The sequence below is a fragment of the Scyliorhinus canicula genome, chromosome 26 (assembly GCF_902713615.1).
Source record: "Scyliorhinus canicula chromosome 26, sScyCan1.1, whole genome shotgun sequence".
In the NCBI taxonomy this organism is placed as follows: Eukaryota; Metazoa; Chordata; class Chondrichthyes; order Carcharhiniformes; family Scyliorhinidae; genus Scyliorhinus; species Scyliorhinus canicula.
In genome coordinates, this window is record NC_052171.1 from 13,223,101 (window position 1) to 13,367,279 (window position 144,179).

The 144,179-nt window shown below is 46.0% G+C and overlaps 1 protein-coding gene and 1 pseudogene across 1 annotated transcript; one reads left to right on the top strand and one right to left on the bottom strand.

The window, feature by feature from the left end:
- The first annotated feature begins 22,933 nt into the window (after positions 1-22,933).
- Positions 22,934-72,992, top strand: LOC119957567. The gene is made up of 12 exons (XM_038785733.1): positions 22,934-22,985; positions 24,425-24,641; positions 32,919-33,020; positions 33,651-33,701; positions 42,336-42,439; positions 66,909-67,056; positions 68,277-68,389; positions 69,354-69,689; positions 69,786-70,091; positions 71,768-71,881; positions 71,999-72,057; positions 72,593-72,992. The coding sequence occupies exons 1-12, from the start codon at positions 22,934-22,936 to the stop codon at positions 72,635-72,637; spliced, it is 1,647 nt and encodes a 548-aa protein (XP_038641661.1). The 3' UTR covers positions 72,638-72,992.
- Positions 72,993-123,618: 50,626 nt separating this feature from the next.
- On the bottom strand, positions 123,619-123,793 carry LOC119957593 (annotated as a pseudogene).
- Positions 123,794-144,179: the final 20,386 nt, after the last annotated feature.

Genomic DNA, 144,179 nt, shown 5'->3' on the forward strand with positions numbered 1-144,179 from the left:
GGCCTCCCCTGGGAGATGCGGCGGCGCATGCGCAGTCCCGCTGCCGTCACTGGGGTGATTAAATGACCGGTTGTTGGTTTCATTTGAATTCTCCACCACGGTGGGAAGGGGTGCGGTGTCCGGCTGAGATTTTAAGTCAATTTTCCCCTTTCCCAACAGCCGCTTCTTCCTATTTTCTCTAAAATAACTTGTTGGTGGAGGGGACGGAGTCGCGGTGAGGTCACCGCAACATCGCAGCTGCCCCTCCCAACGCCGGGACCAGGAAGCTTCGCCAACTGCCGGGCTGAGATGCGGACGAGAGGTGGCACTGGGAGGAGCGGCAGCAGCAGCGGAGGGAGAGAGACCGCTGCACTCTGGCGCCCGGAAGGGAAAACAGCCTCTGCTGTCACTGTCTCTCCTGCCGCAGAGCCGGCAGTTGGCAGCAGCCTTGAAGCAGTTGAATCAGCCACAATGACAGAGGTTTGAGACAGAGAGGGTTTGAGGCTGTAATTCATTGACAAACACAGAGGAAATCTGCAGCTGCTTTTTCACTGGCACAGCCCACACCTTTTCACCACACATTTTTCTCAGAACCTCATTGATCTGGGTTTGTCTCTGAGTTTTTCACGGACCAGCTCAGCAGGTTTGAGGTTGGTCACCTTTTACTCACCATTGTTCTGGAGTCAGACTTTGTGACAATAAAACATCTGAAAGGTTGAGGACAGAGTGTCTGTCTCCAAGCAGTTGTGGTCCGACAGTTGGATCCTTTCTCTGTGAACAGAAAAATCAGTCTCTAACGACTTGTGGTCCATGAGACCATATGACATAGGAGCACAATTAGGCCTTTCCGCCCATGAAGTCTGCTCCGCCATTCAATCATGGTTGATATTTTCTCAACCCCATTCTCCTGCCTTCTCCCCATGACCTATGCTGCCCTTTTTAATCAGGAACCAATCTATCTCTGTCTCAAAGACACTCAGTAAATTGGACTCCACAGCCTTCTGTGGCAAAACGTTCTACAGAATCACCACCTACTGGCTGAAGAAATTCCTCCTCATCTCTGTTTAAAGGTATCGTACCTTTAGTCTGCGATTGTGTACTCTAGTTCTCGTTTTACCTACAAATCATAACATCCTCCCCACATCCACTCGATTCATGCCTCGCAGAATCCTGCAAGTTTCAATAACATCCCTCCTCATCCTTCTAAACTCGAACGTACACAGCTAAAGAGTCCTGAACTGTTCCTCATACGACAATTTCTTAATTCCAGTGATAATTCTTGTGTACTCCACTGGACCCTTTACAAGGCCAGCCCATCCTTCCTTAGATATGGGGCTCAGAACTGGTCAAAATACTCCAGAGCTTTATACAGATTCATAAGTACATCCCTGGTCCTGCATTCTGTCCCTCTCGACATGATCGCTAACGTTGAATTTCCTTCGTAACTGCCGACTGAACCTGCAGATTAACCTTGAGTTTCGTGAATAAGGACCCGCAAGTCCCTTAGTGCTTCAGATTTCCTGAGCATTTCCCCATTCAGAAAATGACCTGTGCCTCCATTTCGACTTCAAAAGTGCATGACCTCCCTTTTGTCAACATTATATTTAATCTGCCACTTCTTTTCCCACTTTCCGAGCCTGTTCAAGTCCTTCTACAGTCCCCCCTTGCTTTCTCAATACTACCTGTCCCTCTGCAGATTTTTGCATTATTTGCAAACTTAGCAGCAGTGATTTCAATTCCTTCTTCCAGATCATTAAGGTGAAAGGTTCTGAGCAGCGCCTGCAGCAGCTGTGAGCCGGCAGCAGGCGGCAGCCTTAGAACATAGAACATAGAACATTACAGCGCAGTACGGGCCCTTCGGCCCTCGAAGTTGCGCTGACCTGTGAAACCATCTGAAGCCTATCTGACCTACACTATTCAAAACCCTTTCCAAAGCTTCCACATCCTTCCTATAATGTGGTAACCAGAACTGCAGGCAGTACTCCAGGAGCGGCCGCACTAGAGTTATGTACAGCTGCAGCATGACCTTGTGGCTCCGAAACTCAATCCCCCTACTGATAAAGGCTAGCACACCATATGCCTTCTTAACAGCCCTATTAACCTGGGTGGCAACTTTCAGGGATTTATATACCTGGATTCCGAGATCTCTCTGTTCATCTGCACTACCAAGTATCTTGCCATTAGCTCAGTACTCTGCATTCCTGTTACTCCTTCCAAAGTGAACCACCTCACACTTTCCCGCATTAAACTCCATCTGCCACCTCTCAGCCCAGCTCTGCAGCTTATCTATGTCCCTCTGTATCCTATAACATCCTTCAGTACTATCCACAACTCCACAGACCTTCGTGTCATCTGCAAATTTACTAACCCATCCTTCTACAACCTCTTCCATGTCATTTATAAAAATGACAAACAGCAGTGGCCCCAAAACAGATCATTGCGGTACACCACTAGTAACTGAACTCTAGGATTAACATTTGCCATCAACCACCACCCTCTGTCTTCTTTCAGCTAGCCAATTACTGGTCCCAACAGTTGAATCAGCAATACTGACAGCTTGAATCAGTTGAATCAGCAATACTGACAGCTTTGAGACAGAGAGGGTTTTAGTGTTTAATTCATTCAGAGACACAAAGAAAAGGTACAGCCGCCGTTTCACTGGCACATTCTGCACCCCACACCTTTTAACCACACCTTTAGCTCAGAGCCTCATTGATCTGGGGTTGTCGCTGGGTTTCCCAGGGAACAGCTCCGCTGGGTTAACGTTTTTCACGATTTATTCTTCATTTTTTGAAGGCCAGTTTTGTCTGAATTAGACACTTCCAAAATATATAATTTATCTGTGAACAGTATCCGTCTCTAACCAGTTGTGACCTCTACACTTTTGCATTCCTTCACACTCCTGACTTGTACCTTGTCGATAGTAGACAGGCTGAGGGGATTCAAGAAGTGAGTTACTCTCCGCAAGATTCCCAGCCTCTGACCTTCTCTGACAGCCACAGTGTTTATACGCCAGGTCTAGTTCAGTTTCTTGTCACTGCTAACCCCAGGATGTTGATTGGAGGGATTCACCTCTCATTGTGAGACAGAAATTTAGTTGGCGCTTTTTCGGTATGTCTGTGACCTGTGCCCTTCAAGCTTGTAGAAAGCGTGGTTTTAGAGATGCTGTCGAGTAAATATTGTTGAGTTGCACACTGCTGCTACTGCATCAGGTGAAGGGGTGAATAAATGCACATTGTGATCGATGGCACGTCAGTCAAGTGAGCTGCTTTCTCGTGGATGGCCAAGCCTCCTGACTTTTCTGGAAGTTGGTACGGAGCAGGAAGGCGGTCTGTAAATTTGGAGGATGATAAAGTTTCAGGCTTTGGAGAGTATTTATCTGAAAAATATGATGTAAGTGATGATTTTGGGATGGAAGGCTCGATTTAACTATTGACATCATGAGCAGCTGGAGACAGGAAATGTTATCACACACTTCCTCTTTGGTTTCCACCAGTAGAAGTCAACCCAAATCTGCAACCTCCCCCCCCCCCCCCCCCCCAGCTAAACTGTGCATGGGGAGTTGTGAACTTGAGATAACAAAATGTAACAAATTCACCGGCAGGAACAACAGGGAGAGCGAGGTGAGCAGAACTTTACTCATTTCTGTACTTCACCCTCTCTCGGCAAGTTCTGTCTGACACATTGAGATTATCCACTTTTTTGTTTATTTATAATAATTGTTGTTTCTGTTGGCTCATATTTCTGTTTCCAATATTCTAATCGAGAAATAATAACATTTTCTTGGTGGACCTGCCGGGACTCTCTGGAGTGAGGCAACACTAATGGAAACTACATATATAACTTGTGGAATTAAAGTGAGAAAGACACGTTAAGTTCTGAATAAAGCCTCCAGGACCCGATTGTCAGGGGCAGTGCTGGAATGGATGTGTGGGAATTAGCTACAGGGAGAATGCAGTGATCGCTGCTCCCCGAATACATGACGTACAGGCTCAATACCTGGGCAGCAAGAAGTGCAACAACACCAGGTTAAAGTCCAACACCTTTGTTTCCAATTACTAGCTTTCAGTGTACAGTTCCTTCATCTGACGAAGGAACTGTGCTCCGAAAGGTAGTAATTCGAAACAAACCGGTTGGACTATAACCTGGTGTAAGACATCTTACTGTGCTCACCACAGTCTTACGGTGGCATCTCTACATCATCAATAACTGGAAGTAAAGCTTGGAAATAATGCATTTATCACGCCCAATTTAATGTAATGGCGCAAGAATGAGGGATTTTACCAAATGTTCTTCAAATACACCAAACATGAATAAGCATCAGTTCTTTTATTATAATACCACTTCGGTTCCACAATGAAGTGCGATTTAACACAGCTTTAATATGGGCAGTGCAATGCTGGAAATACATTCTATTTTGTTTTTTATTCTTAAAGCTACACAATTCAGATTATTTCACGCAAAATAAGGAGAGAATTGTCATTCTAATCAACACAACAGGAAGTTATCTCTCATTCACTCAAATACAATATTCGTACCGGGCAGCATAGCATAATCGAAGCGATGGCAGTTTCGGAAACGTAATGGCGCCTTCCATCAGATTTAATGCAGAGTCACATATCTGTTCACGTCACCTGGGATGTGGAGTTAACTATTATCTGAGAGGGGTGAAAAGCAAGAAGAGATCATCTAAAGAAATCACATCCATAGTTTTTCTCTTTTGGAACATTTCAAATGGAACTGACCTTTTCAGATTCTACCCAAAACATTCTCTCTCATAATCTCTCTCTCAGTGAACAAGTGGGAATACTCCATGAGACCTAAAATTATACTGGACAGGTCACTCCCCCGCACCGCGCCACACACAGAGTTATATGGAATCAGCCATCACCGTTAAACAGAGCAATGCAGGTGTACAAAATTTTGATGTAACGGTCACTGCCAAATCACGGTACAAACCTCCGCCCTGTGACACAGAAAACATTGGTATTGTGACCAGTCGTGGAAGGAACCGATAACGCGGCGTCAATCAGGATATGACTAATGTAGAGTGTGGGGATAAGCATACATCAGATAAATATTGGGCTGAAAGCAAATGCTTTGTTTAAATTATTTGCATTCGCGACATGAACAAAAACAAATCCAACTTTCTTCCTTGATCGATTGGAATAACTTCAATCCAGAGAGAGTCAATTCCGCACAAAAGGGTGGGTGACTGAGGCAAAAACCAGAGCTGATAATCTACCCGGAATGCAGTCGCTGCAAGAGACAGCAAGAGGGACGTGGAAAAGTATAGGTATGTCCTCAAACATCCTCGAAAATTGAAACATGCGCGATGACCAATGGCAGTTCCTAGAATTAGACAGCCCAAGAATGTGGAAGGGTCACCCCCAATGGCATGAAGCTCATCAAGAGTCTTCGATGAAAAGCGCAAAGCCGAACGTGAATCATGAAAAGTGTATGATCCTACTGTTAAACAGACTGCTTTCCCAAACCATCGAGCCCCAGATGCAGCAAAATTTGCAAGTCGGCCATTGGGCTCATCATTCATCCCTAGCCTATTTCAGCATTGCTGGAGAAAATTATCGAAGGAACCGAGCGATTGTCAAGGAAGCAGAAGAATCAAAGGTTTATCTCACCCAGAGTGTGGAGACCACCGCCGAGCTTTCCCAATGTGATGAGATCATCAGACCCAGGATCCTGCAGCAAGTGTCCACCGTGAGAGTCAATGGTTTCAGTCTCAGCATCGTCATAGTCGGCCGAAACTGGATCTTAGAGGCAAAAGTGTTTGTAATTAGCTAAATGCGAATAAAGCACAGTTAGCATGATATACATTAATCTTTTGTGGGCAGGAAAGTGGGTAGATTGCGATGTGACGTCATTGAGTTTGAGCAGTGTGTATTATTGGGCCATGTTGTCCAGCAGTATTTTCAAGTTTAGTTTAGATTCATACTGTTCCCAGTGAATGAATCATCCCACCAACCAGTAACATTTCACAGCCTCCTGAGGCTTCAGGAGAATCGCAAGGAACCGTTTATTTTTAATTAATTTCAATTGCTGGGAGAAATGATAAGACCTTGTTTCAGACTCCAAGTGTCTGAGATGTTTCTGTTCCTGTAATAAATCTGCAATGCCTCAGTTCATTAGATTTATCTTTTAATAGTCGATGTGGTTGGGTAGTTCAGATACTATTTCAGATATTACAGAGTGAAGATCTGAAACGAGATGTTGGAATATAAATTTCTACATACCCTGAATATTTGAACATTCAACTACAGCGTATGCAGATCCTGTATCCGTGACCCCCAAACTGTTATTGGTGTAATAGTCAACCTGATTGATGGAGTCAATGGTTCCAGAATCTGCTACAAAATGATTGGTTCATGTTTCAGTTGTTTGTGGTGGAGTCATCATAATCTCATCATGACACAGAATACTTCAACAAATCGGAGACGAGCTATCAATAACTGCACCATCTGTGGCAATGTCCAGGAATTGATAAATGACGCCACTATGGGAGAACATTCACCTTTGGGAGATAAAGCTGAAGGATCTACACCAACTTGTCAGGACAACTATCCAGAGGAACAATGATAACCATAGATATATGGTAAGTAGTACCACGAGTAGGCCCTTTGGAACTTCTAATTCGTTCTGGAAATCATCAAATGTGTTTTGGCCTCAACTACGTTTTGTAGTCGCAAATTACACAATATCAGAACCGAGTGAAAGACGTAATCCTGTTTGCATTTTATAGGTGTCATGTCGATGCCACACAATCTCCCAATTCTTTTGAACTCAAGCGTAAAGGATCGTAAAGGACTCAACCTTTTCTCATATGTCTGCCCCACCATTACAGGGATCAATCTGGTAAATATTCGCTGCACCGCCTTTGCAGAAATACGTCCCCCCTCAGATAAGGTGACCAAAACTGCACACATTATTGCGGGTGTGGGCTCACTAGGCACTTTAGAATTGCAGCATGACATCCTGTTCTGCTACTTGAGTCCTCTCGCTCTCATGGCCAGCAAACCAGTTGCCTTCTGTTCCACCTACTATGTCTGCAGGATTACATTCAGCAACTGCTGACACCCGGGTCTCGTTGCACATATCCCACTCTCAATTGATGACCAATCAGGTAATATTCTGCCTTCTTATATTTTGCTGCCAACCTCATTTTATGCACATAACACTGCATCTTTCCTGCATTTTCCAACTCTTCCCGGCAAAATCATACAGAAACGTCTTTGTATCCATTCTCAATACAGCTCACGCTCTCACCCAGCGTGTGTCATCTGCAATGTTGGGCATAAAACATTCTCGTATCATCATCTAAATCATTAATATATATTGTGAACAGCTTTGGTCCCAGCACTGAAAACTGGGATCGGTCACTGGACATTCCAGTCATTCTGAAAAAAAAATGTTTATTCCGACTCTTCTTTCTTTTCTGCCAAACATGATTCCATCCATCTCAATACCCTACCCCTAATCGCTTGTGCTTCAATATTACTTGCTATGAATCATATGAGACTTATTGTCGAAAGCGTGATGAAAGTTCAAGAAACCAGACCCACTGCACCACCATATCAACACCAATAGTTACATACTCAAATAATTGCAGTCGATATTTTAAGCATGCTTTTCGTACCGTAAATCCATGCTGACTGTCCGCTTCTATCACTGTTTTAGAAATGGTTGGCAATTATGTCTTTCATAATGGCTCCATAAATGTCCCCACTATTATTGTCAGGTGCACTGATCTATCATTTCCCGTTTTCACTCTGCCTCACTTTCTGGATAGAGTGATTACATTAACTATCCTCCAATAATTAATTACAAAGTGCAAATAATCATAAAAGATGACGAACAATGCATCAACTATATCTAGCGCGACGTCGGTAAGTCCCTGGAATATATCTTATCAAGTCCTGAGATTTTTCGGCCTTCACTGTCATCAATTTTCCCTCTCAACTAAAGTTCTAATATTGAGTTTCTTCAGTTCCTCCCTGATATTAAATCCTCTGTTCCAGAAAATTTTTGGTCTGTTATTTGTGTCCTTCAGGTGGACAATAAATGTCACTTCTGTCACCGAGCAGTTAAGTCCATTCGAATAGATATTGTAGGCAGCACGGTGGCACAGTGGTTAGCAATGCTGCCACACGGCGCCGAGGTCCCTGTTTCTATCCTGGCTCCGGGTCTGTGTTGAAATTTTACATTCTCCTCGCGTTTGCGGCGGTTTCTTCAACACAACCCAAAGATATACAGAGTAGGTAGATTGGCCCCTTAATTGGAAAAAATGAATTGGGTACACTAAATTCATTTTTAAAAAGGACAGATAATGTGTAATCAGAGCGGAGGAAATTATCTAAGGCATAATCCGTGACGTCTGCGTTAGCAGTTGGGTTTTAGAACACAGAATTGCTTCCACTCCACAATGATTCCCGTCATTGCGCTACATCGCTTGTGGGATCAGATCGTGGAACTAGTGGGCAATGGTTCAGGGAAGAGACAGAATGCGCCAAATGGGACCATTTTGTTTCCTTTCTGTTCAACCATTCTGGATAAACATCGCCCTCAATACTGTTCACACTCTTGGACATTGTGTTCAACCCTCTCCTGTACTTTTGTAGCATTTTGATAATATTGAAATTTAATACATTGTAATAATATCCTGATCAGAGCCATACAATCTACTCCAATTCCAACAAAACAAAGTTCGATTGAGTTGGATCTTAACTCGTCTACTTCGTGTATAAACGTTTATAAGCAAAATACTGCGGATGCTAAAAACCAGAAAATGTCAGTCAGCAGGTCCGGCAGGAAGAGCCACATGGTCTCAAAGGGTTGAATTTGTTTGTCTCTCCCAGAATCCTGCCACACCTGACGACTTTGTCCGGAAATGTCTCTTTTCCCGGTGTTAGAAATGAACATTTGTGATTTGTTTGATTTTAGTTTACCTTTTCACTTTACATCGGATTATTTTCTTTGTGTTCCTAATCCTTTTTATTAACTATGATATTTAAATTATTCTTCATTTAATGCATGGCATTGTGCCTGCTCTCACAAAGTTTTCATTCGTGTGAGTTACGAATGTGAAATTTCAATTTCCAGTCGCATATCTATTATTCCAAGTCAACACATCTCCGCCTACCACAATTTGCGACCATCGTTAAAATGTAGTTGTGACTCCAAACACAAAGTTGACCCAACAAATTATGAACAACATTCATCTTAGCGCCGATTCATGCAGAACACATTCCTAATCTTCTTCCGTCTAAACGGATGCATTTCCCCCATAATTTCGTATTTCTTTCCCTCCCAATTCCTGTGCTTGCCACTTGTATCCATACTCATTAAATAACCATTTGTAGAACATAGAACAGTACAGCACAGAACAGGCCCTTCGGCCCTCGACGTTGTGCCGAGCAATGATCACCCTACCCAAACCCACGTATCCACCCTATACCCGTACCCAACAACCCCCCCTTAACATTACTTTTTAGGAAATTACGGGCAATTTAGCATGGCCAATCCACCTAATCCGCACATCTTTGGACTGTGGGAGGAAACCCACGCACACACGGGGAGGACGTGCAGACTCCGTACAGACAGTGACCCAGCCGGGAATCGAACCTGGGTCCCTGGAGCTGTAAAGCATTTATGCTAACCACCATGCCACCATGCTATCGTGTTTTTCGTGATTAGCAGGTTTCAAACTCTTTGCAGCTAAAGGTGTAGAATTACAATTAGTCGCTGTTGCAATATGGGAACCCAGCAGTCAATTTGTGGATTGCTATCTAGGACGGACATGACAGCATTTTAATAGGAGCATTTAACCTGATTGTGTGAATTTGCGATAGGAGTGATTATTGGTCAGAACAAAACGGCAAATCCTCAAGCCTTCTTCAGCAAGGTCAATTGATACATTATACTCAGATGTGGCGACTAGGGGCTTTTCACAGTAACTTCATTGAAGCCGACTCGTGACAATAAGCGATTTTCATTTCATTTTTTTCTGTTCCTGCAATGAGGCCTTGTGCAGACTGCCAGCAGTAATATCAGTTATTGTGTTCTCTATTCCAGCAACCGCTTCACCGATATTTATTTGAAACAGATCGTTGATGGAGCCAAATGGAGGCTGGGTGCAGCCCTGTGGGAAACTGTAAACAGCTACTCTGCTCTCTGTTTTACAGGGACGGCAAAAGACATTCTTGAACAATGAAGAGCAGTGGGAATCTAATCAAAACCATCCGTCAACTGATAATGCATAACTACATGTGAGAGATCTACTTTCTGCACGAGAATGATGAGTATAATGCTGTTGTGCATCCAGCGTACTGACGATTGTTAAGCCGGAAGCGACATTTGCCCCTGTAACTTGGGTTTGAAATGGGGAGGAGGGCATTTGCCCCTTCGATCTTGCTCCGCCATTTATCGCGATCATGGCTGATCATCCAACTCAATCGCCTAATTCTGCTTTGTCCCCAGAGCCTTTTCTCCCACTGCCCCCAAGTGCTATATCTCACAGCCTCTTGTTTCATGTTATAGCATCAACTACTTTTGTCGAAATGAATTACACAGATTCACCACTCTTTGCGTGAAGAAATTTGTCCTCATCTCTGTCCGAAATATTTACCCTGAATCCTCAGACTGTGACCCCTGGTTCTGGACACACCCATCAAAGAACAAGAACAAATAAAAGTACAGCAGAGGAACAGGCCCATCGGCCCTCCATCCCTGTGCCGACCATGCTGCCCGACTAAACTACAATCTTCTACACTTCCTGGGTCCGTATCCCTCTATTCCCATCCTATTCATGTATTTGTCAAGATGCCCGTTAAATGTCACTATCGTCCTTGCTTCCACCACGTCCTCTGGCAGCGAGTTCCAGGCACCCACTACCCTCTGTGTAAAAAACTTGCCTCGTACATCGACTCTAAACCTTGCCTCTTGCACCTTAAACCTTTGCCCCCTGGTAATTGGCCCCTCTACACTAGAGAAAAGCCTCTGATTATCCACTTTGTCTATATCCCTCATAATTTTTTAGACCTCTATTAGGTCGCCCCTCAACCTCCGTTGTTCCAATGAAAACAAACCGAGTTCGTTCAACCGCTCCTCATAGCTAATGCCCTCCACATCAGGCGAAATCCTGGTAAATCTCTTCTACACCCTCTCTAAATCGTCCACATTATTCTCGTAGTGTGGCGACTAGAATTCACTACCATATTCGATTGGTAACACCTTCCCTGCATCGACCCTGCCTAGTCCTGTTAAAGTTTTATAAGACTCTGCGAGATTCCCCCCTCATTTTTCTAAACTGCAGCGAGGGCAGTCCTAACGCAGTCAATCTCTCCACATATGACAGTCCTGCCATCCCTGGGATCAGTTCATCCCTGGGGTCAGTCTGGTAAACATTCGATATACTACCTCGAGAGCAACAACAGGCTTCCTCAGAAAGGCAGTCCAAAACTGCACACAATATTCTAGATGTGGCAGCAACACATCCCTGCTTCTGTACGCGAAACCTCTCGCATTGAAGGGCGACATACCATATAATAATAGTACTAACCTTTTATTGTCCCAAGTATGAAGTTACTGCGAAAAGCCCCTAGTGGCCACATTCCGGCGCCTGTTCGGGTAAGCTGGTACGGAAATTAAACCCGTGCTGCTGGCCTTAGTCTGCATCACAAAAAACAGTCTAGCCCACAGAGCTGAACCAGCCCTCATCCTTCTTTACCGCCTGCTGCACCTGCATGTTTACCTTCAGAGATTGGTGCACAAGGGCACCCAGGTTCCGCTGCACAGACCACTGTCCCAATTTACAATCCTCCAGGTAGTAATCTGCCTTCCTGTTTTTCATTCCAAAATGAATGACTTTATACTTATCCAACTTATGCTGCATTTTTCATTGATTTGCCCACTAGCCCATCCAGTCCAGAGCATTCTTTAGGATCCCGGCATCCTCGTCACCGTTCACCCTCCCACCCAACTTGGTGTCACCTGCAAACTTTGAGATGTTACATTTATTTATTCTAGCAGCCGTTTTACCGAAACATATTTGAAGCTGAACTTTGATGGAGGCAGATGTAGGTGGGGTGCACCGCTGTGGGAAACTGGAAACTGCGACTCTGCTCGCAATTCTTTACACAGACGGGTAAAAACATGCTTGAACAATTGAGGACGGTGGACATTTAATCAAAATCTTTCGTCATCTGACGATGCATACGTGCATGTGACAGATCTCCTTTTTACACGAGAATGGTGAGGTTAATATTGTTGTGCATCCAGTGCATTGACGATTAAACTTGTTAAACCTGAAGCGACATTTGGCTTTTAACTTGGGTTTGCAATGAATACAGAATGCAAACCTGAAGCACGGGTCTGGATGGAAACCTTGTGAGGTGGAATAATATCAATTTCTGCATAAATTGGTTGGTCGAAACCAGATGGTGAGTCCCAGCCGCCAGTGGGAGGACCTGTTGGGGCTGGTTTAGCTCACCCGAGGGGCTGGTTTAGCTCACTCGGCTAAATCACTGGTTTTTAAAGCAGACCAAGCAGGCCAGCAGCACGGTTCGATTCCTGTACCAGCCTCCACGGACAGGCGCCGGAATGTGGCGACTAGGGGCTTTTCACAGTAACTTCATTGAAGTCTACTCGTGACAATAAGCGGTTTTCTTTCTTTTTTCTTCTTTCTGTTGGAGGGAGAACGTGACAGTATATTGATACATTTATAGTTGCGCATTAAATTCCACATTGACTTTCATTTCAAATTTCCCTATTTGTCGAGACTGGATTCGAACCAGGGGACCCAGAGCATGACGTTGGGGCTCCAGATAACTGGCTCAGTGATATTTCCACTGACTCGATTTCAAGTATCAGTAACTGAGGGATTTCTGGGCCACTATTGTTCTGTGCATCAGACATGAATCAAAATATCTTGGTTCGAGTTAAGAGAGAGGGAGCAGCTTTGTTTCTCAGCCCCAATCCTATTGGTCCATCAGACAAAGGTTCATCAGATTTTATAGCCAAATTTCTGCATGGAAAATGTCGCCTGCCTGTCGCCAGAGGGTCACTAATCTATACCAAGCATGACGGAGCAGGACTTTCTCCCACTTTAACTGTGTGACATTGTTGCCTTGGAAAGAATTTGCAGGATTCTTTGATGGCCCTTGGTCTAAAATCTTGAGACTTGAACCGGAGCTTCTAATTCAGATGTGGGGACGGTACTTACTGCACCACCGGCAGAGATCCACTGTTATCAGAGTGTTTGTTGTGCTGGGACGCAAAATTAGCACTGACAATTGTGACACATATAAAAAATGTCACATCACATCTTAAAATGGCCTGTGGATTCCGGTCAGAGAAGTTGATATTGGACATATATGTATAGATTGTCTAGGTTTCCAACGAATGCTGAATGGAAAAAATACATAAGCTGTTAACAAATACTGACCTCACAGTTCAAAATGTTTCACTGAAATGTTATGATCCGTCGTGACAAAAATGAAACTAATTTCAAGTCTCGTGTAAGGCTGAATAAAAACTCCCTATTTAAAACGTAATGCATTAAATATATTCAATGATCAGCAGGTTATGTGGATTGGCCATTAGATATTTCCATTAGTGCCCCATGGTTTGGTAGTGTCACGGGAATAGGGCGGGGTATTTGGCCGACGTAGAATGCTCTTTCGGGGGGGGGGGGGGGGGGGGGGGTTGGGTCAGATAAGATGGGCCGACTGGTCTCCCTCTGCACTGGACAGTTTGTATGATTCTATAATTTTACTGTTTCTCGAACATCTTGAATGAAATGACTGACCAATAGCCAGTTAATTTATTTCTCACACAGACTGGGTACAATCTGGGGAAAGAGACATTGAATAGAAGATAAACCAAAATTCAAAATTCAGTGTGAGGTGCACAATCAGAATCGAGCCGTACCTTTTATTGACATCTTCCTCTGAATTACTGTCACGAGGGCGAGTAACTCACAGATCAACAGGACTCCGAGTGAAATGCAGAGAACAAGAGGAATGGAAGTGCTTTCATCTTCAGGAGCTGTATTAAAGATTCAAGAAAGTTTTCACAGATAAAGCATTCACCATGTAATTTTCAATGTTTACATGATTATCGTTTTGAGAAATCCTGACAAGGCAATGCCAACATGTCCAATTATTTCCCCGAAAGCAACAATAACAATAATATTTAATGATATCTATCAATGAGATGCACCTTCAGGTGTGGACGGAGAAGAAGTTGGAAAGAAAAGCGGATCTGCGGAACATATAGCAAAAAAAAACAATGCTTTGGATTCGATGTTCGAAAATTAGCTGTTATTCTTAATTTATAAACATGCTTCATGTTCAGCACCAAGAACCAAACACCCATCCCTAGCTCAAGCTCCCACCACTCTGTGCGATGATTACCGGAACAAACCACACTGGCGTCTTCCTTGTGATCACAGTCAGTTTGAGGCCACAACGATAAAGGACAATCTGAGAGAAAGTATTCACTTCCGCTGCACATCACCTCATCCAGCCAGGTCGTGCCGTTACCCTGGCCAAAAGCGGCCCCTCCTGGGGCCAATAGAGGTGGACCACACGCCAACTGCCTGCACACTAATCTGGCATCGTTCATATCCCAGGAATCATCACATACCGTGCCCCAAGTGTTATTACACAATATCACCACTCTCCCGGAGCATTTGGTGTCTCCTCCAGCCATCCGCAAGGTTTGTCCTGAATTTGTCAAAGAAAAAGAAATTACTACACTTGACGTGACACAAGCGCAGAATATTATCAGGTAGCGGTCATAAAAGATGAATGAAAACCTGATGCTCCACCGCAGTCTTTTAGACCATCGTGTGGTCCCTTCTTTGGGCTTCCCCCTGTTGAACAGACATACATGTTGAATGCAGATGACATTAATATTTGAAATTAAATCTGCAAAAGAAAGATCAATTGTGTTACCGAAACAAACAATACCCGCATCCTCCCGATGATAACAGTCGTGATGACACCACGGGTCTGCCTGACATTGCCAAAGGGTCGGCTCATGTGACAAACACTTGATCTCATCGAGCCAAATATGTCCGAATCCCATTCCAAATAACCTAGCGTCATAGTCAATGAAATCGGTGGTGCCGCACTCCAACTGTTTACAGATCAGATTTGCATCACGGGTCTCCAGTTTTTCAGAGCACACTGTGCCCCAGGCCCCATTGTAGAACACTTCCACTCTCCCCTCACAGCGATGCTTTCCATTAACCAGACGTAGCTCTTTGTGATCTATCAATGAAATAACAAACACACAGTTGATTCAATTGACCAATTGTGTATCCACAGTGCACTGCAATAGATCTGTTGCACTAGCTGAGTTAACATTTTCATAGATATTATTTCAGAAAATTAACAGAAACGAGCAGCTGAAATCAAACGATACATTCCATAATAAGTAACTGTGACTTCCAACACTGACATTTACATGATGTGCCGCATTGAATAACGAGGAAACGTTGCAGTAATGGTAGACGGACCAATGCGTTACTTTAAATTAGCCTGGATTGTCAACAGAACTTTGACAACTTCCCTCATTGTTAACGCAGGTCAGAAAATGAGAAACCAGCGAGTCAGTAGGAACGTTGCTGTAAAATTATCTGTAAATTATTACATTAGTTAAATAGCAGATTTTCGAACGGGATGTTCACATGGATTGGTGCTAGTGTTACAGTTCCTGATGATAAACATCAATTACTCGTACTTTGCACTCGGAAATAAAAGTTCCAAATTTATACGAGGCAGAAAATGTGGTGAACAGTTAATTCTGAAGAGGACTGCACAATATATAACAAACACGATGGGCCGAGAGGTATTTTATGTGCTGTGGATCTCTATGACTCTGTTACTGCCATCTGTTGTACGAGTAAATTTCACAGCGAGTTCAGGAGAACGTGTTTTACTTCTGATTGCGAGAGACTTGGAACAAATTGTAACTCAGAAAACATAAGCTACTTGAGACCGACAGCACAGATGTTTTTACACTGAGAGGATAAAAGAAAATAAGAGGAGAAAGAATCGGAAGGGAAAATAGATCCGGTAGGCTGAACCAACGTTTTAATGCTATTTGTGTGCAGAATAAAAGGCACAGAATGCGTTCGTCCGATTAACCTCCGTAAGTGCTTTTCCGACCAAATTCGGGGACATATCTTCAGTATGAAACTTCGCTTATAACTGAAGGAAATAAGACTTTTACGTGAGCACATGATCTCCACATCTTCTTTATGATTACAGTCGTGGTTCCCCCACAATGCATGAGAGCATTGCCAGGGGCTGGTTTAGCTGACTCGGCTAAATCGCTGGCTTTTAAAGCAGACCAAGCAGGCCAGCAGCACGGTTCGATTCCCGTACCAGCCTCCCCGGACAGGCGCCGGAATGTGGCGACTAGGTGCATTTCACAGTAACTTCATTGAAGCCTACTCGTGACAATAAAGCGATTTTCATTTTATTTCAGATAGACGATTCATTCCCGGAGCAGTCCACCTCATCGAATCAAAAGTTGCCTGTGCCTGGTCCAGAAGGAGCAGGAAGTGGAATCTGCAATGCATTTCCACAACCCAGCTGTTTACAAACCACGTCGGCGTCGATCAGATCCCAGGAATCGTCACAAACTGAGCCCCAGTTCCCAGTGTAATAACTGTCCAATCGGCCAGCACATCGGCTTCCACCGTCAGACAGCATTAACTGTTTGTGTCCTAGTAGAAAATAATACAGTGTATTAGTGTACATCGAACACAAATTCATGTAACTATTCAATTCAAACTATTGTGTAATAGCCGGCTGGATTAAAATCTCCCTTTCAACTTGCTGTTCACGGGTCAATGAGTATTTGTTCTCCAACACTTTTGTAGTCTGACCTAAATATTTCATATGGTGACGGGAAAATATCACTGTGAGGGCAATGTGAAACTGTTCTTCAATGGGACGTAGGGAAATGTGTGTTCCGAAAATCTGAATCGACCGATACAAATCATTTTGAAGCTGATAAAGCGCGCAGTGGTTCGCACTGTTGCCTCATCGCGCCGACGTCCTAGGATCGATCACGGACGTGGTTCACCGTCCGTGTGGAGAGTTGACATTCTCCCCATTTCTGCGTGGATCTAACCCCCAGAACCCCAACATGAATAGCGTATGGTGAATTGGTCACGCTAAATTGTCCCTTAATTGGAAAAAATGTTGGGTACTCTTAATTTATTTGATAAAATCTGCACCGTGGATTTCGGTATTGACCCATTCTCTGCTGTATAGAATGTTTCACTCGCAATTGTCTATTTCTGCTCATTAATTAGTCCAAACACAATCGCATAAAGCAAATATTTTATGTTATGTTTTGCACTGCATGCTGATTTGCCACCCATATTTCATCAGATATCGTCACAACATTCTTATCAGTACGAATCAGAAAATGTTCAGTGGGCTGGCACCATTCTTGAGAGAAAACGCGACCTGACCGCGGGAACACTGACCCTCCCCGCGAAAGCACCACAATTCCTCCTGAAATTCCTGCAGAGGGCAGCAGAGCACAGCGACTGATCAGCTGTTCTGGGGCAATTTGCATAAGTGCAGTACGGTCAGCCTAATTTGAAGGTGCACCTGCGAAGAACACCCGAGGAGTTTGAGTGAAGGCAAGCATCCAACAGAGGGCAGCAGAGCAGAGCTACTGATCAGCTGTTCTGGGGAAATTTGCATACGTGCAGTTCGGTCAGCCTAATTTGAAGGTGGTTTGTGGAGGGGCTGTTGTCAAGTGACAGTTACCCAGGTGCAAGGGTACGTGATGTCTCGGATCGTGTTTTCGGGGTCCTTAAGGGGGAGGGGGTGCAGCCCCAAGTCGTAGTCCACATTGGCACTAACGACATAGGTAGGAAAGGGGACAAGGATGTCAGGCAGGCGTTTAGGGAGCTAGGATGGAAGCTCAGAGCGAGAACAAACAGAGTTGTTATCTCTGGGTTGTTGCCCGTGCCACGTGACAGTGAGACGAGGAATAGGGAGAGAGAGCAATTAAACACGTGGCTAGAGGGATGGTGCAGGCGGGAGAGATTCAGATTTCTGGATAACTGGGGCTCTTTCTGGGGAAGGTGGAACGTCAATAGTCAGGATGGTCTACATCTGAACCTGAGGGGCACCAATATACTTCGGAGGGGGGGAAATTTGTTAGTGCTCTTTGGTGGGGTTTAAACTATTTCAGCAGGGGCATGGGAACCTGGATTGTAGTTTTGAGGTACGGGAGATTGAGAGTATAGAGGTCAGGAGAACAGATTTGACTTCGCAGGAGTTCAGGTAGGTGGTTTGAAGTGTGTCTACTTCAATGCCAGGAGTATACGAAATAAGGTGGGGGAACTGGCAGCATGGGTTGGTACCTGGGAATTCAATGTTGTGGCCATTTCAGAGACATGGATAGAGCAGGGACAGGAATGGTTGTTGCAGGTTCTGGGGTTTAGGTGTTTTAGTAAGCTTAGAGAAGGGGACAAAAGAGGGGGAGGTGTGGCGCTGCTAGTCAAGGACAGTATTATGGTGGCGGAAAGGATGCTAGATGGGGACTCTTCTTCCGAGGTAGTATGGGCTGAAGTTAGAAACAGGAAAGGAGAGGTCACCCTGTTGGGAGTTTTCTATAGGCCACCTAATAGTTCTAGGGAGGTAGAGGAAAGGATGGCGAAGATGATTCTGGAAAAGAGCGAAAGTAACAGGGCAGTTGTTATGGGAGACTATAACTTTCCAAATATTGACTGGAAAAGATATAGGTCGAGGACATTAGATGGGTCGTTCTTTGTACAATGTGTGCAGCAGTGTTTCCTGATACAATATGCTGACAGGCCAACAAGAGGTGAGGCCACATTGGATTTGGTTTTGGGTAATGAACCAGGCCAGGTGTTAGATCTGGAGGTAGGTGAGCACTTTGGAAACAATTCGGTGACCTTTACGTTAGTGATGGAAAGGGATAAGTATACCCCGCAGGGCAAGAGTTATAGCTGGGGGAAGCGCAATTGTGATGCCATTAGACATGACTTAGGATGTGTAGGTTGGAGAAGTAGGCTGCAAGGGTTGGGCACACTGGATATGTGGAGCTTGTTCAAGCAACAGCTATTGCGTGTTCTTGATAAGTACGTACCAGTCAGGCAGGGAGGAAGGGATAGACCAAGGGAACCGTGGTTTACCAAAGAAGTGGAATCTCTTGTTAAGAGGAAGAAGGAGGCCTATGTCAAGATGAGGCGTGAAGTTTCAGTTGGGGCGCTTGATAGTTACAAGGAAGCGAGGAAGGATCTAAAGAGAGAACTAAGACGAGCAAGGAGGGGAGATGAGAAGTCTTTGGCAGGTAGGATCAAGGAAAACCCAAAAGCTTTCTATAGGTCTGTCAGTAATAAAAGAATGACTAGGGTAAGAGTAGGGCCAGTCAAGGACAGTGGTGGGAAGTTGTGTGTGGAGGCTGAGGAGATAAGCGAGATACTAAATGAATCCTTTTCGTCAGTATTACTCAGGAAAAAGATAATTTTGTGGAGGAGAATGCTGATACCCAGGCTTTTCGAATAGATGGCATTGAGGTGCGTAGGGAAGAAGAGTTGGCAATTCTGGACAAGGTGAAAATAGATATGTCCCCGGGGCCTGATGGGATTTACCCTAGGATTCTCTGGGAAGCCAGGGAAGAGATTGCTGAGACTTTGGCTTTGATTTTTATGTCATCATTGGCTACATGAATAGTGCCAGAGGACTGTAGGGTAGCAAATGTGGTTCATTTGTTCAAGAAGGAGAGTTGAGATAACCCCGGTAACTATAGGGCGGTGAGCCTCACGTCTGTTGTGGGTAAAGTCTTGGAGAGGATTATAATAGATACGATTTATAATCATCTAGATAGGAATAATATGATTAGGGATAGTCAGCAAAGTTTTGTGAATGGTAGGTCATGCCTCACAAAACTTATCGAGTTCTTTGAGAAGGTGACTGAACAGGTAGACGAGGGTAGAGCAGTTGATGTCGTGTATATGGATTTCAGTAATGCGTTTGATAAGGTACCCCACGGTCGGCTATTGCAGAAAATACGGAGGCTGTGGATTGAGGGTGATTTAGAGATTTGGATCAGAAATTGGCTAGTTGAAAGAAGACAGAGGGTGGTGGTTGATGGCAAATGTTCAGAATGGAGTTCAGTTACGAGTGGCGTACCACTAGGATCTGTTCTGGGGCCGTTGCTGTTTGTCATTTTTATAAATGACCTAGAGGAGGGTACAGAAGGTTGGGTGAGTAAATTTGCAGACGACACTAAAGTCGGTGGAGTTGTAGACAGTGTGGAAGGATGTTGCAGGTTACAGAGGGACACAGATAAGCTGCAGAGCTGGGCTGAGAGGTGGCAAATGGAGTTTAATGTAGAGACGTGTGAGGTGATTCACTTTGGAAAGAATAACAGGAAAGCGGAATATTTGGCTAATAGTAAAATCCTTGGCATTGTGGATGAGCAGAGGGATCTCGGTGTCTATGTACATAGATCCCTGAAAGTTGCCACCCAGGTTGAAAGGGTTGTGAAGAAGGCCTATGTTGTGTTGGCCTTTATTGGTAGAGGGATTGAGTTCCGGAGCCATGAGGTCATGTTGCAGCTGTAGAAATCTCTGGTACGGCCGCATTTGGAGTATTGCGTACAGTTCTGGTTGCCTCATTTTTGGAAGGACGTGGAAGCTTTGGAACGGGTGCAGAGGAGATTTACCAGGATGTTGCCCGGTATGGAGGGAAAATCTTATGAGGAAAGGCTGATGGACTTGAGGTTGTATTCGTTACAGAGAAGAAGATTAAGAGGTGACTTAATAGAGGCATACAAAATGATCAGAGGGTTAGATAGGGTGGACAGCGAGAGCCTTCTCCCGCGGATGGAGGTGGCCAGCACGAGGGGACATAGCCATAAATTGAGGAGTAATAGATATAGGTCAGAGGTCAGAGGTAGGTTTGTTACGCAAAGAGTGGTGAGGCCGTGGAATGCCCTACCTGCAACAGTAGTGAACTCGCCAACATTGAGGGCATTTAAAAGTTTATTGGATAAGCATATGGATGATAATGGCATAGTGTAGGTTAGATGACCTTTAGTTTTTGACTTTCCATGTCGGTGCAACATCGTGGGCCGAAGTGCCTATACTGCGCTGTATCGTTCTATGTTCTATGTTCTATGAAGGTTCAGAAGATCCATGTTATTTTAAGACAGAAAGATTTCTCAAATGCCTTGCTGGGAAACCTATCTTGCTCCCTTCAAAAACACTAATACAAACACCACTTACTGAAGTGAACCGCGCTAACTTTATCTTACCAGGAATGCCCTCCCCAATTACTTTACCTCACACACTCCCCCCCCCCCCCCCCCCGGCCGACCAAAATCACCTATTTGTTCAATACTGCACTCTCGTCCAACAATATAATTTATCTTTAGAATATCATTGTCATGCTCAAATACAAAAGGTAGCATTGTGAATAGCACAATCGCTTCACAGCTCCAGGGTCCCAGGTTCGATTCCTGCTCGGGTCACTGGCTGTGCGGAGTCTGCACACCCTCCCCGTGTGTGCGTGGGTTTCGTCCAGGTGCTCCAGTTTTTTCCCACAGACCAAAGATGTGCAGGTTAGGTGAAATGGTCATGATAAATTGCCCTTAGTATCCAAAATTACCCTTAGCGTCGGGTGGGGTTACTGCGTTATGGGGATAGGGTGGAGTTGTTGACCTTGGGTAGGGTGCTCATTCCAAGAGCCTGTGCAGACTCGATGGGCTGAATGGCCTCCTTCTGCACTGTAAATTCTGTGATCAATAAGTGCAGCAATCCATTCCCCCATACTTAATGAAGAGGCGGTCTCGTGGTCGTATTATTCCTGGACAACTAATGCAGAGGCCTGGGGTAATACTCTGGGGTCGCGGTTTAGAGTCCCACCTTGCCAGATGGTGGAATTTGAATTCAACTAAAAGCAGTTATTGAACGTCTATTGATGACCATGTCACCATTGTCGACTGTCATAAAAACCCATCTCATTCACGAATGCACTTCAGGGAGAAAATCAGCTGTGCTCAGCCGCTCTGACCTACATGTGACTCTCTTGCCCACACACCAATGCGGTTATATCTTAACTTCCCCCAGTCTGAAATAGTCTCGCACTCCCCTCAGTGCAAGGAAATTAAGTTTGGGTAACAACTGCTGGCCCAGACAGCGACGCCCACATTACAAGAACGAAATGAAAAAAATCAACGGTTCCGACATTGGCTTTTGACAGACAATATCAGAATTCCTTTAGAGAAACTTCTCTGCTCCCTTTCAGGTGCGCCGTTGAAACCTACCCCTTTGACCAATTCATTTGTCACCGTTGTCATTGGTCCTTTTTGGCTTAATCTGTGTTTACTGGTGGGCGGGACCTAGATATTTATACTGCTGTTCAATCTGTCAGTATGGTCCTCAAAATGTTTTTCTTGTTGCCCATGTTCTGTGCTTCATCCTGGCGCCAGTGTTAAATAACTAGTCCACACGCCCCTGAGGAAAAAATGACATATTCTCTTTGCCCATTACACAAATCCTATTATATTTCAGTCAAAGTGACCTGTTTATTCACCTGAACACAGAACTCCTACGTCGATGCTGTCAGGGTGAAGCGGGTTCCGTGGGAATGAGCTGCAGTTCCAGATATGCGATTCGTTTCCTTTACACTGGACATCATTCACCCACACTGACCCTTCACCCTCTCCGTATTGTGAAGAGTCATAAGCGGCTATCGCGGCTCCGCAGCCCAGCTGTCTGCAGACCACCTTACCGTCATTCAAGTCCCAGAGGCTGTCCTGGACTCTGCCCCAGCTGCGGTTGTAGTAAATCTCCACTCGCCCATCGCACCTGCTTCCCTCATTCATAAATCTCCGTGACCAATTTTCATCTGTGTGAAGTGAGACATTGAGAAAAATGGCACCAGTGAAACAAATTAACGCAGATTTGGAAGCCGCCAATGTGATCTGTGAGCATCTTCAGTGCGTGTTGGACATTTATTCAGACATATAATTTACAGTGCAGAAGGAGGCCATTCGGCTCCAGGGAAGAGCACCCTACCTAAGGTTAACACCTCCACCCTATCCCCATAACCCAGTAACCCCATCCAACACTAAGGGCAATTTTGGACACTAAGGGCAAGTTTTAACATGGCCAATCCACCTAACCTGCCCATCTTTGGACTGTGGAAGGAAACCGGAGCACCTGAAGAAAACCCACGCACACACGGGGAGGATGTGCAGACTTCGCACAGACAGTGACCCAAGCCAGAATCGAACCTGGGGCCCTGGAGCTGTGAAGCGATTGTGCTATTCACAATGGTACCGTGCTGTCCTGGACCTTGGCTACTCCACATCATATAGGTGGGAAAGAGATGGCCGGCAGCCACAATGTGTGTGTGTTGGGAGGAGAGGGGAGGATAAGAGCTCATGAACTTTCCCCAAGAATATATTCAGCAATATCTCATGGCATCAATAAGACTACAAACACCGACAGCGCTTTATCTGTTGCTTGTTCAGGTGTGCGGTGCTGAGAATCCATCAGTGGACGCTAATTCCAGATTGTGTGGCCTCTTTCCCCTTCTGTCCAGAATGAGATCTTCTCCTTCTCCTTCTGACCCCTTTTGATTCCATTCTCCTGCCGTTACCAATTTTCAGAAGGTGCATTATAATATCATTATAATTGTCACAGGTAGGCTTACATTTCGTGGTTCTATTCGGAGGATGTAGATAAATATTCCATTCATGGATTGCATACAGTGAGGGCCGCTTGTAAACTAATCTCAGCTGTTATGTTTATTGATTAATTGAATAATTGATGTAACCGGATACATCACCACACTTTTGACCTGCACTCTGAACTTGGATTGGGTCGCCCCATAAATAAAGTTGTTTGTGCAGCAACTTAAATTCTGCAGCATGTATCCCGCTTGTTGAAATATATATTCAGAATCACTATAATCCTGAGGTTCTATCCCCGTGATGTTATAATATAAAAATTCTATAACATACAACAGCCACAGAAGTATGAAGCTGCCAGACATGGTGAAGAGTAAAATCATAGACTTCCGCCTGCTCTCCATTTCCGGGTCACTAATATTCACTGCCTTAATCTCACCCCTCAGCCCCTTCCGCACTCTACTGGCCACGATAATGTGTATGACTGTTAGTGAGTTGAGCACCAGAATTATAGCGAATGGAAGCAATGGGGTAAAAATCATCACAAGCCAGTCAAACAGTATAATAACTTGGCTTAACAGCACAGAACCAAGGTACTTTATCGATAATCTTTCAAGGTTCATATATAAAATATAAGGGGATACTTTTCGCACAGAACAGAAAGCAAGTTGTTGATAGAATGACAGCCGAGGTTCTCTTGGTGCAATATTTGCTTTTTACATTCTGGCAGCAAATGGCGACAATTCGATCCATGGAGAAAGTGACAGTGAACCAGACAGAACAGTCCGTGGCTGCACTAGTGAGGCCAATGGTAACACTGCACACAGGTGCTATGTCAAGAAAATTCCTGGGGAAATAATAATAATTGATCTGATAAAGTATGACCTCAGTTACAATGACCAGAAGAACGGCTGTCGCCATGGCCACCAGATAGCGAGTGGTGCACGGTGAGAGAGGCCGCACATTCCGCAGGAAGGTATCACGATCGCCAGTAAATTGACTGTAAGAGAGAGAGAAGGTAAAAGAGACAAGCATTATATGCATCAGGATCAGACATATGGATAGGATAAGAGCAACAAGAAAGTGTGTGCTGAGGACGATACAGGCGTTAATATGAACAAAAATGATTTATAATTTGTATTTTATGATTTCCAATCAGGTCAGCCAGTTTTCCCCATATATCAACCAAAAGCACAGAAAGCGGATGGGGACCATTTCCACCGCCATACATCAGACCCTTCCTGGCACTGGACGCTGGAAGGGATCGGACTCGGCTCCCGCATTAATTTTAAAAATAAGTAAATCATATATACCATATTCTAAACTTACTTGAAAGGGATGGATTTTAACATCAAAGAACCTAAAATATTAAATAACTAGAACTTCTGCCAGTTAATTTCTCAGCTTTATCGGCCATTCATAAGACATGACTAAAGGACACAGTTGAAAATCCCACTTCACCTTTCCAATAAGGAGCCCAGACTCTGAAACTCTGAGGGAAAAGACAATTGGTTCTTCCAGGTTCAGTGTGAACTCTCCCTTTTGATTTTTAACTTCAGTTTCTGCAGCCTGCACCAAGAATCCCCGGTGGACAGAGACTAAAGACAGTTGTCGCTGGAGAATAGTGGACTAAGAACTATTTGAGGCACACGAATAGGCCTATTGTTCCAATCTGAGTGCATCTCTGGATCAAAATCTGATCCAGTTTGTGCCTGTTCCCAGATCATAGCTCCTCCTTCGTGCGGAACAATAATTCAAACTCAGAATCAAGAAAGATGGAAAAACGCTGAGGGTTTCACAGCTTTTCAGACACTGAGCTTCCCTCCACTCAATGCAGTTTATTATAAATTTATCCCTTTAACTCCGGAATCCAATGTTAATATTCAAACACCTATCTTCCTCAATGAGGCACATATACATTTTCATGACGAATAGTTAGTACATCTCTTCATTTATTGCAAATCTTTATCACAGATGTTTTCTCAATCGGAATCAGAATAGTTTTAGTCAATAATAACTCACAATTCAGAAGCTGCAGTGTAATTAGTGTCAGAAAGTAGGGCAGCATCGTCCGACACCCCTACTGCGATCAGACTGGAATATTAACCAGAGATTGTGCATAGACACCAGACTGTCTTTCCTCCACGATCTGAAACCCACGCTGCTCAGACAATTATTTCTTTAAGAACAGTTTGTCCTCTTCTGCATCACCAATTCATGCTGTCTTGTGGAAAAGGTAAATCGCCCTTTGGCAAAGTGCACCAATGAGAAACAAGCAGAGCAACAACACGTGAGATGAGCCTCGGTTTCATCCACCTCCTTGTCCTGTGCGGCCCATGAAGGGAAATGGATGACTAATCCTGCATCAGAGAAGCATAGAGTCTTCCACCACAGACGCAGCGGCCTATAGCAGCTGTAACAAGTCTGTCAGTGAGTGTTGCTAACGTACATGTCCGAGCAGAGTTTCCAGTATCCCATGGAGTCTGAATTCAGCTGTGATCTCATCGCGAGGTACATATCTTAACAGCTCGGTGAGTGAATAACTTTCTGTTCAGCAACAATTTAATCAACAATTTCAAATATGTACAATCTGAATATAATAAATAACTAGCGGGGGAATTAAAACCTTTCCTACTTACTCTTACAGCATCTCCCAGAAGTTGTTTTATGCATTCATGGGACGTAGGAGTCGCTCGTGGTGCCAGCATTTCTTGACCATCCCCCAAATCTCTTGAGGGGACAGTTGCGAGTCAATCACATTGCTGTGGGCCTGGAGTTACATGGAGGTCAGACCTACTACCAGACCAGGTAAGGATGGCAGATTTCCTTTTCTAAATGACATGAGTGAACAAGATTGGTTTATCAGACAACAGACTGATATCATGGTCATCTGTAGACATTTTAATTCAGTTATTTTATTGAGATTACATTCAATCACTTTGCATGGCGGGATTATAACCCGGGTCCCTGTATCATAACCTGCATCTCAGGATTTTTCGCTCTGCGACAATACTACTCTACAACCATCTCTGTTTGGAGAACTATATTCTGGAAGGAGGCACAGCCCAAACGATGCAATTTCTCGACATAGCAGCAGTCCCATCCCTTTGGTATTAATCTGGGAAAAAAATTCCATATCCTATCAAGGTACTTCAATTATGCAGCCTAAATTATCTGACGAAATTAGTACAACAGTGGGAAAACATTGGAATAAGGCATAACGAATATGAATTGTACAGTCTACATCTGCACTTAATTAACTCTCCTGACTGTTTTTATTTCTCTCTCTCTATTTCTATATTACCCTATCAATCGATCTCTGTCTCTCGCTTTCAATCTGGTCTCTCTCACCTTTATCGAAATCTCTTCTCAATCTCTCCGTATGTTGGTGCTGTCTGTGTGATAACAATCCTCTCAAGGTCCTCACCTGTCGTAGCCTCATTTCTATCAGTCACGGGCATTTCATTTGTGTCTTCCACTGTCAAGACCGACACAAAAAACCGCATCAGTTCCTCAGCCATTTCCTCATCTTCCATTATTAAAACTCCCTTCTCATCCTCTAAAGGACAACTATTTACCTTAGCCACCCTTTATTGTTTTATATATTTGTAGAAATTTTTACTGGTTTAGCTCACCAAGCTAAACCTCTGGCTTTTAAAGCAGACCAAGCAGGCCAGCAGCACGGTTCAATTCCCGTACCAGCCTCCCCGGACAGGCGCCGGAATGTGGCGACTAGGGGCTTTTCACAGTAACTTCATTGATGCCTACTCGTGACAATAGGCGATTTTCATTTCATTTTTCATTTTTCACTGTCTGTTTTTATATTCTGAGTATATTTACTCTCATATGCTTTTTCCTTCAATTTGATACTCTCCCTTATTTACTGAGATATCCACGGTCGATGTTCCCTCTTTCTACCGTCCTTCCTTTTTGTTGGTATAAACCTTTGCTGAGCACTGTGAATAAACCTTTGCCTGCCCCACCATAACGTTACTATTTGGTGACCTATAGGCTACTCCTATCAGTGACTTTTTAGCCTTACTGTTCCTGATTTCCACCCAAATAGATTCAACCTTCTACTCCATAGCACCGATGTCATCCCTTACTATTGCCCGGATGTCATAATAAGTAACAGAGCTACACCCCTCCACCCTGACCATCCGCTCTGTCCTTCCCAATAGTTTGATACACTCGGATATTTAACTCCCAGTCGTGACCATCCTTTAACCATGTTTCAGTAATGGCTGCTAAATCATAGTCATTCACGATGATTTGCGCCATTAACTCATTTACTTTATTCCGAATACTACGAGCATTCAGGTAAAGTGCAATTATGTTCTTTTTTTTAACTCTGTTATGAATCTTAACATCTTCAGTTTTACTCCTTTTAGTATTACTGGGCCTATTCACTGAGCTCCCCTCAGTCACTGTACCTTGTGCTGTCGCCCTTTTTGATTTTTGACTACGGCTTCTCTGCCTTACACTTTCCCCCTCACTGCCTTTTGTTTCTGCCCCTGTTTTACTACCTTCCCACTTTCTGCATCGGTTCCCATCCCCCTGCCACATTAGTTTAAACCCTCCCCAACAGCTCTAGCAAGCACCCCCCCCCCCCCCCCCCCCCCCCTCACCCCCCCCCCCAGGACATCGGTTACAGTCCTGCCCAGGTGCAGACCATCCGGTTTGTACTCTTCCCCCTTCCCCCAGAATTGGTTCCAATGCCTCAGAAATTTGAATTCCTCCCTCTTACACCATCTCTTGAGCCACGCATTCATCCTATCTATCATAACATTACTACTCTGACTAGCTCGTGGCACCTGTAGCAATCCTGAGATTACTTTCTTTGAGGTCCTACTTTTTAGTTTAACTCCTAACTCCCTGAATTCCGCTTGTAGGACCTCATCCCGTTTTTTACCTATATCGTTGGTGGCTATGTGCACCATGACAGCTGGCTGTTCACCCTCCCCCCCCCCCCCCCCCCCCCCCCCAGAATGTCCTGCAGCCGCTCCAAGACTTCCTTGAACTTTGTACCAGGGAGACAACATACCATCCTGGAATCTCGATTGCGTCCGCAGAACCGCCTGTCTATTCCCTTACGATCGAGTCCCCTATCACTATAGCCCTGCCATTTTTCTCCCTGCCCTGCGGCGCAGCAGAGCCAGCCACTGTGCCATGCACCTGGCCTCTGCTGCCTTCCCCTGGTGATCCATCTCCCTCAACAGTATCCAAAGTGGTATATCTGATTTGCAGGGAGATGACCGCAGGGGACACCTGCACTTTCCTTCCTACTCTTGCCCTGTGTTTTGGTCACCCATTTTCTATCTCCCTCAGTAACTTTCACCTACGGTGTGACCAACTCGCTAAACGTGCTATCCACGACCTCCTCAGCATCGCGGATGCTTCAAAGTGAGTCCATCTGCAGCGCCAGAGCCGTCAAGCGGTCTAACAGGAGCTGCAACTGAACACACTTCTTGCACGTGAAGGAGCCAGTGACAGTGGGCGTGTCCTTGAGCTCCCACATCGCACACGAGGAGCATGACATGGGTCTGGGATCTCCTGCCATGTCTTAAACCTTAGGTTAACTTAAACAACTACAACCTCAAAGTTAAAATAAATAAATTAGACAATGTAAAGAAAAACTACTTACCAGTCACTTACCAGGATTAAAAGCACGTACTCTCCACCCAGCTTCGAATTCCCACCTCGCTTCAAATTCCCAAACTCTCTCTTGGTTGTGCCTCACTCTGGTATGTCTTCTCTGGCTCACTGGGAGAACTCACCCAGGGTCTCTCCCTGCAGATTAAAAGCTACAGGTCAGAACAAAGAGAGAGAACAAAACAGTAGAGAAAAAGCACCTTGTCCCACTCTGCACCGAATTACCTCACTGCACCAAATTACCAAGTTCGAACTTCCCTCTCTGGATGTGCCTGGATTGTCCCGATTGGACAACATCAGCTAATGTGGAGGGACTGAGGACGCTGGGAGTGTTCTCGTCGGTACAGATAAGATTATGGAGAGATATAATCGAGATGGTTAATGTCATCACCGTCTTTCAAAATCAAATAAGCCAAACAGTTGATTTTCCTCAAGCTGTGTCTTGTTAGTTACGGAACACTTGGTGTTAAAGAACTGGGGAGATGCGAAGAATGTGTTTTACGCTGTAAGTTCTTGTGATATACTCTTTCATACCTGTGAGGCTGCATAAGGCTCTGGTCAGACCCCGTTTAGAGTCTTGTGAGCAGTTTGGGCCCCGTCGCTGAGGAAAGATATACTGGCCTTGGAAAGGGTCCCGAGGAGATTCACAAGAATGATCCCTGGAATGAAGAGCTTGCTGTATAAAGAACGGCTGAGGATGTTTGGGTCTGTACTCCTTGGAGATTAGAAGGATGAGAGGGGATCTTAGTAAAACTTACAGGATATTACGAGGCCTGGATATGGTGGACGCGGAGTGGATGTTTCCATTTGTAGGAAAACAATAACCAGAGGATGCAATCGCAGATTAAAGGGACGATCCTTTACAACAGAGATGAGGAGGAATTTCTTCAGCCAGAGGGTGGTGAATCTGTGGAACTCTGCCGCAGAAGGCTGTGGAGGACAAATCACTGAGTGTCTTTAAGACAGAGATAGATTGAATCTTGTTTAATAAGGGGATTGGTGGTTATGGAGAGAAGGCAGCAGAAAGGGGATGAGAAAGATATTAGCCATAATTGAATGGCGGCGCAAACTCGATGGACCTAATTCTACTTCTTTGTCTCCTGGTCTTCTGGTCTCATGATGATCAGGAATACGCAGTCCAGGGGCGGCGTGTTGTGCAGTGGTTAGCACTGGAACTACGGCACTGAGGACCTGGGTTCGAATCCTGACCATGGGTCACTGTCCGTGTGGAGTATTCACATTCTCCCCATGTGCGCATGGCTTTCATCCCCACAACCCAAAGATGTGCAGCTTAGATGGATTGGCCATGCTATATTGCCCCTTAATTTGAGTGCTGAGTTTGGTTCATTTGAGGGCTATAGTGAGAATTTGGTGACTGACGGAGTATAAGGGTTCATTTTTATCTAAAGTCTAGCCTTTTTTCTATTTAGTTAATTAACTTAAAAGTTGCTGTTTGGTTTAGAAGAAGGTGAATTTTTAATCAGCTTTAAACAAAGGTTCAACTTGTCGGTACTTGATGCTGGAGCTTGTTAATTAGGTAATTGGATTAGGCCAGTTTTCAGAGGCTAGATTCACAGTATAAAAGGGATCCAGCTCCAGTGCAGACTTTGTTTGAATTTGGCGCATTTGAGTGCTACAGTGAGAGTTTGGTGACTGAGGGAGTGCTGAATTTGGTGCATCTGAGTGCTATAGTGTGAGTTTGGTGACGGAGGGAGTGCTGAATTTTGTGCATTTGAGTGCTGTAGTGACTGAGGGAGTTAGGTGAGGAGGGATCAAGGTGCTCCTTTCATTTCATTTCCACAAAGAGCGAGAAGGGAGCAAGAGTCTACAGACAGTGCAACTGACTGGTAGCAGAGTCGGAGGATGGAGGTCCAGTTGGTCCACGGGGCAGCTAATTCTGTAAAATAAGAGGGGATGGAGGCTAGGGCAGTTGCATGCCCCTCCTGTAGTATGTGGGTGGTGAGGGATACAACCGGTGTCCCCGCTGACTATACCTGCGGGAAGTGCACCCAACTCCAGCTCCACAAAGACCGTATTAGGGAACTACAGCTGGAGCTGGGTGAACGTCAGATCATTTGGGAGGCAAAGGGGGTTATCTATAAGAGCTACAGGGAGTTTGGATTGTTCGAAACGGTTTGAATTGAGCAACGGTCAATAAATGTGGGAAACTGGGGATCTATCCACAAACATTGGAGATGTTTGATAAAGCACAGAGGATCCAGGGCCTTTGAAATAGCAGATTTAAGTCCAAAGGCGATGAAGCAATGATGGAATTTAGGAAATTCTGTTTTGTACTAAACTGGATTACTTGTGCTCAGTTACGTGCACAGCACTGGCATATCAATGCGAAGACATTGTGGAAAAATACTCACGAGAATGCCCCGAAGGGTAAGGAATCCGCATAATGAATACAATTAGGGCGGCACGGTAGCAGAAGTGGATAGCACTGTGCCTTCACAGTGCCAGAGTCCCAGATTCGATTCCCTGCTGGGTCGCAGTCTGTGCGGAATCTGTACCTTCTCCCCATGGCTGCGTGGGTTTCCTCCGGGTGGTCCGGTTTCCTCCCACAGTCCAAAGATGTGCAGGTTAGGTGGATTGGCGATGATAAATTGCCCTCAGTGACCAAAAGAGTTTGGAGGGGTTACTAGGTTCCGTGGATAGGGTGGAAGTGAGGGCTTGAGTATGTCGGTGCTGGGTAGAAGAGCCGAATGGCCACCTTCTGCACTGTATGTTCTTTGTTCTAATTGATAAACTGGAGTTGCTTTCCTAAGATAAGGAGCCAAAGGGGGGATTTTATCGAGTTGTTGACAATTACATGAAAATAACAGTGCAGGTGGTAATAAACCATTCAGAATGGCAGTGGCCGAGAGCCAGGTGGATTCGATGCAAAAGAAGAAACAACGATCGGACGAAAATCAATTGTGGGAGAAGGGAGGAGGTGGAATGTTCTCAGAGAAGACATGCCGAACAGATTTAATCACCGTGTTCAAAACTATGAGGGTTTTTGGTACAGGAAACAAAGGAGAATCTTTTTAGAGTCGGTAACCAAGCGGGTAGAGATTGAAGGTGATTGGTAAAATGAGAGGGACGATCTTTTTATTTACACTCTTGCGTATTGAAATCTGTAACGCATGCCCGAAAAGGCTTTAAGAGCGTATTCAACAGGATCTTTCAAAACGCAAATTGGAAAAATACTTGATGGGAAATAGTTCTCAAGGCTATTGGTGAAAGAGCAAGTGGAGTGGGGCACAGAATAATCACAACCCGAGCTCTGGGACGACGTGATTCAATATGGGCATTATCAGCTTTCAATTGAAACATTTGTGTGAATATTTCATCATCCATACTGGTACTCTGTGAGTTAGGTACAACCCTGACAGTGCGATCAGTAAGCTGATCTCCATTGGTAAATATTTTCTCATTCATTCCAGTATCCGTCCCATTGGATTATTTACACCCACATCCCCGGCATTGTGGCACCAACTTGTCAAGTGGGTCAGATTTCCATTCAGGGAATCCCTGCAAAGAATGACTTGACTGAGCGGCAATTTCCAAGTGTTTTGTCTCCATAGAACGGTGCAAATGGGCGGTTCCTATCGGAGCTCGAATCCTCGTAATTCTGGTTTTGCTTTTGGTCCTTGTTTCCGTTTGGATTTGGAAAAGCGGCAGATCAGGTGAGGATTACTGTTTATCAGAGGCATTGCAATACTTCTTTCTCCATTGTAATTTCCTTCTGATAGTTTTCACTGTGTTAAGTATATTTTTCTTTCAAAAGGCAGCGACAGTAGATGCCGTGATCAAAAGTGAGTAACAGAATCATTTACGAAGTTCATCACTACAATCGTACTCTCTTTCACACGACATCAAAACTATTGCATATCAAAATCTGGTGCCAACTGTGTCTACTGGCAATTTATATGATGTTTGGATTTGGCTTTTGTTTATTGTTACCTGTACCAAGGTGTTATTCTGCGAACAGCTCAATAGATCATTAAGTACATGAAAAAATGGAAACTAAATAATAGAGCAACACAGGCTATACAATGTAATTACATAACACGACATCCGGTGATGCAAACAGCGTTGTAGTGTTAATGAGGTCAGTTCATATGAGAGTCGTTTGGGAGTCTGGTAGCTGCGGGGAAGAAGCTGTTATTGAGTCAGTTCGTCCGTGTTCTCAGATTTTTGTACCTCCTGCCCGATTCAATATACACCAATAGACAACCTTATGTTCAAAGATGTACTGCGCCTGGGATTGCAGTTAGAAGGTCTAACATTCGTTTGGTATATTTTTCCTCTTCCAGTTTTAGCTTGAGCAAGACAAGGCAAAGAAACTGCCGGAATGAGCGAAAAGGGTAAGTTTCTTGAAATATTAGCGCAGATTAGATGCTGGAATGGGGAAACTTAAACGTTTAATTCCGGTATTGCTTGAAGATTGCGGAGAAAACATTTATCGATTATTCGTTGGGTCTTGCCTCCATCAACAATGAGCACAATTATGAAAATCGTAAGTTCTCCTGAGGAGAAGGCAATGCGCCTGTTTGCGCTCTGATTGGTTTCATTGCTTGCATTGAGAATGCGCGAGGTAACTGATGATTCCACTTAATGCCAAGATTAGTTGAAATGTGAAAGAGGTAGTTCGACTGATTGTCTTGGGGAATTAATCATAGAATGACTGCCGCCTATTTTGTTTTCTTGAAAAATCCACAATGTGTACACACACATTCTTTCTGCCCACAACGTGCGCTTTCCACCATCAGCAGTTGATATAATCACTTTCCATATTTTTGCCTCATATAAGGGAAACACATTAGGAAACACTCTGGCAGTGATATACCCGTTGGACAGGAGACAACAGGCATTGGTGCTGGTTAGCGCTAATCCACTTACTGGCGAATTGGATTCCTTTGAATTATTGCAGAATATTTGTCATTTTTGCAAGAGTTTAGGGATTGTGAGTGATTTGAAGATCGTGGCTTATTGACATATCGGAGTATTTGGCACTTTGTTGGTCATTGGTGGAAGTCGTCTCTGTAATTAATAATCGATTATGTACACAGTGATGCCATTTCAAATCATTTTTGATCATTCACATACACCGTGAATCAGCGGCAAAGCGGACAACCCAGGAAGGACTCGAAGTGAGTGCAGTGTATCCCTTATACTGAAACGCAGATAAAATATTTCTGCATTCGTGCACAACGTACCTCCTGCCGGATCTTTCACAGTTATCAAAGAATAGCTCACAGACAAGAGTAGCTGAATTTTCAAAACCCTTAGCGCACTCGCCATGTGATAATATAATTGGTGCTCTAATGTTCCGGCTAGACTTGTTCCTCAATCTTGGTTTGCAGCAGTTTATATTTAAGATTTTCCATTTCCTGAATATTTTTTGAATGTGTTCGTCCGTATGGCAGGTTTTGAACTCTTCTACACACTCATTTTGTTTCTGGTAAATATATCATCCACTGGAATTACAATAAGGATAAGCCCAATGCATACATTCCTATAGTGCAGAAGAAGATCATTCAGCCCGTTGACACTGCCCAAGCATCTGAAAGCGCAACCCACCGAGGGCCATTCCCCCGACTTGTCCCCGTAACGCCCCCTAACCTGCACATCCGGAAACTAAGGGAGAGTTTTCGCGTGGCTAATCCATCTAATCTGCCCATGTTTGGATTTGGGAGGAAACCAAGGCGTTCGAAGTAAACCCACGCCGACAAGGGGAGAAAGTGCAGACAGTCAACCAAGGCTGCAATTGTACCCGTCTCCCTGGCACTAAAAGGCAACAGTGCTAACCACGGCGCCTCCGTGATACCAAAGCACTGGGAAGATAAAATCGTTGTAGTAAACTGACAAAATGAATTACAGTGGGAGAATACCTGTGCTTGTGTGTTTGTCTGTGTGTGCGTTTGTATGTGTGCGTTTGCATGTCTGTATGCATGTGCCTGTCTGTCTGTGTGTGCGTCTGTGAGTGGTGTCTATGTGTGCGCATGTGTGTGTGCGAGAGGGAGTAAGAAAGACACAAGGAGGCAGTTTTTGGTAAATACATTAGCGACTGGAATTTATAAATCGAGACATTTCCAATGGTCCGAGGTTTCAAATCGACATAAATGTGTGTGTGTCCGCGTGTTTGTGTCTCTGTGTGCCTATGTCTGTCCGTGAGTGTTTGTTTCTGAGATTATGTGGGCATGAATGTCAGCGATTACTGCGTCGGGATCTATTTAACTGTTCCCCACCCAGCCCCAAACCTCCATCTCTGAGATGCCGTTTTAAAATGAAACGTTTAAGGGCTGTGATTTCAAGTGGGATCAAATATGTAATCGGCAATATTCGAAGCAGAAAATGGCGCAGTTACCATCTCTGGCTTATTTGATAATTAATCCCTCAACCAGCAGCACACAAGCAAAACAACCCACATAGCTTGTTGCCAGACTGTTCATGGGATCTTACTGTGTACAAATTGCTTGCTGCATTTCCTGCATTGCAAACAGTGACTATGCTTCAGGAAATTGGCGTTCAGACCATTTGCACATTGCGCGGTCCGAGTTATGCACAGTCCTATAGATTGGTTGTGACATTCTCTGGATATCATTAATTCTCTGGATCGGCCCAATTGTGCAGATGGACATGTCAAAACTTAACAACTGGATTGACTGCAGCTCATCATAGCACAATCGCTTCACAGCTCCAGGGTCCCAGGTTCGATTCCGGCTTGGGTCACTGTCTGTGCGGAGTATGCACATCCTCCCCGTGTGTGCGTGGGTTTCCTCCGGGTGCTCCGGTTTCCTCCCACAGTCCAAAGATGTGCAGGTTAGGTGGATTGGCCATGCTAAATTGCCCATAGTGTCGAAAATTGACCGTTGGGTGGGATTACTGGGTTATGGGGATAGGGTGGAGGTGTTAACCTTGGGTAGGGTGCTCTTTCCAGGAGCCGGTGCAGACTCGATGGGCCGAATGGCCTCCTTCTGCACAGTAAATTCTATGTAAAAAAATAATTGTCGATAACTAGAAAACTCGCTGTTTCTAGACTGAGTATTGGTGATTTCTGGGTTATGTTTTTCTCGACGTCGAAATCTTTCAAACTAAATTTCAATGCAGACCATTCTTACAAAGCACATGAAATAACAAAAAATCAAATAAGCACAGACAGTAATACTGAAAACCGAATTAGATAAATACTGGAAAGAGAGATACATGCAGAAATACTGGGGAAGAAACGGGTCGGCGAGGACTAATTGGATCACTGACTCAAGAATCTGCACAGGTTCAATGGGCTGAATTGCCTCCGGCATCATTCCTGTAGCATTTTATGTTTCTATAAAATGTAATTGCAGGACGGACTAACTTGATCCTAATTTTATCAATTTTTCAATGTTGGTGTTTATTTCCCAGTCTTCGGGCGGACGTCTCTACGCCTCCCTGGATTCGGCTGCATTGGAAATAAGGTCAAAAAAGAAGACGGGTCGCAAATGAGAACCGGGATGTTTCCCTCTGATGAATTATGGAGGAGACAGGATTTTCCAATGAACAGACTGCCTTGGAGAAATAAATATTAAACCAAGTAGTCACCTGTCAAACAAAAAGACTTCCTGCGATATTCAGATAAAAGACTGGCTCATAATGCCAATTGTGAAACGAGATTTCTTGAGAATTGCGAAAGATGTACTACGGTTTGAATGTAACTCGAATGTGAAATGAAACACGAGGGACTTCTCTGGGTTTATGTTAATCTTCGCTGCGCATCCTGTAACTCCAGTCACTGAGAGGGTTTTTCTTTATTTTCATATTTATATTTTTTAATAAAACAATCAGATCAGAGGGCATGGAAGATAGGGCAGTTGCATGCTCTAGTGTTGCAAGTGCATGAGCAGGATGTGGGTGGTGAGGGACACCATGTTCCTCAGATGCAGGAACAGATTGGGCGGCAGATCTTTGGAAAGGTGCAGAAGTAACAGAGTTGCTGTCATGGGTGACTTCAAGTACCCTAATATTTACTGGAACCTCTTTCCTGCGAATGGTTCCGATGGAGCCGATTCTGTCCAGTGTGTACAGGAAGGATTCCGGACTTAATATGTAGATAGGCGGACTAGGGGGGGGGGGGGGAGGCCATGTTGGATTTGGTGCTTTGCAACGAACCGGGCCAGGTGTCAGATGTCTCGGTGGGAGAGCATTTCGGTGACAGTGACCACAACTCCTTGACCTTTACCATAGACATGGAGAGGGATAGGAGCAGACAGTATGGAAGATTTTTAATTAGGGGAGGGGAAATTATACTGCAATCAGACAGGAGCTGAGGTGCATAAAGTGGGAACAGTTGTTCTTGGGGAAATGTACAATAGAAATGTAGTGGTTATTTCAGGAGCACTTGCTGCGAGTGCTGGATAGTTTTGTCCCACTGAGACGAGGAAGGAATGGTAAGGTGAAGGAGCCTTGGATGACAAGAGTAGTGGAGCTTCTGGGCATGAGGAAGAAGGAAGCTTACGTGAGGTTATTGAAGCAAGTATCTGGCAGGGCTCTAGGGCGGCACGGTAGCATGGTGGTTTGCACAATTGCTTCACAGCTCCAGGGTCCCAAGTCCGATTCCCGGCTTGGTTCATTGTCTGTGCGCATTCTGTACGTTCTCTCCGTTTGTGCGTGGGTTTCCTCCGGGCGCTCTGGTTTGCTCCCACAGTCCAAAGATGTACAGGTTATGTGGATTAGTCATGCTGAAATTGCCCATACAGTCCAAAATTGCCCTTCTAAGATTGGGTTGGGTTACAGGGTTATAGAGATAGGTCGTAGGTGTGGGATTGGATAGGGTGCTCTTTCAAAGAGCCTTTGCAGACTCGATGGGCCGAATTGCCTCCTTCTGCAATGTAAATTGTATGATTTTAGAGAGTTACAAGGTAGTCTGGAAGGAACTCAAAGACGGACTTAGCAGAGCTAGATGGGGCATGGAAAACCCTGGTGGGACAGATTAGGGAACATCCCAAAGCGTTCAAAACTTATATGAGCCATAAGAGGATAATCAGAGTGAGAGTAGGGCCGATCAAGGATAGTGGAGGAACTTGCACCCAGCGACTGAGGATAGGGGAGGCCCTAAATTAATATTTTGCTTCAGTATTCACCAGAGAGTGTGATCCTGTTGCTCATGCGAACATCGTGAACCAGGTTAAAAGACTAGGTTGCTATTATGATGGAGGATGTGCAGGAAATTTTGAAAAGCATCAGGATAGATAAGTAACTTTGGCCTGTCGAGATAGAACATGGAACCTAGAACGTAGAACATACAGTGCAGAAGGAGGCCATTCGGCCCATCGAGTCTGTACCGACCCACTTCAACCCTATCCCTGTAACCCAATAACCTCTCCTAACCATTTTGGTCACCAAGGGCAATTTATTATGGTCAATCCACCTAACCTGCACGTCTTTGGACTGTGGGACGAAACTGGAGCACCCGGAGGAACCCACGCAGACAGGGGAAGAACGTGTAGAGTCCGCACAGTGACCCAGCAGGGAATCTGACATGCGACCCTAGCGCTGTGAAGCCACAGTGCTAATCACTTGTGCTACAGTGCTGCCCACAAATATACCCAAGGTTACTGCAAGAAGCGAGAGAGGAGATTGTTGCGCCGTTGGAGATGGTCTTTGCGTCCTCACTCTTCACTGGAGTAGAATCGGATGATTGGAGAGCAGCGAATGTTCTTCCCCTGTTCACGAAATTGAATAAGGAAATCCCCGGGAATTACAGACCAGACAGTCTTAGTTCTATGGTGAGCAAAATATTGGAAAGGATTCTGAGAGATCGAATTCATGATTATTTATAATAACATAGTTTGATTAAAGATAGTCAGCATGGCTTTGTGACAGAAGGTCATGCCTCAGAACCCTCATTGAATTCTTTGAGGATGGGACGAGACACGTTGATGATGGTGGTCAGAGGATGTGGCGTATATGCATTTCAGTTAGGCATTAGATAAGTTTTTCCAAGGGCAGCACGGTGGTGCAGTGGGTTAGCCCTGTTGCCTCACGGCGCCGAGGTCCCAGGTTCGATCCCGGCTCTGGGTCACTGTCCGTGTGGAGTTTGCACATTCTCCCCGTGTTTGCGTGGGTTTCGCCCCCACAACCCGAAAGATGTGCAGAGTAGGTGAATTGGCCACGCTAAATTGCCCCTCAAATTTAAAAAAAAAAAATGAATTGGGTACTCTAAATTTATAAAAAAAAAGATAAGTTTTTCCATGGACGGCTCATTCAGAAAGTTAGGGGGCATGGAACACAGGGAAATGTGGCTGCCTGGATACAGAATTGGCAGGCCGAAAGAAGACAGCGAGTGTTAGTGGGTGGAAAGTATTCCGCCTGGGATGGTGACCAGTGTTATCCTGCAGGGATCTGTTTTGGGATCCCTGCTCTTTGTATTTTTTAGAAATGACTCGATGAGGAAGTGGAAGGGTGGGATTGCAAGCTTGCCAATGACACGACGGGTGGGAGAGTTGTAGGTGAATTCGAGGAAGGAACGGTGCTCCGAAAGATCGTGTTTGAAACAAACCTGTTGGACTTTGACCTGGTGTTGTAAGACTTCTTACTGTCATTATCGGAAGAATGTGGATGGTTTGCCTCGAGTGCAAAAGATGAATCATCTACTCAAGGGGGTTAAGTTGGTTAACTCAGTAATTAGATACAAATACAGAAAATACAGGAAAATCTCAGCATGTCTGAAACATCTGTGGAGAGAAAGGGAGCAAACGTTTCGAGTCTGGATGACGCTTCGTTGAAGCTCACCCAGACTCGGAACGTAAGGTCATTTTTTACTAACAGATGCTGTCAGACCTGCTGAGATTTTCCAGCATTTTACATTTTTGTTTCAGATTCTAGAATCCGCAGTAATTTGCTTTTAATTAATTGATACGGGTCGAAAGAGAGAAACTATTTATTCGCGTGGGAAAATTACAGATGCGGTAATGTCGAAGCGGCGAAACAATAACATTCGAGCCAAACAGTCCAGAGGTGATCCCGAGAAGGCCTTTCTCAAAGAAATGGCATGGAAATCTGAGACTACCCCAGAAAGCATTTCTTGAATAAAATCCATTTCCTTGAGCTGGAGAAGTGTCGAAGTGGATATAAAATCAAGGTATATAGGCGGGGCTTTGTATGTTAATATTAACAACCGACTGAAGCCCAACTATTGCCTGTCAGTGATATTGAAGGCTCAAAGGACACAGATCACAGCTCCTCAGTGAAATGTCCTTTCAATTTTCCTTCCGAATTTAACTCTTTCTTTTATTGTGAAAATAATCAATGAACTTAAACTGTGGCTCAAAGAAATGGAAACATCTTTCGACGCAATTAGAACCTTATATTTCCAAGTGTCAATGTATTTTTGAAGTGGGCCGTTTCTGTTTGGCGTATAGAGAAAAGACGAAGTGATGATTCAACATTCTCTGTTCATTATTTTTTATTGAATGTGCACATTCAGACTGAAACAGAATTTTACATGGCAGGATCTTGAAAAGGTTAGCCTCCTGGCACTTCGGCAAAGCAGACTGACCTGCCTCCAACAGAAAACACGTTATATCCCGGAAGTATAATATCTCTTAATTTAGTTTGGCATCGGAGAGTAATGCGCATTATAGACAGTCGAGCATAAATATTCTGTGAGAGAAACATAAAAAGAGCCGTTATCCCGTGACATGTGGAGGCCACTCTCCCCTTAGACCCTGTTCTTCCGTCATTTAAATCATGGCGGATCCGCATCTTTGATTCATCCCACTTCCCGGATCCTTAATACCCTTAACCTAGTCAAACAAAATCAAGGTTTGACGACCTGTGCTGATAGTCTATATATTATTTCAATTGCTGCTGACTAACGAGACAAAGGTTATGGTGCAGAAAGAGGTCATTCAGCCGACTTGCAAAATACAATTAACATTAACCTAATTAACCTCTTTGATTATGCTTCTCGCTTTCCCAAGTCAGCGAGAGGTGTCGACAGAATCACTGGATGGAAGGGGGTTCGCGTGATGGACTGGGCGGTATTCACGACATTATGGAACTTCGTGAACACTGCCCAGTCCATCACGCGAAGCCCCTTCCATCCATTGACTCTGTCTAAGCCTGCCGCTGCTTTGGGAAAGTGATCCATACAATTAAAGTTCCTCCCGCCCAGACGATTCTCTATTCCGGCTTCTTCCATCAGGCAGGAAATGCAAAAGTATGAGAACACCCACTAACTTATTCAAAACATCTTTCCCGCTTTTACCAGACTCCTAAACGGCACTCTTATGGACTGACCTGATCTCTTCACACGTCTTCTCTACTGAATAGCACTTCATTCCTGTCTGCTTCACCTGATGCCTGTGTCCATTTATTTACATTGTGCATTTATATTTGCCCTCTGCATTTTCTCATATACGGAATGATCCAGCTGGAGAACAACACTTTTTACTGTACCTCGGTCCACGTGACAATAAACAACTCCAATCGAATCTTAACAGAGATGAAAGATACGAGCCGCTCATTTTAAACCCTCTTACCAGCACCTGGTGTGCAGCCTTGCAGCTTACAGAATGTCAGGATCCGATTCCTTTCCCCTTTTCATAAATTTAGCGTTTCAATCGCAACAGATAAAAAAGTCAATTAAATCCAGAGACACACTGTATAAGCCCGCTCTAATCATTCAACCAATCACCTTAAATGTATGATGAGCTTGCGGAGGACCAATCTTTCATGTCCGTCCTATCGTGGCGTATGACAACAATGCAGATCCTGCAGAGGGCGGCAGAGCGGCAACGCTGACTTGCTGTTGCGGGGAGTGAATTGTGGAAAGCTGCTGTCGGGAGAGTTTCTAGAACTAATATATTTCAGGCAGTGGCTAAACCTGATAAACTACACAGGTGGTGTCTTCCAACCATCTCCTCCTCGAACCAAAAAAAAGACTGTGTGATGAGTTGGTGAGGGAAGTTTATCTTTCCTTTTCCTCTCTCTACCCTTCCACCACCTCTAACCTGCAGGGAGTATGAAAATCAAGTAAGCCAAAAAGGCTTACTTGTCAAGTGGAGAAATGGAAGGGATGGCAGAGACGGCAATGCAATGATCCTCCTGCAGGATTTTCGAGGTGAGTGACACTGAATACTCATGGATAAAGACGAGAGTGGACCTGAAGGAAGAGTGCTAAATTGGGGGAAGGCCAACTATACGAAAATTCGGCAGGTGCTTGGGAATGTGGATTGGGAACAGCTGTTTGAAGGTAAATCCACATTTGATATGTGGGAGGCTTTCAAAGAGAGGTTGATTAGAGTACAGTTCAGACATGTCCCTGTGAAAATGAGGGATAGAAATGACAAGATCAGGGAACCATGGATGACATGTGAGATTGTGAATCTAGCTCAGAGGAAAAAGGAAACAGACAAAAGGTCTACGCGATTGAAGACAGACGAAGCTTTGGAAGAACATCGGGATGTAGGAACAATCTGAAACGAGGAATCAAGAGGGCTAATGACAGAGAGTAATAGTGGAAGGGAGTTTCTCAAAATTGAGAACTGTGACCAGTGGTGTTCCACAGGGACCCATGCTGGGACCACGGTTGTCTTCAGCAAAAATGGTTAAAGAAAATCCCAAAGCCTTTTATTCATATATAAGGAGCAAGAGGGTAACGACAGAAAGGGAGGAAAGCTATGTGTGGAGACAGAGAAAATGGGTGAGATTCTTAACGATACTTTGCATCAGTATTCACCGAGGAGAGATACATGACGGATGTTGAGGTAAGGGATAGATGTTTGATTACTCTAGGTCAAGTCGGCATAAGGAGGGATTATGTATTGGGTATTCTAAAAGGCAGTAAGGTGGATAAGTCCTCAGGTCCGGATGAGATCTATCACAGTTTACTGACGGAAGTGAGAGATGAAATTGCCGGGGCCTTAACAGATAACTTTGCAGCATCTTTGAACAAGGGTGAGGTACCGGAGGACTGGGGAATTGCTAATGTTGTCCCCTTGTTTAAGAAGGGTAGAAGGGATAAGCCAGGTGAGTATAGACCGGTGAGCCTGACGTCAGTGGTAGTGTAGGTGCTGGGGAAGATACTGAGGGATAGGATCTATTCCCATTTGAAAGAAAATGGGCTTATCAGTGACAGGCAACATGGTTTTGTGCAGGGAAGGTCATGTCTTACCAACTTAATATAATTCTTTGAGGAAGTGACAAAGTTGATTGATGAGGGAAGGGCTGCAGATATTAAATACATGGACTTGCTAAGGTTCCCCATGGTAGGCTGATGGGGAAAGTTAACTCTCATGGGGTGCAGGGTGTACTAGCTAGATGGATAAAGAACTGGCTCGGCAACAGGTGACAGAGAGTAATAGTGGAAGGGAGTTTCTCAAAATTGAGAACTGTGACCAGTGGTGTTCCACAGGGACCCATGCTGGGACCACGGTTGTTTGTGATACAAAAGAACAAGGACAAATTACAGCACAGGAACAGGGCCTTCGGCCCTCCAAGCCACAGGAAACTACAAAAGGTCGTGAATGTAGCCCTGTCCATCACGCAAACCAGCCTCCCATTAATTTACTCGATGTATAATTCCCGCTGCCTCGGAAAGGCAATCAGCATAATTAAGAAACCCACGGACCCAGGACATGCTCTCTTCCTCCTTCTTCCATCAGGAAAAAGATACAAAAGTTTGAGTTCACGTACCAACCGACTCAAGAACAGTCTCTTCCCTGCTGCCATCAGATTTATCAATGGCCCTATCTCATATTGAGTTAATTTTTTCTCTATATCCCAGTTATGACTGTAACAATACTTTCTGTAGTCGCTCCTTCCTTCCCTATGTACGGTATGCATTGCAAGAAACAACTCTTTTTACTGTATACTAATATAGAACATAGAACATAGAACATAGAACATAGAACAGTACAGCACAGAACAGGCCCTTCGGCTCTCAATGTTGTGCCGAGCCATGATCACCCTACTCAAACCCACGTATCCACCCTATACCCGTAACCCAACAACCCCCACCCCTTAACCTTACTTTAATTAGGACACTACGGGCAATTTAGCATGGCCAATCCACCTAACCCGCACATCTTTGGACTGTGGGAGGAAACCGGAGCACCCGGAGGAAACCCACGCACACAGGGGGAGGACGTGCAGACTCCACACAGACAGTGACCCAGCCGGGAATCGAACCTGGGACTCTGGAGCTGTGAAGCATTTATGCTAACCACCATGCTACCCTGCTGCCCCTATGTGTGTGACAATAATAAATCAAATCAAAATCTAATGTTCCATTCGCATGATGTCGGGATGTAGCATTTATGTGGAAGACCAGGAAGGCAAACCCATGCGGAAAGAGCCCCACAACATCCCACAATCATTATGAGGGCCAGAGTGGATAGCCAGGGGAGTTTTCCCAGGGTGGAAGAGTCAATTACGAGGGGAAATAGGGTTAATGTGCCAGGGACAAAGTTTAGAGGAGTTGTGCGAGGGAAATGTTTTAACACAGAGGATGCTGGGTACCTGGAACTCGCTGCCGTAGGAGGTGGTGGAAGCAAGCACGATAGTGACGTGTACATGAATACGTGTACATGAATAGAATAGAATAGAACAGTACAGCACAGAAAAGGCCCTTCGGCCCTCGATGTTGTGCCGAGCAATGATCACCCTACTTCAACCCACGTAACCCGTATCCCAACAATCCCCCCCATTAACCTTACACTACGGGCAATTTAGAATGGCCAATCCACCTAACCCGCACATCTTTGGACTGTGCGAGGAAACCGGAGCACCCGGAGGAACCCACGCACACACAGGGAGGACGTGCAGACTCCACACAGACAGTGACCCAGCCGGGAATCGAACCTGGGACCCTGGAGCTGTGAAGCATTGATGCTAACCACCATGCTACCGTGAGGCCCCCAAATACTTGACAAATACATGAATAGGATGGGAATAAAGGGATACGGAACCTGGAAGTGGAGAAGATTTTAGGTTGGACGTGCAGCATGCTCGGCGCAGTCTCGGAGGGCAGAAGGGCATGTTCCTGTGCTGCACTTTCCATTGTTCTTTGTTCACGAGTACCCAGCCTGCAGAGCTACCAGCCACAGCTGACGAGGTCAGCCACCCTGACCTGTTACCAATTCCAGCATACACACACTCAGGCAGTATGAATGTCTAAAATAGTTTAACATACTTTCTTCCACGACTGGAAGCGAGGGGATTCATATCGGCAAGTGGGAAACCTTTGCTCTCAGCCCCACTCTTCAGATTAACTCTCCAAACTGCGCAAGGCCGAATGCATGGTATAATTAAACTCAAGGCCCACTGCTGCACGTCCTCTCTTCGGAATATAAGGGCGGACGAATTAGCCAAATAGGGGGCGCGATTCTCCGCACTCACGCCGGTTCAGAGAATAGCGGGCCGCGCAAATTTTCATGGCGATGCTGGCCCGACGCCCTCTCGCTATTCTCCGAACCCCGCACAAACTACACGTCGGCATTCCCGGCAAAGGCCTCGAACATGCCCCCGACACGACCAGAATCGCTACTTATTGGCCCCCGCTATTCTCCGGCCTGGATGGGCCGAAGTCCCGACGTCATCACGCACTGTTTTCACGCCGGCCAACACACCTGCTTTTCAAGTTCGTCAACCAGTCGTGCTGGCTGACGACAGCTTCGAGGAGGTGAGCGCACCGCTCAGCGCACCGCTCAGCGCACTGCTGGAGTCTGGCCACAACGGGGAAGGCATCCCCGAGAACGGGAGGGGGTCCAGAGCGGGGGGGGAGTGTGGGAGACGGAGGGGGGAGTGTGGGAGATGGAGTGGAAAGTGGGGGAGACGGAGGGGGGAGTGGGGGAGACGGAGGGGGGAGTGTTGGAGACGGAGGGGGGAGTGGGGGAGACGGAGGGGGGAGTGTGGGAGACAAAGGCGGGAGTGTGGGAGACAGAGGGGGGAGTGGGGGAGACGGAGGGGGGATTGGGGGAGACGGAGGGGGGAATGGAGAAGACGGAGGGGGGATTGGGGGAGACGGAGGGGGAAGTGTAGGAGACGGAGGGGGAGTGGGGGAGACGGAGGAGGGGGAGTGGGAGTGGGGGGTAGGGAGAGAGTGAGCGAGTGACCCGTCCAACCCCGGTTACAAATTGTCTGCCACCATGCCATGGTGTGCCCGTCACGAGTACACGGCCGCTGGTTGCCCTGTGGCTTACGGACACAGGCCACTGATGCACCGGTGAAGAGGGCGTAGTTAACTTCCCGTTGGATGCAGAAAGTGACCAGGGGTTAGGCTGCCCGCGTGTCAGCAGCGCGATCAGGCCACCGGGACACACAGGTATCCCGTGGCAGGCGGCTGCCAAGGTGTCGACTAACCTCCAGCTAACATGTCCCGTTTCTCTGCCCCCCACCACCCTTCTGTAGGTTAGCACAATGTCTGTGAACAGAACAGCTATGTTCTGCACAGTGGTTGGGGCCGCTGCACTGCATTTGGAGATGCAGCAGCATCCACAGCTACAACCCGCACTGGATGCAGGGCCAGCTGCAGCAGCAGACGAAAGGCCGAGGAGTTGCCAGTCGTCGAGCAGCATGGGGGGAGGAGGAGGGGGGGAGGAGGAGAGTGTGAGGGTACTGCCACGGCACCAGAGGCGACGACCAAGGCCGAGAGTGTACCGTGTCCGGGTCTCTTTCCTAACAATGACGGACATCACCTGCAGGAGGAGGCTCCGGCTGCGTAGGCGGACGGTGATACATATCTGTCACCTCGTGGCGCACCTCGCGCCACGTGGAATGGGGGGAGGACACGCGATTCCGGTTGCCATCAAGGTGACAGTCGTTCTTAACTTCTATGCGACCGGCTCCTTCCAGTCGCCGAGCGGAGACCTCTCCGGGATCTCCCAGTCATCGGTCCACAGGTGTATCCGGGATTTGACCGATGCCCTCTATGCCATCGCAGACCGCTACATCACCTTTCCCGAGGATCAAGCAAGTCAAGACTCACGAGCTCGTTGATTTGCCAGCATGGCCGGGATACCGATGGTGCAGGGGGCAATCGATTGTGTTCACGTCCCCATGTGCCCGCCTGCAGGGGACAGGGAGGTGTTCGCAAACAGGAGGGAGCATACTCCATGAATATCCAGGTGGTATGCGACCCCACATGAGGATCATGAATGTCTGTGCAAGGTTCCCAGGGAGTGTGCATGACTCCTACATACTGGCGCAGTCGTACATCCCTGCGATGTTTGAGGGGCGTCCCCCCCGGCTGAGGGGCTGGTTGCTAGGCGACAGGGGTTATCCGCTGAGGTCTTGGCTGATGATGCCTATACGGAGGCCTCAGACCAATGCGGAAACACGATACAACGAGGCCCATGCAGCAACCAGGGGTGTGGTGGAGCGCTGCCTTGGCCTCCTGAAGATGAGATTCAGGTGCCTGGACCGCTCCGGAGGGGCCCTGCAATACCAGCCCGACAGGGTCGCTCGCATTGTTGTGGTCTGCTGTGCGCTGCACCACATCGCAATGCAGAGGGGAGATGACCTGCTGCAGGAGGCGGAGGGAGAAGCCAGTGGCAGTGGTGCCAGCACAGCGGAGGAGGAGGAGGAGGAGGAGAGGGAAGAGGAGGAGGAGGAGGAGAGGGAGGAGGAGGCTTGCGGAGTGGAGGGTGGAGCACGCAGACACGACCCAGGTGCTGGTGATGTCCAGGAGGCGGCATGACGGACCCAGCGAGGACGGCGGGCACGTGACGCCTTGGTGGCAGCATGGTTCACGTGTCGCATGTGACGTCCCCGCTGAACACCAAACCACCACCTGCATCGCTAGTCGTGCAGAGGGTCAACACACAACTGCCACCACCGCAGCCCCCCCCCCCCACTCCTTTCAGTGTACACTGCTCCACTTAGACATCACCCTTACCACTGGGTCCAGACGGTATAGAACATAGAACAGTACAGCACAGAACAGGCCCTTCGGCCCTCGATGTTGTGCCGAGCAATGATCACCCTACTTAAACCCACGTAACCCAACAATCCCCCCATTAAACTTAAACTACGGGCAATTTAGCATGGCCAATCCACCTAACCCGCACATCTTTGGACTGTGGGAGGAAACCGGAGCACCCGGAGGAAACCCACGCACACACGGGAAGGACGTGCAGACTCCACACAGACAGTGACCCAGCCGGTAATCGAACCTGGGACCCTGGAGCTGTGAAGCATTGATGCTAACCACCATGCTACCGTGAGGCATACCGTGTACCGGTATGGTACAACATCGATGGCTGTGTCAGCGGGTGTGATCAGTGCCATGTGGAATGATGACAGCTCGCTCTAGAAGAGCTGTGAGCTCAGAATCGTTAGAGAGAGTCTGACCCATGGCAATAGCTGAACCATCCACCTTGGTGGCCGCTGAGATCGTCACGGACACTCTATCACGTGGCCGCGTGGGCTAGCTGTGGGAGGGGTTGGGGGGGGGAAGGGACTGCACACCCGGCACCGAAGTTTCACCGCTCGTCAACCCCAGTGACACTCGGTCACCATCACAAATCCTGTGGCTGTGGAACAATCACACGGTATTACAAGTAAGATGGAACAGTGTGTTTAATGTGAACAAACATTTACAGGTGCCCTAGACCCTACAACTAAACTGTGCCCTTCACCCATGCCAACTTACTCAGTGTCTATCTTTGCTGCCTACCACTACGTCTAAGTGATTCCCCAGATGATACAGCAGGAGTGGAGGAGGACTGCTACGAATCGCCCCCTTCGACAAGTTTCTCCTTCGGCAAGCGTTTCCTGGGGTGACCCGGCATTGATGGGCCAGGCTGCTCTGCGGGCGTCTCGGGTGACGTTGTGCCACCCTGCTCTGCCTGCTGCTCACCCGATGCACCAGGGATGGGACGGGGGGAGGCCGAGAATTCCGGGACGTCCCGCGATGGAGTTAATGGGACGGGCGCCGAAACCTCCTCCTCCCTCGGGGAGCCCGGTGGCCCCCGGGCCTCACTTTGGGACAGAGGTGCGAGCGGGGAGGTGCCCCGTCGCGCCACCGACACCTGGCGCTGCCAGTCCTGGAGGCCTCCAACGGTATCCACCAGGATACAAAGGTTTGCAGAGACGGAGTCCAGGGAGTTAGACATTCCCGCCAGGGACTGTGCGACCTCAACCTGTGAGTGCACGACGCCATCCAGTACGTGTGTCAGGCGGTTGATGCTCTCTGCGACTGACTGCTGCGACTGGGCCATGACCTGCTGAGACTCGGCCAAGGCCCGCAACGCGCCGGCAATGTCGTTTTGGCTCTGGCGGATTGCTGCCTGTGAGAGGGCAACCCTGTCTAGGGCCGAGGATGACGCCTGCACGTGAAGCCCAACGTATTGCATATCCTGACCCATGGCCGAAACCGTTTTGCTCATTGCCTCCACCGCGGATGCACCCGTGCGGTGTCGGCCTGGGTTTCTGCCATGCTCGGCACCACCCTGCTCGTGGATGCGGTTCGACTCCTCTAACAGCGTCTGCAGAGTCTGGAAGACAGCCCTCATCCCGTCATTGTGTCCCTGGGTTTCTTGATGCATCGGCTGTGCGGATGGGTTGAGAAAGTTCTGGAACTCTGAAAACGTCTGGGAGCCAGCTGCATGCTGGGCCTGGCCTGGCCTCCGCCAGTCCGGGCCCTCGGCTGTTCCGACCTCCACCTGCTGTACCTGCTCAGCTGTGATGTGCGACCCAGACTGTGACCCAGGAGCCTCATCACTATATACACCAGCCGGGGTAAGTGTCTCTGGGATGGTGGATGGTGTGGGAGAAAGCTGTGCCGCAATCTCGAGGTCGTCTTGGGTGGACGCCTCTTCAATGTCATCGGCCCGCTGAGAGGCTGCAGGGCATTCACAGGCCATTTCTTTATCTAGCGGTGTCGCCGCCCTCTGGGCGTCCTGCTGCACAGATTCTGTTGGGGAGGATGGGACTCCCCGCTGATCAGGCACCCTCTGTCGTGCGGCCCCGGGTGAGGTTGGGGCAAATGCCTGTGTCCACCTGGAGCCAGACGGCCCTGGTCGTTCGGCATCACATCCTAGGGAAGAGAATGAAACGGGTTATTTAGAGACGCTCGGCCTGGCGCTGGACGGTCCCAGTGGGCAGAGTGTGAAGGGACAGAGGATGGGGGAGGTATCCCAGTGGGCAGGGTGTGTGATGGGACAGAGGATGGGGGAGGTGTCCAAGTGGGCAAGGTGTGTGAAGGGACAGAGGATGGGGGAGGTGTCTAAGTGGGCAGGGTGTGTGAAGGGACAGAGGATGGGGAGGTATCCCAGTGGGCAGGGTGTGTGAAGGGACAGAGGATGGGGAGGGGGGGTGTTTGTCATGCAGGGTTGTCTCATTTGTTGCAGCTCCGCCAACCTCGCATTACGCGATCTCCTGAGTAGCAGATCCGCCAACAAGGTCCAGGGCCCTCTGCTCAAAGGTGGTGAGGGGCCGCAGGATGGGCGAACCCCCTCCCGTCTTGTTCCGCTCACGGGTGTTGTCAGCGGTCTTGTCCTGTTGGGGGAGGGGGCATAGGTATATTATTACAATACGGCAGGTATCAGCAGTCCGTTCAGATACTGGTACAGTTTGGGGGTCAAGTTGTAATAAGACGATTGCATCTCTCCATGGGGGCCAGAGCGCTGGGTCTGTGACAACTTTGTGAACCACCCTCAACTCACTCTGCAACAATCCCCCTCCACCCCTCGTGCCAGGGGGTGAGGTGGGTGATTAAGTAAAGGGGGGAGGGATGGTTATGACCCGGGGGCACCCTCTTGGCACTTACCCTGGCAGCCCTGGTGAGGTCATCCATCTTCTTCCGACACTGGTCAGCTGAACGAGGGGTCTGCCCCACAGCACTGACGGCAGCAGCAACTTCACGCCATGCCTGGCGCACCGCGCTGGCAGGGTGGCAATGCCCTCTATGCCCTCTAAAGATGATGCCCCTCCTCTGCTCGATGGAATCGAGCAGCATCTCTACATCAGCCTCCACAAATCGCGGGGCTGCTCTCCTCAGCTTCGACATCTTGACCTACAGTTTCTGTGCTCGCCCGCGCCTTTTTACGGCGTCGGGCGGCGTTACGTGGCATGTTCGTAGCGTTGCCGCGTTCCGGCGTCATCGCGCACGTGATTGACGCGGCGCCGTTCCTAGCCCATTTCCCGGACGTGAATACCTCGGGAAATGGGTCGTGTCGGGCCATCGCAAAACTCGGCCGCTTTCACGGCCGACCGCGATTTTCCGCGGGTGCAGAGAATCGCGCCAAAGGTGCCTGGGAGGGAGAATTTTGGCAACCATTGTAACCCATTGAGTTTGAAGCTGTAACTATCTGCCACACGAAGGCCGAAGACATAAAACAGGCACAAAACAGCCACCAGCACCTGAACCAAATTCAGGAAGGGTATACTCTGTCTCCTTTAAAACTGGCGAGACACACTAGTCCTCAAACACGGCCGATATGTAGTCCCGACGAGAGGATCGGTTCAGAGGTGGTGTCAGGGAAACATTTTCATCCAGAAAATGGCAGGAGTCTGGAACTCACTCCCTGAACGGATGGTAGAGACAGAGAACCTCACAACATTTAAGACGTATTTTGGTGTGCACATGCAATGTTACTCATGAAAGGGTATAGGCGACGTGCTGGAAAATGGGACTGGGAAAATTAGGTGGTTGTTTGTCACTGATGCAGATCGAATTGCCTGAAGGACTTGTTCTGTGCTGGAGATCTTATGACTCTACGTCTATGATCTCAACTCAAGGTCACAATTGGTAATCGTGTCTTTATGCAAATTAAAATCACACTTGATTATTGTTGTACTTAGCTCACAATGCATTTCCTGGTTTATACTGTGTTCAACTGTGGAACGTTTGTAACGGGACCTCGAGATTTTTCCCGCCAGGGTTTTGTTTATTTTGTATTTCCGATTGATTCCGAGAATGTTTCCATGCCTTGATTCCCGTTGACAACATTATTTCTCACACGAGCACATAGCTAATCCTTCACTAATAAAGATGTTCAAACTCATTTGCATTTATGTTTATCCTTCCAAAACACTAATTATGCTTGGCTATGAAGGAACGTCACAGAATTTGTACGCTAAGAATCAACCATTCGAATTTTTGATTTGGGTAAGGCTGACTTCAACCGATGAGATGGCAACTGTACTCGGTAAACTGGGACGATCGGGTAATGAGTCATACAACTGAAGATCAGTGGAGAATATGTCACAAAACAATTATCGAAAGACTAAATCCCTAGGAGGGAAAAGAACCTATACTTGCATGGAACATACAGTGCCATTCGGCCATTTGGCCCATCGAGTTTGCACCGACCCAATTAAGCCCTCACGTCCACCCTATCCCCGTAACCCAATAACCCCTCCTAACATTTTTGGTCACTAAAAGCAATTGATCATGGCCAATCCACCTAACCTGCACGTCTTTGGATTGTGGGAGGAAAATGGAGCACCTGGAGGAAATCCACGCAGACACGGGGAGAGCGTGCAAACTCCACACAGGCAGTGACCCAGCAGTGATTCGAACCTGGGACTCTAGCGCTATAAAGCCATAGAGCTATCCGCTTGTGCTACCATGCTGCAGTTCACAGGTAACAATCTTGGAGATAATTTAGTGAAAGCATAAAACTAAAATAAGTGGCTTACAAAAATGCAAAACACAGCACATAAACCGGCGAATGGGATATATATATAGAAACCATAAATTGGTCAGACAGTAACTTATAAGAGCTACGAATACGTTTAAGAAAGAAAACTTGCAGGAGACGTCAATAACAATTATAGTTATAATAATATAGTTATATGAAAGGCAAGCAAGTGGTGAAGTCCTTTGTGGATAAACTAAAAGCTAACATTTGGAGATATTGTTATTGACAATGCGGAAATGTAAGACATGTTAAAAAATTACCTTGCCTCAATAGGAGTATGACTTCCTGCAAGTACCGAAAAAATACTATTCGAGAGAGAATAGGGACTTGATAGAATGACCATAGGCAGCGAATCGGTAACAGGGTAATTAATGGAAATCGATGTTGTGCCGAGCAATGATCACCCTACTCAAACCCACGTATCCACCCGATATCCTGGATTGAACACCATCTGCCATTTCTCTGCCCAACTCTCCAATCTATCTATATTTTCTTGTATTCTCTGACAGTCCTCCTCGCTATCTGCAACTCCACCAATCTTAGTATCAGCTGCAAACTTGCTAATCAGACCACCTATACCTTCCTCCAGGTCATTTATGTAGATCACAAACAGCAGTGGTCCGAGCACAGATCCCTGTGGAACACCACTAGTCACCCTTCTCCATTTTGAGAAACTCCCTTCCACAACTACTCTCTGTCTCCTGTTGCCCAGTCAGTTCTTTATCCATCTAGCTAGTACACTCTGAACCCCATACGACATCACTTTTTCCATCAACCTGCCATGGGAAACCTTATCAAACGCCTTACTGAAGTCCATGTATATAACATCTACAGCCCCTCCCTCATTAATTAACTTTGTCACTTCCTCAAAGAATTCTATTAGGTTTGCAAGACATGACCTTCCCTGCACAAAACCATGCTGCCTATCACTGATAAGTCTATTTTCTTCCAGATCTGAATAGATCCTATCCTTCAGTATCTACTCCAACAGTTTGTCCACCACTGACGTCAAGTTCACAGGTCTATAATTCCCTGGATTATCCCTGCTACCCTTCTTAAATAAAGCGACAACATTAGCAATTCTCCAGTCCTCCGGGACCTCACCCGTGCTCAAGGATGCTGCAAAGATGTCTGTTAAGGCCCCAGCTATTTCAACCCTCGCTTTAGAGGCGTGCAGAGGGGGGGGGGGGGCGACGGTGCGCTGGCCCCGGGCATCCATTGGATGGGGGCAGCAGCGTGAAGAGAACGGAGTGCGCCTGCGCACCACGGTCGGCCGGAGCGCGCCTGCGCACCGCGGTCGCCGCTGGTGAAGAGGCGGCTTTGCACTCGGTGGCTGGAGCGTGAACAAAAAGGGAGCGAATTCTCCCGAATCGACGGCAATCAATGCCACCATGGGTGAGTTTTATTTATTCTTTATCTTTATCTTTTGATCCATTTTTAAACTCTTCTCTGCACCCTCTCTATAGTTGTCAACTTACTAAACTGTCGTGCCCAGAATTTGACATTTGGGCCAGGGGCACCCATTTGGGACAGAAGCAGTATTTTATAAAGATTCATCATGGCCTCTTAACTTTTGCCCTCTTACCCTTTATACTTAAAGCCCAGGGTCTGGTTTAGCTCATAGGGGCTGGTTTAGCTCACCAGGCTAAATCGCTGGCTTTTAAAGCAGACCCAGCAGGCCAGCAGCACGGTTCGATTCCCGTACCAGCCTCCCCAGACAGGCGCCGGGATGTGGCGACTAAGGGCTTTTCACAGTAACTTCATTGAAGCCTACTCGTGGCAATAAGCGATTTTCATTTCATTTTCATTATAAATGGGAGATTCTCAGAGACAGGGGCAGCACGGTAGCATGGTGGTTAGCATAAATGCTTCACAGCTCCAGGGTCCCAGGTTCGGTTCCCGGCTGGGTCACTGTCTGTGTGGAGTCTGCACGTCCTCCCCGTGTGTGCGTGGGTTTCCTCCGGGTGCTCCGGTTTCCTCCCACAGTCCAAAGATGTGCGGGTTAGGTGGATTGGCCAGGCTAAATTGCCCGTAGTGTCCTAAAAAAGTAAGGTTGGCGGCGGCGGCGGCGGCGGCGGCGGCGGCGGCGGGGGGAGGGGGCGGGGTTGGGTTACGGGTATAGGGTAGATACGTGGGTTTGAGAAGGGTGATCATTGCTCGGCACAACATCGAGGGCTGAAGGGCCTGTTCTGTGCTGTACTGTTCTATGTTCTATGTTCTACTTGACTGTAAGCTGCTGGAGCTCGGATCTTGAACAGAGCTTTTGTATCTGGATTTGGGGACCCTTTATGCACTGGCATAGTGCAAAAACAGGCCCCACATGACCAGGGCTTTGTGAAGAAGAAGGGATCTGGAAATGTGTCGACTGTGAAAATTATATTTGTGGAAATTGGGTGAAGTAATGCCGGTGTTTGATGAGACTTGGTGCTAAAGCTTTAGAGAAATGAAGATGGGATTTGATTTGAAGAAGTTCAACGTTTTGAAGGATATTGTGGCTGAAATGAATGTGATACGTGCTGAATGGGCTGACTGAAAAATGTGTGAGATATGTCTTTGTATCTGCTATGTGTAATTTATCGGTCATATTATTGCAATTTTCCTGTTAATTCATGTTTAATTTACGTTGACTTTGGTGTGATTGCTAATATAAAAGTGAAGTCTTGTATATTGGTCTTAGTTGGGTTGTTTGTAGTTTGTTTCCACAATGGTCATAACAGTATTTCCATGACGTTGCTGCTCTTATCCTTCTCCATGGGGGTTGCAGAGGAGGGAGGCACAACTTTCGAGACATAACATCTCACCCACTGCTGCAAAGCAAAATGACTGAAGAAGAGAACAATATCCCTAGAATCCCAGCGCTAAGGGGAAATTGACTAACTCTTACAGCGCAATTTAACCTCAGGCAGCCGTCCTTTTCCTTAGAGATGACAAAGATAAAGAGGTCAGTGAATAGCTCTAGAACGGGTGCAACTACGTTTTTTATAGGTTTTTTGGTGATATTTAATGAAATACTTATGTGGGATGTAGTAAGAGTGAAGCCTGGATGATCAGAGGACTGCTATGGCATTTAATCTCGGAATAGGAGAAATTTATTCCTTAACATGCTAATATTCGAATACAGATACCACTAATTTGCAAGTCTATGATATAAATTGCACAAAATTATCAGTGGAGAATCAGTGTGAAATAATTTGACACGAAGGAACAAAGAAATGAAATATGGTTTATCAGTCTGCAACTGACCGATTGTTTAACATTTTCTTCCCATTTTCTCATGCGTCTTACGGTTTTTGAGATAGAAAATGAAATGTTACGAGTATTTCGTGTACAACCGAGTGGAGTACAGAACAGGAAAAAAAAGAGGCCCAGAGTCGAAGAAGAGTCCCATCAAAGAGGGGCATTAGATGCATGGATAAAAAAAAGTAAAGAAGAAGTAGGAGAACCTGGAGAAGTAAAAGATGATATGGGTGCAGATAAGGATTTTTCTGATACGGATTCAGCTCGGTCAGAACATAATACTCTCTCTCCTCAGTCTCGTTGTCAGGATGATGATCCATGTGAAGAAAATAAAGAAGATTTTAGCATATGTTTGCAAAGAAGTGATTTTGGCTGTTTGAAGAAACCGATTCCAGATCATTTGAAGATGACAATATTACAACATGGCCCTGAAAGATATCAGAATAAAAGTGGTCCATTTGCTGAGAAGGATGGGAGATCATTTTCCAAACAGTGGTTTGATAAAGTTTCCACAAACGGAGAAATTGTGGAGAGAAAATGGTTGTTATACTCTCCATATCGGAAAGCATGCTACTGTTTTGTTTGCTTTTTGTTTTCAAAGGAGCATTTTTCGTCTGTGTCACACTTTGGAAAGGAAGACGGTTTCTCCACTTGGAGAAAATTAAATTCAAGAATACCTGACCATGAGAAAATCCCTTCTCATAGAGCTCACATGAGGGAATACCTGAACCTCGTAGTTCGACTCCATCATTCAACTACGATAGATGCTGAACTTCAACAGCAATGACTGCTGAAAAGAAAAGATGGAAAGCTATAATTGAACGGATTGTCGAGGTTATTTCTGGCAAAACAGAATCTGGCCTATCGTGGACATCGAGGAGAAGGAATATCTGGGTTATCAGAGCCAGGGGAGACAGTCAGTGAAAATACAGGAAACTTTCTAGCAACAATCAGACTTTTGGCCAAATATGATGACATCTTAGAAAAACACTTGCAGAGAGGGAAAGAGAAACCAAAAAGTGTCACCTACTTGTCCAACAGAAATCAAAACGAAATAATCAATCTTCTTGGTGAAACTGTCAAGAAAAACATAATTTCCGAAATTAAGGACGCAAAATATTTTAGCATAATGCTGGATTCAACTCCAGACATTGCCCATGAAGATCAGGTTTCTGAAATTCTGCGTTACGTTCATATTGATGAAAACAGAAAAGTAGAAATAAAGGAGACATTTCTGGGATTTTTTCAAGTCAACAAGAAAGATGCAGTCAGCCTGGTAAATAAAATTCAGGAAAAATTGGAAGAAGAAAAAATGTCCATGAATGACTGTCGTGGTCAAGCATATGATAACGCAGCAGTTATGGCTGGAGTGAGAGGAGGTGTTCAACAAAAAATTCTTGAAGTTAACCCAAATGCTGTGTTTGTGAACTGCGAGAACCACAGCCTCAATTTGGCCTGTGTCCATGCAAGTGAGGTGCAACCTGTTGTTGTTACATTTTTTGGCATTCTAGAAAAACTCTTTCTAGGACATAGAACATAGAACACTACAGCGCAGTATGGGCCCTTCGGCCCTCGATGTTGCGCCGACCTGTGAAACCGTCTGAAGCCTATCTGACCTACACTATTCCATTTTCATCCATATGTCTATCCAGTGACCACTTAAAAGCCCTTAAAGTTGGCGAGTCTACTACTGTTGCAGGCAGGGCGTTCCACACCCCTACTACTCTCTGGGTAAAGAAACTGCCTCTGATATCTGTCCTACATCTATCACCCTTCAATTTAAAGCTGTGTTCCCTCGTGTTGGTCATCACCACCCGAGGAAAAAGACTCTCACTGTCCACCCTATCTAACCCTCTGACTATCTTATATGTCTCTATTAAGTCACCTCTCAGCCTTCTCCTCTCTAACGAAAACAACCTCAATTCCCTGAGCCTTTCCTCGTAAGACCTTCCCTCCATACCAGGCAACATCCTAGTAAATCTCCTCTGAACCCTTTTCAAAGCTTCCACATCCTTCCTATCATGTGGTGACCAGAACATAGAACATAGAACATAGAACGATACAGCGCAGTACAGGCCCTTCGGCCCTCGATGTTGCACCGACATGGAAAAAATCTAAAGGCCATCTAACCTACACTATGCCATTATCATCCATATGCTTATCCAATAAATTTTTAAATGCCCTCAATGTTGGCATGTTCACTACTGTTGCAGGTAGGGCATTCCACGGCCTCACCACTCTTTGCGTAAAAAACCCACCTCTGACCTCTGTCCTATATCTATTACCCCTCAATTTAAGGCTATGTCCCCTCGTGCTAGCCACCTCCATCCGCGGGAGAAGGCTCTCGCTGTCCACCCTATCTAACCCTCTGATCATTTTGTATGCCTCTATTAAGTCACCTCTTAACCTTCATCTCTCTAACGAAAACAACCTCAAGTCCATCAGCCTTTCCTCATAAGATTTTCCCTCCATACCAGGCAACATCCTGGTAAATCTCCTCTGCACCCGTTCCAAAGCTTCCACGTCCTTCCTATAATGAGGCGACCAGAACTGTACGCAATGCTCCAAATGCGGCCGTACTAGAGTTTTGTACAACTGCAACATGACCTCATGGCTCCGGAACTCAATCCCTCTACCAATAAAGGCCAACACACCATAGGCCTTCTTCACAACCCTATCAACCTGGGTGGCAACTTTCAGGGATCTATGTACATGGACACCGAGATCCCTCTGCTCATCCACACTACCAAGAATTTTACCATTAGCCAAATATTCCGCATTTCTGTTATTCTTTCCAAAGTGAATCACCTCACACTTCTCCACATTAAACTCCATTTGCCACCTCTCAGCCCAGCTCTGCAGCTTATCTATGTCCCTCTGTAACCTGCAACATCCTTCCGCACTGTCTACAACTCCACCGACTTTAGTGTCGTCTGCAAATTTACTCACCCATCCTTCTGCGCCCTCCTCTAGGTCATTTATAAAAATGACAAACAGCAACGGCCCCAGAACAGATCCTTGTGGTACGCCACTCGTAACTGAAATCCATTCTGAACATTTCCCATCAACTACCACTCTCTGTCTTCTTTCAACTAGCCAATTTCTGATCCACATCTCTAAATCACCCTCAATCCCCAGCCTCCGTATTGTCTGCAATAGACGACCGTGGGGAACCTTATCAAACGCTTTACTGAAATCCACATACACCACATCAACTGCTCTACCCTCGTCTACCTGTTCAGTCACCTTCTCAAAGAACTCGATAAGGTTTGTGAGGCATGACCTACCCTTCACAAAACCATGCTGACTGTCCCTAATCATATTATTCCTATCTAGATGATTATAAATCGTATATTTTATAATCCTCTCCAAGACTTTACCCACCACAGACGTTAGGCTCACCGGCCTATAGTTACCGGGGTTATCTCTACTCCCCTTCTTGAACAAAGGGACCACATTTGCTATCCTCCAGTCCTCTGGCACTATTCCTGTAGCCAATGATGACCTAAAAATCAAAGCCAAAGGCTCAGCAATCTCTTCCCTGGCTTCCCAGAGAATCCTAGGATAAATCCCATCCGGCCCCGGGGACTTATCTATTTTCACCTTGTCCAGAATTGCCAACACTTCTTCCCTACGCACCTCAATGCCATCTATTCTAATAGCCTGGGTCTCAGCATTCTCCTCCACAATATTATCTTTTTCTTGAGTGAATACTGACGAAAAGTATTCATTTAGTATCTCGCTTATCTCCTCAGCCTCCACACACAACTTCCCACCACTGTCCTTGACTGGCCCTACTCTTACCCTAGTCATTCTTTTATTCCGGACATACCTATAGAAAGCTTTTGGGTTTTCCTTGATCCTACTTGCCAAAGACTTCTCATGTCCCCTCCTTGCTCGTCTCAGCTCTCTCTTTAGATCCTTCCTCGCTTCCTTGTAAATATCAAGCGCCCCAACTGAAACTTCACGCCTCATCTTCACATAGGCCTCCTTCTTCCTCTTAACAAGAGATTCCACTTCTTTGGTAAACCACGGTTCCCTCGCTCGACCCCTTCCTCCCTGCCTGACTGGTACGTACTTATCAAGAACATGCAATAGCTGTTCCTTGAACAAGCTCCACATATCCAGTGTGCCCAACCCTTGCAGCCTACTTCTCCAACCAACACATCCTAAGTCATGTCTAATGGCATCATAATTGCCCTTCCCCCAGCTATAACTCTTGCCCTGCGGGGTATACTTATCCCTTTCCATCACTAACGTAAAGGTCACCGAATTGTGGTCACTGTTTCCAAAGTGCTCACCTACCTCCAGATCTAACACCTGGCCTGGTTCATTACCCAAAACCAAATCCAATGTGGCCTCGCCTCTTGTTGGCCTGTCAACATATTGTGTCAGGAAACCCTCCTGCACACATTGTACAAAGAACGACCCATCTAATGTACTCGAACTATATCTTTTCCAGTCAATATTTGGAAAGTTAAAGTCTCCCATAACAACTACCCTGTTACTTTCGCTCTTTTCTAGAATCATCTTCGCCATCCTTTCCTCTACATCCCTAGAACTATTAGGTGGCCTATAGAAAACTCCCAACAGGGTGACCTCTCCTTTCCTGTTTCTAACCTCAGCCCATACTACCTCAGAAGAAGAGTCCCCATCTAGCATCCTTTCCGCCACCGTAATACTGTCCTTGACTAGCAGCGCCACACCTCCCCCTCTTTTGCCCCCTTCTCTGAGCTTACTAAAGCACCTAAACCCCGGAACCTGCAACAACCATTCCTGTCCCTGCTCTATCCATGTCTCTGCAATGGCCACAACATCGAAGTCCCAGGTACCAACCCATGCTGCCAGTTCCCCTACCTTATTTCTTATACTCCTGGCATTGAAGTAGACACACTTCAAACCACCTACCTGAACACTGGCACCCTCCTGCGAAGTCAAATCTGTGCTCCTGACCTCTATACTCTCAATCTCCCGTACCCTAAAACTACAATCCAGGTTCCCATGCCCCTGCTGAATTAGTTTAAACCCCCTGCACGCACGCAGTACTCCGTGCGGCCGCACCAGAGGTATGTACAGCTGCACTTTGTGGTTCCGAAACTCAATGCCCCTGCTTATAAAGGATAGCACACCATATGCCTTCTTAGCAGCCCTATTAACCAGGGTGGCAACTTTCAGGGATTTATGTACCTGGATGCCGAGATCTCTCTATTCATCTACACTACCAAGAATCTTGCCATTCGCTCAGTATTCTGCATTCCTGTTACTCCTTCCAAAGTGAACCACCTCACACTTTTCCGCATTAAACTCCATCTGCCACCTCTCAGCCCAGCTCTGCAGCTTATCTATGTCCCTCTGTATCCTACAACATCCTTCAGCACTATCCACAGCTCCACCGACCTTCGTGTCATCTGCAAATTTACTAACCCATCCTTCTACACCCTCTTCCAGGTCATTTATAAAAATGACAAACAGCAGTGGCCCAAAAACAGATCCTTGCGGTACACCACTAGTAACAGAACTCCAGGATGAACATTTGCCATCAACCACCACCCTCTGTCTTCTTTCAGCTAGCCAATTACTGATCCAAACCGCTAAATCACCTTCAATCACATACTTCCTTATTTTCTGCAATAGCCTACCGTGGGGAACCTTATCAAACGCCTTACTGAAATCCATATACACCACATCAACAGCTTTACCCTGATCCACCTGTTTGGTCACCTTCTCAAAAAACTCAATAAGGTTTGTGAGGCATGACCTACCCTTCACAAAACCGTGTTGACTATCGCTAATCAACTTGTTCTTTTCAAGATGATTATAAACCCTATCTCTTATAACCTTTTCCAACATTTTACCCACAACCGAAGTAAGGCTCACAGGTCTATAATTACATGGGTTGTCTCTACTCCCCTTCTTGAACAAGGGGACAACATTTGCTATCCTCCAGTCTTCCGGCACTATTCCTGTCGAAAAAGACGACATAAAGATCAAGGACAAAGGCTCTGCAATCTCCTCCCTGGCTTCCCAGAGAATCCTAGGATAAATCCCATCTGGCCCAGGGGACTTATCTATTTTGACATTTTCCAAAATTGCTAACACCTCCTCCTTTTGAACCTCAATTCCATCTAGCCTGGTCGACTGAACCTGAGTGTTCTCCTCGACAACATTGTCTTTCTCCAGTGTAAACACTGACGAAAAATATCCATTTAATGCTTCCCCTATCTCCTCTGAATCCACTCACAACTTTCCACTACTATCCTTGATTGGCCCTAATCTTACTCGAGTCATTCTTTTGTTCCTGATATACCTATAGAAAGCCTTAGGGTTTTCCTTAATCCTATCCGCCCACGACTTTTCGTGTCCTCTCCTCGCTCTTCTTAACTCTCCCTTTAGGTCCTTCCTGGCTAACTTGTAACTCTCAAGTGCCCTAACTGAGCCTTCATGTCTCATCCTAACATAAGCCTTCTTCATCCTCTTGACAAGTGCTTCAACTTCCTTAGTAAACCACGGTTCCCTTGCTCGACCACTTCCTCCCTGCCTGACAGGTACATACTTATCAAGGACACGCAGTAACTGTTCCTTGAAAAAGCTCCACATTTCGATTGTTCCCATCCCCTGCAGTTTCCTTCCCCATCCTATACATCCTAAATCTTGCCGAATAGCATCATAATTGCCTTTCCCCCAGCTATAATTCTTGCCTTGCGGTATATACCTATCCCTGCCCATTGCTAAAGTAAACATAACCGAGTTGTGATCACTATCACCAAAGTGCTCACCTACATCTAAATCTAACACCTGGCCGGGTTCATTACCTAGTACCAAATCCAATGTGGCCTCGCCCCTTGTTGGCCTGTCTACATACTGTGTCAGAAAACCCTCCTGCACACACTGCACAAAAACTGATCCATCTATAGTAGTCGAACTATAGTATTTCCAGTCAATATTTGGAAAGTTAAAGTCCCCCATAACAACTACCCTGTTACTCTCGCTCCTGTCGAGAATCATCTTTGCAATCCTTTCCTCTACATCTCTGGAACTATTCAGAGGTTTATAGACAACTCCCAACAGGGTGACCTCTCCTCTACTGTTCCTAACCTCGGACCATACTACTTTTTTTTTCTTCATCTACTTCTCGTTGGGAAGTGTTAAAATCATTTGTCACTCGGACTGTGAAAAGACAGTGTGACACAAGGTGGAGTTCCAGCCATGATACTGTGCAAGTAATCCACTAAGAGTGTGACAACGTTATTGCAAGCTTTCAACACCTGCTGGAAGGAGAATTTTCAAGGGAAACTAAATCTGATGCAGGATCGCTACTGAACTCTATTCAACAGTTCCCGTTTATAGCTTTATTAAATTTTTGGTACTCAGTTTTATCATCAGTGGAGAAAGTCTCAAAACGTTTGCAGGATCCGAAAATGGGGTTCCATGAAGCATCTTGTGATCTGAGAAGACTTATTCATATCTTGAATTTGAAGAATGACGAAATTATCCACAATGCAATAGATTTAGCCAATGAATATTGTGAAAATTGGGGAATACCAATTGCACGAACAAGGAGAAGAAGAATAATGCCTGGAGAGTCAGCAAGAGATAGTGGACTGATGGCACAAGAAGAAATGAATAGAGTAATAGTAGAGATTGTGTACAGATTAAAAACTGAAATTGAAGACCGCAGTGACTCACCTTCAAAGACTCAGTGACCGATTTTCTTTTCTTCTGAACTGGAATTCAGTAGTGATTGAAGATGAACAAGAAAGAGAGAAATTAAAAAAGGAATGTTCAGACTTTGAAAATTATTATGACAATTATGTGGTTGCAATTCAATTTTGTGACGAAATTATTGATTTTGTGATGCTCCTTCGAGCTGGAGGGAATAGAGTTCCCCCTGATCCTAAAGATGCTCTGGAGTCTTTACTGCAGTATGGGAGGGATGTCTTTCCGAGGCTGTGTGTTTCATACAGATTACTGCTTACAATCGCATTTTCAGTCGCAAGCTGTGAAAGGTCATTTTCAAAACTGAAATTAATAAAAACATTTCTGAGGTCTTCTATGTCACAGGAGCGACTGACCAACCTGGCTTTAATAAACATTGAAAAAGAATTTCTCACAGCTGATGTAAAAAGTGAAGTTGTTCAGGTGTTTTGCGACAGGAGGTATCATTTGGGGAAAAGAACTTAATAAATTTGAATGATTTATATTAAAATCGAATAAAGCGTTTATTTCATGTTTCATCTGTGTTTATATATTCAAAATGTTTTCCTTTCTCATAATATTTATCAGTATATTAGGCCTTATACTTGAGTCTTTGGGGCATACAATCAAGATTTGCCCCGGGCATCACCAGACCTCTGCATGCCACTGCCTCGCTTCCCTCAGTAACCTGGGATAGATCCCATTCGGTCCTGGGGACTTGTCCACCTTAATGTCTTTTAGAATAACCAAAACTTCCCCCTTCCGTATGACAACTTGACCTAGAGTATTTAAGCATCCATCCCTAGCCTCAACATCCGTCTTGTTCCTCTCCTTTGTGAATACCGATGCAAAGTACTCATTAAGAATCTCACCCATTTTCTCTGAGTCCACGCATAAATTCCCTCTTTTGTCTTTGAGTGGGCCAATCCTTTCTCTAGTTACCCTCTTGCTCCTTACATACGAATACAATGCTTTGGGATTTTCCTTAACCCTGTTAGCCAAAGATATTTCATGACCCCTTTTAGCCCTCTTTATTGCACATTTGAGATTCGCCCTACTTTCCCGATATTCCTCCAAAGCTTCATCAGTTTTGAGTTGCCTCGATCCTATGTATGTTTCCTTTTTCATCTTAGCTAGTCTCACAATTTTACCCGGCATCCATGGTTCCCTAATCTTGCCATTTCTATCTTTCATTTTCACAGGAACATGTCTGTCCTGCACTCCAATCAACCTTTCCTTAAAAGACTCCCACATTTCAAATGTGGATTTACCCTTAAACAGCTGCACCCAATCCACATTCCCTAGCTCCTGCCGAATTTTGTTATACTCTGCCTTTCCCCAATTTAGTACTCTTCCTTTCGGAATTAATTAATTAATTAATTAATTCAAATTAATAGATTTCGGAGCGCTGCTTCTTCCACAGTTGAATATTCACCTGAGGAAGGAGCAGTGCTCCGAAAGCTAGTGATTTAAACAAATCTGTTGGAGTTCAACCTGGTGTTGTCAGACTTCTTCCTGTTTTAATCGAGGTCTCGATTCCAAAAGCAAATAGGTCACATTGTAGAGAGGTTTGGTGAGACCACAGCTGGTACACTGTGAAATTATACATGTGGATGTGATAGCACTGGAGGGGTAAAGAGGCTCATCGCTAGGATATTCTTTGGGATGGTACATTTAATTTGTTAAGAAGAGATGGATAGGCTTGTGTTGATTCACTGGAGCCGAGAAATCTGCGGGACGATCTGATCGAGTGGTATGGGCAAAGTAGAGAGAGACCAGCTGTTCCCCTTAGTTGAAGGGTCCGTCAGGAGGTGACACAGGCTAAAGGTGAGGGCAGGAGGTTAAGGGAGGGTGTGACGGAACCCTTTTACCCAAAGGCTGCTGAAGGTCTGGAATGCACTGCCTCGACGGGTGGTCGAATCGGGTGGCCTCACATCCTTTAAAACGTTCCTGGATGAATGCGTGGCACATCATAACATTCAGGTACTGGAAAATGGGATTGGGTAGGCAGTTCAGGTATATTTCATGTGTCGCTGCAGACTTCTGAGTTCTAATTTGTACTGTATTATTCTGTGATTCTGTGATACAGTTACAATGAATGGCAGATGTTTTGGCAGATGGAATTTAATGTAAGTAAGTGTGTGGTTATCAATTTTGGGCCAAGAAAAGGTAGAATAGGGTACTATCTAAATCTGAAGATGTTAAGGATGGTGGATATCCAAAGGGACTTTGGGGTCGGATACATAGATCATGAAAATGACACGATCAAGTGCAGAACATAACCAGAAAGTTATTGAATGCTGCCTTCATATCAGTCTTCCGGATATAAAGACACAGCAGTAATTCGTCAAGTATACATAACCCTGTGTGAGCAACTGTGGGCACAATACCCTGGGGGTGACATACTGTTCTTGAAAGGAGTGCAGCGCTGATTTTCAAAATTAGACTGGAATTATAGTCGTTGAACTGGGAAGAGAGGTTACACAGAGTCGGCCTGTTTTCACTAGAATTTAGATGGTTAACGACCTATCTGAATGAACTCTTCAAGATATTCACAGGAACAGGCAGACTACGTCAATATAACCTATTTAGACTGGTTTCAGATTATAAAACTAGGAGACATAGTCTAAACGTTAGGGCCAGGCCATTCAGGATAGATGTTAAAAAGCACTTCTTCAAACAAATGATGAGAGAGGTTTGGAATTCTCTCCCACAAACAGCAGTTCAAGCCACAACAGGTGTAAATTTTAAATCTGAGATAGATAGATTTTGTTCCGCAAACACAATAATGGATATAGGCCAAATGCGTATGGATAATATTAGGCCATGATTTCATTGAATGGCGGCATGGGCCCGTGGGATTAATGGCCTACTCCTTTTCCTATGTTCTTATGTCCGATAGTCCAATGCAATACCATGGGAGCTCTCTACTTTCAAGCATGCTGTGATAAAGTCTCAATAATGAGCGACATTAAATTATACAGTTTTTACTTCTATTAATTGGACTTTTAGGACCACATTTCCAGACCAGCTCCGGACAGCAGCTCAGGGTGTTTGTGAATATGGTCGGATTTTTACAACAATTGGCCTTGATTGCGAGGTTCGTGTTTAATTGCAACATCGCGACCTGCCGTAGTGGAATCCGAAACCTGCTGTCCAGGTTAGTTTCTCGGTACCTGGATTACAGAGCCTGTACCACTGCATCAGAGCTCCCTGGATCAGTTCTCTGCACAAACAGCATTCTGAAAGGCTACTTATATATGGTCAAACTACTATTTCTCGTAAATGTTTTACGCAAATGAGCTGCCGTGTCCCCCAGATTGCGATACTAACCTAACTTCCAAGGATACTTCATTGGCATTATCGAGATTTGAAATATCCTTTGATCGGGACTGGCGTTGTTGAAAAGGACGACGCTCTTTCTTTCAGCAGGTCGATTATTATCGCATTTAATTCATGACAAAAACGTTCTGATTACCAACCATTATAACAAGGGAGGTCCAGCTTTCCATTTTCACATGGGATCTCGACAAGGATTCTCTTCAGAGAAGGATTATGCATATTTTACTAAGCAGAGGCATTAATTCATAATCTGGGCTGGACCGAGCCTTTTATTTATATTTGAAGAAGTTATTACTCAACACATTATGGCACATAATAAGCCATTTGTAAGGCAACTTGCCCCTTCCGGGCGATCAAGCATCACGTGACCCTCCTGCAATCCATCCCCTCTTCAACTCACAGGCAACAACATAGTGTTCCATTCCTTACTCCATCATGCGTCTATCTATCTTTCCCGTCAACTGCATCTTTGCAATTCACTATATCACGCCTTGTGGAAACCACGGCCATTTTCGACCTACTCCCGAGGAAATTTCTCCCACATGAATTCTTGATTGGAGATAGTGCTCTCCATCTGATATTGATGACTGATAGTTATTTTTAATCCTGCAGATGCATGTTCCCTGCTTCTGCCTTTTTGGCTCAATGCATAATTCTGTAAACATCGATCAAATAAACCTCAATCTTATTTTTCAATGAAGAAATGAGCTCCAGCCAACACATTCTTTCCTTATAGTTGTCTCTTCTCGGTTCACGCGTCACCCTTACGATATATTTACTCCATCTTTTTCAATGCCCTGTGTCCTTCCAGAATGTCGAGCTCTGTGTGCTATCCTGAAAGTGTGGCATGACGGATAGAATAGATACCTGAGGTAAATTGCAAAGCAGATTCAGAATGTCTGCCAGCACTTCGTACTGTAGTAAACAGGAAAACCGCAGTGAGCTGCCTATCTGCAAGATGTTCTAACCTCAATCGTGTACTTATTAATAAACACGGAGCGCTATTCACACTGCATATTTCACACCTCGTTCACCCAGAGAGAACAAGAACGAGTTCACGGTGAAGTTTGAATTGGGGCTCAGGGACTCGCCGTCTGTATCACGGACAATGAGCGTCCTCAGTGTCTGTTCATTGTTTCATCTCTTCCAGGGTGAGATGTCCTGGTGTGTTCAGATAGAGCAGGGTAGGATTGGATAGGTGAACCAAGGATATAATGCTTCCACTTGCAGGAAAGGAGGCAAGCAGTGGGTCACAGATTGAAGATACTCAGTAAAAGAATCAGAGAGAGAAATCAAGATAGTTTTATTTTTACAGAGCAAATTGTTGTGACATGGAACTCATTGCCTGAAAGGCGGCGGTAGGAGATTCAGTAGAAACATTCAAAAGCGTGATCTGCACAATTACTTGAATGGGAAGTAGGTTCTGCACGACAGAGTGAAGAGAAGCGGGGGGGGGGGGACAAATCTTGAAAAGATTCTGAATAGATACAAAGAGCCAACTCGCCTCCTTGCATGCTGTGCGGTGATATTATTGTACATCAGTGTGTATGATTAATTAAGAAAAAAGATTTATTCGACAGAGTGGAAAGTGCCTTCGATCAGTTAATTAATTAGGTAATTAATCCGGAATGTGAAATACCGTGAGGTACATTGTGATTATTGCGGACAATAAGATGTAATGTCATGAACTAAATACAGCGACAAACGTCAGCTGAGAGGAGAATGAAAGGAAGAGAGGTTCAGGGATACAATAATTATTTCAAATTTTCGCTTTGAATACGCGCTTTAAGTTTTTAACTAAAGTTAGTTCCCCAGTGCTGATTCCAGTCATTAAACCAGCTTTACTGGTTAATGGACTCCGACTGTGCCTTCAGAAAATGATGGGGAAAGCTGCGCTATTAACGCCCCAACCAGTGAAAGTTTTGTCTTGCGATCAGCGGGACCACGTTTTTGGAAACAGCCGAGTATTTTAAAAAGATCAGTTTTCCTCTGGGCCTATGTTCGCCTGAATTTGGCATGGTGGAGGTGGGGGGGGGGGGGGGGGGGTTGGTGCGGTGAGGCTGCGGATTGTGCTCCATTACCTGATATGTCTCTTGATTTCTCTCTTTTGGCCAGTTATTTTACCTCAGCCCATCGTCTCCCTATCTCCGCCGGTTCAGACACTCCCTGCCGGTAGTCTTGCTAAATTTAGCTGCCGAATTGGGAGCACAATGGCTAAAACCGTCTTCTGGTACAAACAAAGGGAGAGAAACGATATGAAGTTGGTCTACACTACGGGCAAGTATCTCTCAGCAAAGGACAGGTTTTCCAGCGAGATTCATGAGAAAGAGGGTAATTATTCACTGATCATTGCGAATGCCCAGAGGAATGATTCTGGAATATATTACTGTGCAACCCACAACTACAAACTGGGGCGAATATTCGCAAACGGCTCCAAGTTAATTATCACAGGTAAATCACATTTTAGTCCGTTAAATTTTGAATTGTGACAATTGAATATGAGGTGCTCCAAATATTAATGTATTCCATTTTACTTTCTGATTTTAGAGGGTTCCCCCAGCATATTCCTACTCATCCCTACGCAGGATGTGATTCCCTCCATGGAAAGGATTCCGTTGTTGTGTTTGGTCAGAGGCTTGAATCCCGATTCATTTCCCGTCCGCTGGAACGTGGCTGGGCGGGACACCGAGGGACACAGCGATTCCGCGACAATAGAGCCAGACGGGACCTACACCATCAGGAGTCACGCCAGCGTCTCGGTGGATTCTTGGAGGAGCGGAACTCCCTGTATTTGTGCCGTTCAGATCAACGCTAGTGAATTACTTCTCAGTGAAAGTGTGTCATCTCAGAGAGGTAGCTGCTCAGAGTAACGTTTCACCAAACTATTTACTGCTCATGCGAGGCTTTTCTTAGAGAAATGTATGTGTGTAAATTGCAGTGTCTTCCTTTTCCTTTGTGTCAATGCATAATAGTCTCATAATTCAACTATCACACACCTCTCAATGTTTCAGAGTATTGTGTGCTGTGGACGGAATTCTCCCTCCCGTCGCACCCGTTTTCGGGTGCAGTGCACCTCTGCCGGCTGCGGGATCCTGCAAACCGGCAGCTGGCTAATTAGGGTTTGCAATGTTGGCATCACCACGCCATCGGAAAATTTACGCGCGTGAGTGCGCTGCCGGCGAAACCGAGAATTCCGCCGACTGAGAATCTCCATCTGTTCCTTATATTCCATGGAGCTGTGGATGTTGTACCACTGAACACGAGGGCAAATAAGAATATGGGGAAAGTTAACTTAATGTGACAGATTCGCCATGACCGAATTGAGTTGCGGAGCGGCCGCGATAGGCTGACTGTCATCATGCTCCTAATTATTCAGCTCAGGTGCATGGTTTGGCCGTATTCGCATGGGTGAAGTTCAGTGGCTGCTTTGCCAGAGATGAAACATGAGAGCTACGAGTATATTCCCAGTTGCCAGCCAAATTACAGATTGTTATTTATATCCATGATTTGGATGAAAATTTAAGAGGCATGCTTAGTATGTTTGCAGATGACATCAAGATTGGTGGCATTGTGAAGAAGGTTATGTCAGATTGAAACGGGATCTTGATTAATTGGGCCAGTGGACGGATGAATGGCAGATTGAGTTTAATTTGGACGAATGTCAGGAAATACATTTTGGTAGATCGATTCGGGACAGGGCCTACTCAGTTAATGGTACGGCGCTGGGGAGAATTGTAGAACAAAGCGATCTAGGGGTACAGGCTCATAGCTCCTTTAAAGTGGAGTCACAGGTGGACACGTTGGTGAAGAAGCCATTAGGCATGACTGGTATAATTATTCAGAACATTGAATACAGGGGATGGGGCGTCTTGTGAAAGTTGTCCAAGACATTCGTGAGGCAACACTTGGAATGCTGTGTACAGTTCTGGTTAGTCGATTATAGAAAGGATATTATTAAATGAGAAAGAGTGCAGAAAGTATTTACTAGGATGCCACCGCGACTTGATGGTTTGAGTTATAAGGCGGGGCTGGTTAGACTGGAGCATTTGTTCCCTGGAACGTAGGAGACTTCGGGGTGATCTTATGGCGGTGGATAAAATCATGAGGGGCATAGATAAAGTCAACATATTTTCCCAATGCTAGTGGAGTCTGCAACTAGCGGGCATAGGTTTAAAGTGAGAGGGGTGGGATACAAACGGGTCCAGAGAGAAAGTTTCATCCCACTAAGGACAGTGAGTGCCTGGAACGAGCTGCCAGAGGCAGTAGTAGAAGCAAGTATAATTTTGACTTGTAAAAACCATTTATACATTTACATGGGTAAAATGTGTATAAAGGGATATGGGCCAAATTTCGGCACCCGGGACCAGCGTAGTGGGCAAACCTGGCGACATGTAAAAGTGGAGCCGAAGGTCATGTTTCCATGCTGTAAACCTGTATGACTATAATTCTATTCAGATGTTACAATGTTTTAATTTATTCAATTATTTCCGCAAACGTTTTTTAATGTTCGTTTGTATTTGCAATTGCAGATTCTTTGTCATCTCCATTCTGTATTTTCACGCTTTCTGCTATTTTGGCAGCGCTACTCCTTCTTGGATTATTGTTTGTGGCCCTGAGAAGGATGTTCAGGAAGAGGCAGTCAGGTATCGATTCTATAATTCCTCGGCGCTCTCCATCCAATCCTTCATCACTGGTTTGCTCATCATTTCAATCGCCTCAATGTGCAATTTATAATCTGTATAACATGTTCTTTCTGGCAGTAATCATGAACAGTGATGAAGAACTGGCAGTCTCCAGATCACACCCGCAGAATAAGGAGGTAAAATATTGACTTGTTGTTGTCATATTTAATCCAGGGTTTCATATAAATGTCACATGATCCTAGATATCTTTGCATAGTCGGCACGAAAGCACAACAAAAACTAGGCTGGCATTCTCCCGAGTTTATAAGATTTATTGAAGCTTGTTACAGGAATTTAATTTGGTTACATGATTCGATAAGCTTGACAGGGAGATATTATTTGCTCTGGTTGAGGGAATCCAGAACAAGGAGGCAATTATTAAACAATTGAGCCATTCAGAACAAGAGGTAAGGCAATAAAAGAAGAAAGGAAATCTAAAACTCTTTCTCCAAAAAAAGGTTTTGAAACTTGGGTGTCATTTGAAACGTTGGGACTGATGTTGCTAGATATTCAGTGGGGAATGGACCGAAGGGTAATGGAACGATGGTTGGTGGGCGGATTCAGCCATGAACCATGAACTATGGAATGCACTTGGAAAGCCCAATGATATCCTCCTGTCTCTCTGATGATGGTGTCGATTATTTATTGCAATCTGTTTATTTTTCTCGGCAGACAATATATGCTGACCTGGCCTTTAAACAGGATTCCAGACTCTGAATCAAGCGATACGTGGGGAAACCTGCTTCCGAGACAAGATGACTTGCAGAAAGTTTTCACTTATGGGCTGGAATGTCCGAACGTCCAAAGGGCGAGGGTGCCTGCACATTTTCGCCGTAATTTTATGATTGCACGAAAAGTGGAAGTGGAATTATCGCTTAATGTCCTCTCTTTTAACGATAAAATGTATAGCACGCAGTTACGGTGAGGACATTTCGATGTTTCTACTTTCTTTCTGTTATGCTTCAATTTCATTGTGCACTTTTTACAATTCATGAGCGTTTTATTATTCAACTAACTTTTTCAACGCACCCCGTCCGGATTACCAATATATTAAAACTGATTTGAAAACGAATGTGTTTCTTTTGATTCAAGTTTTGTTTCTCTTATTCAGAGAATATGTGCTCAGGATGTTTATTGGACCTATTGACACAATAATAAAAATGAGCGTGGAGGGGTAAAAATCGGGGTAAGAACCGAAGGGTCTTGCCTGAACATTTAGTCCGCATTATTCTGAAAGTTTTAGTGTTAGTTTTTATGATAAAATTTACAGTGCAGAAGGAGGCCATTTGGCCCATCGAGTCTGCACCGGCTCTTGGAAAGAGCTCTCTACCCACGGTCAACACTTCCACCCTATCCTCATAGCCCAGTAACCCCACCCAACACTATGGGCAATTTTGGACACTTAAGGGCAATTTATCATGGCCAATCCACCTGATCTGCACATCTTTTGACTGTGGGATGAAACCGGAGCACCCGAAGGAAAACCACGCACACACGGGGAGGATGTGCAGACTCCTCACTGACAGTGACCCAAGCCGGAATCGAACCTGGGACCCTGGAGCTATGAAGCAATTGTGCTATCCACAATGCTATCGTGCTGTCCTAGACAGACAATACGATGTAGTGGCAGAAGTGAGGCATTCAACACATCCACTCTACTTGGTAATTCGATGAGGTCGCGGCCAGCAAAGTGCCCAAGGAGATTAACTTGCCCATGACGCCAGTTCCCGGTACATTGACTCCCAAATCGAACTATCTCCTCATGACCCTGAGAATAAGCCCTCTTGCGGCATATCTCCCACCAGCGCACAGAACAATCAATGAAAGCAGTTTGTTGCTGAAGGTTATTATTAACAATCATTGAGACAGTTCGCTCCTGACAATAAGGAGTTCGACTAAACCTCAAACGGCGTCTCATTAAGATGATGAAATCTAGTTCCCTGATAACTATAATGCCATAAACATGTAAAGGAGGGATTGAAAACCATGAGCGTGATATTATATCAGTCACGTATTAAACTCTGCCTGACACTGACCTTTCTCAACAGCCAGCGGATGACAAATTCTCAAATTGACAACGGCTGTAAAAGCAACCATTCTGCGCCGATATTGTAAAGAGATTTTGGAGACATATGCTAAAAGATGCAAATTGGAAAGGTTAATACACTGAGGAAATGAACAGAAAGGCAAAATGGGTAGTTATGCCAAGTTAGGGGTAAACTTTTACTGCAGTAGAATATGGAATTAAGTTAGTGGATTTTTAAACCTCAGCTGGGATTCAAGGCAGGAAGAGGGGCATGGGCAGCCACTAGGACCATTTCTTTATTGCAAGGGATACTGGGAAAAGGGACCTCAGGCCAGGTTAAGGAATGTGGGGAAAGCCTATGGGAGCTTTGCATTTGCACCGTTGCCTTATTTGGTAGCATGTATTTGAAACTTGATGCAACTTGAATGTATATGAAGTGAAATGTTTTGTCGCTTTGTCTGCACTGTGGCTGAGGAAGATCCAGGAGACTGGTTGTGTCCTGCTCTCCCAATAGAGTGAGTCACCCAGCTAGCTGGTTAAAATAAACAATAATTGATGTTTGTAAATCCGTCTCAAATTTTATTGAGACCAGACTGATGGCAAAAGAATCAGGATTGTCAACACGACATCCATCTGGAAAGGTTTTTCCCACCAAAGAAAAATGAGGAAGATATTTGTTCAGTGCATTAGTACTTAGTGTGTCCAATTCCACATTATCAACAGTCAGTATTCCAGCTTTGCATCTTCCACGTTCCCCATGCTTTACAAAAGAACAAATACGAAAGAAAATTACAGCACAGGAACAGGCCCTTCTGCCTCCAGGCCTGCTCCGACCAAACCGCCCGTCTAAACTAAAATATTCTACACTTCCAGAGTCCGTATTCCTCTATTCCCATCCTATTCATCTGTTTGTCAAGATGCCCCTTAAATTTCACTATCGTCCCTGCTTCCACCACCTCCTCCGGCAGCAAGTTCCAGGCACCCACTACCCTCTGTAAAAAAAACCTGCCTCGGACCAGTTCTATAAACCTTGCTCCTCGCACCTTAAACCTATGTCCCCTAATAATTGACCGCGCTACCCTCGGAAAAAGTATCTGACTATCCACTCGGTCTATCCCCTCATAATTTTGTAGTCCTCTATCAGGTCGCCCCTCAACCTCCGACGTTCCAGTGAGAACAAACCGAGTTTATTCAATGTCTCCTCCTAGTCTAATGCCCTCCTTACCAGAGAGCATCCTCTCTAAAGCCTCCACATGCTTCTGTTAGTCTGGCGACCAGAATTTAACACTATACACCAACTGTGGCCTAACTAAGGTTCGATACAGCGGCAACATGTGGCGACTAGGGGCTTTTCACAGTAACTGCATTGAAGCCTACTCGTGACAATAAGCAATTTTTATTTCATTTCATTTCACATGACTTGCCAATGTTTATACTCAATGCTCGGCCAATGAAGGCAAACATGCCGTTTGCCTTCTTGACTATCTTCTCCACATGTATTGCCCCTTTAAGTGACCTGCGGACCTGTACACCTAGATCTCTCTGACTGTCAATATTCTTGAGGTTTCTACCATTCACTGTATATTCCCTCCCTATAGTAGAACTTCCAAAGTGCATTACCTCACATTTGTATTAGACGTTCCAAAATCAATATTTCTTTTGGTATTTTGACTCTGCTCTGCATCATGCCAAGTCTTTTAATGGGGTTTTGCACCCTAATCCAGCCAGTGAGTAATTTAGTCTCCACTTCTCAGTATCGGTCTGCGCAAATCGGGTGTTCTTGTCACTGTTTTTCACACGACTCAATGGTAATGCGTACTTGTGTCTTCAGTGAGAATTCGGATAAAGGAAAGCAGAGTTTGCGTCACCATGGCAATGTTCCTTTAGAAATATTGGGATAGAAGACCCAGAGCAATTCACATGACTACGCCATACCTAATGGCTGCACTGAGCATTTATATTGATTGATTATTGTGGATATCGTACTCATTCTAAACTGGAATGTTGCCTGGAGAGTCACAGGAATGAACTTCTGCTTACTCGTCTTCCACTCACGCACACAACAGAGCAGCTAACAAGGGAAAGAATACCGAGCCGGCACATCTTCTTTGATGAACTGAGCGACCCAGCAAACAACCAATTTTTATTTTTTCAATTGAATCGTTAATCTGCTTTGAGACAAGTTGACTATGAATTATCCATACGTCCTTCAGTGATACACTTAACGTTGTTTCCAATTGACATTTAAAGATTCAATATTTTAATGATCGATTTTGAGGTTTCTGTTATTCCTACCAAAATGGATAACCTCACATTTGTCAACATTGTATTCCATCTGCCAGACCCTAGCCCATTAACTTAACCTATCCAAATCCCTCTGCAGACTGATCCCTGAGGGACACCACTAGCTACTGATTGCCAACCAAAGAAACGTTCATTAATTCCCACTCTTTGCTTTCTATTAATTAACCATTCGTCTATCCATGCTACTACTTTACCCTTAATGCCATGCATGCTTATCTTATGAAGTCAGCGTGACTATGGGGAAGAGTAGGCAGATGATGAACGCAAAGGGACTGGTGGTCTGAGTGCATTTGTTTTAATCCAAGAATTGTAGTAGGTAAGGCAGATGAATTTAGGGCTTTGATTAATACCTGGGAGTATGATGTTATTGCTATTACTGAGACTTGGTTGAGGGAGGGGGATGATTGGCAACTAAATATCCCAGGATAGCGATACTTAAGGCGTGATAGAGGAAGGTAAAAGTGGTGGAGGAGTTGCATTACTGGTCAGAGAGGATATCACAGCTGTGCTGAAGGAGGGCACTATGGAGGACTCGAGCATAGGCAATATGGGCAGAGCTCAGAAATAGTATGGGTGCGGTAACAATGTTGGGGCTGTACTGCAGACCTCAAAACAGTGAGCGTGAGATAGAGGTACAAATATGTAAACAGATTATGGAAAGATGTAGGAGCAACATGGAGGAGATGATAGGCGATTTTCATTTCCCCAAGATTGACTGGGATACAGTGAGTGTCAAAGTGCTAGATGGCGCAAAATTTGTTAGGAGAATCCAGGAGGGTTTTCTAGAGCAGTATGTAAATAGTCCAACTCGGGAAGGGGCCATACTAGACCTGGTGTTGTGAAATGAGGCCGGCCAGTTGGTTGAAGTTTCAGTCGGGGATTACTTTGGCAGTAGAGCTCACAATTCCTTAAGTTTTAGAATACTCATGGACAAAGACCAGCGTGGTCCTAAAAGCAGAGTGCTAAATTGGGGGATGGCCGACTATTCCAAAATTCGGCAGGAGCTAGGGAATGTGGATTGGGAGCAGCTGTTTGAAGGTCATCCCAAAGCCATTCATTCATTTCATTTGTGGGAGGTTTTTAAAGAAAGGTTGATTAGAGTGCAGGACAGACATGTACTTGTGAAAATGAGGGATATAAATAGGCAAGATTAGGTCCTGAATCTAATTGCAGTCACAGGTTGGCACGTTATTCGTCTATTTTCTTTCAATCTGCTATAGTTTTGTTTAAAATTGAATAAATATTGTGTTTCGCGTGAATGAAATACAGTACTCTGAATCGGGGACATTTCTCTTCTGCCCCCACTAAAGCCACAAGCAGAAAGTTGTTGCATTCAGCACTATTTGATTTAGTCCAGTTTGATATGATCTGAAGTGGGCATCGCCTTTCACGCTTGTTTAACTCGACCTTTGTAGGCAGAACTGTTTTTGGGCAGCTAATTTGTGAACAGGAAATGACGAGCAACAATATACAGCACACATAATTTCCCTCTTTCTTATTTTTAAAAGCTGAAGCCACTGCTCATAAGTGGGCTACACGGTAGCATAGTGGTTAGCACAGTTGCTTCACAGCTGCAAGGTCTCAGGTTCGTTTCCCGGCTTGGGGTACTGTCTGTGCGGAGTCTGCACATTCTCCCCGGGTCCGCGTTGATTTTCTCTGGGTGGTCTTGTTTCCTCCCACAATCCACAAATGTGCGGATTGGGTGGATTGACCATGATACATTGCCCTTAGTGTCCAAAAAATGTTTAGTCAATGTTACTGGGTTATGGGGACAGGGTAGATACGTGGGTTTCAGTATAGTAATCTTTGTAAGGGCTGGTCCAGACTCGATGGGCCGAACGGCCTCTTTCTGCACTGTAAATTATATGAAACATTTGAGAAATGAATATGTTCCGGGCCGGGGACCATAAATGCTGTTACCCGAAGCGATGAACCCATATTCGCTTGGCACTAACCGTCATCGGAATGAGCGATAATGTGATGTGCATTGCTACATTTCTCTACAGGTAAGTGTCTTCTTCGCTTCTCATTCCGCCTCACAGCACAGCGACCCGGGTTCAATTTCGTCCTTGGGTCACCGTTTGTGAGGAGTTTGCACTTTCCCCTCATTCTGCTTGGGTTTCCTCCGGTTTCTGTCCAAAATCCAAACAGATCCGGATAGTTAAATTGGCCATGCTAAATTGACCCATGGTGCCCAGGGATGTGCAGGTTATTTCAGGTTACGGTAGGGAGTGTGGGGGCACTGCGTCTAGGTAGCGTGGTCTTTCCATAAGGCTGCTTCACATTCCATCGGTTATATGGCCTGCTTCAGCAAACATGGGGCGGCATTCTCCCCTACCTGGCGTGACGGAGGGTGCCGGAGTAGGGGAGTGGCGCCAACCACTCAGGGGTCGCGCCTCCCCAAAGGTGGGGAATTCTCTGCGCCGGAGCGGTTGCCACCAGAAGACCGGCGCAAAAAACCTACGCCTCCGGCAGCCTGGCTGGCCGAGAGGTTTTCACCGGTCCGCGCATGCGCCGGCAGTGACGTCAGCGGCAGCTAGCCGCTGACGTCACTACCGGCGCATGCGCGATGTGGGGTTCTCCTCCGCTTCCGCCATGGCGGTCGTGGAGGAAAATAGTGCACCCAGGGCACTGGCCCGGCCCCTGATCGTGGCCACCGTGGGGGCACCCCCCAGGGTCCGATCGCCCCCCGCCACCCGCGCCCCCGCGCCCCCAGGACCCCATGGGCCTGCTCGCGCCGCTGATCCGCCGTTCCAGAGTTGATTTAAACCTCGGCGGCGGGTGAGGCCTCCCAGCGGCGGGACCTCGGCCCATCCGGGCCGGAGAATCGCCGCAGGGGCCTCTCCGATCGGCGGGGCGAGATTCCTGCCCCGCCACTTCCTGGGTGGCGGAGAATCTCTGCCACGGTGGGGGCGGGATTTCAGGCGCCCCAGGCGATTCTCTGACCCTGCTGGGGGTCGGGGAATTTCGCCCATGATTCTCACTGCAGTTCTGAGATCATGGAGATAGCCAGGTGAGCAGAACAGCCCTCCAACATTTAAGTTTTTTAATAATAATAATAATAACCGGCGGCACGGTAGCATAGTGCTTTGCGTTGTTGCTTCTTAGCGCCAGGGTCCCAGGGTCACTGTCTGTGCGGAGTCTGCACGTTCTCCATGGGGGTATGCGTGGGTTTCTTCCGGGTGCTCCCGTTTCCAACCAGAAGTCCAAGAAAACGTGTTTTTCGATGAATTGGACATTCTGAATTCCCTCTGCTTGTACCCGAACAGGCGCCGGAATGTTGTGACAAGGCTGTCACAGAAACGTCATTCCAGTGTTCATGTGAGCCTACTTGTGACAATAATAAAGATTATGATGGTTTTATTTTCAAGGAGTGAATTATGCTCTTTTGAACAAACTCGTTCCCCTGTCAACACACTGTAATCTATCGGCTGAGATGTTAAACCGAAGATTTGGGATTCCCTCCGGTGTCCGTGGGTGCGTGATATGTCCCTCAATTGAAAGCATAATCAGTGTCAAAAACATGTTATCTTGTGTGTGATCTTGCTGTGCACAAATACCGCTGTGGCGACTCATTCCAACACCAACTATAATGTGCCTTATCGGTTTAGTTTATTAATACAATTTCAGAAAAGATTATGAGAGTTTGCAAAATATTATACTTGACTCTACATCATAAACAGACTTTTAAAATGTAAGACATTATCTTAGTGCGATAATGTATTCAAATGTTGAAGCTTACCATGTTCCTAACACGGGCAGCACGGTAGCATTGTTGATAGCACAATCGCTTCCCAGCTGCAGGGTCCCAGGTTCGATTCCGGCTTTGGTCACTGTCTGTGCGGAGTCTGCACATCCTCCCCGTGTCTGCGTGGGTTTCCTCCGGGTGCTCCGGTTTCCTCCCACAGTCCAAAGATGTGCAGGTTAGGTGGATTGGCCATGCTAAATTCCCTTAGTGTCCAAAATTGCCCTTAGTGTTGAGTGGGGTTACTGGGTTATGGGGATAGGGTGGAGGTGTTGACCTTGGGTAGGGTGCTCTTTCCAAGAGCTGGTGCAGGCTCGATGGGCCGAATGGCCTCCTTCTGCACTGTAAATTGTGTGTGTGTTATCCACAAATACATAAGGTTGTAACTATTTATAGACTTTTGTAAATTAATATTTATTACTTATTTATGGGATGTTGACATCGCTGACTGTGCCAGAAATTATTAACCATTCCGAATTGCCTATTGAACTGAATGGCTTGCTGGGTCATTGACGGCTATGAAATCGGGAAGAGATATAAAAAAATATGCCGTTAATTTGAAAATTAGACAAAGTTGCCAACAGTACGGATATCAGAATATGATTCAAGTAATATATTCTATTCAAAAATTTAAAGAAGGTTGCAAAGAAAAGTTGAAAATTGTTCTAAATATGAGGAAAGTGTTTCAGATTATTATTTTAGAGTTTAAGTGTAGTCCTGGGAGTAGTAGGTGTTGAAATAGTAAGGTAATTATCATTTGACAACTCCCAGAATACCTAGAACAATAAACAGGTGAGGTTGCAGAAGGTTTCAACATAGGAATATTCGAAGATGCGAATGCAAAGCAGGAGAAAGGCATTCGGCACTTCGAAACTACACTACAATTTAATAAGATCATGGCTGATCTGAAGTTAAGCACAATTCCACATCCTGGCATTCCCCAATAAACATTCACTCATTGTTAATAAACAATCTGGCCAACCTTCAAAATATTCAAAGATTCTGCTTCTTCTGCCTTTTGAGGAATGGATTTCCAGAGACTACATTTTAAAAATAATTAGAGAGCCCGATTTTTTTTCCAATCAAGGGGAAATTTAGCGTTGCCAATCCACCTAACCTGCACATCTTAGGGGTTGTGGGGTGAAAGCCACACAGACAGGAGGCGAATGTGCAAAATCCACATGAACAGTGACCCAACGCCGGCATTCGATCACGGGTCCTCAGCGCCGCAGGCAGCAGTGCTGACCTCTGTGCCATGTACCGCCCCCTATTTGCACTGACTGGTGAACATCGACATGAAAACAAGCCGGCCCATATCCATCTTATATGAGCAACGCCTTATGACCCGATAACTTGACCCCGATTCCAAAACTATCCGTCAAGAGGAAATATCGACTCCATATCCACCCAATCAATACCCTGAAAGATCTAAAAGGTTTTGGTAAAGTCGCTTCTTACACCTTTAAACTCTATTGAACGAAGAACAAAGAACAAAAGACAATACGACACAGGAACAAACCCTTCGGCACTCCAAGCCTGTACGTTTAATGATAGCAACCTTTGTCAAAACCATGAGTCCTTCTTTCTGCCTTATCCCTCTTGACGAATCCTATCCTTGTGTTTGTCAAGATGCCTTTTGAACATCGGCAATGTGTTTGTTTCGACAACCTCCACTGGCAACGCGTTCCAGGCACTCACCAACCCTTGATTTCATTCATAGAACATAGAACAGTCCAGCCCAGAACAGGCCCTTCGGCCCTCAATGTTGTGCCGAGCCATGATCACCCTACTCAAACCCACGTATCCACCCTAGACCCGTAACCCAACAACCCCCCCCCCCCCTTAACCTTACTTTTATTAGGACACTACGGGCAATTTAGCATGGCCAATTCAACTAACCCGCACATCTTTGGACTGTGGGAGGAAACCGGAGCACCCGGAGGAAACCCACGCACACAGGGGGAGGACGTGCAGACTCCACACAGACAGTGACCCAGCCGGGAATCGAACCTGGGACCCTGGAGCTGTGAAGCATTTATGCTAACCACCATGCTACCCTGCTGCCCCTGCTGCCCCGTTGACGACGTTAGTGATACAGCTGAGATTTCCGACAACGGACAATAATTTTTCCTCATTTCATTCCAGATTTTGTTACATGCCACATATCACCATCTTCCATTGCATGTTTCCAATCCGGGTCCCCAGAAGATGGACTGATCGGTTGGCAAATGGAATCTGATTATGAGAAGACCGATTGTGAGAAGAATGCAGATGATGTTGATTGGTAGATTACTGTCATTACTTGAACAGGAAACCAGGCTGATTGGGAATAATTCAGCGCATTTCAGTCATTGATTGTGTTCAGCTGAAACAAGTGGAATGTTCCAATGTTATTATTCATTACATACACTACTGATTTCATTGCTATCCGAATATCACAATTGAGTCTGAACTATTTCCTGCTTTGTACACAAGTGAGTGAAGTGCGATATGAGTTTAGTAAGACTGTGATGCTGAGTGCTTATGCCTTATGTCCTTTAATTTGGCCTGCCGTAGGGAAAAAAATATGTCCCAGACCAAACGAAGATTACCAGTGGGTCTCTCCCTCTCGCTCATTGCATATATTGGAAGCTGCATCCATAACGCCCTGTTCATTTAAAATAGAGAAAAGTCTATCCACACTAAACCTGCTTCAGATCATCAAGGTACGTTTCAGCGTATTTCTGACTAATTTCTGAAGGCAATGCCTTGAACAATCAGGTGGAACTTGTCTAGTTAAAATTTCAACCAACGTTTAACAATCATATGTTAGTCATCGTCCACTGGTGTATTCTTGAGAACGACGAACGTCCACTTCCATATCAACGAGTAATCTCGTCTGATGGAGTGAGGTATCTAATTCCCTTCCTTTTTCTATAATTTATACTACTCAATTCATTTTTTCCAATTAAAAGGCAATTTAGCGTGGTCAATCCATCTACCTTTCGCAGCTTTGGGTTGTGGGGCCGAAACCTACACAAACACGGGGAGAATATACAAACTCCACACGTAGAATGATCCAAATCCGGGATCTATTATTATCTCCTTTGTATTCTCATTGATTATATTTTATTATTTTTGGTCTGTTGGCCCCTAAACTGAACGTTTCTTTAAGCAGAGGGCTAAAGCTGAAGTAGCCTGCTCGTCAGGACAGTTTGTTCCTGGTTTAATATCGTAGAGAGGACAAAACAGACTCATCAGCGACAAGTGAATCTTGAGAGCCGGCTTTGGAAGAAGATGATTCGATTGGCTGGCTGGAAATCTATGGAATGGCCAAGGGTAGCTTTAGTCATGATACCTCTCTCTCTCTCTCTCTCTCACTCTCTCTTTAACGACCCGCAAACAACAGATTAATAGGACAAATATGACGCCTGGGCCAGTGTGTAGTGAATTCCAGCCAATTTGCACAGTCGCAATACAACACAAATTAACAAATAATTCTTAGGAATTGGTTAAAATTCTGTATTCTGAACGAAAACAGGTCATGTTGGGTCCTGTCTGGTTGGGATGATTTTCAGGGAGCCATGGGACTAGTGGGGGGGCTGGTTGCTGAGAGACTGGTACCTGTTCTTTCTCTACTGCTCTCTGTCTCTTTCCCCTGTCCTTTATGCAGACCAGCAGGATAGCTGATGGACTTGAGGTTGTTTTTGTTAGAGAGAAGAAGGTTAAGAGGTGACTTAATATAGGCATAAAAAATGGTCAGAGGGTTAGATAGGGTGGACAGCGAGAGCCTTCTCCCGCGGATGGAGGTGGCTAGCAAGAAGGGACATAGCCTTAAATTGAGGGGTAATAGATATAGGACAGAGGTTAGAGGTGGGTTTTTTACGCAAAGAGTGGTGAGGCTGTGGAATGCCCTACCTGCAACAGTAGTGAATTCGCCAACATTGAGGGCATTTAAAAGTTTATTGGATAAGCAGATGGATGATAAGGGCATAGTGTATGTTAGATGGCCTTTAGTTTTTTCCATGTCGGTGCAACGTCGAGGGCCGAAGGGCCTGTACTGCGCTGTATCGTTCTATGTTCTATGAACACCATAACCCTAAATCCCTTTATTCTTCAAAAAACAATCTATCTTTACCTTAAAAGCATTTAATGAAGGAGCCTCTACTTCTTCACTGGGCAAAGAATTCCATAGATTCACAACCCTTTGGGTGAAGAAGTTCCTCCTAAACTCAGTCCTAAATCTACTTCCCCTTATTTTGAGTCTATGTCCCCTAGTTCTGCTTTCACCCGCCAATGGAAACAACATGCCCGCATCTATCCTATCTATTCCCTTCATAATTTTATATGTTTCTATAAGATCCCTCCTCATCTTTCTAAATTCCAACGAGTACAGTCACAGTCTTCTCAACCTCTCCTCATAATCCAACCCCTTCAGCTCTGGGATTAACCTCGTGAATCTCCTCTGCACACCCTCCAGTGCCAGTACGTCCTTTCTAAGATAAGGAGACCAAAACTGAACACAATACTGCAAGTGTGGCCTCACTAACATGTTGTACAATTGCAGCATAACCTCCCTCGTCTTAAACTCCATCCCTCTAGCAATGAAGGACAACATTCCATTGCCATCTTAATCACTTGTTGCACCTGTAAACAAACCAAACACCCCCCCCCCCCCAGCTCAAGCTCCCACCACTCTGTGCGATGATTACCGGAACAAACCACACTGGCGTCTTCCTTGTGATCACAGTCAGCTTGAGGCCACAACGATAAAGGACAATCTGAGAGACTTCCGCTGCACATCACCTCATCAAGCCAGGTCGTACCGTTACCCTGGCCAAAAGCGGCCCCTCCTGGGGCCAATAGAGGTGGACCACACGCCAACTGCCTGCACACTACTCTGGCATCGTTCATATCCCAGGAATCATCACATACCGTGCCCCAAGTGTTATTACACAATATCACCATTCTCCCGGAGCATTTGGTGTCACCTCCAGCCAACCGCAAGGTTTGTCCTGAATTTGTCAAAGAAAAGGCAATTATTACACTTGACGTGACACAAGCGCAGAATATTATCAGGTAGCGGTCATAAAAGATGAAGGAGAACCTGATGCTCCACCGCAGTCTTTTAGACCATCGAGTGGTTCCTTCATTGGGCTTCCCCCTGTTGATCAGACAGACATGTTGAATGCAGATGACATTAATATTTGAAATTAAATCTGCAAAAGAAAGATCAATTGTGTCACCTAAACAAACAATACCCGCATCCTCCGATGATAACAGTCGTGATGACCACGCGGGTCTGCCTGACATTGCCAAAGGGTCGGCTCATGTGACAAACACTTGATCTCATTGAGCCAAATATGTCCGGATCCCATTCCAAATAACCGAGCGTCATAGTTAATGAAATCGGTGGTGCCGCACTCCAACTGTTTACAGATCACATTTGCATCACGGGTCTCCAATTTTTCAGAGCACACTGTGCCCCAGGCCCCATTGTAGAACACTTCCACTCTCCCCTCACAGCGATGCTTTCCATTAACCAGACGTAGCTCTTTGTGCTCTATCAAACAAATAACAAACACCCAGTTGATTCAATTGACCAATTGTGGACCACAGAGCACTGCAATAGATCTGTTGCACTAGCTGAGTTAACATTTTCATAGATATTATTTCAGAAAATTAACTGAAACGAGCAGCTGAAATCAAACGATACATTCCATAATAAGTAACTGTGACTTCCAACACAGACATGATGTACTGCATTGAATGACGAGGAAACGTTGCAGTAATGGTAGGCGGACCAATGCGTTACTTTAAATTTACTTTAAATTAGCCTGGATTGTCAACAGAACTTTGACACCTTCCCTCATTGTTAACTCAGGTCAGAAAATGAGAAACCAGCGAGTCAGTAGGAACGTTGCTTTAAAATTATCTGTAAATTATTACATTAGTTAAATAGCAGAAGTTCGAACGGGATGTTCACATGGATTGGTGCTGGTGTTACAGTTCCTGAAGATAAACATCAACTACTCGTACTTTGCTCTCGGAAGTAAAAGTTCCAAATTTATACGAGGCGGAAAATGATGTGAACAGTTAATTCTGAAGAGGACTGCACAATATATAACAGACACGATGGGCCGAGAGGTAATTTCTGTGTTGTGGATCTCTGTGACCCTGTTACTGCCACCTATTGTACGAGTAAATTTCACAGCGAGTTCAGGAGAACGTGTTTTACTTCTGATTGCGAGAGAGTTGGAACAAATTGAAACTCAGAAAACACAAGCTACTTGAGACCGACAGCACAGATGTTTTTACACTGAGAGGATAAAAGAAAATGAGAGGAGAAAGAATCGGAAGGGAAAATAGATCCGGTAGGCTGACCCAACGTTTTAATGCAATTTGTGCACAGAATAAAAGGCACAGAATGTGTTCGTCCGACTAACCTCCGTCAGTGCTTTTCCGACCAAATTCGGGGACATATCTTCAGTATGAAACTTCGCTTATAACTGAAGGAAATAAGACTTTAACGTGAGCACATGATCTCCACATCTTCTTTATGATTACAGTCGTGGTTCCCCCACAATGCATGAGAGCATTGCCAGATAGACGATTCGTTCCCGGAGCAGTCCAGGATCGATTACGGACGTGGTTCACCGTCTGTGTGGAGAGTTCACATTCTCCCCGTTTCTGCGTGGATCTAACCCCCTGAACCCCAACATGAATAACGTATGGTGAATTGGTCACGCTAAATTGTCCCTTAATTGGAAAAAATGTTGGTTACTCTTAATTTATTTGATAAAATCTGCACCGTGGATTTCGGGATTGACCCATTCTCTGCTGGATAGAACGTTTCCCCCGCAATTGTCTATTTGTGCTCATTAATTAGTCCAAACACAATCGCTTATAGCAAATATTTTATGTTATGTTTTGCACTGCATGCTGATTTGCCACCCATATTTCATCAGATATCGTCATAACGTTCTTATCGGTACAAATCAGAAAATGTTCAGTGGGCAGGCACCATTCTTGAGAGAAAACGCGGCCTGACCGCAGGAACACTGACCCTACCCGCGAAAGGACCACCATTCCTCCTGAAATTCCTGCAGAGGGCAGCAGAGCAGAGCTACTGATCAGCTGTTCTGGGGAAATTTGCATAAGTGCAGTGCGGTCAGTCTAATTTGAAGGTGTACCTGCGAAGAAGACCCGAGGAGTTTGAGTGAAGGCAAGCATCCAGCAGATGGCAGCAGAGCAGAGCTACTGATCAGCTGTTCAGGGGAAATTTGCATACGTGCAGTGCGGTCAGCCTAATTTGAAGGTGGTTTGTGGAGGGGCTGTTGTCAAGTGACAGTTACCCAGGTGCAAGTGTACGTGATGTCTCGGATTGTGTTTTCCGGGTCCTTAAGGGGGAGGGGGAGCAGCCCCAAGTCGTAGTCCACATTGGCACTAACGATGTAGGTAGAAAAGGGGCCAAGAATGTTAGGCAGACCGTTAGGGAACTAGGATGGAAGATCAGAGCGAGAACAAACAGAGTTGTTATCGCTGGGTTGTTGCCCGTGCACGTGACAGTGAGACGAGGAATAGGGAGAGAGGGCAATTAAACACGTGATTAGATGGATGGTGCAGGCGGGAGGGATTCAGATTTCTGGATAACAGGGGCTCTTTCTGGCGTAGGTGGGACGTCTGTAGGCAGGATGGTCTACATCTGAACTTGAGGGGCACCAATATACGGGGGGGGGGGGGGAGATTTGTTAGTGCTCTTTGGTGGGGTTTCAACTAATTCAGCAGGGGCATGGGAACCTGGATTGTATTTTTGGGGTGCGGGAGATTGAGAGTATAGAGGTCAGGAGCACAGATTTGACTTCGCAGGAGGGTGCTAGTGTTCAGGTAGGTGGTTTGAAGTGTGTCTACTTCAATGCCAGGAGTATACAAAATATGGTGGGGGAACTGGCAGCATGGGTTGGTACCTAGGACTTCGATGTTGTGGTCATTTCAGAGACATGGATAGAGCAGGGACAGGAATGGTTGTTGCAGGTTCCGGGGTTTAGGTGTTTTAGTAAGCTTAGAGAAGGGGGAAAAAGAGGGGGAGATGTGGCGCTGCTAGTCAAAAACAGTATTACGGTGGCGGAAAGGATGCTAAATGGGGACTCTTCCTCCGAGGTCGTATGGGCTGAAGTTAGAAACAGGAAAGGAGAGGTCACCCTGTTGGGAGTTTTCTATAGGCCACCTAATATTTCTAGGGATGTAGAGGAAAGGATGGCGAAGATGATTCTGGAAAAGAGCGAAAGTAACAGGGTAGTTGTTATGGGAGACTTTAACTTTCCAAATATTGATCAGAAAATATATAGTTCGAGGACATTAGATGGGTCGTTCTTTGTACAATGTGTGCAGGAGGGTTTCCTGACACAATATGTTGACAGGCCAACAAGAGGTCAGGCCACATTGGATTTGGTTTTGGGTAATGAACCAGGCCAGGTGTTAGATCTGGAGGTAGGTGAGCACTTTGGAAACAGGGACCACAATTCGGTGACCTTTACGTTAGTGATGGAAAGGGATAAGTATACCCCGCAGGGCAAGACTTATAGCTGGGGAAGGGCAATTGTGATGCCATTAGACATGACTTAGGATGTGTAGGTTGGAGAAGTAGGCTGCAAGGGTTTGGCACTCTGGATATGTGGAGCTTGTTCAAGGAACAGCTATTGCATGTTCTTGATAAGTACGTACCTGTCAGGCAGGGAGGAAGGGGTAGAGCAAGGGAACCGTGGTTTACCAAAGAAGTGGAATCTCTTGTTAAGAGGAAGAAGGAGGCCTATGCGAAGATGAGGCGTGAAGTTTCGGTTGGGGTGCTTGATAGTTACAAGGAAGCGAGGAAGGATCTAAAGAGAGAACTAAGACGAGCAAGGAGGGGAGATGAGAAGTCTTTGGCACGTAGGATCAAGGAAAACCCAAAAGCTTTCTATAGGTATGTCAGGAATAAAAGAATGACTAGGGTAAGAGTAGGGCCAGTCAAGGACAGTGGTGGGAAGTTGTGTGTGGAGGCTGAGGAGATAAGCGAGATACTAGATGAATACTTTTCGTCAGAATTCACTCAGGAAAAAGATAATGTTGTAGAGGAGAATGCTGAGACCCAGGCTATTAGAATTGATAGCATTGAGGTGCGTAGGGAAGAAGAGTTGGCAATTCTGGACAAGGCGAAAATTGATAAGTCCCCGGGGCCTGATGGGATTTACCCTCGGATTCTCTGGGAAGCCAGGGAAGAGATTGCTGAGCCTTTGGCTTTGATTTTTATGTCATCATTGGCTACAGGAATAGTGCCAGAGGACTGGAGGGTAACAAATGTGGTCCCTTTGTTAAAGAAGGGGAGTAGACACACCCCGGTAACTATAGGGCGGTGAGCCTCACGTCTGTTGTGGGTAAAGTCTTGGAGAGGATTATAAGAGATGCGATTTATAATCATCTAGATAGGAATAATATGATTATGGAAAGTCAGCATGGTTTTGTGAAGGGTAGGTCATGCCTCACAAACCTTATCGAGTTCTTTGATAAGGTGACTGAAAGGTAGACGAGGGTAGAGCAGTTGATGTCGTGTATATGGATTTCAGTAAAGCGTTTGATAAAGTACCCCACGGTCGGCTATTACAGAAAATACGGAGGCTGGGGATTGAGGGTGATTTAGAGATGTGGATCAGAAATTGTCTAGTTGAAAGAAGACAGAGGGTGGTGGTTGAAGGCAAATGTTCAGAATGGAGTTCAGTTACCAGTGGCGTACCACAAGGATCTGTTCTGGGGCTGTTGCTGTTTGTCATTTTTATAAATGACCTAGAGGAGGGTACAGAAGGTTGGGTGAGTAAATTTGCAGACGACACTAAAGTCGGTGGAGTTTTAGACAGTGTGGAAGGATGTTGCAGTTTGCAGAGGGACACAGATAAGCTGCAGAGCTGGGCTGAGAGGTGGCAAATGGAGTTTAATGTAGAGAAGTGTGAGGTGATTCACTTTGGATAGAATAACAGGAATGCGGAATATTTGGCTCATGGTAAAATTCTTGGCAGTGTGGATGAGCAGAGGGATCGCGGTGTCCATGTACATAGATCCCTGAAAGTTGCCACCCAGGTTGATAGGGTTGTGAATAAGGCCTATGGTGTGTTGGCCTTTATTGGTAGAGGGATTGAGTTCCGGAGCTATGAGGTCATGTTGCAGCTGTACAAATCTCTGGTATGGCCGCATTTGGAGTATTGCGTACAATTGTGGTCGCCTCATTATAGGAAGGACGTGGAAGCTTTGGAACGGGTGCAGAGGAGATTTACCAGGATGTATCCCGGTATGGAGGGAAAATCTTATGAGGAAAGGCTGATGGACTTGAGGTTGTTTCCGTTAGAGAGAAGAAGGTTAAGAGGTGACTTAATAGAGGCACACAAAATGATCAGAGGGTTAGATAAGGCGGACAGTGAGAGCCTTCTCCCGCGGATGGAGGTGGCTAGCACGAGGGGACATAGCCATAAATTGAGGGGTAATAGATATAGGACAGAGGTAGGTTTTTTACGCAAAGAGTGGTGAGGCCGTGGGATGCCCTACCTGCAACAGTAGTGAACTCGCCAACATTGAGGACATTTAAAAGTTTATTGGATAAGCATATGGATGATAATGGCATAGTGTAGGTTAGATGACCTTTAGTTTTTGACTTCCCATGTCGGTGCAACATCGTGGGCCGAAGGGCCTGTACTGCGCTGCATCGTTCTATGTTCTATGTTCTCTAAAGGTTCAGAAGATCCATGTTATTTTAAGACAGAAAGATTTCTCAAATGCCTTGCTGGGAAACCTATCTTGCTCCCTTCAAAAACACTACTGCAAACACCACTTACTTAAGTGAACCGCGCTAACTTAATCTTACCAAGAATGCCCTCCCCAATTACTTTCCCTCACACACTCCCCCCCCCGGCCTACCAAAATCACCTATTTGATCAATACTGCACTCTCGTCCAACAATATAATTTATCTTTAGAATATCATTGTCATGCTCATATACAAAAGGGTCAGCATGGTAGCATTGTGAAGAGCACAATCGCTTCACAGCTCCAGGGTCCTAGGTTCGATTCCGGCTAGGGTCAGTGTCTGTGCGGAATCTGCACATCCTGCCCGTGTGTGCGTGGGTTTCGTCCAGGTGCTCCGGTTTCCTCCCACAGTCCAAAGATGTGCAGGTTAGGTGAAATGTTAATGATAAATTGCCCTTAGTATCCAAAATTGCCCTTAGTGTTGGGTGGGGTTACTGCGTTATGGGGATAGGGTGGAGTTGTTGACCTTGGGTAGGGTGCTCTTTCCAAGAGCCTGTGCAGACTCGATGGGCTGAATGGCCTCCTTCTGCACTGTAAATTCTGTGATCTATAAGTCCCCCATACTTAATGAGGAGGCGGTCTCGTGGTCGTATTATTCCTGGACTACTAATGCAGAGGCCTGGGGTAATGCTCTGGGGTCGCGGTCTCGAATCCCACCTTGCCAGATGGTGGAATTTGAATTCAACAAAAAGCAGTTATTGAACGTCTATTGATGACCATGTCACCATTGTCGACTGTCATAAAAACCCATCTCATTCACGAATGCACTTCAGGGAGGAAATCAGCTGTGCTAACCCACTCTGACCTACATGTGACTCTCTTGCCCCACACACCAATGCGGTTATATCTTAACTTCCCCCAGTCTGAAATAGTCTCGCACTCCCCTCAGTGCAAGGGCAATTAAGTTTGGGTAACAACTTGTGGCCCAGACAGCGACGCCCACATTACAAGAACGAAATGAAAAAAATCAACGGTCCCGACATTGGCTTTTGACAGACAATATCAGAATTTCTTTAGAGAAACTTCTCTGCTCCCTTTCAGGTGCGCTGTTGAAACGTACCCCTTTGACAAATTCATTTGTCACCGTTGTCATTGGTCCTTTTTGGCTTAATATGTGTTTACTGGTGGGCGGGACCTAAATATTTATAATGTTGTTCAATCTGTCAGTATGGCCACAAAATGTTTTTTCTTGTTGCACATGTTCTGTTCTTCATCCTGGCGCCAGTGTTAAATAACTAGTCCACACGCCCCTGAGGAAAAAATGACATATTCTCTTTGCCCATTACACAAATCCTATTATATTTCAGCCAAAGTGACCTGTTTATTCACCTGAACACAGAACTCCTACGTCGATGCTGTCAGGGTGAGGCGGATTCGGTGGGAATGAGCTGCAGTTCCAGATATGCGAGTCGCCATTTGCTGCCAGAAGGTAAAAAAGCAAATATTGCACCAAGAGAACCTCGGCTGTCATTCTATCAACAACTTGCTTTGTGTTCTGTGCGAAAATTATTCCCTTATATTTTGTATATGAACCTGGAAAGATTATCGATGAAGTACCTTGGTTCTGTGCTGTTAAGCGAAGTTATTATACTGAGCCTGGGTGGGTGCTGTTTGACTGGCTTCTGATGATTTTACCCCATTGCTTCCATTCGCTATAATCCTGGTGCTCAACTCTCTGACAGTCAGACACGTTATCGTGGCCAGTAGAGTGCGGAAGGGGCTGAGGGGTGAGATTAAGGCAGTGAATATTAGTGACCCGGAAATGGAGAGCAGGCGGAAGTCTATGATTTTACTCTTCACCATGTCTGGCAGCTTCATACTTCTGTGGCTGTTGTATGTTATAGAATTTTTATATTATAACATCACGGGGATAGAACTTCAGGATTACAGTGATTCTGAATATATATTTCAAAAAGCGGGATACATGCTGCAGAATTTAAGTTGCTGCACAAACACCTTTATTTATGGGGCGACCCAATCCAAGTTCAGAGTGCAGGTCAAAAGTGTGGTGATGTATCCGGTTACATCAATTATTCAATTAATCAATAAACATAACAGCTGAGATTAGTTTACAAGCGGCCCTCACTGTATGCAATCCATGAATGGAATATTTATCTACATCCTCCGAATAGAACCACGAAATGTAAGCCTACCTGTGTCAATTATAATGATATTTTAATGCACCTTCTGAAAATTGGTTACGGCAGGAGAATGGAATCAAAAGGGGGCAGAAGGAGAAGGAGAAGATCTCATTCTGGACAGAAGGGTAAAAGAGGCCACACAATCTGGAATTAGCGTCCACTGATGGATTCTCAGTACCGCACACCTGAACAAGCAACAGATAAAACGCTGTCGGTGTTTGCAGTCTTATTGCTGCCATGAGATATTGCTGAATTTATTCTTGGGTAAAGTTCATGAGCTCCTATCCTCCCCTCTCCTCCCAACACACACACACATTGTGGCTGCCGGCCATCTCTTTCCCACCTATATGATGTGGACGAGCCAAGGTCCAGGACAGCACGGTACCATTGTGGATAGCACAATCGCTTCACAGCTCCAGGGTCCCAGGTTCGATTCTGGCTTGGGCCACTGACTGTGCGAAGTCTGCACATCCTCCCCGTGTGTGCGTGGGTTTTCTCGAGGTGCTCCGGTTTCCTTCCACCTCCAAAGATGTGCAGGTTAGGTGGATTGGCCATGATAAAAATTGCCCTTCGTGTCCAAAATTGCCCTTAGTGTTGGGTGGGGTTACTGGGCTATGGGGATAGGGTGGAGGTGTTAACCTTAGGTAGGGTGCTCTTCCCTGGAGCCGAATGGCCTCCTTCTGCACTGTAAATTATATGTCTGAATGAATGTCCAACCCGCACTGAAGATGCTCACAGATCACATTGGCGGCTTCCAAATCTGCGTTAATTTCTTTCACTGGTGCCATGTTTCTCAATGTCTCCCTTCACACAGATGGAAATTGGTCACTGAGATTTATGAATGAGGGAAGCAGGTGCGATGGGCGAGTGGAGATTTACTACAACCGCAGCTGGGGCAGAGTCCAGGACAGCCACTGGGACTTGAATGACGCTAAGGTGGTCTGCAGACAGCTGGGATGCGGAGCCGCGATAGCCGCTTATGACTCTTCACAATACGGAGAGGGTGAAGGGTCAGTGTGGGTGAATGATGACCAGTGTAAAGGAAACGAATTATTGGAATCGCCCAGGATCAACACCCACATACCTTCTCCAAGACGGAAGCATCTGTCATCTGCCTTTGAATGGGAACTAACCCCGAGGATCAGGGTCACTCCAGCATCAGAAGCTTCGTTTATGTCCACCCAAAAATGGACTGTCACCAGGTCAGAAATCTCCACAATATTCGACGATCACTAGGTTCTGATTCTGCCTTGGAAAGGGCACTCTCCGCGATCGTAAATTCTGAAGATGTGCATACACTGCAGAATTTTGAACTGCTTCAAATTGTTGGGGCGCTCCCCAGGTTCAGAATCTCTACAACTCGCCCTTCTCAGGACCGATCATCCGTCCACATTCTAGAACAATTCCAACTGATTCCATTTGCCGGGAATGAATACACTCCAGTCGATGATACGCCAGTTGGTCGGTGGAGGCGACCTCGGGATCGTCGCTTCCCCTGGAGTAGTCTTCTGTATTTTGCATCCACGTTCGTCAATTGAGCCTCCGCCTGGGGGAGACACCGTTGAAGATCAGACCAACTTCCGAAGGGGGCAGATACACGTTAAAATCAGCCCCTTTCTCTGTTACCAAATCCGGCTCGGGTTCAGAACCTCCACCGGGTCACACCGTTTCCCTGCCCTCAGGTCACCTCTCCAACCTCCAACCCGGATCCAATGCAGAATCAGACACTCTGAGTTCATGTTCCGAACTCTGGTGTTTGATGTGACTCTTGCAGTCCAAACTCAACTGAGCCGACGGGCAGGCTCACTTCATCCCTTCCACGATCCAATCCAGCGTCCAGTCCGTCTATCCCCGTGTCCAGAGATAATTCACTCTCTGAAGAGTTACACAGAAGATCACAGAGGGAGCAGAGAAACACGAGAAAGAGGAAACAACTCTAATGGCCCAGGAGTCAACGGTGAATTGTGGGTATGGTCCGGGTGTTGATCAACAAATAAACTGTGTGCCAATAGAGAATCCCCCAACTCCATGCAGCTCCCAGTGACACCTGATTCAAATATCCATCATTCTCGGCACAAGCTGTAGTGCAAACGGGAGCGATGGTTATAAATTGAATCTGGGGGTTGCGGCTATGACTAGCTAAGCCGCACATTTGGAAGCTCCTGCAACAAAGGTGTTTTTGGGCCAATTGGAGGCCCCCAACGGCGCTGAAAAAACGAATCCCGGTGGGGGAAGGTCCCCTGAGGAGAACTAGACCGATTTTATGGTCGGTACCCGGAGTGGAGCGGCAAGAAAAACGGCAGCAGCTCCCCAAAAAAAGCGGGGGAAGAAAATCAAAATGGCGGCCGGCGGTGCATCGGAGGAGTGGAAGAAATGGGCGGAGGAGCAGCAGGCCGCTCTCCTCCGTTTTTTCACGGAGATGAAAGTGGAGCTCTTAGAGTCCATGAACGCAACGGCCACCAGGTTGGTGGGAGCCCAGGCGATCCAAGAGGCGTCGATTAAAGATCTGCAGCAGGAGATGACCGCGAGGGAGGAGGAGGCCACAGTCATCGGGGCAAAGTTGGAGGTGCACGAGGCACTCCACATGAAGTGGCAGAGCCGCTTCGAGGAGCTGGACACTCGGATGAGGAGGAAAAATTTGAGGATCCTGGGCCTGGAAGAAGGCCTGGAGGGGTCGGATCTCCCGGGATATGTGGCGGAGATGTTGAGCTCCCTGATGGGGGAAGGGGCCGGTCCGGCGCCCCTGGAATTGGAAGAGGCATACCGGGTCATGGCCAGGAGGCCTAGGGCAAACGAGCCCCCGAGGGCGGTGCTGGTGCGGTTCCAGTGGCTAAGTGATCGAGAAAGAGTCCTGAGGTGGGCAAAAAGGGAGAAAAGCAGCAAGTGGCAGAACTCGACGGTAAGGGTGTACCAGGACTGGAGTGCGGAGGTGGCAAAGCGGCGGGCCCGGTACAACCGGACAAAGGCGGTGCTACACGCAAAAAAGATCAAATTTGGAATGCTGCAACCGGCGCGCTTGTGGGTCACCTACAAGGACCAACATCATTATTTCGAGTCCCCAGAGGAGGCCTGGACCTTTGTACAAGAGGAAAAGTTGGACACGAACTAAAACCTGGGAGCACCGGCGGTCGTAGCCGCCGGGGGACTCTTGATTGAGCAAGTGGCCCTTTTCTTTTTCAGGCCAAGTCGGAACTGGGTAACAGTTTCGTGGATTGTTTGGGGTGTTTTTTCTCGAACGGTTGACTTTTCTGAATATTTTGAAGGTTTCGAGTTGTTGGGTGTTTCTGTATATTTGTACTGTTGAAATCTCTATCCAATTTCCCTTAGTTATTTACCCCTCTTACCCTTTTTCTTTGGGTGCTTGGGGGGGTTTTTTGTTCTTTTTTTCTTTTCGGGTTATGGTTATCTGCGGTTATTTATACTGTTTGATGGAGGGTGATGGTTGGGCACACTGTTAGTTGATAGCTAGTTAATTATTTTGTTATTTAAGTATGTAGTTAAGTATTTATGTATTTAGTTGCCATTGGGTATTTATATCGTTAAGTTGGGGAGACGGGACGGAGGGAGCGGGTTGATTATGCGGGTCTTTCTCGGGGGTTTTAAGGGGATCTTTCATGGGCGCAGATGGGGTGAACCGGGAGGAGTCGGAATGTGGCAGGAGCAGCCGGGTCAGCGGAGACCAGCTGACTCTCGGGAGTACGATGTGGGGTACATCGCGGCTAGGAGGGGTCCTAGCCAGGGGGGGGGGGAAGGGGGGGGGGGCTGGGCGGGACACCGGGTTGCTGCTGGAAAGACCAGGGACGAGAAGGGGAGTGCCGGGGGGGTGGGGGGGGGCCATCGCTATGGGAAGCGGGTCAGAAAAGAAGGGATGATCCGGGGCGAGCAAGGGACAAGACATGGCTAATCGACAGGGAGTAGGGACGGGTCGCTCTGCGACCCGATTGATCACGTGGAACGTAAGGGGGCTGAATGGGCCGGTCAAAAGATCAAGGGTCTTCTCACACCTGAAGGGACTGAAGGCTGATGTAGCAATGCTGCAGGAGACTCATTTGAGGGTAGCAGATCAGGTCCGCCTGAGAAGGGGGTGGGTGGGACAGGTGTTCCACTCAGGCTTGGATATCAAGAACCGGGGGGTGGCGATTTTGGTGGGAAAGAGGGTGTCATTTGTGGCGGCAGAGGTGGTGGCAGACAAGGAGGGCAGGTACGTGATGGTGAGGGGTAGGCTGCAGGGAGAGAATGTGGTACTGGTAAATGTGTATGCGCCGAACTGGGACGACGCGGGTTTTATGAGGCGCCTGCTGGGCCTCATCCCGGGACTGGAGGCAGGGGGCCTGATCATGGGAGGGGACTTTAATACGGTGTTAGACCCTGGGCTGGATAGATCGAGTTCCAGGATGAATAGGAGGCCGGCAGCGGCAGAGGTGTTAAGGGGGTTCATGGAGCAGATGGGAGGGGTAGACCCATGGAGATTTGGTAGGCCTAGGGCGAGGGAGTATTCTTTTTTCTCCCACGTCCACAGAGTGTACTCTAGGATCGATTTTTTCGTATTGAACAGGGGGCTGATACCGAGAGTGCAGGACACGGAGTACTCGGCCATTGCGATATCGGACCATGCACCACATTGGGTGGACGTGGACATGGGGGAGGCGCGGGACCAACGCCCGTTGTGGCGCCTGGATGTAGGGCTGTTGGCGGACGAAGAGGTGTGCAGAAGGGTGAGAACGGGCATTGAGAACTATCTGGGTACGAATGACACAGGTGAGGTGCAGGTGGGGACGGTCTGGGAGGCCTTGAAAGCAGTGATTAGAGGAGAGCTGATCTCCATAAGGGCACACAGAGAGAGGAAGGAGAGGCAGGAAAGGGAGAGGCTGGTGGGGGAGCTCCTAGAAGTAGATAGGAAATATGCGGCGGCACCAGAGGAGGGGCTATTAAGGGAGCGGCGTAGCGTGCAGGCCAGGTTCGACCTACTGACCACTAGGAAGGCGGAAATGCAGTGGAGAAGGGCGCAGGGTGAGGCGTATGAGTACGGGGAAAAGGCGAGCAGGATGCTGGCACACCAGCTTCGTAAGCGAGATGCAGCCAGAGAGATTGGGGGAGTGAGAGAGAGGGGTGGGGACGTAGTGCAGAAGGGGCAAGAGGTGAATAGGGTCTTTAGGGACTTCTATAGGGAATTGTATAGGTCTGAACCGCCGAAGAAGAGAGGGGGAATGAAGAACTTTCTCGACAAATTGGGGTTCCCAAAGGTACAGGAGGAGCTGGTGGAAGGGTTGGGGGCGCCGATAGAGCTGCAGGAGCTAATTAAAGGGATAGGCCAGATGCAGGCGGGGAAGGCGCCGGGGCCGGATGGGTTCCCGGTGGAGTTTTACAGGAAATTTGTGGACTTGGTGGGTCCAGTGCTGGTGCGAGCCTTTAATGAGGCGCGCGAGGGGGGGGTTCTGCCCCCAACAATGTCGCAGGCCCTGATCTCCTTGATTTTGAAGCGGGACAAGGACCCGGTCCAGTGCGGGTCCTACAGGCCCATCTCCCTCCTGAATGTTGACGCCAAGCTGTTAGCAAAGGTCCTGGCAACCAGGATAGAGGACTGTGTGCCAGGGGTAGTCCATGAAGACCAGACGGGGTTCGTGAAGGGACGCCAACTTAACACAAATGTCCGGAGATTGTTAAATGTGATTATGATGCCAGCAGTGGAAGGGGAGGCGGAGATAGTGGTAGCGCTGGACGCGGAGAAGGCATTTGACAGGGTGGAGTGGGAATACTTGTGGGAGACGTTGGAAAGGTTTGGGTTTGGGGAGGGATTTATCAAGTGGGTAAAACTGCTCTATTCAGCTCCGATGGCAAGTGTGGTAACAAACGGGAGGAGGTCAGAATATTTTGGGCTCCATCGAGGTACTAGGCAGGGATGTCCCCTATCTCCCTTACTCTTTGCATTAGCGATTGAGCCGTTGGCGATGGCACTGAGGGGTTCAGGGGGGTGGAGAGGACTGACAAGGGGAGGGGAGGAACATCGGGTCTCGCTCTATGCGGATGATTTGTTGTTGTATGTGGCAGACCCGGAGGGGGGAATGCCGGAGGTAATGGGGATACTAGCGGAGTTCGGGGACTTTTCGGGATATAAATTAAATCTGGGGAAAAGGAGGTCTTTGTAATACACCCGGGAGACCAAGGGGAGGGAATTGGGAGGCTCCCCTTCAAAAGAGCAGTTAAAAGTTTTAGGTATTTGGGGGTGCAGGTGGCAAAGAACTGGGGGACCCTCCACAAGTTGAACTTTTCCAGACTGGTGGAACAGATGGAGGAGGAGTTTAAGAGGTGGGACATGGTGCCGCTGTCGCTGGCAGGGAGGGTGCAGTCAGTTAAAATGACGGTCCTCCCGAGGTTCTTGTTTTTGTTCCAGTGTCTGCCCATCTTCCTCCCCAGGGCCTTTTTCAAGAAGGTAACGAGTAGTATCATGGGGTATGTGTGGGCACATGGCACCCCGAGAGTTAGAAGGGTCTTTTTGGAGCGGAGTAGGGATAGTGGAGGGCTGGCGTTACCCAACCTTTCAGGATATTACTGGGCGGCAAATACATCGATGGTACGAAAGTGGATGATGGAAGGGGAGGGGGCAGCCTAGAAGCGCATGGAGAGGGCGTCCTGCGGCAACATAAGCTTAGGGGCACTGGTAACGGCACCATGGCCGCTCCCTCCCACGAGGTATACCACGAGCCCGGTGGTGGCGGCCACCCTCAAGATCTGGGGGCAGTGGAGGCGACACAGGGGGGAAGTGGGAGGTCTGATAGGGGCACCACTAAGAGGGAACCACAGATTTGCGCCGGGAAACACAGGAGGGGGATTCCAGAGCTGGCAGAGGGCGGGTATTAGACAACTGAGGGACTTGTTTATAGAGGGGAGGTTTGCGAGCCTGGGAGAGCTGGAGGAGAAATTTGGGCTCCCCCCGGGGAACACGTTCAGGTACCTCCAAGTGAAGGCATTTGCCAGACGACAGGTAGCGGGGTTCCCCGCGCTCCCCGACAGGGGGGTGAGTGATAGGGTGCTATCAGGGGTCTGGGTCGGGGAGGGGAAGATCTCGGACATCTATAAGATTATGCAGGAGGTGGAGGAGGTACCAGTAGAGGAGCTGAAAGATAAGTGGGAGTTAGAGCTGGGGGAACAGATAGAGGACGGGACATGGGCAGACGCCCTGGAGAGGGTCAACTCGTCGTCGTCATGTGCGAGACTAAGTCTCATTCAATTTAAGGTACTGCATAGAGCCCACATGACGGGGACAAGGATGAGTCGGTTTTTCGGGGGTGAAGACAGGTGTATTAGATGTTCGGGAAGCCCTGCGAATCATGCACATATGTTTTGGGCATGTCCGGCACTGGAGGAGTTCTGGAAGGGGGTGGCAGGGACGGTGTCGAGAGTGGTGGGGTCCAGGGTCAAGCCAGGATGGGGACTTGCGATCTTCGGGGTTGGGGTGGAACCGGGGGTACAGGAGGCGAGGGAGGCTGGAATATTAGCCTTTGCGTCCTTGGTGGCTCGGAGGAGGATCCTGATTCAGTGGAGGGACGAAAGGCCTCCGAGTGTTAACACCTGGTTAAACGACATGGCAAACTTCATCCAATTGGAAAGGATCAAATTCGCCCTGAGAGGGTCGGTGCAGGGGTTTTTCAGGCGATGGCAACCCTTCCTAGACCTCTTGGATCAGAGATAGAAACTGAGGCCGTGACAGCAGCAACCCGGGAGGGGAGGGGAGGGCGGGAGGGAGGGGGGAGGAGGGGGGGGGGGAGGGGGGACAAAGATGAAGGAAGTACGGTAGCGGTGGTGGCACGGGCAAGGCCTGCCCGAGGACGCTGCTAGAAATGATAAGTTGGTCTGACTGTCGGTTCGCCGGCGGGGGGGGGGGGGGGGGGGACGCGCGAGTAGGGGGGGGGGACTTTTTTCTTTTTCTTGTTAAGTAGGGGGGTTTGACTTTGTTTTGTTATAATTTAAATGTAAATGTAGGGGGGGTTAAAATGTTTGTATTTTGAAAAATTTCTTCAATAAAAATTATTTAAAAAAAAAAAAAATTGAATCTGGTACTTTCAGTGTTGATTCGGCAACCAATACTCTATTTCATCGGAAGATAAGGTGGTGCCCTTCACAAAGCTTCAACCTTGGAGTGTAGGGAGGTTAGAGAGTGTGTTTGATGTGGAGTTAGAGAGACAAGAGTTTGAAACACCGGGTTATGTATGCCAACTGAAGAAAGGAGTTCAGTAAAGTGGTCTCCCAATCTGTGTTTTAATTGATCTGAATACATGGAGGCAATGTCCTGAGCAGCAAGTATAATTACTCAAGGTGTTGGAAATGTTAATATTTGTGGAGCTTTTAAAAGTGAAAGGGAGGGAGGTGCAGGCGGACACGTGATATGTCTCCTGCAGCCTGACAGGAAAATGAAGAGGAGAGGATGATGGGTGTAATTGACAAGTGAATATGCGTATCAAGACCGCAGAGATACTGCTTCGTTGTGAGGAATGGTGAAGTGATACAGTCATAGATCGCTAGTGAAGAAGGAGGCCATTCGGGCCATCGACTCTGCACCGCCCAGCTAAGTGCCCCCACCCGATCCACCTAACCTACCTAACCCTTTGGATACTAGGGAAACTTGATCATGGCCAATTCAGCTAACCCGCGCATCTCGAGACTATGGGAGGAAAGCGGAGCACCCGACGTAAATCCAGGCAAACAAGGGGACACTTCCAAATTCCACACACATTCCCACGGTCGGAATTGAACCCATATCCATGGGGCTGTGAGGCAGCAGTGTTAAACACTGTGCTACAGTGCCGCTCATTCACCTGAGGAAGGTGCAGTCCTCCGAAAGCTAGTGTTTTGAAACAAAATTGTTGGACTTTAACCTGCAGTTGTAAGACTTCTTATTGTGCTCACCCCAATCCAACGCCGGTATCTCCACATCTTGGCACATTTAGTTGTAAGCTTAGTGGGATGTGCAGAGATTTTGTGCATCATGCTTGATTTGTCAGGCTGCTGAGATATAGGTTCATGACAAAGGGAATATTATCACAGTTTTGGTAATGAAGAGAAGGTGTTAAAATTTAGAAACGTGATGGATATGACCGGGGGCTGGGAGAGCTGTTGCAAGCAAATCAATGTGATAGAAACCAATATAAATCAATTCAAATCAGGTTATCAGGCAGAGTTATCAGGAAATAGTTTAGGTGTACTGGTCACACGGTGTTTTAAATTACTGCATCATAACCCCAGGGACCAGGTTTGGTGAATATTCCAATCCTATCCATTCCTGGCCTTGGCACAAGACTTGAATGAACTGCGAGTTAAAGAACAGGTCGTGGTTACTGCAATTTGGACCAGAGTGGGACAGGCTGACATGCACAGAAATGGAAATTGGAACCAGGCTCCGATCTCGGCATGTTGAAGAGACTGCGCTGGGACAGGTGGGGCAGAATGAAACAATGAGTGTGGAAACTGTTGCCGAGAATGGAGAGAGATCGCTGAGGAAGGAGCTAATCATGTCTATTCATTGAGAATACTTCAGCACCGTAATCCAGGAGGCGGCAGAGCCCCTAATTAAGATAGCTTGTTTCCAATCATATTAAAATAAAATATAGGGAAACACAGCAGGGACATAGTATCTGTTCATTATCATAGATGGTTGGAGTGTGGATAGGCTCAGAAATTATTCCCTGCACACAGGTCAGGAATGGTCAGCGGTCTATCACACGGGGTGGCCGAGCACAATCCTAGTGCAGGTTTCAAGTTATCTGCCATCACCGCTGAGCGAGCTGCGTCCTCCCGCTCACGGCTGGACTGGACAGACATGCAATGTGCTGCCCACTCAGGGAGGGGCGGGAGGGAAAATTCGGTGAACCGGAAGATTCCGGCGGTAGAAGGGCCGTAAAATATCGCAATATGTCAGCGCTGGATGGTAACTCGGGAACTGAATGTCTGTTTCAGACCGAGAGCAGGGTCGGATTTTCTCTAAGCCCACGGACACAATCAATTGTCGCTCTGAAATATCCAGCATTAATCTCGCAACATGAATTAATCGATAATGTGTCAATAATTGAACAGAAAAACACTGAGATTGTCTCACAGATATGACATTCAGTTGGATGCTTTGGGCAGAAAAGTATCAACTATGAGAATGAAAGCGATTACCTACTGAATCAGCCTGGCTGTTCCCGGGTCTGCCTTGAATAAATAGTTCAGAATTAGTGTTCACTGAACCACGACATGAATGAAACTGTCCATATGAAACATCACAAAAGCAATACTGGAGCGGTATATGGCGCAGTGGTTAGCACTCAGACTGCGGCTCTGACTATCTGGTTTCGAATCCCGGCCCTGGGTCACTGTCTGTGTGGAGTTTGCACATTTCCCTCGTGTCTGTGTGGGTTTCGCTCCCACAACCCAAAGATATGCCGGTTAGGTAGATTGGCCACGCTAAATTGTCCTTTCGTTGGAAAATAATAATTCGGTACCCTAAATTAAAAAAAACTTTGACAATACGATGATTTATTGTACTAATTCGCCACCATTCATCTAATGCCACAATATTTCACCTAAATCGAGGATCCCACATTTTCTTTTGGGTTGAATTTCCTGAATTTTAGGAAGAATTGTGATTATATCAGAAATTGTGATTATATCGGTTCGAACAAAACCACCGGAACGCCTCTACAGAAAGTTAATATCAGTAACGTGTCAACATTTTTCCAGAATTGTTTTAACTGCAAAAATGTTGAGCTGTTTCCAATATTCCTTAGGATATTGTCTCCCACAGATTGTTTCCATAGTCACCCTAAAATACGGTCGTGCGATGTTGACAATCTCACGAATTGGCTATCTATTCAAAATGGCGCTCCCATAATATTGGGGCACATTCTATGTGTTGGCTCAATACTATTCATTGTTCCTTAATATATTCCCAGACGCACTGCACTGTGACGCAGTGGGTTAGCCATGGTGCCGAGTTCCCAGGTTCGAACCCGGCTCTAGATCACTGTTCGTGTGGATTTTGCACATTCTCCCCGTGTTTGCGTGGATTTCACCCCCACAACCCAAAGATGTGCAGGGTAGGTGTATTGGAAACGCTAAATTGCCTCTTAATTGGAAAAAAAAATGGTTTGGGTACACTAAATTTTTTTTTTTAAATAAAAAAATCTATTCCCAGACAGGTCAGCGAGCGTGTCGGTCAAATCTCCTTATTGCTCCTCACCGCTCGTTTATACACTATTAAAACTATTAAAAACTATTAAAACTGGATAGAGATTCCTCCGTGGTGTAAGTTTGCCGAAATTTGTCATTTGATACCAGAATTAACAACGCTCCTGTAACTTCTATATCTCCGTTTTCTATAATACCGAGTGTTTCGTCCAGTGCGGCCAATCCTGGAAATCCTCAGCCATCCTTAAGAAATCATTCCTGATAGTTACACCGCCTATAAATCCATATTTCGACACCAATTGTCAGATGTTTGGAACACAGTCCAATAGCTACTCAGGAATGTCACAATCACAATGGTATCAGTGGAATATCCGAAACGTATTTATTCCGTTCCGTCTTTTGGTGTCCTGCTCCAGTTATAACAATCCCTTTCCGAGTGAATCTTCGTAATGTTTCCTCAGTTATTTTTCATTAGTTTCCTCAAAGAGTGCATTACCACAGACAATGACAAACCACAAAACAGAATCATTAGGGGTACCTCCAGATAAAGGCACATTGCTATCGATGGGCAGCTCAACCATGACCTTACTTGTCAGTGTATCACCTGCAAAAATACACTGAATGGTGCTGGACCATTAAACAACCACTGGAGAATTAGTATCCACAAATATCCCCATCCACAGTGATCCAGGAGCCCAGCAACAACTGTGCAAAAGTTATGACAACAATTATCAGACATAAGTACCCCGTGGCTAATTCATCTCGGCCTGCACCTGAGGCTCCAGCATCACGAATTCAGCCAATTCGCACTCAACTCCTGACACAGTAAAGACTGCAAATCACCTACAAGGCACATGTCAGCGGTTTCATTAAACTTGCCACGTTCCTGAGAGCAATCAACGACCACTACCATCTAGGAGGACGACAGCAGCAGATTCCTGAGAACAGCAACACCTGGCAGACCCCCTCTAAGTCATTCACCATCCCAACTGGGAAATACTTGAACCATTCCTTCGCTCAGTAAAAGCCTGCAATCCCCCTCCCCCTGCCAAACAACACGGTTGGTGTACCTCATTATTCGAGTTTGTAATTGATATTAATCATACTGATAATGGTTAAAGCAACATTGGCTCCAGCATAATTTAATTTCCACAGTTACAATATTAATACCCCGTGTCCAATAATCAAATTACCCAGAACAACGTGTTTAAAGAAGTTCAGTGCACTGTACCGTAGTGCAGGCACACAGCAGTTCCATTTGGAGACAGCTTTGCCTAACCTGAGGGTGCGCTCAGTGGCCTGTAACTACAGCTTGAGTCATCAACTTAACAGACATCCAGGACTGCGATACAATCAATTCGAACAATGGCAGCGCACTATTTGCAGCCGGGTCAGTTGAACTCGAATTTCAATTCCAGTCTGATGTGTCTGCACAAAAGCCGCAGCGGAACATTTTTAAAATACCCCAGTTTGTGAGTTACAGTCCGTGTTCACTCTGCGTTTGATGTTAATACCGGTGACACATTTCATGTTTCTATTAATCAGATGCAAGACACTCAACATATGACACTGCTTTGATTATAATTGGAAAATTAATTGCCTATTTGAAGACAACATATTATTCCATGAGATGCCTATCTTAACTTGACAAAACCATCAATATCAGTGCAGGGCCGATTGTCGGCGCTTGTTATTGATAGTTAGAGATGAAAAACTTGAACTGAAGAGACTCATTTTGAATAGCGAGGAACTGAACTGACTCGTCGGCATGGGACCCAGCAGAAGTACCCGAGATGAGGAAGGGAATGAAGAACAATTCTGGAAATGTCACTGAACACTGCCTGGGACACAGGAAAAGTAAAAACGTGGAATGGGTGTGCGCAAAATTAGTGACGACATGACAAACAGATCGTAAAAACATTTCAGAGAAATACCAATTTAACACGACGCGGTTTTATATGAAAGCATTTCTGAGCCTCTTATGTCACAGCATTCACAAAGCAAATTTCCCACAGAATGAGTAAATCTCAGCATGTGAGAATGCCCCTCCGCTTAACAAAAGGAATTAATAACGGCATTAATTGCTCTTGTAATTCCTGTCTTAAGATACACTGGCGATTCACTTTTCGCGCCGTCAGCGCACTCCCGCCGGGAGGTTTCCCGGCGGCCTGAGTGTCTTCAATGGGAAATTCCATTGACAAGCGGCGGGAGTGATGAATCACGCCGCCAAAGAACGGCGCGCCGCCGACAAACACGCGGCTTGGATACTGGAGAATCCAGTCCGCTGTGTATCCAATTTGGACAACACACTAAGGTTGTTAAAAAATATTCATTTTCGACGTAAACGAGATTCACGCGGAATGTCTACTGTGGAGTATCTCTGACACAGATATATATGGAGATTCATGGCAATATTGGTGCAGTTTTAAACTCACTGCATTGGTTTATACGCCAGGTTCCATTCATCATTCAAAACACCAAACCCTGAGCAATATAGCCTTGTCAAATCCTGCATATTAAGAACATAAGAACTAGGAGCAGGAGTAGGCCATCTGGCCCCTCGAGCCCGCCCCGCCATTCAATTAGATCATGGCTGATCTTTTGTGGACTCAGCTCCACTTTCCTGCCCGAACACCATAACCCTTAATCCCTTTATTCTTCAAAAAACTATCTATCTTTACCTTAAAAACATGTAATGAAGGAGCCTCAACTGCTTCACTGGGCAAGGAATTCCATAGATTCACAACTCTTTGGGTGAAGAAGTTCCTCCTAAACTCAGTTCTAAATCTACTTCCCCTTATTTTGAGGCTATGCCCCCTAGTTCTACTGTCACCCGCCAGTGGAAACAACCTGCCCGCATCTATCCTATCTATTCCCTTCATAATTTCAAATGTTTCTATAAGATCCCCCCTCATCCTTCTAAATTCCAACGAGTACAGTCCCAGTCTACTCAACCTCTCCACATAATCCAACCCCTTCAGCTGTGGGATTAACCTAGTGAATCTCCTCTGCACACCCTCCAGCGCCAGTACGTCCTTTCTCAAGTAAGGAGACCAAAACTGAACACAATACTCCAGGTGTGGCCGCACTAACACCTCATACAATTGCAACATAACCTCCCTAGTCTTGAACTCCATCCCTCTAGGAATGAAGGACAAAATTCCATTTGCCTTCTTAATCACCTGTTGCACTTGTAAACCAACCTTTTGTGACTCATGCACTAGCACACACAAGTCTCTCTGAACAGCGGCATGCTTTAATATTTTATCGTTTAAATAATAATCCCGTTTGCTGTTATTCCTACCAAAATGGATAACCTCACATTTGTCAACATTGTAATCCATCTGCCAGACCCGAGCCCATTCACTTAACCTATCCAAATCCCTCTGCAGACTTCCAGTATCCTCTGCACTTTTCGCTTTACCACTCATCTTAGTGTCATCTGCAAACTTGGACACATTGCCCTTGGTCCCCAACTCCAAATCATCAATGTAAATTGTGAACAATTGTGGGCCCAACACGGATCCCTGAGGGACACCACTAGCTACTGATTGCCAACCAGAGAAACACCCATTTATCCCAACTCTTTGCTTTGCTTTCTATTAATTAACCAATCCTCTATCCATGCTACTACTTTACCCTTAATGCCATGCATCTTTATCTTATGCAGAAACCTTTTGTGTGGCACCTTGTCAGATATACCACATCCATCGGCTCCCCGTTATCTACTGCACTGGTAATGTCCTCAAAAAATTCTACTAAATTAGTTAGGCATGACCTGCCTTTTACGAACCCATGCTGCGTTTGCCCAATGGGACAATTTCTATCCAGATGCCTCGCAATTTCTTTCTTGATGATAGATTCCAGCATCTTCCCTATTACCGAAGTTATACTCAATGGCCTATAATTTCCTGCTTTCTGCCTACCTCCTTTTTTAAACAGTGGCGTCACGTTTGCTAATTTCCAATCCACCGGGACAACCCCAGAGTCTAGTGAATTTCGGTAAATTATCACTAGTGCATCTGCAATTTCCCTAGCCATCTCTTTTAGCACTCTGGGATGCATTCCATCAGGGCCAGGAGACTTGTCTACCTTTAGCCCCATTAGCTTGCCCATCACTCCCTCCTTAGTGATAACAATCCTCTCAAGGTCCTCACCTGTCATAGCCTCATTTCTATCAGTCGCTGGCATGTTATTTGTGTCTTCCACTGTGAAGACCGAACCAAAAAACCTGTTCAGTTCCTCAGCCATTTCCTCATTTCCCATTATTAAAACTCCCTTCTCATCCTCTAAAGGACCAATATTTACCTTAGCCACTCTTTTTTGTCTTATATATTTGTAAAAACTTTTACTGTCTGTTTTTATATTCTGAGCAAGTTTACTCCCATACTCTATCTTACTCTTCTTTATAGCTTTTTTAGTAGCATTCTGTTGCCCCCTAAAGATTTCCCAGTCCTCTAATCTCCCAGCAATCTTTGCCACTTTCTATGCTTTTTCCTTCAATTTGATACTCTCCCTTATTTCCTTAGATATCCACGGTCGATTTTCCCTCTTTCTTCCGTCCTTCCTTTTTGTTGGTATAAACCTTTGCTGAGCACTGTGCTAACCACTGCGCCACCAGGCCGCTAGATTTAAATGCTTCAATCAGCGGCTGCACACATAAAACGGACAAGCTAAATTTAAATACTTCAATGTGTTTCTATAATATGCTGTATATGTACAGGAGTGGAAGGTGACACAATAAAACCACCTGCTGCTGTGTTTATGTTCAAGTACAGATTTCAATCTCAGTTTGGTGTAAATCTCAACTGAAAATTTTAAAAATAAGTAAATCATATCTACATATTCTAAACTTACTTGAAAGGGATGGATTTTAACATCAAAGAACCTAAAATATTAAATAACTAGAACTTCTGCCAGTTAATTTCTCAGCTTTATCGGCCATTCATAAGACATGACTAAAGGACACAGTTGAAAATCCCACGTCACCTTTGCAATAAGGAGCCCAGACTCTGAAACTCTGAGGGAAAAGACAATTGGTTCTTCCAGGTTCAGTGTGAACTCTCCCTTTTGATTTTTAACTTCAGTTTCTGCAGCCTGCACCAAGAATCCCCGGTGGACAGAGATTAAAGACAGTTGTCGCTGGAGAATAGTGGACTAAGAACTATTTGAGGCACACAAATAGGCCTACTGTTCCAATCTGAGTGCATCTCTGGAACAAAATCTGATCCAGTTTGTGCCTGTTCCCAGATCATAGCTCCTCCTTCGTGCGGAACAATAATTCAAACTCAGAATCAAGAAAGATGGAAAAACGCTGAGGGTTTCACAGCTTTTCAGACACTGAGCTTCCCTCCACTCAATGCAGTTTATTATAAATTAATATCCCTTTAACTCCGGAATCCAATGTTAATATTCAAACACCTATCTTCCTCAATGAGGCACATATACATTTTCATGACGAATAGTTAGTACATCTCTTCATTTGTTGCAAATCTTTATCACAGATGTTTTCTCAATCGGAATCAGAATAGTTTCAGTCAATAATAACTCACAATTCAGAAGCTGCAGTGTAATTAGCATCGTCCGACACCCCTACTGCGATCAGACTGGAATATTAACCAGAGGTTGTGCACAGACACCAGACTGTCTTTCCTCCACGATCTGAAACCCACGCTGCTCAGACAATTATTTCTTTAAGAACAGTTTGTCCTCTTCTGCATAACCAATTCATGCTGTCTTGTGGAAAAGGTAAATCGCCCTTTGGCAAAGTGCACCAATGAGAAACAACCAGAGCAACAACACGTGAGATGAGCCTCGGTTTCATCCACCTCCTTGTCCTGTGCGGCCCATGAAGGGAAATGGATGACTAATCCTGCATCAGAGAAGCATAGACTCTTCCACCACAGACGCAGCGGCCTATAGCAGCTGTAACAAGTCTGTCAGTGAGTGTTGCTAACGTACATGTCCGAGCAGAGTTTCCAGTATCCCATGGTGTCTGAATTCAGCTGTAATCTCATCGCGAGGTTCATATCTTAACAGCTCGGTGAGTGAATAACTTTCTGTTCAGCAACAATGTAATCAACAATTTCAAATATGTACAATCTGAATATAATAAATAACTAGCGGGGGAATTAAAACCTTTCCTACTTACTCTTACAGCATCTCCCAGAAGTTGTTTTATGCATTCATGGGACGTAGGAGTCGCTCGTGGTGCCAGCATTTCTTGACCATCCCCAAAATCTTTTGAGGGGGCAGTTGCGAGTCAATCACATTGCTGTGGGCCTGGAGATACATTTAGGTCAGAATTACTACCAGACCAGGTAAGGATGGCAGATTTCATTTTCAAAATCACATGTGTGAACAAGATTGGTTTATCAGACAACAGACTGATATCATGGTCATCTGTAGACATTTTAATTCAGTTATTTTATTGTGATTAAATTCAATCACTTTACATGGCGGGATTATAACCCGGGTCCCTGTTTCATAACCTGCATCTCAGGATTTTTCGCTCTGCGACAATAGTACTCTACAACCATCTCTGTTTGGAGAACTATATTCTGGAAGGAGGCACAGCACAAACGATGCAATTTCTCGACATAGCAGCAGTCCCATCCCTATGGTATTAATCTGGGAAAAATAATCCATATCCTATCAAGGTACTTCAATTATGCAGCCTAAATTATCTGACGAAATTAGTACAACAGTGAGAAAACATTGGAATAAGGCAATGCATTACGAATATGAATTCTACATAGTCTACATCTGCACTTAATTAACTCTCCTGGCTGTTTTTATTTCTCTCTATCTATCTCTATATTACCCTATCAATCGATCTCTGTCTCTCGCTTTCCATCTGGTCTCTTTCACCTTTATCGAAATCTCTTCTCAATCTTTCCGTATGTTGGTGCTGTCTGTGTGTGCGAACATGTGTATGTATGTATTTCTGGCCTTCTGTTTTCTGTTCGACACTTAGAACTACGTATCTCTTTCTAAATAGCTGTCTCTGAAATTGCTATGCAACACAGGAACTGGAAAAGGACATTCAGCCCACCGAGGCTGCCCTGTGATTAAATAGCTGTTCTGTGGACAGACTCAATCTGATTTGGTTTGAGCCCTTCTGGGGCACACGAGTAATCCGGTGTCCATTATCCTTAATATCTTTACTTTGAGAAAGGTGTTATATCTCAGATTTAACTTAACAGCTGACGGAGTTGTTGGAAGGGTGATCCAAATCTCTGCCACACTTTTTGTGACACAGTGGTTCCTACCATCTCCAAGCGACCAAAACACTTTAAATTTATCTAATCTATCTTTTGGCCTTGATATATTCAAGATGTCAATCAGATCACCTCTTAACTTTCCACATTCTAGATGGAATTTGTCTCAACTCTCCACTTATCCCCTGAAGTCCAAGTGTCATTCTCCGAAACCTACCCTGAACTCCCTACCAGGTCAAAATATGCTCCCAAGAGTGTAATGGCCAGATCTGCCCACAGTACTTTAAATGGGGTATGAGTGGGGTTTTGTAAAGCTGCAGCACAAATCCTGCGTATTCATATTGCAGTCGTCGAGGTAGAAAGGTCAGCATCCCAATAACCTTCATGATTATATTCTGCACGTCTTGAAATGGAATTTGAATTAGCTTTAGCTTTTGGAAAAGGTAGTGAGGGACAAGATAGATGTACGTTTGGACGAAGATAGACGAGTTGGTGCAGACAGCATTGTTTTGTTCTGGGAAGGTCATGTCTCACCCACCAGATTGTGTTTTCAGAAAACGTGACAAAGAAAATTAATGAGGTAAGGGCCGTGGATGTCGTTTATATAGACGTTAGTAAGGCAATTGACAAGGCCCCACATGGCAGAGTGGTGCAAAAACGAAAAAAAAAAAACATGGGATTCGGGGTGACTGGCCAGGTGGATACAGAACCGGTTGTACATGGCAAGGTTTGCTGTGAAATGGTGTTTTTTCAGAATTGAGATCTGTAGATAGGGCTGTTCTCTGTTGTTTATGGTATCCATAAATGATCTGGAAGAAACTTTGGGTGGTCTTTTCAGTATGTTTGCGGATGATACGAAGGTTGGCGGAGTTGCTGACAGTGACGAGGATTGTCAGTGTAGAACTGGATATAGATATATTGGAGATTTGGGCAAACACATTGAAGTTGGAGTTTAATTCGGAGAAATGCGAGGTGATGCATTTTGGAGGATCAAATCGAGATATGAATTATACTGTAAGTGGCTAAACCCTCAGGCACATTAACACACCGCTTGATCGTGGTCGTGGAGGTCGACAGTTCCATGAGAGTGGGAACACAGATGGCCAAGGTGATTAAGAAGGCACTTGGCATGCTTGACTTCATCAACGGGAGCATTGAATGCAGGAGTTCAGAACTGATGTTGCAGCTATATAAAACCTTGGTGAAGCGGCTTTTGGAGATTGCGTGCAGTTCTGGTAACCACATTATCAAACGTATAATAGATAAGTGGAAGCTTTGGAGAGAGCGCAAAGAAGGTTCATCAGGATGTTGTCTGACCTCGAGGGTGTTGGCTATGAGGAAATGTTGAATAAACGGATAGTTCTCACTGGAAAGACAGAGGCTGAGGGGAGACCTGATAGATGTCTGGTGGTGGTTGCCTGAGGATGTGAGGAAGCAGGCACATTAGCAAAATTAAGAGGCTAGGTACGTCTATTTGGAGGAAATAGAGGAATACGGACCGAGTACAGAAGGTTTTGTTTTTTAGTTGGGAGTCATTATTGGCTCAGCATTGGAGGGCCGAAGGTCCTGTTCCTGTGCTTACGTTTCTTTGTTCTTTGTTCGAGGCAGCTGAACCCACAGACCGCTCTCGGATTCCACTGAATTTTGCTTCATGCCATCTAGATCTACAAAGTACCCAGATATCCCCTTTCGTGGTCCACAATGGTAGGCCTCACACTGTCCTAATGTGAATACCGAGGCAAATGATTATTCACCGTGTGTGCAATGTTGTAGCAGTCATTAACACTATCCCCAGTTTCAGTCAGCCGCGTGCCAATAGTGCTCCTGATCGCCGGCTTTCCTTTTGTACAGCTGTTAAACTTATTCTTTTTGATTTTAATGCCCCTTGCAAGTTTCATTTCATTATTCGTTTCTGGAGCCCGTATAAGCTGCTTTGTGTCCCTTTGCCCGCCCTTTGCTTCTTTCACAAATGTTCCTGTGCAGCATAGAAGCACAATGATATTGAACCTGACGATTGAATTATAAACACGATAAATAAAATGTTTGAGTGACTTGAATGATGCAGCAGCATCTTTGGGCGAGACCTGCAACCGTTCATGACAAGGTGACTTCTCAGCAAAAAAGAATCCAGATTCAGATGAAAGGGAATTTCGCACTGAAACTGCAGCTCTGTCAATCAGAGAGAACCGTGGGTGAGATGGAATCCTCACCTGAAATGAAGTAGGCAATTGAACACTAAATTGTGTTTGCTATTCCGCCTGAATGCGGGGTTTATAATGGAGAAACAACACACCCGCAGGAAGACATGAAAACCAAGTAACATTAAGCTTGAAATGGATTTTTTTTAACATCCTTATTTTAAATATTAGGTTAAACCTAACATGTCAACAGGCTCAGAGCCAGGTCATCGATTCTATTTGAAATTTGTCAGATTTGATACTTATTGTGATATATGTTTCCACATCCTGATTGAACTCAGTGTTTATGCTGTCAGTGTGTCTTTCATTTTTCCATGTCTATCACAGAATGCAAAATCTTTGACCGCATGTTCCATACATTTTAAAAATCTAAATAAAAGCATAACCAGACGCACATGGACTTGTTCCGCCGTGTCATCAATGTAATTGGAAAAAAATAGAGACTGTGAAAAAAATAGAGAAAGTAGAGATAGTGAAATGTCTATTTCCAACTTTTCTCTGTTTCCTAAAGTACAAACTGGCCTAATTTGAACTGATCTTTGATGGGGCTCTCGATGTTGTCATATATTTCAAAGAGATGTGTCAAATTTATAACATTTTCTTGGCTATTCTGCAGCAGCAAATCAGTTGTATTGGTGAAATATGCAGAGGGTTATTGTCGGTGATACTGTACAGGGGTAACGAAAGATTTAGAGATGCATTACAGATCATCAATCTACAAGACATTGGAGCAGAAATAGGTCATTCATCCAATCAAGTCTGTTCCACAATTCAATAAGTACAATACTGATCTGCAATGATAATCTTCGAGACCACTTTTCCACCTTATCGCAATATCCCAGGATCCCTTTATTGATAAAAATTATATCAACTCAGTCTTCAACATACTGAAAGAGATGACATGCAGTTTAGAACATAGAACATAGAACAGTACAGCACAGAACAGGCCCTTCGGCCCTCGATGTTGTGCCGAGCAATGATCACCCTACTCAAACCCACGTATCCACCCTATACCCGAAACCGTGATGCCCCTATTTAACTAAGGATTTCAGCAACCTATTGGGTTTGACATATCGTTCACTCTAAATGTCAGCTCAACCTCAATTGCCTTCTAATTTGCAGCGACTTATTGCAGAAATACGTTGTTAAGCGCTGCTGTTAAATTATAGTCATTCATCAATTGAATTTAATTACTTTTCGAACAGACGATCGAGGCCAACATTACATTTCTGAGCGAGTTTGCTGCCTTTAGAACATAGAACATAGAACACTACAGCGCAGTACGGGCCCTTCGGGCCTCGATGTTGCGCCGACCTGTGAAACCATCTGAAGCCTATCTGACCTACACTATTCCATTTTCATCCATATGTCTATCCAGTGACCACTTAAATGCACTTAAAGGTGGCGAGTCTACTACTGTTGCAGGCAGGGCGTTCCACACCCCTGCTACTCTTTGAGTAAAGAAACTGCCTCTGACATCTGTCCTATAGCTACCACCCCTCAATTTAAAGCTCTGTCCCCTCGTGTTGGTCATCACCATCCGAGGAAAAAGACTCTCACTGTCCACCCTATCTAACCCTCTGACTATCTTGTATGTCTCTATTAAGTCACCTCTCAACCTTCTCCTCTCTAACGAAAGCAACATCAAGTCCCTGAGCCTTTCCTCGTAAGACCTTCCCTCCATACCAGGCAACATCCTAGTAAATCTCCTCTGAACCCTTTCCAAAGCTTCCACATCCTTCCTATAATGTGGTGACCAGAACTGCCCACAGTACTCCAGATACGGCCGCACCAGAGTTGTGTATAGCTGCAGCTTGACCTCATGGCTCCGAAACTCAATCCCCCTACTGATGAAGGCTGAGAGCAGAAATGTAATTGGGATGATAGGACCACCTCTTACCTTTAGTTGCAGGATGTGATTGCTTTTTCTGTGTGATTTCAATATTTTTGTCAGTCTCTCTGATATATTTCAATACACAGCATGAGAAAAACTGACCACGTTCTCTTTTCCGAGGTGTTTGGACAGTAACGCTGGGACCATTGGTTACCTGGTCATCCCTGTATTCCTTTATTAGCGAGAAGGCCACTGAGGCACTCTTGTATCTTGCTGCAGAGATGAATTCAGAAACAGTGCCTGGATGTTATAAAAATTATGACTTCAGCTATTAATATGTTTATATTCATGGGGATGTCTCAATTTCATGCCATGCCATGTTTAGTTCAGCAGTACTGTCTGTGTGAAATGTTGATTCAGCAAGAGTCTGTTGCTTTGTACGTCATTAGCATTTCTCTTTCCAGTTGGCAACACACGGATGCCTAACATATGTTTTGCAACTAAAATTTCTCACGTTTCACATCTCCAGACAGAAATATACTTGCCATTTGATTGTTTTTCAAATCCGTGTTTTATGCGTTGCTGAAGAATTAGCTCAGTCTTAACTAAAATCCCAAAATGCTTAGTGACCCGCATAACAGAACTCACACAATAACACATATTTTACTTCTGGTGGATCAACAGCCATTCAATGAAACTCTCTCTTACCCGTCCTGGCCAAATTTCAATCCAATAATTTTAATATTTGAAGGCTACCAAACTCTCTGTCTATGTCCTAGCCGTGCCTTCATATTTCCAATCAACGAGTTGCTTTACGGTATCTTATGACAGCAACTCTGGATAATACCACACTATAATACACACAGGGCAGCACGGTGGCATAGTGGTTAGCATAAATGCTTCACAGCTCCAGGGTCCCAGGTTCGATTCCCGGCTGGGTCACTGTCTGTGCGGAGTCTGCACGTCCTCCCCGTGTGTGCGTGGGTTTTCTCCGGGTGCTCCGGTTTCCTCCCACAGTCCAAAGATGTGCGGGTTAGGTGGATTGGCCATGCTAAATTGCCCGTAGTGTCCTAAAAAGTAATGTTAAGGGGGGGGTTGTTGGGTTACAGGTATAGGGTGGATACGTGGGTTTGAGCAGGGTGATCATTGCTCGGCACAACATCGAGGGCCGAAGGGCCTGTTCTGTGCTGTACTGTTCTATGTTCTATGTTCTATAATCTGGGGCACCGCACCTCCACCCCTCTACCCCTCAACTCCACCCTTCCAAACCAGGCCCTCAATAGGCTCCCTATGTTAGGGCCTGAAATGCAACCACTACATGCTGCATCTTAGAGCATTCCGTGGGGCATGATCGCAAAGGCCGTTATTTTTACCAGCAGATGGTGTGTATTCGTGTGTATGAGTGGCGGGATGGTTGTGTGGGGAGAGGTTGTCTGTTGATGAAGCCAAAGGCGTTTCACGGGATTTGACCAGGAAACGTTCACAGAATTCTGAGTGAGATACAGTGCTCAAAGTGGAGATTTTACATTTGTATTGTAATTTTTCTGAATTGTCAGAACGGCAAAATATAAACTACGGCTAAAGGCAAGATCTCTAAGTGTAAAGGGAGAAGTTTTTATCTGATTTTTTGCAAACGCATAAATGAGCTTCTAGTGACAAGGACATTTCGTTGCATTTTTGTTCATTAAAAAAAGGATGGAAGATCCATTTGTAACAACATACCCACACAGACGACGCCGCACAGGTTTGTTGTCAAAATTAGTTTCAATTCACTATTTATTTTATTCTCCTTAATTATATATATAATTATTGCAAATGTTTCCCTAACGTACTATTAATATTTTGTCATAAATCTGCCTCTGCGATGTTGTCTGATGAAATGTCCCCCATCCTCCTCACTCCCCAGTTTTATTGGGGACACTTGAATGTATCAAAACAGACGCCATTAACTATAATGTATTCTCTTTCACTTTGTTTGTCTAACCCCTCGGTCCTAACCCAATTGATCATGGGATGCTGGAACAGGGCTTCCAGGTATTGACTTCAACAGCACTTTTGACTTGTTATTTGTGGGTTTGTTTTATAAGGAATAAATAATCTTCCCAATTCCAATGCTGCTGGTGTGAATTTAGGCCAGGGGACGGTGTATTGATAAATGTCCTGCACTTGTTAATGTGTTTTTCTTGTGTTTTTCTTTATAGTTTGATAGATACTTCACCCAACCTGGGAAGAACTGCCAAGTTATCCCTTAGGTAGAGATATTCGGGATCACGAAAATGTGACTGGGTAATGCTTGGCCTAATAGCCTACCTGTCATTGCAATCTGGCTCCCCAGAGAATGTTATTGTCGCAACATCTCTTCCACCTTTTGGAAAAACCCTGGGCCAGTTCACAAAACCCCAGTGTTCTGAAGAATTATTGGATCAAAATATAACATCGGTGCAACATAGAAGCACACGATATCGTCATGAATAGCGCAAAAGGATTTCATATTTCCGTACATTTATTGAAGCAATTGAATAATTATGATGGACTGTGGGTCAGCTTTGCATGATTGTAGTAAAATAATTTGATTTCATAAAGTAATTGGATGAGGACGCACTCGGCAGACTCGGCACTAACTTCGGAGTAAGTGGATTTATTAAGCAGTCACGAAATGGATTGCAACAAACATTTGCCCCGTGAGTGGATGGTCTGTGCAATTCGCAACCCAAAAAGAATTTGGAGCCAATCTGAATTCTGTGCTGGCGGGATTCTCCGTTGAACCAGCGGAGCACCCACTCCCGCGGGTTTTCCATTACCATTGGCAGGTGCAGGAGCGGAGATCCCCGCAGCCAGGGAGGGCGCATCACCCAGGAACACCAGGCTGATGAACCGGAGTTGTTTTCAAGAAGCAGTTATATATTGCAGTTGGAGCGAAGGGAATCAATACGTAAGGCAGGATCAGATTATTGAGTTGGATGATCAGCCATGGTCAGAACGCAGGAGGGGGCAGGCTGGAAGGGCCGATCTCCTCCTTCTGTTCCTAATTGATATGTTTCTGTAACACAGAGAGGAGGAGGTGCAGCGATATATTCAGTTTATTGGATGTGGCAAGTGACGTTTAATAGGAATGACCGCTCGGATCAGTGCCGTTCATCACACCCTGGGGTCGGGAGCAAAATCTCTATTTCTACATTTACAGACAAATCAAATGTTTTATTTAATTAAATTTAGAGTGCGTAATTCTTATTTTCCAACTAAGGGGCAATGTAGAGTGGCCAATCCAGCTACCCTGGACATCTTTGAGTTGTGGCGGTGAGACGCACGCAGACAAGGGAAGCATGTGCTAACGGCACACGGACATCAAGCCGGGACTGTGATTGAACCTGATCCTCGGCGCAGTGAGCTCGCAGTGCGAACAAATGCGCCATCATGCCTCCCACGGGCAAATCAGAGATGAGAACATAATCATCATTGTGGTGACTGGATCAGACTACGGATGTGCAGTAATAATAATCAATGTGAATTATTCGATGCGGGATCCCGAGCCTCTTGCAGTATTTTGTAGCCACAGTATTTATTTGGCTAGCGCAGTTCAGTTTGTGGACAATTGTAACATCGAGGATGTTGGGAGAATTCAGTGATGGTAATGCCATTGAGTATCAAGGTTTGATTCTATTTTATTGGAGATGGTCATTGCCTGGCACTTAAGCGGCGCAAATGGAAATTGCCATTTGTCAGCCCAAATCTGGATATTACTCAGGTGTTGCTGCATTTGGACATGAACTGCTCCAATGCGTGAGTAGTCGCGAATGATGATAGACATTGCGAATTCCAGTACACACAAATAGTTAGCCCCAGCAAAGGGCAGTTCGATGTATATTTAGTCGCTTCACTGCTCTCTTTTTGTACAGATATAATGTTAAGTCATTAAAAATCTGCAACGAATTCAAGACTAAATTTAATCGGCATTCCAATCGAAATGTTACCTCCAATTAATATAATACGTTGAAGCAAACTCAAGTATTTAGAACCTCCGATCGATAAAGGCCCTGTCACTAATACAGAGCACGCGATGAATACATTGCCTTAATCTGATAAGGACAGTCTAACTCATACGGACATTGCAATGATACAGGTTCTCCAGCAGTAGTGCAATACAACTGAACACCTAATCAAAATTTTCAGGTTCCCCATCCGACACAGAGCCTCAAGCAGTTATAGAACCTCCAACGTAGAGAAGGCTCTCTGACCAATGCAATCACTCCAACTGATGAAGACTGTCCAACAGGTGAAGATGCTCAAATAGATGTTGAAATAGATTTGATATACGCCTTCTACATGCAAATTTCCGCAACCGATATTGACAACCCAAAATATGTCAATCCGTGAAATGTGAAGTCCCACCAACTGATACAGATCCTGCAATGGAAACGCAACTTTCAACCTGTACTGATACTCCAACAAATAGAGAGTCCCCAACTAATTGATTTGAAAGACATCGAATATGAAACAGACGAATCCAATAGTAAAGAACATCCTACCGAAGCAGAAGGTCCAAGGGAGAGAGTTGAGCAAGATTATGCATCCTCTGAGTCAAACAGCAGGTCAAAACTTTAAATCAAGTCAAAACTTGCATCGCAAAGAACAATTACAAATCCCGCCCGTTAATCCTGTTTGCAAACGCCATTTTAGCATGATTAACTCCTCCCGAAACGTCTTTCCTACTTTCTTTATATTTTTTATATTCTTCAAGGGTTCATCTGTCCTAACCCCTTTAGACTTTAGGAATGATTAATTATACTTTTTGACAAGGTTGATAATATCTCTCGTTATCCAGGGTTTCCTGTACTCCCCACCGTTATCCTTTCGTCCTCACAGGGACATGCCCTGAATTCTAATCAACTGACGTTTGAAAGCCTCCCACATGCTGGATGTAGATTGAAACAGCCTCGCCCACTCTACACTCTCCAGAACCTGCTTAATACCGCTCTAATTAGCCTTCCCCAGTCTAACACCTTCATCTGATGACCACTCTTGTCTTTATCCATACGCAGCTTAAAACTTATAGAATTATGATCACCCGCAGTCGTCGAGCAGTACCTGCTTCACGAAGAAGTTTCGATCCACAGGCGACTTCCCTTCCGACTTCCTCACTGTGACTCGGACAGTGTTTCGCACTCCCCAGCCTGGTGGCCGGGAAGCAGCTGTAGTCATTGCTCAGACGTTGACTCTTGACTGTACCCGCCTTAGGCCCAAACCAAAGGTTTAGAAAAGCACCAAGAGTACCTCACACCTGATGACCAGGGTTTTGCCCTCAAAGGAGAGGGAGCCATGCTCCCACCAGCCCAGTTTCTGTTTTACATTAGCAATGCACTCCTCCCAGATTATGGTGAATGCCCCAGCCGCTCCGAACCATATCCCCAGCACTTTCAGGTAATCTGACCTGACCGTGAAGGGGACAAAGGACCGGTCGGTCCAGTTCCAAAGAACATGGCCTCGCTCTTGCCGCCGTTTACCTTGGCTCCTGAGGACAGTTCAAACTGGTCGCAGGTGTCCAAGAGCCTGCGTACAGACGCGGGATCTGAGCAGAAGACGGCGACGTCGTCCATGTACAGGGAGGCTTTGACTTGCGTGCCTCCACTGCCTGGGATCGTCACTCCTCTCATACCCGGATCCTTCCAGATGGACTCGGCAAAAGGTTCTATGCTGCACACAAACAGGGCCGAGGAGAGAGGGCAGCCCTGCCTGACTCCAGATTTGATCAGGAACTTTTCTGATTCCCACCCATTGATTGAGACTGCGCTATAGATGTTTGTGTAGAGCAGTTTGATCCAATTGCGAATTCCCTTCCCAAACCCCATTTTGGAGAGCACATCCATCATGTAGGTGTGCGATATTCTGTCAAAAGCCTTCTCCTGATCAAGGCTCATGAGGCAGGTGTCCACCCTCCTGTCCTGCACGTAGGCGATCGTATCCATGAGCAGCGCGAGGCTGTCAGAGATCTTCCTGCCGGGTACAGCACAGGTCTGGTCGGGGTGGATCACCGACTCCAGGGCAGACTTGACCCGAATGGCGATGACTTTGGCTAAGATTTTGTAATCCACATTTAACAGTGAAATGGATCGCCAATTTCGAATTTCTTCTCTTTCCCCCTTCTGCTTATAGATGAGGGTGATGATGCCTTTTCTCATGGATTCTGATATTGTGCCATCCAGAAGCATACTCTCGTACACTTCCAGCAGGTCTGGACCCATCCAGTCCCACAGAGCCAAATACAACTCAACCGGTAGGCCGTCGCTTCCGGGAGTTTTGCTCGTCTCAAAGGACTTGACGGCCTTTGTCAGCTCATCCAGAGATAATGGTTTGTCAAGGTATTCCCCCTCGTTGTCGTCCAAGACCTCCGTGATAGACGACAGGAAGGTCTGGGCAACAGTGCTGTCTGTTGGCTTCAGATCATACATTCTGGCATAGAAGGATTGACTGATCCTCAGTATGTCAGACTGCGATGTCTTTACATAGCCATCTTCTTACTTCAGGCTGCTGATCACAGAGGTCTCTCTGTGTACCTTCTGGAAAAAGAAGCGTGAGCACTTTTCATCCTGCTCCACGGAGCGGACTCCGGACCAGAAGATTACCTTGGAGGCCTCCGAGGTGTAGAGCGAGGCTTGCTGGCCCTTCACCTCTTGGAGATCCTCCTTGACATCAACCCCCATCGACTGCAGCTGGAGCAAATTTTGTAGAGGTAGCCTCGGTTTCCTCCAATGGCGAAACTGGAGGGTGGGTGCAAGATGGTTCCATTGGCTTTCATTCTTAGGGTCACATTGACCTCGTGCTCGCTTGTCCAGATGCCAAAGGTGTCCTTTAGTTGCATGCTGTCACTTTTCAAGTCGACATACCTGGCGAGGAACATAAGCACATCAGACACGGGGACGTGGGGGTTGTACGTGTGCATTGTAACAACCCGGTTTCTCTGTGACGGTAGCGTGAACAGAGGCTCCGCGGTCAGGATAGACAGGGGGCTCTGGTTGCCTTTTTCTTTAAACACATCCAAGAACTTGATGCAATCAGCAACATTCCTGAAGGTGACATCGAAATAACCGTTGTTGGGGAAATCTTGCAAGCAGAAGATATCTGTTGCTTGAAACCCGCAGCAGTCGATCTGTACCCGCTTCACGATGAAGATTCGATCCACAGGCGACATTTCTCCCGACTTCCTCACTGTGACTCGGACATTGTTCCGCACTCCCCAGCCTGATGGTCGGGATGCAGCAGTGGTCATAGCTCACACGTTGACTCTTGACTGTACCTGCGTTAGGCGCAAACCAAAGGTTTAGACCAGCATGAAGATCCACCAATAGCAGCCGAGCTCAAACGTTTCTTCAAAATCTCTGGTCTCTCTGTGTTGTCCAATCCACGATCAACATCGAAATCGAAATCCTTAGCCTCCCCCAATCAAGTGCGCTACACTTAATCTTAGCCAAAAGGCCGAGAAGCGATCGCCCATCTTTGCCGCCTCTGCCTCCTCGTCCACCGACATTCAGCTGCACCTTGCTGCGCTCGACTGTGATTTGGAACTTTTATTGTACGGTGACGGTTGGTCAATAGACCTGCAGTTTGGCCGAGCACGGTGGAGTCTGTGCGTGCAGTACCAGAAAATCCCAACAGGGCGTCATCGTCTGACCCGCCTGCCCCAGTACTCACCAGAAGAAAGGAAGACGCTGTGAAGGCCCAGTGGCACCCAACCCAGGGATTCGAAGAAACCTCCAGCTTTGCCGAGCAAAATGCAATCTGTGCACACAGCATGTACTGGCGAAATGCAACAGGGGGCAATGTCTAGTCTGCCCGAGTTCCACCCAGGTGTTTTGGCCGTGGCGTCAGGGTGATGAAAAGAGACGCCATGAAGGCATACATCCATCCAAATCTGAGAGCCATTCAGTCTGACGCCACACTTCCCTGTTGTGCCAGATGAAGAGCTGTGGAAAAGGAAGTGATGAGAACGCAAGTCGGCATCCTGGAGTGAAGGGGAGTGGCCTGTAAAAACCAGCAGGAAAACTGTGTGGCATATGAGCAGAAAACGGAGCCGGTTTCCCGCAAGTCTGCAAACCCATTGGCTCGCACATTTAGTACGCGAGTTGCCGCCAGCAGAAAATCTAGCAGTGCTTTGGAGCCTGAAAGTCCTCAGATAGGTCAGGATGAGAGAACTTGACAATCGTGAAAAGGGAAAGGCTGTTTATGTGCCATGATCTGCTTTGCACGTTTTGCTCCGCAAAACGGGGTGAGGGCACCATTCCTGGAAGCACTGCAAGACCAGGTTGATGCTTGGAGCGGAAGGGGCAAGCCCATGGACCGTCTCCGAGTTCCAAAAATCAATTTAATATTTTGTCCCTAGATATGGGACATATCAGATATTAAACTGATAAGAACAGATTTTATTTTTTTCAAAAAATATACTTTATTCATTAAATTTATCATAAACTTTGCAAAACATTTCAGATTATCTTGGCTGTACATTTCCATTTGAGTTACATTCATTTGTCTTTCTTCAATTCAATTGGAATAACGTTACACACGTATCCTACTATAAGTTACAGTTCTTAAATATTTGCATTGCTTTGGTTCTTTCATACATTGTGGTATTGAAAATCCCGGACCGAGGGGTTTTACACAGTTACCAACCCCTCGGTGTACATTTGTTAATAAGACCTTACACTCTGGTCTTTCGCCATTGCGCCTTGGCAGCAGCTGCCCCAAGCTTGAGTGCGCCCCTCAGCACGCAGTCCAGACCGCAGTCTGCAACACTCAGTCGAGGACAGTTCTTTGCATTGGAAGATCAGCATGTTTCGGGCAGACCAAAGGGCGTCTTTCACCGAGTTGATGACCTTCCAGCAGCAGTTGATGTTTGTCTCGGTGTGTGTCCCTGGAAACAGTCCGTAGAGCACAGAGTCCTGTGTTACTGAACTGCTTGGGATGAACCTTCACACATACCACTGCATCTCACTCCTGACCTGCTTTGCAAAGGCACATTTCACAAGGAGGTGTGTGACTGTCTAATTTCCCCCACAACCACTCCGAGGGCAGCGTGCAACGGTGCTGAGCCTTCGGGTTTACATGAAGAATCTGACAGGGAGGGCCCTTCTCACCACCAGCCAAGCTAGGTCTTGGTGCTTGTTTGAAAGTTCTGGTGATGAGGCGTTCTGCCAGATAACTCTGACAGTCTGCTCAGGGAACCATTCAACGTCCTCCACACTCTCCTTTTCCCTGGGGGCCTCGAGGACATTACGTGCTGACCACTGCTTCATTGCTTTGTGGTCAAAGGTGTTTTTCTTCAAAAACTTTTCCACGAAGGACAGGTGTTTCGGCACGGTCCAACTGCTTGGAGCGTTCCGCGGCAATGAGGCCAGGCCCATCCTTCGTAATACCGGGGACAGGTAGAACCTCAGTATGTAGTGACACTTGGTGTTTGCATACCCGGGGTCTAGGCACAGCTTGATGCAGCTGCACACAAAGGTGGCCATCAGGATGAGGGCGGCGTTGGGTACGTTCCTCCGTCCTTTATCTAGAGGCTTGTACATTATATCTCTTCGGACCCGGTCCATCTTGGATCTCCAAATGAATTTGAAGATGGCCCGGGTGACTGCTGCGGCGTGGGTCCGAGTGATGGGCCAGACCTGTGCCACGTACAGTAACACCGAGAGTACCTCACACCTGATGACCAGGGTTTTGCCCGCAATAGAGAGGAAGCGTTGCTCCCACCAGCCCAGTTTCTGTTTTACTTTAGCAATGCGCTCCTCCCAGTTTTTGGTGCATTCCCCAGCCGCTCCGAACCATATCCCCAGCACTTTCAGGTAATCTGACCTGACCATGAATGGGACAAAGGACCGGTCGGCCCAGTTCCCAAAGAACATGGCCTCGCTCTTGCCGCGGTTTACCTTGGCTCCTGAGGCCAGGTCAAACTGGTCGCAGATGTCCAAGAGCCTGCGTACATACGTTGGATCCGAGCAGAAGTCGGCGACGTCATCCATGTACAGGGAGGCTTTGGTTTGCATGCCTCCGCTGCCTGGGATCGTCACTCCTCTCATACCGGGATCCTTCCTGATGGATTCGGCAAAAGGTTCTATGTAGCACACAAACAGGGACCGAGGAGAGAGGGCAGCCCTGCCTGACTCCAGATTTGATCTGAATCTATTCTGATTCCCACCCATTGATTGCGACTGCACTATAGATATTTGTGTAGAGCAGTTTTATCCAATTGCAAATTCCCTGCCCGAACCCCATTTTGGAGAGCACACCCATCATGTAGGTGTGCGATATTCTGTCAAATGCCTTTTCCTGGTCAAGGCTCATGAGGCAGGTGCCCACCCTCCTGTCCTGCACGTAGACAATCGTATCCATGAGCAGCGCGAGGCTGTCAGAGATCTTCCTGCCGGGTACAGCACAGGTCTGGTCGGGGTGCATCACCGACTCCAGAGCAGACTTGACCCGGTTGGCGATGACTTTGGATAAGATTTTGTAATCCACATTTAACAGTGAAATGGGTCGCCAATTTCGAATTTCTTCCCTTTCCCCCTTCTGCTTGTAGATGAGGTTGATGATGCCTTTCCTCATGGATTCTGACATGCTGCCTTCCAGAAGCATACTCTCGTACACTTCCAGCAGGTCAGGGCCCATCCAGTCCCACAGAGCCAAATACAACTCAGCCGGTAAGCCGTCGCTTCCGGGAGTTTTACTCGTCTCAAAGGACTTGACGGCCTTTGTCAGGTCGTGTAGAGTTAATGGTTTGTCCAGGTTTTCCCCCTCATTGTAGTCCAAGACCTCCGTGATAGACGACAGGAAGGTCGGGTAACAGTACTGTCTGTTGGCTTCAGATCATACAGTCTGGCATAAAAGGATTGGCTGATCCTCAGTATGTCAGACAGCGATGTCTTTACAGAGCCATCTTCTTCCTTCAGGCTGCTGATCACAGAGGTATCTCTGTGTACCTTCTGGAAGAAGAAGCGTGAGCACTTTTCATCCTGCTCCACGGAGCGGACTCTGGACCGGAAGATAACCTTGGAGGCCCTTCACCTCTTGGAGATCCTCCTTGACATCAACCCCCATCGACTGCAGCTGGAGTAAATTTTGCATGCTTTTCTGGAGCCTGGATATGACCCCTCGTCTCTCTCTCACCGCCAACTAAGACGAGCAAGGGGTGCAGTTTATGAACATGGAGATAAGGCATCTGTTAGTGGGTCAGCTCGGGAGGGAAGCAGCGGCAGGGGAAATTGTGCAGGTGAGGGATAGGGCAGGGAAGTTGGTGGTGGCGCCAAATCTGATTAACAAGATTTTTGAGGAATTATGTGAGAGGTTGTACAGGTCAGAACCACCCGGGGAGACTGTGAGATGCAGAATTTCGAGATGGTTTGGAGTACCCGAGGATAGGGGAGGGAGACAGGGCTACATTAGAATAAGCGATAGTGGAGCAGGAAATAAAGGATGCGATTGGGAGGATGCAGTTGGGTAAGGTGGCATGGCCGAATAGGTTTACGGTGGAATATTAGACAAAATTCAAGGATAAGCTGGCACACCGAAGGTGGGAATGTATGAAGACGCAGTAGGGAAGTGTGTGTTACTACAAACCTTGGGGCCTGGCATCGATTTCCCTGTTGCTAAAAAAAAGGATCCGATTCAGTGTGGGTCGTTTAGGCCCACATCACTTCTAAATGTGGACGAAAAAGTATTGGTGAAGGTACTGGTGGGTTGGCTGGAGGAGTGCCACCCGAAGATGCTGGGTGGTGATCAGACGGGGTCCGTGAGGGGGAGGCAGCTCTTTGCAAACATTAAAGCGGTATTGGACGTCGTTATAGCACCGGCAGAGGGGAAGGAAACAGATGGTTGTGGCATTGGATGCTGAGAAGTCGTTCGACCGCATAGAATTGGGGTACTTGATGAGAGTTCTGGAGCAGTTTGGAATTGGACCAAGATTTGTGAATTGGGTAAAGCTACTATAGAAGGAGCCGAGGCCCAGTGTCCGCACAATCAACATCAGCTCGAGATACTTTTCTCTTCACCTTTGCAATAGACAGGGATGTCCTATGTCCCTCCTCCTGTTTGCACTCACGATTAGGCCATTGGCCATCGCATTAAGAAGTTCGGGGGTATTGAAAGGAATAGTGCGGAGGGGGGATAGAGCATTGGGTGTCCGTATATGCATGATTTGCTGTTATATGTGTCCGAAACAAGTGTGCCGATAGGGGGAATATTGGTGCTGCTTCGAGTGTTTGGGTCTTCTCGGGGTAAAAGCTGAATCTAGACGAGTGAATATTTTGTGGTATCTCGGCCGGGTGTGGGGTCGGGGGGGGGGGGGCTGCCATTCCGTAGGACAGGGACTCACTCTAGGTACCTTGGGGTGCAGGCTTACCGGGAGTGGGGGGCGGGGAGGCCTCCGCAGGTGCTACATTTGTAGTTTGGTGGGGAGAGTGAAAGCTGATCTGGCGAGGTGGGATAGAACATAGAACACAGAACTTAGAACATTACAGCGCAGTACGGGCCCTTCGGCCCTCGATGTTGCGCCGACCTGTGAAACCATTTGAAGCCTATCTGACCTACACTATTCCATTTTCATCCATATGTCTATCCAGTGACCACTTAAATGCCCTTAAAGTTGGCGAGTCTACTACTGTTGCGTTCCACACCCCTACTACTCTGAGTAAAGAAACTGCCTCTGACATCTGTCCTATATCTATCACCCCTCATTTTAAAGCTATGTCCCCTCGTGTTGGTCATCACCATCCGAGGAAATAGACTCTCACTGTCCACCCTATCTAACCCTCTGACTATCTTATGTGTCTCTATTAAGTCACCTCTCAGCCTTCTCCTCTCTAACGAAAACAACCTCAAGTCCCTGAGCCTTTCCTCGTAAGTCCTTCCCTCCATACCAGGCAACATCCTAGTAAATCTCCTCTGAACCCTTTCCAAAGCTTCCACATCCTTCCTATAATGTGGTGACCAGAACTGCACGCAGTACTCCAGGTGCGGCCTTATTTATGTACCTGGATGCCGAGATCTCTCTGTTCATCTACACTACCAAGAATCTTGCCATTAGCCCAGTACTCTGCATTCCTGTTACTCCTTCCAAAGTGAACCACCTCACACTTTTCCGCATTAAACTCCATCTGCCACCTCTCAGCCCAGCTCTGCAGCTTATCTATGTCCCTCTGTATCCTATGACATCCTTCAGCATTATCCACAACTCCACCGACCTTCGTGTCATCTGCAAATTTACTAACCCATCCTTCTACACCCTCTTCCAGGTCATTTATAAAAATGACAAACAGCAGTGGCCCCAAAACAGATCCTTGCGGTACACCACTAGTAACTGAACTCCAGGATGAACATTTGCCATCAACCCTCTGTCTTCTTTCAGCTAGCCAATTACTGATCCAAACCGCTAAATCACCGTCAATCCCATACTTCCTTATTTTCTGCAATAGCCTACCGTGGGGAACGTTATCAAACGCCTTACTGAAATGCGTATACACCACATCAACCGCTTTACCCTCATCCACCTGTTTGGTCACCTTCTCAAAAAACTCAATAAGGTTTGTGAGGCATGACCTACCCATCACAAAACCGTGTTGACTATCGCTAATCAACTTGTTCTTTTCAAGATGATTATAAACCCTATCTCTTATAACCTTTTCCAACATTTTACCCACAACCAAAGTAAGGCTCACAGGTCTATAATTACCATGGTTGTCTCTACTCCCCTTCTTGAACAAGGGGACAACATTTGCTATCCTCCCTCTGTCTCTGGCGGGTTGGGTACAGGCGGTGAAATTCTTGCCACGATTTAAGTTGATTATTCAATGCCTGCCGATTTTCCTGCCCAAGGCTTTTTTCAGAGAGATTGAGGGGAGGATTCCGTCGTTCAACTGGGGAGGGATGTTGGCCAGAGTTAGAAAAATGCTTCTACAGAAGGTAAGGCAGGCAGGGAATTTGAGCCTTCCGAACCTAATGTATTACTACTGGGCGGCGAATATGGAGAGTGCGGAGCTGCGTCAGAGGGGTTTCATAGATTATCATAGAATTTACAATGCAGAAGGAGGCCATTCGGCCCATTGAGTCTGCACCGGCTCTTGGAAAGAGCACCCTTCCCAAGGTCAACACCTCCACCCTATCCCCATAACTCCACCCAACACTAAGGGGAATTTTGGACACAAAGGTCAATTTATCATGTCCAATCCACCTAACCTGCACATCTTTGGACTGTGGGAGGAAACCGGAGCACCCGGAGGAAACCGACAATAGCGCCGCTCCCGATAGCTCCGGGGAAGTACTCAGGGAGTCTGGTAATCATAACTTCATTGAGAATTTGGAGGCAGTTTCGCCAACAGTACGGGTTGTGGGGGCAGGGCCACGGGAAATGCCTCGGGGAAACACATATTTGAGCCAGGGAGGTTGGATGGAAATTTTCGGAAATACCAGTGGCGTACCGCAGGGATCAGTTCTGGATCCTCTGCTGTTTGTGATTTGCATTAATTACTTGGATGAGGGAGTTGAAAGGTGGGTCAGTAAATTTGCAGATGATACGAAGATTGGTGGAGTTGTGGATAGTGAGGAAGGCTGTTGTCCGCTGCAAAGATACATAGATAGGATGCAGAGCTAGGCTGAGAAGTGGCAGATGGAGTTTAGCCCTGACAAGTGGGAGGTTGTCCATTTTGGAAGGACAAATATGAGTGCGGAATACAGGGTTAACGGTAGGGTTCTTGGCCATGTAGAGGAGCAGAGAGATCTTAGGGTCTATGTTATAGATCTTTGAAAGTTGCCACTCACGTGGATAGAGCTGTGATGGCCTATGGTGTGCTAGCGTTCATTAGCAGAAGGGTTGAATTTAAGAGCCGTGAGATGATGATGCAGCTGTACAAAACCTTCGTAAGGCTTCATTTGGAGTCCAGTGTGCAGTTCTGGTCACCTCATTTTAGGAAGGGTATGGAAGCTTTGGAAAAGGTGCAAAGAAGATTTACCAGGATGTTTCCTGGAATGGAGAATAGTTCTTAGGAGGAAAGGTTGAGGGCGCAAGGCCTTTTCTCATTAGAACGGATAAGGATGAGGGGCGACTTGATAGAGGTTTATAAGATGATCAGGGGAATAGATAGAGTAGACAGTCACAGACTTTTCCCCCGGGTGGAACAAATTATTACAAGGGGACATAAATGTAAGATAAATGGTGGAAGATATAGAGGGGATGTCAGAGGTAGGTTATTTACCCAGAGAGTAGTGGGGGCATGGGATGCGCTGCCTATGTAAGTAGTTGAGTCGGAAACGTTAGGGACCTTCAAGCGGCTATTGGATAAGTCCATGGATTATGGTAGAATAATGGAGTGTTGATTATTTTTTTTCTTAAGGGCAGCACGGTAGTATTGTGGATAGCACAATTGCTTCACAGCTCCATGGTCCCAGGTTCGATTTCGGCTTGGGTCACTGACTGTGTGGAGTCTTCACACCCTCCGCGTGTCTGCATGGGTTTCCTCCGGGTGCTACGGTTTCTTCCCACAGTCCAAAGAGGTGCAGGTTCGTTGGATTGGCCATGATAAATTGCCCTTCGTGTCCAAAATTTTATGATGTATGATTAACCTAGGATAAAAGTTCGGCACAACATCGTGGGCCGAAGTGCCTGTTCTGTGCTGTATTTCTCTATGTTCCATGGGAAGAGAATGGGATTAAGACACTAAAAGATTTGTTTCTTAGCGGTTGGTTTGCAAGATTAAAGGAGCTGGAATCTAAGTATGGGCTGGAGCAGGGAGAAATGGTTAGATACATCCAGTTTCGAGATTTTGCCAGAAAGGAGATACAGATCTTCCAGAGGAACCGGCCTCCACATTGCTGATGGAGATGCTGACGATAGGGGGACTGAAGAAGGGGGTAGTGTCAGCGGTTTCCGGAGCTATTTTGGAGGAGGCACCACTGAAAGGGATCAAAGCAAAGTGGGAGGTAGAGTTGGGAGAGGGTATGGACGAGGGGTTCTGGTTACTCCAGAGAGCAAATGCCTCCACCTGGTGCTCGAGGCTGGGGTTGATACAGCTGAAGGTGGTATACCGAGCACACCTCACGAGGACGAGGATGACCGAATTCTTTGATGGAGTAGAAGATGTGAGCGAAAGTTGCGGTAGGGTCCCCGCTAATCTCGTTCATATGTTTTGGCCCTGTCCAAAGCTGGAGAATTACTGGAAGGGGTTTTTAGGTTAATTTCTAAAGTGCTGCACGTGAAACTGGACCCGGGTCCCCGGGAGGCCATATTCGGGGTGTCGGATGGGCCAGGATTGGAAATGGGTGCAGATGCAGATATTGTAGCTTTCACCTCTTTGACCGCCCGAAGGCGGATCCTGATGGGTTGGAGAGCAAACTCTCCACCCTGTGCCCTGGCGTGGTGGGGGGCGGGGGATGGTGGAGGGGGGAGGGGGCTGTTGGAATTCTTGACTCTTCAGAAGGTTCAGTTTCAGCTGAGGGGAAGGACATGAGGGGTCTATAATTCAGAGGCATTATTCATTCTTCACTTTCAAGAGCTGGATAACATCGAACATCAGTTGGGGGGGGGGTGGCAGGGTTGTGGGGGTAGGGGGCGAGAGTAGGGGAGGGATGGGTAGCTATGGGTGATTCCTGATTACTTTCTGTCAGTTGTTTTTGTGAACATGTGGACGAATGTTTTGGATTTGGTGGGAGGATGGGATCGTTGTTATTGATATGGGGGTTGACATATTTGTTACTGATTACTGTTTATTACTGATTATCGTTTATTGTTGGCGGGTGTAAATTTGGGAGAAAATGTGAAAAAGGAGGAGAATAAAGAAATATATTTTTTTTAAAGGAGTTAACGACCGACTTCAGGAGGCTGGTTTGATGATAAACGTGGCCAAAAGTGAATTTGGAAAAGCCCGAGTCACATTCCTCGGCCATATAATCGGATAGGGTCAACAATTATTGAGGAGTTTTTAATACCCTCAAGATGAAGGAAAATAACGCGATTTCTTGGCACGAGTGGATTTCATCGAACATTTGTGCAAAAGGTTTGCAGCGTGATTGCTCCACTGATGAACTTGCTGAAGACACGTCGAAAATTTCAATGGACAGCGGACTTTCAACAGGCATTTGACTGCCTGAAAACTGTGATAACCAAGCTCATGTGTTGGAGAATTGCAAGGGCCTCTTTGATCAGATTGAACTAAAGTATCTGGCTTGAAAGAGAAATGGCAAGTGGTAGAGGAATGGGTGGATCGTGCAGAGACCTTCTTGTTCAAAGAGACTGTCAATCGAGAAGGATATTATTTGGAAGACGAACGGGAAAAAATGGACTATATTATTATACCTGTTTGCATGTGTTGTTTTTTGAAACGAATAAGTATATTTAAAGTGTGCATTTCTTCAAGGATAGTGAAAAGGTGAAAAATGAAACCAACTTGAAGTTGATGGTTTATTGATTTTTCTTCGAGGAGGTGTCATGTGAAAGTATCGTTAAGAAATGTGTGCTTAAGAAATGTGCCTTTAATAAATGGGTGTTTATCAGTGATGTCAGGGTGTGGGTGGAGCTGGGCTATCTCTCAAATTTTTTGTTTCGTTTTCGGCTGTTTGCTGCAGGGTGTGTTTTAGTTTTGTTTTCAGTGTTGGAGCTGAAGCCAGGCAGAGCAGCTGTACTGCTGTTCTCTCTGCCATCAAAAGACTATCTCTTAATCATTTGGTGAATTCAGAATTATAAATGTTCTCAGTAGTGAATGTAAACCTAATGTGCATCTGTGAAAACGTGTTGCTTTTGTCTTCTGGATGTTGTTTGGGACTTTATTAAGGATTACTTAGTGTTGAATTCTTTGGGGGTTGTATTTGAATTGATGGCTGCTAAGATGTTCACTGTATGTCTTCAAAAGATTAACTTGAGTCAATAGGATAAACATTGTTTTGGTTTAAAAATACTTTTCCATTTCACCTGTACCACAACTGTACAGTGGGCCGTGTGCTCCCCATACCACAAACTATTAAAATTTGTGAGTTAGGTGAACTCCATGGTACACTTTGGGGTTCTCTAAACCCTGGCCCATAACAATGTTAATGATTTGGAGGAAAATGTGGATTGTCTGTGGGTTCTCTAAACACTGGCCCATAACACAATCTGACACTCCGGCTCTCACACACACTCTCACACACGCTCCCCAAGATGCACTCACACACACTCTCAATCTCCAGCTCTCTGACAGACTCTCACATTCCAGTTCTCTCACACACTCTCACACCCCGGCACTCACGCACACTCTCACTCAGCGGCTATCTCACACACCTATTAAAGCGACACTCACACACACTTTCACATACGCTCTCAAAGAGGCACTCACACATACTTTCACACACGCTCTCAAAGAGGCACTCACAAACATATTCACACTCTGACACTCATACAGAATCTCACACCCTGACACACACACAAACACTCTCACACTCCAGCTGTCCGACACACTCTCACGCACGCTATCAAATATACATTAACACACACTCCTACACAGGCTTTCACACACTCTCACACATCTCTCAAAGATGCATCACACTCACTCTCACACTCTGGCTCTCTCACGAACATTCTCACACACCCTCTCTCACTCACACTCTCACACTCGCTCCCAAAGATGCATTCACACACATTCTAAAACAAGGGTTCTCTAACACCCTCTCACAAATGCTCTCAAAGATGTACTCACACACAGGCTCACACCCCGGCAAACACACTGACGCTCTCAGACATGCACTCACACACACTCTCACACCCCGGCCCTCTCACACAAGCTCTCAAAGATAAACTCACACACTCTTTCAGACTCCGGCTCTCTCACGCACTCATACTTCAGCACAAACAGATAAGCTTACACGCCAGCTCTCATACACTCTCTCACACTACGGTTCTATCACACACGCTCACCCATGGCATCCAATATACACTCACACACACTCTCACACTCTGGCTCTCTGACACACACACACTCTCAAAGATTCACTCACACTGACTCTCACACATGCTCTCAAAGTTGCATTCACACTCTCACACTCCGGCTGTCACCCACAGTCACAAACACTGGCACTCACACACACGCTAACACACTCCGGCACTCACACACACGCTCCCAAAGATGCACTCATACATGCTCTCACACTCCAGCTCTCTCATACACTCTCACACACGCTCTCAACGATTCAATCACACTCCGGCTCTCTCACACACGCTCTCAAAGATGTACTCACATACACTCACACACTCCGGCACTCACACACACGCTCTCAAAGATGTAATCACACACACTCACACACTCTGGCACTCACACACACGCTCTCAAAGATGCACTCTCACACACTCACACTCCGGCTCTCTCACACCCTCTCACACTCCGGCTCTCTCACAGATTCGCACACTTCCACATCTCTCACACAGTCTCACACATGCTCTCAAAGATGCACTCACTCACACACTCACACTCCGGCTCTCTCACACACTCTCATACTCTGGCTCTCTTACAAAATCTGACACTCCGGTTCTCACACACCCACACATGCCGTCAAAGATGCACTCACGCACCCTCTCACACTCCAGCACTCACATACATGCTGACACTCGACACTCACACACATTCTCACACTCCGGCTCTCTCACACACGCTCTCAACGATAAACTCACACACTGTCTCAGACTCCGGCTCTCTACACACACACACTCTCAAAGATGCACGCACAGTCACTCTCAAACAGGCTCTCAACGTTGCATTCACACTCTCACACTTCGGCTGTCACCCACAATCTCACACTCTGGCTATTTCACACAGGCTCTCAAAGATGTACTCACACACGCTAACACACTCCGGCACTCACACACATGCTCCTAAAGATACACTCATACACACTCTCACACTCCAGCTCTCTCACACACTCTCACACTCCAGCTCTCTCACACACTCTCACACTCCAGCTCTCCCACACACTCTCACACACGCTCTCAATAATTCAATCACACTCCGGCTCTCACTCATACTCTCATACTCAGGCTCTCACAAAGAATCTCACACTCTGGCTCTCTCACACACGCTCTCAAAGATGTACTCACACACACTCACACACTCCGGCGCTCATACGATGTACTCACACACACTCACACGCCTGCTCTCTCACACCCTCTCACATTCCGGCTCTCTCACAGATTTCCACACTCCACATCTCTCACACACTCACATATACTCTCAAAGAAGCACTCACACACACACTCACACTCCGGCTCTCTCACACACACTCACACCGGCTCTCTTGCAGAATCTGACACTCCGGCTCTCTCACAGATTCTCACACTCCACATCTCTCAGACACTCTCACACATGCTCTCAAAGATGTACTCACACACGCTCACACTCCGGCACTCACACACACGCTCCCAAAGATGCACTCATACACACTCTCACATTCCAGCTCTCCCACACACTCTCACACACGCTCTCAATGGTTAAATCACACTCCGGCTCTCACTCATACTCTCATACTCAGGCCCTCACAAAGAATCTCACACTCCAGTGCACACACACACCTCTCAAAGACGTGCTCACACACACTCACACACTCCGGCACTCACACACAAGCTCTCAAAGATGCACTCACACAAACTCACACTCCGGCTCTCTCACAGATTCTCACACTCCACATCTCTCACACTCTCACACATGCTCTCAAAGATGTACTCACACACCGACAAACACACAGACGCTCTCAGACATGCACTCACACACAGTCTCACACGCCAGCTCTCACACACATGCTGACACTCGACACTCACACACACTCTCACACTCCGGCTCTCTCACACAAGCTCTCAAAGATAAACTCACACACTCTCAGACTCCGGCTCTCTCACACACTCTCATACTTCGGCACAAACACACACTCTTAGACGCCAGCTCTCATTCTCTCACACTCCGGCTCTATCACACACTCTCACCCACGGTATCAAATATACACTCACACACACTCTCACACTCTGGATCTCTCACACACACACACTCTCAAAGATGCACTCACACTGACGCTCACACATGCTCTCAACGTTGCATTCACACTCTCACACACCGGCTGTCACCCACATTCTCGCACTCTGGCTCTCTCACACAGGCTCTCAAAGATGTACTCACAGACACTCACACACACCGGCACTCACACACACGCTCCCAAAGATGCACTCATACACACTCTCACACTCCAGCCCTCTCACACACTCTCACACACGCTCTCAATTATTCAATCACTCCGGCTCTCACTCACACTCTCATACTCAGGCTCTCACAAAGAATCTCACACTCTGGCTCTCTCACACACGCTCTCAAAGATGTACTCACACACTCACACACTCCGGCGCTCACACACACCTCTCAAAAATGTACTCACACACTCACACACTCCGGCGCTCACACACACCTCTCAAAGATGTACTCACACACTCACACACTCCGGCGCTCACACACACCTCTCAAAGATGTACTCACACACACTCACACACTCCAGCACTCACACACACGCTCTCAAAGATGCGCTCACACACACTCACACTCCGGCTTCTCACACACACGCTCTCAAAGATGCACTCACACACACTCAGGCTCTCTCACACACTCACACTCCGGCTCTCTTACAGAATCTTACACTCCGGCTCTCACACACACACACATGCCGTCAAAGATGCACTCACGCACCCTCTCACACTCCAGCACACACACATGCTGACACTCGACACTCACACACACTCTCACACTCCGGCTCTCTCACACACGCTCTCAAAGATAAACTCGCACACTGTCAGGCTCCGGATCTCTCACGCACTCTCATACTTTGGCACAAACACACACGCTTACACGCCAGCTCTCATACACTCTCTCACACTACGGCTCTATCACACACTCTCACCCACGGTATCAAATATACACTCACACACACTCTCACACATGCTCTCAAAGATGCACACACACACGCTCACACACCGGCTCCCTCACACTCTCACACTCCGGCTCTCACACAGAATTTGACACTCCGGCTCTCACACACCCACACATGCCCTCAAAGATGCACTCACACACTCTCTCACACTCCTGCACTCACACACACGCTCTCAAAGATGCATTCACACACACTCTCACACACTCTCAAAGATGCACTCTCACACACTCTCAAAGATGCACTCTCACACACTCTCAAAAATGCACTCTCAAACACGCATTCAAAGATGCACTCTCACACACTCTCAAAGATGCACTCTCACACACTCTCAAAGATGCACTCTCACACACTCTCACACTCTGGCTCTCTCACACACTAACTGACACACTGTCACACAACGGCTCTCTCACACACTCTCACACACGCTCCCAAAGATGCATTCACGCGCACGCTCACACCCCGGCACTCGCACACTTGCTCTCAACAATGCACTCACACAACCTATCACACTACTGCTCTCTCACAGATTCTCACACTCCGGCCTTCACACACACACTCTCAAAGATGCATTCACACATACACTCACATTCTGGCTCTCTCACGCACTCTCACACTTTGGCTCAAACTCACACTCTGACACATCGGCTCTCATACACACACACTCACACTCCAGATCTCACACGCACTCTCACACTCCGGCTCTCATACACACTTTCACATTCCGGCACTCACACAAACGCTGTCAAAGATGCACTCACACACACTCTCACACTCGGGTTCTCACACACACTCTCACACTCGGGCTCTCACACACACTCACACATGCTCTCAAAATGCAGTCACACACATTCTCACACTCGCGCTCACACACACTCTCACACATGCTCTCAAAATGCAGTCACACACATTCTCACACTCGGGCTCACACACACGCTCTCAAAATGCAGTCACAGAAACTCTCACTCCCTCAAAATGCAGTCACACACTCTCAGACTCCAGCTCTCTCGCACACTCACACACCCCGTCAAAGACGCACTCAGACACACTCTCATATTCTGGCTCTCACACACTCTTACTGCTCTCTCACACTCTCATCCTCCAGCTCTCTCACGCACTCACACTCCGGCTCTCTCAGAAGCACTCACACTTGGGCATCTCTCTCGCACACACCATGGCTCTATCACACACTCACAAACGCTATCAAATATGCACTCACGCACACTCTCACACGCCTGCTCTCTCACACACTCACACTCCGGCTCTCTCACACATGCTGTCAAAGATGCACTCACACACATTCACACTCCGGCTCTCTCACACACTCTCATATACGCTCTCAAATATGCACTCACACACCCACTCACACTCCCCTCTCTCCCAGACATTCAGCCTCCTACACACACACACACACTCAAAGATGCACTCACATAGATTCTCACATCCGGCTCCCTCACACACTCTCACACATGCTTTCAGAGATGAACTCACACACGCTCCGGCACTCACACACACGCTCTCAAATATGCTTTCAAACACACTCACACTCCGGCTCTCTCACACACACTCTCACACTGCGGCTCCCGCATACACTCACACACACTCTCAAGGATGAACTCACACACACGCTCACACTCCGGCTCTATCACATACTCTCACACATGCACTCAAAGATGAACTCACCCACGCACTTACACTCCGGAACTCACACGCACGCTCTCAAAGATGCTGACACACACTCTCGCACTCCGGCTCTCTTTCACACACTCTCACACTGAGGCACCCTCACACTCTTAAGGATGAACTCACACACACTCCGACATTCACATACATGCTCTCAATGATGCATTCACACACACTCTCCCACTCCGGCTCTTTCACAATCCGGCTCTCTCACACACTGTCTCTCAAACACACTTTCACAATCCGGCTCTCTCATACACTCTCACACACGATCTCAAAGATGCATTCACACACACTCTCAAACTACGGTTCTCACACACCATCTCAAACTCCGGCTTACACACACAGTCTCATACTCCGGCTCTCATACACTCTCACACTCCGGCTCAAACACACAATCTCACACTCCGGCACTCACACAAAGATGCACGCACACCCACTTTCATACTCCGGCTGTCTCTCACAAACACTCTCAACTCTGGCTCTCTCACACACTCGCACATACGCTGTTAAAGATGCAGCGACATAAACACTCATTCTCCGGCTCTCTGACACACACTCTCAATGATGCACTCACAACCACTCTCACAAATGCTCTCAAAGATGCACTCACACACACTCTCACTCTCTGGCTCTCATGCACACTCTCACACTCTCGCTCTCTCACACATGCACACATAATCCGTCTACTCCCACGCTCATCTTTTCTCTCATCCACTCGCCCACTCTATCTCCACTCTCTCCACTTTCCTTTCTCTCAGATGATCAACATCCTGCTCTAGTTCTTACCCTTTAGTTCTCAATCCCTCTCACCCTATTTCTCTCTCATCATCTTTCTCTCTCACACTGTCTCTCTCACTCTCCACCCCCACCCCGATTTGGAGAAAATGGGATGAGTTAAAGGAGAAGTTGTTGACTGATAGAACGAGTTCAGCCAGGCTGAGGAGACCGGTGGTGGATGAGAATTGTCCAGTCCTCTTTTCGAGAAAGAAGCAAAGAGCTCTCAGGCCAACCGGGTGTGGAATGGAGGTGTAGGGAGATTGCATTTGCACGGTGACTGGAGACAGTTAGTGCCTGCGAACTGGAAGCTGTCAATATGACGCAGGGCATCAGAGGAATCCCGGATCTAAGGGGTTCAGAGTCTACAGCCTTCCGGTCTCAACATCGAATTCAACTTCAGATAATTAGCTCTACCCCACTTCGCCCCATTTGTTTTAATTCCCTTTCATTTTAATTGTCTTTTACCATTTCTTTATTTCTTGTCTTTCTTTATATATATTTACTTACCCAATCTTATCCCCCTTTCTCTATATTTTCTCCCCTTTGCTTCCCAATTCCCCTCCCCTCACATCTACATCTGCCACAATTTAGAATCTGATGTTAGTTTCTCTGCAGTTTGGACTTTCTCAGCTTTTGTTCTCTCTGGGGGCTGCCATTACACTCTTTCCCTTTGTTTCTCTGGCTATTTCTGGGTTTCTCTCGTTATCAGACTCATTCTCTCTCCACAGTGTGAATATCTCTGTGTTTCTGGGTTTCTCTCGTTATCAGATTCATTCTCACTCCACAGTATGAATATTTCCCACACTCTCTGTCTGTTAGCTTTGACAAAGTGTCATCTGGACTCGAAACATTATCTCTTTTCTCTCCCTATAGATGCTGCCAGACCTGCTGAGATTTTCCAGCATTTCCTTTTTAGTTTCAGATTCCAGCATCCGCAGTAATTTGCTTTTATCTATCTCTCTCACCTCTAAATCTCTCACCCTCTTTCTCCCTCACCCTTTATATCTCTCACCATCTGTATCTCACACACACTTACTCTCACCCCTTTAATCTCTCACCATCTATCTCTCACATTCTTTCCCTCTCACTCCTTTGTCTCTCACTCTCTGTCTCTCACACTCTTTCTCTCTCACGCTTTCTCTCTCAAGACCTGTCTCTCTCACGTTCTTCCTCTCTCACAATCTTTCCCTTTTACCCTATCTTCTATCAACACATTTCAAAGACCATGTCCCTCTCCCTCAATATCTCACCTGTCTCCCTCCCAGTTTAAGTGTGTGTATCAGATGGAGAGGCAGTACCAGTTAGAGATGGTGCATTAGTTTTCACAGAGTTTGTTGTGTTTGTATGCTGCTGTATGATCTGCTGCAGATCTCCGTTCTCTCAGATATTCCAGTTTTTCAAAATGATTCACAAATTGAGTAGCTGGATCAGATTTATGGTTGGAATCATTGTCTTTGAATTTTGAATTGTTCCCATAGTCGATTCATTGAAAATTACAATTTATAGTCACCCTGAATCCACTTAAATCACAGAACGGAAGTTTATAGTTGAAGAGACAGCTACTCCACAGTGTGCATTATCAACCCAGAGAAACACACTAACAATTGGAACTGAATCTCTGAATGGTCACAGTTACAGAGGCCGCTACACCACAGAGTGAAGTGGAAGCACCCAGAGAGACACACTAACATTGGAACTGAATCACTAGATAGTCACTTTTACAGAGGGAGCTACACCCCAGAATACAGTGGAACCACCCAGAGATACGCACTGACAATTGGAACACAATCACTACATGGTCGCAGTCGAGTGACAGGTGTCAGTGAAACAATGATATCTGGAGATAGGACCTATGATGTCTGACTGGACAGCATTCTTTCTGTTATTATTAGTTGATCAATGTTATCAACATAATCCAGTGTTTAAAAAAAGTTACATTTTCTTTCACTGAACTCAATGCCGTAATCAGTTTGTTCATATATTTTAAAAATAATTAAACAACGTTGCAACTTCACTATCCCTGAGGTGATTCCATAGAGTATAAATTAAAGGCTTTGGGAAGATATAACTTCAGAGTTCGAGACAGAGAGGCTGCTAGCAGTAAGAAGGGACACATCACTTCACAATAAACATGCATCCTTCAATTAATATTGCTGAGAAGATATTCTACCCAACCCTTGCAATTGTTGGTATTCCTGGTAAGTGATTGTCATCATTGAAGTTGTGTAATTCTGTGTGGTGGGGGCGTTTCTCTGATTTCAAACAGTGACGAAAAATGTTTAATGCAGATCTTGTGTTCACTGTTATACAGACATCTGATCAACAATGTAATTCACTTAATTCAAATATCTTTAAACAGTCTGTGGTTTGAATGCCTTTCATCAACTGACAATACATCTCTGTTTGTAAATCAATGAAGTTGTGAAATTGAATGGAATCTTGTTTAATGTTACATTGGATCTCAGTGAAGGCAATCTTTCTGAAGGAAGATTTAGTTGGAGTAAGAATGAAACCACATTGAGAGTGGATCACTAACCAGAGTGGGATATCTGCCACCAGTGAATAAGTGGTACTGGGAGTATCCGTCAGTGTTCATATATCATAGAATTTACAGTGCAGAGGAGGCCATTTAGCCCATTGTGTCTGCACCAGCCATTGGAAAGAGCGCCCCATTTAAGCCCACCCCATCCCTGTAACCTAGTAACCCCACCTAACCTTTAGAACACTAGGGCCAATTTAACATGGCCAATCCACCCAAGCTGCACGTATTTGGACTGTGGGTGGAAACCGGAACACCCGGAGGAAACCCACGCACACACGGGAAAGAAACGTGTAAACTCTGCACAGGCAGTGCCCATGCCGGGAATCGAACCTGGGAACCTGATGCTGAGAAGCAACTGTGCTAACCATTGTGCTACCCTGCCGCCCATGCATTGTATTGAATGAGGTACTCTCACCAGAGTGGAATATCTGACAGCAGTGAATAAGTATTATTGGAAGTATCTGTCAGTGTAGAATGGGACTGAGTGTGGATCACTAACCAGGGTGGAATATCTGACAGCAGCGAATAAGTATTACTGGAAGTATCTGCCAGTGCAGAATTGGACTTAATGTGGATCACGAACCAGAGTGGAATATCTGACAGCAATGAATAAGTATTATTGGAAGTATGTGTCAGTGTAGAATTATACTGAGTGTGGATCACTAGCCAGAGTGTAATATCTGACAGCAATGAATAAGTTTTATTGGAAGTATGTGTCAGTGTAGAATTGTACTGATTGTGGATCACTAACCAGAGTGGAACATCTGACAGCAATGAATAAGTATTATTGGAAGTATGTCTCAGTGTAGAATTGTACTGAGTGTGGGATCACTAACAAGAGTGGAATATCTGACAGCAGTGACACCTTTTTCCAGTTCTACTCAGGACGACTCCTGCAACTCAAATCCTGTTACAATGGAGACTGTATTGGTGATGCTTCATGCTGCTTTCTGGAACGGGAAATATGACTCGATTTTGGTTGTAAGTTTCACCCCTCTCGCATTTGAAGCGTTCATCTGTACCACTTCCCTTCCGTTCCCTGATCTGTCCGTCGCTATTTCTAGCGATTGACTGACCTGGATTCATTACAAGCGAGGCAGGTTTTTTACGCAGAGGGTGGTGAGTGCCTGGAACGTGTTGCCAGGGGAGGTTGTGGAAGCAGATACATTAACACCGTTCAAAAGGCATCTTGACAAACAGAGGGATAGGAAAGATACAGAGCGTACGGCACTATGAAGTACTGAAGGTTTTGGCTAAGGGTGGCGTCATGACCAGTACAGGCTTGGACGGCTGAATGGCCTTTTCCTGTGCTATATTGTTCTGTGCTCTTCGTTCCATCAGCAGAACACGCTCGAATCTGTCAATGTCAATTACAAACACACCATGGGTCTGAATCCGGAGAGAATTGAATACTGTCAAGCGAACTATTTGTAATTTCCAATGCCAGGGAGCGAATATTACTGAGAAAACCGGTAGAGGATGTATTCTTGGGAATACTTTGATCCAAGTATGTTCATAAAATGGCGACGGAGTATTCCTGTGAGAGGGTGCCTGTGAACATTGGAAGGGTGAGCCCTGGGAATGTTTGATTTTTTGAATAAACGTTTTATTGAAGTATTTTATTTGGCATTTTAACAGCAGCAAAATCAACAATATAAATAACAAGAGAAATATATACATCGTCAAATTCCACCACCCTCTCCCGCAGATCTTGCCATTACTTACCTCTCTAACCTACGCTAATCTAACCCCCTCACCCCACTTTTTCTGTTGTCGATTAGTTTTCTGCGAGGAAGTGGGCGAATGGTTGCCACATCCGGGCGAACCCCAGCAGAGACCCTCTCATGGCGAACTTAAT

Excerpts from the sequence above, each read along its gene's own strand:
- LOC119957567 (XM_038785733.1), top strand. The coding sequence starts at position 22,934 with ATGGCACCAGTGAAACAAATTAACGCAGATTTGGAAGCCGCCAATGTG. Across the intron at positions 22,986-24,424 it reads GGAAGCCGCCAATGTGATCT|CAAATGGCGACAATTCGATC; the intron begins GTGAGCATCTTC and ends ACATTCTGGCAG. Across the intron at positions 67,057-68,276 it reads ATCCGAAACCTGCTGTCCAG|AGAGAACAAGAACGAGTTCA; the intron begins GTTAGTTTCTCG and ends TCGTTCACCCAG.